The 138546-nt window shown below is 57.9% G+C and overlaps 6 protein-coding genes and 1 non-coding gene across 10 annotated transcripts in view; 2 read left to right on the forward strand and 5 right to left on the reverse strand.

The window, feature by feature from the left end:
* Positions 1–14407: 14407 nt before the first annotated feature.
* ANKRD9 (ankyrin repeat domain 9) lies at positions 14408–17230 on the forward strand. Of its 2 annotated transcripts, none has more exons than XM_054715723.1 (3): positions 14408–14627; positions 15539–15610; positions 16146–17230. In XM_054715723.1, exon 3 carries the CDS (start codon positions 16196–16198, stop codon positions 17126–17128), a length of 933 nt encoding a protein of 310 aa, XP_054571698.1. In that variant the 5' UTR covers positions 14408–14627; positions 15539–15610; positions 16146–16195; the 3' UTR covers positions 17129–17230. The 2 variants fall into 2 exon arrangements, with proteins under 2 accessions (XP_054571698.1, XP_054571699.1); XM_054715724.1 differs by lacking the exon at positions 14408–14627 and adding an exon at positions 14921–15135.
* Positions 17231–20376: 3146 nt separating this feature from the next.
* TECPR2 (tectonin beta-propeller repeat containing 2) lies at positions 20377–92139 on the reverse strand. The gene is made up of 20 exons (XM_054715725.1): positions 91995–92139; positions 90153–90440; positions 71427–71555; positions 70988–71119; positions 66803–66960; positions 64084–64396; positions 63107–63239; positions 60954–61301; positions 58784–59775; positions 56091–56274; positions 54182–54355; positions 50546–50726; positions 49308–49449; positions 45945–46185; positions 45221–45310; positions 43337–43570; positions 37111–37259; positions 24067–24208; positions 23461–23610; positions 20377–23165 (listed from the first exon to the last, which is right to left on the reverse strand). The coding sequence occupies exons 2-20, from the start codon at positions 90369–90371 to the stop codon at positions 23014–23016; spliced, it is 4263 nt and encodes a 1420-aa protein (XP_054571700.1). The 5' UTR covers positions 90372–90440; positions 91995–92139; the 3' UTR covers positions 20377–23013.
* Positions 92140–92147: 8 nt separating this feature from the next.
* CINP (cyclin dependent kinase 2 interacting protein) lies at positions 92148–98415 on the forward strand. 2 transcript variants are annotated; one of them, XM_028135636.2, is made up of 5 exons: positions 92148–92230; positions 93027–93195; positions 95274–95403; positions 96932–97061; positions 97790–98415. In XM_028135636.2, exons 1-5 carry the CDS (start codon positions 92224–92226, stop codon positions 97990–97992), a joined length of 639 nt encoding a protein of 212 aa, XP_027991437.1. In that variant the 5' UTR covers positions 92148–92223; the 3' UTR covers positions 97993–98415. The 2 variants fall into 2 exon arrangements, with proteins under 2 accessions (XP_027991437.1, XP_054571701.1); XM_054715726.1 differs by lacking the exon at positions 92148–92230 and adding an exon at positions 92570–92703.
* A 4818-nt stretch (positions 98416–103233) lies between these two features.
* On the reverse strand, positions 103234–115455 carry ZNF839 (zinc finger protein 839). Its single transcript, XM_054715727.1, has 8 exons — positions 115216–115455; positions 110393–111247; positions 109870–110034; positions 107387–107479; positions 106724–106873; positions 105358–105477; positions 105100–105197; positions 103234–104173 (listed from the first exon to the last, which is right to left on the reverse strand). The coding sequence occupies exons 1-8, from the start codon at positions 115408–115410 to the stop codon at positions 104053–104055; spliced, it is 1797 nt and encodes a 598-aa protein (XP_054571702.1). The 5' UTR covers positions 115411–115455; the 3' UTR covers positions 103234–104052.
* Positions 115456–117824: 2369 nt separating this feature from the next.
* On the reverse strand, positions 117825–117898 carry TRNAI-AAU (transfer RNA isoleucine (anticodon AAU)). The gene has a single exon. It is a non-coding gene; the product is annotated as a tRNA-Ile (tRNA).
* Positions 117899–125787: 7889 nt separating this feature from the next.
* LOC129148951 (protein Daple-like) lies at positions 125788–134651 on the reverse strand. Of its 2 annotated transcripts, XM_054715433.1 has the most exons (5): positions 134608–134651; positions 133227–133351; positions 131169–131258; positions 129047–129222; positions 125788–125983 (listed from the first exon to the last, which is right to left on the reverse strand). In XM_054715433.1, exons 1-5 carry the CDS (start codon positions 134623–134625, stop codon positions 125868–125870), a joined length of 525 nt encoding a protein of 174 aa, XP_054571408.1. In that variant the 5' UTR covers positions 134626–134651; the 3' UTR covers positions 125788–125867. The 2 variants fall into 2 exon arrangements, with proteins under 2 accessions (XP_054571408.1, XP_054571409.1); XM_054715434.1 differs by lacking the exon at positions 129047–129222.
* Positions 134652–135233: 582 nt separating this feature from the next.
* The window catches only part of LOC129148937 (protein FAM50A-like), a 5244-nt gene continuing 1931 nt past the window's right edge, over positions 135234–138546 (reverse strand). Inside the window, exons 3-6 of the mRNA XM_054715394.1 lie at positions 137563–137708; positions 137308–137424; positions 136947–137078; positions 135234–135323 (exon numbers count right to left, since the gene is read on the reverse strand). Of these exons, the coding sequence (XP_054571369.1) occupies positions 135234–135323; positions 136947–137078; positions 137308–137424; positions 137563–137708 (485 nt within the window). The remainder of the gene's footprint in view (positions 135324–136946; positions 137079–137307; positions 137425–137562; positions 137709–138546) is intronic.

Genomic DNA, 138546 nt, shown 5'->3' on the forward strand with positions numbered 1-138546 from the left:
GCCGTCAGGAGCCTCAGATGTATGAAAGTAAATGGGCCCTGAGTGGGTTTCACACGGAGGGCCTCAGTTTGGTCACCGCTAGAATGGGTGTGATCTGTGAGCCAGGTGAGAAGGAGGAGCTGGTACCGAGGGCTGCTCGGAGCTCCTCCGTCCCCCAGCCAGCGGGGCCTCCGATCGCGGCTGTGGCACCGGGCACAGTTTACGATAAGCAGACAAAGCGCAGGCCCTGCCAGGCTCCACGGCCCTGGCTGGTGTGGCCAGTGGGTTGAGTGTCATCCTGTGCACGGAAGGGTCACGGGTTGGATTCCCGGTCAGGCATGTACCCAGATTGCAGGTTTGATCCCTGATTGAAGCTTCTCTCTCACATGGTTTCTCTCCCCCTCCCCCCTCCAATCGATGGAAAAACGTATCCTCCGGCGAAGATTGAAAACAAACCCACAAGGAAAGAAAAGAAAGGAAGAGGAGCAGGAGGAGCCCGTTACACGGAAACCAGGAACAAACCACCCGGACAAGGAACCCTTCGGGCGGATGCGGGGCCTGAACGACCCCTTTCCTCCTCCTGCAGCGGGAGAAACAGGGCCAGGCAGCGCCCCAGGCTTGACTGAACCCCGGGGAGGGGGCGGCAACTCAGCTGCTCCCAGGCGAGGAGCTGCTGCTCGCTAGGAGGCGGTCTGTGCGGGCGCGGCCCCTCCACCCCAGGGGATGCGTGGCTCGGCCCAGAAGATGCTCAAACGGAGAAATTTCAGACAAGCTGACGGAGGGCAGGGGGTGGGACAGGAAGTCTGCCCTGGACGTCCCAATCCGGAGCGTGAGTCAGAGAGGGTTCGTCACCCAGAGAAACAGCCCCAGCCCACACCACCCACATCACACACGCCCCTGTGCAGCCATCACTCCGCACACTCAACCCACACACACTGTACACGCACTGTACACACACACACACCCACACACGCCCCTGTGCAGCCATCACTCTGCACACTCAACCCACATGCACTGTACACACACACACACACACACACACACACACACGCCCCTGTGCAGCCATCACTCCGCACACTCAACCCACACACACTGTACACGCACTATACACACCCACCCACCTCACACACGCCCCTGTGCAGCCATCACTCCGCACACTCAACCCACACACACTGTACACGCACTGTACACACACACACACACACACACACACGCCCCTGTGCAGCCATCTCTCCGCACACTCAACCCACACACACTGTACACGCACTGTACACACACACACACACACGCCCCTGTGCAGCCATCTCTCCGCACACTCAACCCACACGCACTGTACACACACACACACACACACACACACACGCCCCTGTGCAGCCATCTCTCCGCACACTCAACCCACACGCACTGTACACACACACACACACACACACACACGCCCCTGTGCAGCCATCTCTCCGCACACTCAACCCACACACACTGTACACACACACACACACACACACACACACACGCCCCTGTGCAGCCATCACTCCGCACACTCAACCCACACGCACTGTACACGCACTATACACACCCACCCACCTCACACACGCCCCTGTGCAGCCATCACTCCGCACACTCAACCCACACACACTGTACACGCACTGTACACACACACACACACACACACACACGCCCCTGTGCAGCCATCACTCCGCACACTCAACCCACACGCACTGTACATGCACTGTACACACACACACACACACACACACGCCCCTGTGCAGCCATCTCTCCGCACACTCAACCCACACGCACTGTACACACACACACACACACACACACACGCCCCTGTGCAGCCATCACTCCGCACACTCAACCCACACGCACTGTACACACACACACACACACACACACACGCCCCTGTGCAGCCATCACTCCGCACACTCAACCCACACGCACTGTACACACACACACACACACACACACACACACGCCCCTGTGCAGCCATCACTCCGCACACTCAACCCACACGCACTGTACACACACACACACACACACACACACACATCACACACGCCCCTGTGCAGCCATCACTCCGCACACTCAACCCACACGCACTGTACACACACACACACACACACACACGCCCCTGTGCAGCCATCACTCCGCACACTCAACCCACACGCACTGTACACACACACACACACACACACACACACACACACCCCTGTGCAGCCATCACTCCGCACACTCAACCCACACGCACTGTACACACACACACACACACACACATCACACACGCCCCTGTGCAGCCATCACTCCGCACACTCAACCCACACGCACTGTACACACACACACACATACACACACACACCCCTGTGCAGCCATCTCTCCGCACACTCAACCCACATGCACTGTACACACACACACACACACACACACACACACACCCCTGTGCAGCCATCACTCCGCACACTCAACCCACACGCACTGTACACACACACACACACACACACACATCACACACGCCCCTGTGCAGCCATCACTCCGCACACTCAACCCACACGCACTGTACACACACACACACACACACACACACACACACCCCTGTGCAGCCATCACTCCGCACACTCAACCCACACGCACTGTACACACACACACACACACACACACACACACACACACGCACACACACGCCCCTGTGCAGGACCTCCTGGGACAGCCTTCCTCAGAGGCCTGGCCCTGGGTCCGGCCCCTCCTCCGTGCAACCAGGGTGTGTGCGCTGGGCAGATGTCTGGGGGGGGGGGGGGGGTTGCTGGGAGAATCTGGTAGGGATGGGGTTGCTGAGGAGGGGGTGATGGTCTCCCCAGGCCGGGCCTCCTGCTGGGACCCCTGCCAATTCCCCTCCCCCCTCCCCCTGACGCCAGGCCTGGCAGCCTCCCTTCACAGCTCACAGCTGAGAATAAGTGGGGGACCCCTAAGCACAGCCTCCACGGTGTGTCTGGAAAGTCTGCGAGCCCTTAGGGGCCTGGGGGGCCCTGAACCCCCCTGGCCTCAGTTTCTCCCAGGACGGGGGGCCTAGAACCGAGAGGAACCCGTGCAGATGGGGTTCCTCAGGCATGTGTGCTCCCCCAGGGGCGTTCTGCGCAGGAGCCAGCAGTCCCAGCCTGGAGGGGGGGGGAGGGGGGCGGGAGGGGGAGCTGGCTCCGAGGACAGAGAGCAGCTGGGCTGCCCGAAGGGCCTCCATGGCACGGGCAGCCCCCAGGCTGCTCCAGGCTCTCGCGATGGAGGGGAGGGGCTCTGCAGGCTGCTCCCAGCTCTCTGAGGGGCTGTGGAGCCAGAGACAAGGACCCAGCACCTCAAAACCCAGTTCCTGGGGTCCCCAGACTCCAGATGCCCAGAACAGGGAACCCTGGACCAAGAAGGTCCCTGGAGGGGCTGCTGGGGCCTGTGACCTTGTTCCCTGTCCTGGGGCTCAGGCGCCTTCACTCTGCCCCAGGCCCTCACCGCCCCCCCCCCCAGAGGCTGGCGGGACGGGGCATCGTCCAGTCTTGGGGCTCCTCCTCTGGAACCTGGCAGCTTCCCACCCTGGTGAGGGGGTCCTGCCACCTGCCCTGGGGCTGCACCTTGTCCTGGAGGGTGAGGGGGCACAGGGCTCACCCACCCGCCCACCCCGCCATGTCCGGCAGGACTGCCTTCCCGGGCACCAAGCGTCTGTCGGGGCAGCAGGACCCTGGCGACCCATGACCCACCGTGGGGCCTGGGACCCCCTGCCGCCCAGCTTGCTCGCGGCCCCAGCGCCCCCACTCAGTGGCTGATGGACAGACATTGCCACCCGCCCCCCCTGCTGTGAGGAGCTGGGCCTGGGGCCCCACACCCCGGGCGGCCTCCGGACCTGCAGGGCCGAGGACAGGACACGAGGGCTGGCCCAGCGCCCGCCCCACCCCAGGCCAGGGCGGCCCAGCCCTCGGCCCCACACAGGCTGGCGGTCACGTTGCCAACCTGGGCCCAGGGGCCTGGGAGGCAGCCACAGCGACACCGTGCTGGCCCGTCCCAGGGCCCATCCTTCCGTCCAGGGTCACCAGGAGGCGTGTCACCACGTAGTGAGCCTGGTCCCCAAAAGGCAGAGGGAACACAGCTTTCCCACCGCCGCTCCCTCTTCACGGAGCCCAGTGACGACGGACCTGCTGCCAGCACGGAGCCCGCTGCACCGAAAGCCCTGTGGGTGCCCTGCTCTGAACATGGGGTGCTTGAGCCACACACATTGGGCTTCAGGCCTTCACCCCATTCCCCACCTCCCGCCCCAAACGCCAGAGCTGGCCTCTGGAAGCCGACCCGTGTCTACACTGCAGCTACTGCCCTGCCCCACGGGCACCCACTCTCACTCCTCGCCGAGAGGCAGGCTCAGTGGGACCCACCCTCCAGGCCCAGCTCCTGGACCAGGAGCCTCTGTGAGGCCACCGGGCGGGTCCCACTCCCGCCAGGGGGCATCTCCGGGGGCCACGGGGAGCACCATCTGGCCCGGTCAGTGTGGCTCAGTGGCTGAGCATCCACCATGGACCAGGAGGTCAGGGTTCGATTCCCTGTCAGGGCACACGCCTGGGTTGTGGGCTCCATCCCAGTGGGGGGCATGCAGGAGGCAGACGATCAATTATTCTTTCTCATCATTGATGTTTCCATCTCTCTCTCCCTCTCCCTTCATCTCTGAAATCAATAAAAATATATAAAAATACACATAACATACAATCTACCATCTTGCCGGGCCAGCGTGGCTCAGTGGTTGAGCGTCGACCTATGAACCTGGAGGTCAGGGTTCCATTCCCGGTCAGGGCACAGGCCCAGATTGCAGGCTCGATCCCCAGTGTGGGGCGTGCAGGAGGCAGCCGATCCATGACTCTCTCATCGTTGATGTTTCTCTCTCCCTCCCTCTCTGACATCAATAAAAACATATTTAAGAAAATGCAGAGGTGGTGGCGAATTCACTTCAATGTTGGGGCGAAGCCGTCACACAGCACCGCTCACAGACAGGAGCGCCTGAGGCAGCCGGGGCCACGGGGTGACGTAACCACAGCAGCAAGGTTGGCTGAGGGGTGTCCAACGGGGTGAAAGGCCCCACTGGCCGCGGTTCAGACGGAGGAGCTGGGTCCAGTGGAGGCGAGAGCCAGCACCCCCCACCCCAAGGCCCTCGGCCTCAGCCGATAGCACGCAGGGCCAGGGCGCGGCCCCACCGGCCCTGCGGGTCTGGTTTGGGCCCAAATCCCAGGGAGGCGTCTGCTGGCCTGCTGGCCCCGCCCCCCCATAAGCCGCTGGTCAGTTATGGACGGGCTCTCCTCGGTCAGCTGTCCACTCAGTGGTGGGGAAGGCTCCGCGGGGCCTGGGCACCTGCAGGTTTAATAATGCACCCCCCCCCGCCCCCCGCCCCCCGCCTGCCCTGGCCGGTTTGGCTCAGGGGATAGAGCGTCGGCCTGCGGACCGAAGGGTCCCGAGTTCAATTCTGGTCAAGAGCATGTGCCTTGGTTGCAGGCTCCTCCCCGACCAGGCCCTGGTCGGGGTGCGTGCAGGAGGCAATGAAAAAAATAAATAAAAATAAAGGCCCCCGCTTGGTCTGAGGGGTCTGCTGCAGGGAGGGGCCTGAGGGGAAGGTCAAGGCCTGGGAACCCCAAGCTTGAGGGTACTGAGGGGTGGGGGGGTTTGGGGGAATGGTCCTGCCCCACCCCTGGGCTGAGACCTGCAGCACCCCTTCTCCTAACGAGGCTCCTGGGCCTTGGAGCTTGGGGAGTCGGTTGGAGTGGGGTGTGTGGGGGGACCCAGGGGCTTCCCCTCATCAGTCAGGGAGCGTTCCTGGCCTGGCCTCCGAGGCGGCTGGGACCCTCCGCAGGGAGCCTGTGGGCTCAGGCTCTGGGGGCCTCTGGCCTCTGGTTCCAGGCTCCAGTCAGCGCAGCCCTGTCCCCATGGGCCCGGGAGGGGGTGCGGGGGCAGGGGCATGTGTGTGCCCGCTCCCTGCCAGGCGCGCACTCTGCTGCTCCCGGGGAACCTCCCTCCCGGGGTCTCGGGCGGCCCCGCCCGGGGAGCAGGCCCCTAATCGCCTTCTGCTAATTGCCCTCTTCCCGGTGCAGCTGGGGGGCCTCCCCTGGGCCCCGGCTTGTTATCAGAAGGAACCCGATTCCCCCAGTTTGGGAGCGGTCTGACTTGGGAGTTGAACTTGGAGTTTGGAGCTTTGTCATTCAAAACATGCCTCCGGGCCCCACGTGGGAGTCTGTACTTGTTCAATAAATTTCCACCTTTGCTGAACAAACAAAAACAAAATAACAAAAACATGCCTCCCCCCTCACAGCTTCTGTAAACGACCCACAAGGCACCTCCCATCATCCGCCTGGGGCCCCTGGCCTGAGGGGCCCCCCAACACTACCCCGGCCCCAAGGGCTGGGGCTGAGAGCTGGGAGGCTCACGGGGTCTGGTTTGCACACCACGGAGGTCCCGGTGGAGGGCACAGTGCCACGCCTTTAGCAGCTTTCCCGGGCGCGGACGCCCAGCCCTCCCACCCCAGCGGCTCCCGCGCCGTGACTGTGCTCGGTACGCGTCCTGCAAACGGGGCAGGCACGCTGGAGTCATTGCGTGTGGTTTCCTTCTTTTTAAAAACAGTTTCCCTGTGATGAGGACACAGCCGCGTCGCCTCCCACACGGGTCGCGGGTGCAGTGCCCCCGGGCGGCGGCGGCCTGTGGCTTCCTTCCCGCAGCACCGCGCCTGGCCTGGCTCCGGAGCCCAGCCCTGGAGCCGGCAGTCCCCGCGTGGCTGTGCCCCCGGCTGGGACCCGTTCCCGGGAATGGGCCGTCTCCGTTTCCTCGCTGCTGGGAATGAAGCAGCTGCGAGTGCTCGCGCACAGGCCTCCTGGAGAGTTTGCCTTTCTCCTGGGTAGGAACCAGGAGTGGAACGCGGGGTCACGTGGGATGTTTAAGACAGTACCGCCGGCCGGCCTGGCTCCGTGGCTGAGCGTCGACCTCTGAACCAGGAGGTCAGGGTTCAATTCCCAGTCAGGGCACATGCCGGGGTTGCAGGCTCGGTCCCCAGTGAGGGGCGTGCAGGAGGCAGCTGATCCATGGTTCTCTCTCATCATTGATGTTTCTCTCTCTCTCTTCCTCTCTGAAATCAATTTAAAAAACTAAAAACAAACAAACAAACAAAAAACTGCTTTCCAAAGTGGCCCAGCCTGTGACATCCCCGTTTTCCTGTCCACAGAGCACTGACCTCCAATCAGACGTCCTCCCAGCTGATGCCCTTGCTCGTGGCTGGTTACCCTGCAGCCTCGGTGGGACAAGGGTCAGGAGGGGACGGGGTTCCCAGCCCATCTTTGGCCACGTCCTTCCTCCTTCAGGAAACGTCCTTGGTTGCTATGCCCCGGGCTCACTCCTTTCCCACTGTGGGAGCTGGAACTTGGGGGTCCCCAGCCAACCATGCGCCCTGGTAGTCATGTGCTTCCGCACTGACTCTGGGCTCGGCCATGTGACTTGTTCTGGCCAATAAAACATCAGCAAGTGGCCCAGCCGGGTGGCTCGGTGGTTGAGTGTCAACCTGTGAACCGGGAGGTCACGGTGTGATTCCCGGTCAGGGCACAAGCCCGGGTTGCGGGCTCGATTCACAGTGGAGGGCAGTGATGGCGAACCTATGACACGCGTGTCAGCACTGACACGCGTAGCCATTTCTGATGACACACGGCCGCATGCCGAGGATGAAACATTGGCTGCTCCTGAGGATGAAACATTTGCGACTAGAGTCTTGCAGTTAGTTTTTTCCTCAAAGTGACACACTACCCGAGTTGTGCTCAGTTTTTTGGCGAAGTTTGACACACCAAGCTCCAAAGGTTGCCCATCACTGGTGTAGGGCATGCAGGAGGCAGCCGATCCACGATCCTCTCTCATTGTTGATGTTTCTATCTCTCCCTCTCTGAAATCAATAAAACTATTTTTAAAATTAGCAAATGTAACAGAAGCGGAGGTTTGATTCCTTCGTGCGTATTGGGCCTTGCTCTCCATGGAGCCGCTGCCGTGCTCCATCCTGGGAGGGAGGCCAGGTCAGCATGCGGAGGGGCCGCGCAGCTGGGCTGACAGCAGCTGAGCTCCCTCCACAGCTGGCATCGATGGCCGCCAGGAGGTGAAGGCCCCTGGCCGCTGCCCCCAGCTGGCCCCCAGTCACGGGGTGTACAAAGGGCCTCAGCAGGGGCAGTGCCTGGCCACTGCTCTGGCCCCTCGAAGCAGGTCTGTCCCGTCAGCCCAGAGAACAGCAGGAAACGACATCACTGCCTTCCAAGCCTCCTCCTTACACAGCAGCAGCCACAGCCACACTGTGGGTCTCACTCCTCTCGGGGTTCACTGGCCTCCCTGCAGCCCCCAGCCGCCTCCCCTCCCCCCCGCCCCAGGCCTGCCTGTCTCCTCCCGGGTCCAGTGCTCCCTCCAGTGGGCCTCGGAGGAGCTCAGGCCTCTAGAGACGCGGGCAGGGCCTCAGCGCCCCACTGGACAAGGGGTGGTGGGTGCGGTAAGGCTCCCCAGGGCGCCCTGACCCCATGCGGACAGCACTGCATCCTCAGCGGCTCCACAGGGCATGTGCTTGGGGGGAGGTGGGGGGCGGTCCCTGAAGTGGGAGCAGCGGACAGACTTGGGGCGCAGGGACACGGGTGGTCAGCAGCGGGTCACTGTGGAAGGCTAGGTTCCCACGGGTGCCTGTGGCCAGCTCCTTAGCCCGCGGAGGACTCAGTGTCTGCATCTGTAAAACAGGCCGATATGCACCCCCCCCCCCCGCCCCCCCCCGGTCCCCCCCGGCCTGGCCAGCACTTGGGAGCCTCACAAAGCGCACCTGGAGAGGCGGGGCAGGGTGGGGAGCCCCTGGGTGGGGCCGGGCGGGTGGCATTCCAGGCAGAGGAACAGCCAGTGCGAAGGCCTGTTCCCGGGGAAGGTGGGGCTGTGCAGAGGGCGGGGGCGGGGGCACCAGCGGGGGCGGGGGGGTAAGGACGCGGGGGGCGCGGGGGGGGGGGGCGGGCCTTCTGGCTGTCTCCCGGACACTGAAGCTCCCCTCGGCCTCTTCCGCTCCGGAGAGCTGCCCTCCCCAGCCTGTGCCCGGCGGGGGCCAGAGGACTTCCCGGAGGGGTCACGGGGGGGGGTCGGGGTCGGGGTCACAGGGGGGGTGGGGAGGTGTGGGAGCAGGAAACCCGCGGGCTTCCCGCCCCGCCCCCTCCCCGCGCCCGGGACTTCTGATTGGCTGATGGAAAGGCAGGGTCTGCCACCCAAGCGGGGTGAGGGGTGCGCGCAGGTCTGGGGGGCAGGGTGGTGGCTATTTCCCGGGGGAGACGGCGTGGCGAGGGGGCCCCCCGGGGAGTGGCGAGCAGGGTGGGGTGTCCGGCGCAGACCAAGCCCGTGGACCCCGGCACCGGGCCGGGTGCTCAGAGGTCCCCAGCCCCCAGGCCCTGGGCGTCGCGGCCCGCACCCTCGCGGGGCCCGTGACTGGCCGCGGGTGCGAGGACGCGCGCGGCCGCCAGGGGGCGGTGTCGGCCCGCGCTGGGCGGCGGGAGCGGGTGGGGGCGGGACTGGACTCCTGCGCCGGGGGAAACTGAGGCCGACCCCACCCTGGCTCCCCACCTCCAAGCCCGAGACCTCCCATCCCCACACCTGCTCTGGCCCTTGCCGAGGAACTCCGCCCCCGGAACCAGTTTCCCCTCCTGCCACCCGAGAGGGGGTCCTAGGACGCAGGGATCCAGGCCGAGGGCTCGGGGCCTTGGGAAGGCGGGGTCCCTGCCGCTGCCAACTCCCCTCCTGCCTCCAAGGCCCCGGGCGGCGGGCTGGCTTCCACCCCCGGAGGATGGTCTGTGTCCAGCAGGCCCTGGGCTGGGGAGGATGGTGGGGGAACAGGCCCTGGGCTGGGGAGGGGATGGGGGGCAGGCCCTGGGCTGGGAAGGGGGCTTGGGGGCAGGCCCTGGGCTGGGGAGGGGGATGGGGGGGCAGGCCCTGGGCTGGGAAGGGGGGTGGGGGGCAGGCCCTGGGCTGGGAAGGGGGATGGGGGGGCAGGTTCCTGGGCTGGGAAGGGGGATGGGGGGGGAAACCCTGGGCTGGGAAGGGGATGGGGGGGGCAGGTTCCTGGGCTGGGAAGGGGGATGGGGGGGCAAACCCTGGGCTGGGGAGGGGATGGGGGGGGCAGGTTCCTGGGCTGGGTCACCGCTGAGCACCCCCTCCCAGTGTCCCCACTCCCGGCAGTGGGCCTCTGACACAGCCGGGATGAATCATGGGTTCCCTGCCCTGTCCAGGCACCCCTGGCTCCAGCACCACCCACACCCCGAGGCTGACCAGGCCTGCCAGGCGCCTGCTCCCGCCTCCTCAGCCTGATAACTCCCCCACTTAGCCTCAGCTTTTATGGGCACCTGTTCTCCTGTAGGGACAGGGGGGCCCCCCTCTGGGGCTGACCCAGGGGGAACCCTCAGGAGCACGGACACTGCCAGGTCCCCAGTGACTGTGGAGGGTCTGGCCTTGAGGCCGGGTGGGTGGGTGCAGTGAGGGGGGCGGGCAGCAGGATGACAGAGGAAGGGGGCCCGGCTGATGGGTTTTGCCAGGACCCCTCATGCTGGGGGCGGGGCAGGGGGAGTCGAGGGCAGCCCGGCCTGGGAGGGGGACGGAGCAGTGACCGGTGGGTCAGGGCGTTTGGACACAGCCTTCCGACTCCATTTGAGGGGTGCAGGTGCCTCCTCTCCTGCCCGCTCACCCCGGTCCTCAGAGCGGCTCAGGGGCCAGTTGGTTGGCTGAATGAGTGAGTGAGGCTGCTGGGAGTGCTGGCTGACCCTGACTCCCCCGTCAGGGATGGAGGGACCCACCCCACCCGCAGCTGACCCCCACCCTGTGAGTGGCGGTGACGCCGGGGGAGGAACCGCGGACCTCACCAGCTTGCCCAAAGTGGTCTGAAACTCCAGGGGCTCAGGAACTCCCGACACCAAAGCCTTCCCTCAGACGGGCGAGGCTTATAGGTTCCACCTCTTCTCCGAGCCTCAGTTTCCCTGTCTGTAAGGTGAGCTGACAATCTGACCTGCCTCACCGGGCACGCCAGCAAAGCAATGACCGTGAGGCAGCATTTTGCCAATGGGACCTGCCTCTTTAAAAACCCACCTTTATTACACAAATAATATGTGAATGTGTCCCTCCTGAACGACGCAAATGACCAGAAGGTACAGAATAAAAACTCCCAGGGACCCTCCCTCCTCTTGCCGACCCTCCCCCCAGCAGGCTAGTGGGTGACTTCCAGCATTTATAAGACAACTAGAGGCTCGGTGCATGGAATTCATGCACTTGGGGGGGGGTGTCTCTCAGCCTGGCCTGCGCCCTCTCGCAGTCCAGGAGCCCTGGGGGGATGTCCAACTGATGGTTTAGGCCCGCTCTCTTAGCGCTGCCGTGGAAGTGGGAGAGGCTCCTGCCATCTCTGCTGTGCTTGCCAGCCGTGAGCCTGGCTTGTGGCTGAGCGGCATTCCCCCTGTGGGAGCACACTGACTACCAGGGGGCAGCTCCTGCTTGATCGTCTGCCCCCTGGTGGTCAGTGCGCATCATAGCGACCAGTCATTCTGCGGTTTGGTCGATTTGCATATTAGCCTTTTATTATATAGGATATGGACGCTTTTTCTTTTAACATTTTCATGTTGAAATATTTAAAAATGAATCCCAGCAGCTCAGGCATGGAGTCCAGCCCTGTGCAGCACAGCGGGTCCCTAGAGAATTCCTCAGGTGGGCGGCTCTCTGGGGCAGGCGCCGGTCTCACCTGACCTGACAGACCGGAAGCGCCGGCTCTCTGACCTTTGATGGTGGCTGCATAAACCTGTATGTGCATGTCCGGCGGCAGCCATGCCATTTCCCTCGTAAACCTGGACCTGCTGAGCAGAAGGGGACGTTATAATCCTGCTGGGAGGACAGGGGCTGCCCCAGGCAGATACTCTAACGAGTTAGGACATTTTTAAAAAGAGACTTTTGCCCAGCCGGCATAGCTCAGTGGTTGAACGTCGACCTATGAACCAAGAGGTCATGGTTTAATTCCTGGTTGGGGCACATGCCCGGGTTGTGGGCTCGATCCCCAGTGTGGGACGTGCAGGGGGCAGCCGATCGATGATTCTCTCTCATCAGTGATGTTTCCATCTCTGTCTCCCTCTCCCTTCCTCTCTGAAATCAATAAAATATATATTAAAAAAATAAAAAAAATACCAGCTCCTTTAATGAGACAGTCCGAGTCCTCAGCCCAGCGGGGTTCAGGGACCCTACAAGAACCCAGAGGTGCCATGGAGACTGTCTCTCTGGGGGGCAGGAGGGCAGCCTCGGCTGGTGAGGGAGATGGTGCCAAGGCTGCAGGCTCACACGCAGTCCCCTCCAAAAAGCCCTGCTGCTGAGGGGCCCGAACCCCACCTGGGAGGGTGCAGTCCCTTTAGAGGGCCTCCCAGCGGGCTCCCCCTTTCATTAGGAAAAGCACGAGCTGAGCCGTGGCCAGTGTCGCTCAGCTGGTTGGGCGGCGTCTCCGGCACCAGGAGTGGCCGGTGTGATTCCAGTCAAGGGCACATGCCCAGCTGCGGGCTGATCCCCGGTAGGGGGCATACAGGAGGCAGCTGATGGGTGTTACTAAGTCCTCAAATCCATGTTTCTCTCCCGTTCCTTTCATCTCTCTCTAAAAATCAATAAGCTATTATCAAAACAAAAACAACACACAGCATGACCCTACCTCCGTGGTAGCCACCTGTGTTCTCTTCAAAGGTTTAACTACGAAATAGTAATAAAACATAAAATCAAGGCCGCCCTGGCCCTGGTCAGTGTGATCGGCTGCTTCCTGCACTCCCGACCGGGAATCCGCCAGTGGCCTCCTGGTTCCTAGGTTGACGCTCAAGCACGGAGCCACTCCGCTCGGCTCACCGTTTTTTGTGTCTGAAATAATTCAGATTCCAAAGGCTTTCTGCTGGGAGTGTCAGGAGCTCCTTGCCCCGATTCGCCCCATCGGACCTTTGCAGCCTCCCTCCGCCTCTCCCAGACCTTTGCTCCCTCCAGCTGGGTTCCCCCCTCTACCGCCCAGAATGCCTTTCCCCTCCCCACCCGGTCTTTCTGGCTAAGTCCCCGTCCCTGGCAAGGTCCTAAGCCGTAGAGAAATGGGGTCAGATCTGACTTTTGGAAAGGAGCTTTTGGGAACCCCAGCAAGGAGGGCAAATGGAAGGGGGCGGAGGCGGCATGGAGGGGCGGAGAGAGAACTGCCCTGAAGTCAGTTGCACGCCTGGCACCCACAGCTGATGCCCTTTCACCCTCATTCCCTGCTGCCATGGAGACGCCCGAGGTCTCCACTCCAGCCCTTGTCTTCTTGGGGCCCGGGCAGCTGGGCGGCTGCAGCCCTGAGCCACCAGCTCCGAGGCTGTGTCCCAGGACCTGGGGCTCCCAGAGGCCAACTATCAGCCCCAGGACCGCCATTCACTCGGACCCCATCCTACTCAGAGACACCCAGGACAAGGAAGGAAGGGGAGCAGGGTAGGGAACGGGAGCTGGAGAGGGGAGGCGGTTAAGGCTGAGGCCAGGCAGAAGGGGAGCCCAGCTCCAGGCAAGTGCGAGCTCCGGTAGTGCCTGGCACCCATGACCCAGCTCCTGCCCATCCGGTCGCCATGGGCCCCGGGGGGTATGGGCGGGCCGCAAGGCCACACAGCACTGCGGTGAGGCAGAGCTTGGGTGAGGGCCCCTGGCTGGGTCTCAGCGTGACCTGTGCGGTGCCCCAAACCTGGGACGCCTTGTGGGAAGGCTGGGCCCCATCCACCACACTTGTCCGAAGAAAGGCAGGGAAGCCCCTGGCTGGCTCCCTGGCTGCTGCTCATTTGGAGGCCACCCCTCTGTGAGCCCCCATTTCCTGGCAGGCGAATTGGGGTCATCATCCCCAGCACTACCGAATGTGAAGACGGCACACAGTAGGTGCTCATAAATTGCTGTCTGCACCCGTCCGGCCGTGCCCTGGGGGAGTCCGCCTAGAGCTGGGGCTGCCAGGCCCCTACCTCGGCCGGCAGAAGGCCCTTAGGGGTCACAGCTCCTGCCTTCTGACCCCTGGCGGACAGATGGTCTTCCCCAAGGTCACAGGGTCACTGCAAAGGGGACCTCGAATACGACTCGTGGGGTGACCAGGAAAGTCCACGCGTGCGCCGCCCCGCAGGCGGGACCCGCCGCCCGCCCGAGCCTGGTGCCCGCGGCCCGGGGCCCCCCTCCCCGCGGCTCGGTTTCCCGAAGCCCCGCCCGCCCCGCGCGCCCTCAAGTTTCTCCCAACTTTTCAGCAGGTCCCGCCGGCGCCCCGCCCTCCACGGTGACGTAACAATGGTGCAGCGCGACGGCCAATGGGCGGCGGCGGGGGCCGGCAGGGCGGGCCAATGGCGGCGGCGGACGGCCCGCGGTCCTGCCCGGCCCGGGCCGCACTGCGCCGCCCGCCGCCCGCCGCCCGCCCGCCGCCGGCGCCCGCACCGCCGCCCAGCGTTCGGACGGACCGCGGGGCCCGGAGAGCGGCTGCGGCGGGCGCGGGCGGCGGCGGCGTCCCCGTCTGTCCGTCCGTCCCGGGACCTTCGCCCCCGCACCTCCCCGCGCCGGGACCGCGCGCTCCTGCCGCCGGGGGGCGGGAGCCAGGCCCGCGGCCACCGCCCCCCACGGTGAGTCCCCCGCCCTCTCCCGGCTCGCAGCCCCCGCGCCGGGCGCTCTCCCCGCCGCCGCCCCCCTCGCGCCCCTGGGCACACGCACACGCAGGTGCAGCCTTCGCCGCGCCAGCCGCCGCCCGCGGCACCCCGGCCTCGCCCCCGGCGGGGTCGCCGCGTCGCCCGGAGGAGCTGGCGGGCGGCCCGGGACGCGCCTCTCCGCTCTCTTAGCCCAACCCCCGCTCACCCGGCCCGGCCGTGACTCAATGCCCGGTGACGTGGGGCGGCCCAACTTTACGTAACCCGCCGGGCGCCCCACGCTGTGCACACGGGTCCACCGGGGCGCCGAGGCCCAGGCGTGGGGGCTGTCCAGTCGTGGTGCCCCCCAAAAGGGCGCTGGGCCGGCAGGCCACCCCCACCGTGCCCATCTCTGTAACTTAGTTCCCCGGGCCCTTTTTGACTTTCGATGGAGGACTTAGCCCTGGGAGAAAGCAGTGGGGACCTTGGGCCGGGGTCAGAGGGCAAGGTCAGGGCTCAGGCTGGGCTCCCTCATGGGTGGGGACACCCCCATGTATGGAAAGAGCCCCAAATGGGAGGCAGATCTGGGTCGGAGGCCGGGCTCCGCCATGGCTTGCTGGCTGGCCCTTGCCTAGCCCGCCCCTTGCCGAGAATGGCGGCAGCACCCGCCTCACCTAGTGGCTGGCAGAGCGGCAGAGGTCGCCGCTCGCTCCAGTTTGCAGGCTGTGAAGTGCGGTGCACCCCAGTCTCCAGTTGACTTCACCCTCCGGCCTCCTCCCAGGAGCCAGGGGTGTGGACATCCTGCAAACATCATGTTTGGGTGGAAGGCTAGAGCCCCGCCCCCGCCCCCGCCCCCGCCCCCCAAACTCACCCTGCTGGGGTTCACGGCCGGCATTCCCCTCTCCTTACAGATGAAGGAGCTGAGGTTCGGAGAGGCCAAGGGACAGACCCACGTCTGCTAGGGGATCCCGAGCAGGAACCAGGTAGGTCTGAGTCTAGAGCTCTGCCCCTGCCCTGCCTGGGGGTAGACTTGAGGGGTCAGGGGTCAGAGGACAGGGTCAAGGTTAGGACAGGGATTTGTCCTACAGAAAGGACTGGGCTACAGAACGGATTTGGCTCCACTTGAGATGTGGGCCAGCTTCCCTACCCCCCACCTGGGGTTGGATGCGCCTGGCCAGGTGGGGCCCCGGGGCTGGGGCTGGGGGAGTAAGGTTCCCTGGGGTCATGGGGCGGGTGGAGCTGGGGGCCGAGGCAGGGAAGCGCAGGTCTCCTAGATTTGCCAGAGGACGAGGGGACTTCAGGAGGGCGGGCGGTCAGGCGCAGCTGGAGCCAGGATGTGGGAGGTGGTTCGGGTCTGGAAGGGAAGGGACTGTGGGGAGCTGGAGGGGCCGGTCCGAGGCTGGAGGTGGGCACAGAGTCGGCCCTGTGAGGGGTGATCAGATCCCCGCTTAGGCCCTCCGGTTCCCCCGGCGGTGGGGCCGGGCCCAGGCGCCTCACCGCGGTCCCCTCTGCCTGTAGGTGGTCGGCCGCGGAGCCCATGCCGTGAGGCCGGCGCCGCCCCTGCCAGCATGCCGTGGGACGCACAGCGGCCCGGGGGAGCGGAGGGCGCCAGCGCAGCGCGCCTGCGGGCGCAGAAGCAGTGCCGCAAGTCCTCCTTCGCCTTCTACCAGGCGGTGCGCGACCTGCTGCCCGTGTGGCTGCTGGAGGACATGCGCGCCAGCGAGGCCTTCCACTGGGACGAGCGCGGGCTCGCCGCCGCCTACTCGCCGTCCGAGGCGCTGCTCTACGCGCTGGTGCACGACCACCGGGCCTACGCGCACTACCTGCTGGCCACCTTCCCCCGGCGCGCGCTCGCGCTGCCCAGCGCCGGCTTCCGCTGCTGCGCCGCCCCCGGGCCGCACGTGGCGCTGGCCGTGCGCTACAACCGCGTGGGCATCCTGCGCCGCATCCTGCGCACCGTGCGGGACTTCCCGGCCGAGGAGCGCGCGCGCCTGCTGGACCGCCGGGGCTGCGGCCGCGTGGAGGGCGGTGGCACGTCGCTGCACGTGGCCTGCGAACTGGCGCGGCCCGAGTGCCTCTTCCTGCTGCTCGGCCACGGAGCCTCGCCCGGCCTGCGGGATGGCGGGGGCCTCACGCCACTCGAGCTGCTGCTGCGCCAGCTGGGCCACGACTCCGGGGCCGCCCCTGCCAGCGGGGCGCCCGCGGCGCCCGGGGAGGCGCGCCAGCGCCGCCTGCTGCTGCTGGACCTGCTGGTGCTGTACGCGCCCGCCGACGCCGCCCGCCTGGCCCGCTGCGAGCTGCTGGGCGACCGGCCGCGCTGGCAGCGGCTGCTGGGCGAAGACAAGTTCCAGTGGCTGGCGGGCCTGGCGCCGCCCTCGCTCTTCGTGCGCGCCATGCAGGTGCTGGTCGCCGCCATCTCGCCCGGCCGCTTCCCCGAGGCCCTGGATGAGCTGCCGCTGCCGCCCTTCCTGCAGCCGCTGGACCTCACGGGCAAGGGCTAGCCCGCGGCGCCCCGGACTGGGCTGGGCTGGGGAGAAGACTGTTTTCGGAGGTTGTGCTGGCACTTTACATGTGTTGGTTGCTGTACGTGAGACTCTGCCTCATCTGTCCCACCAGGGGGGCCGGGAGGGGGGCAGCTGGGCTCCCAAGCAGCAGGTTTTCAGAGTCTGGTTGGGCTCCGTGCGTGGCCTCGCTGCGCAAAGCGGGGTTGAGGGGTCACGTGGCTCCCAAGAGCAGGCCTTGACCTCAGCTCACTGCCCAGCCTGAGGAAGGTGAGGGTCAGCCTTCCACCTGCATCTAGATTCTAGAACCTCCTGGAAGGCTATCCCTCTGGGAGTGACCGCTAAGCTGAGCAGGGCTGTGGACTGAGCAGGGGGCTGGGTCTGGAGGGCAAGGAGGGCAGGAAGGCTGCGGTGCGCCAGGGGGAGGTGCGCCCCAACTGACCCTCCCCCTCCCACCCTGGGTGTCACCGGGACTGCCCCACCAAACCTGGTCTCCCCAGGCTTGGCCTCGTGCTGTCACCCCCTTTTTGCTCCCTGAGGGTGAGCAGGCACCCAGCCTGGGCTCCTGGCCCCAGCTCCACCCCCTCAGGTGGGTTAGCTGTGCCTCGACCCGCCCTCAGTCCCCCCAAGGTGGGCCTCCCAGTGTCCCTGGCCCAGCCCCAGGGGGTGTGAGGTGGGGCCCACGGGTGGTGGTGGCTGCCTCGCCCAGTGGGAAGCCTGCTGGTCCAGCCAGTAGAGCCGGCAGGTTCTCAAGGTGCAGACGTGCCAGCAGATACGTCACAGCCCCAGGAATTCTGCTGGGCCGCGAAATTCAACCCCGGACTGCCGGGGTGGCAGGCCACGGTGTCCTGCCAGGAGCCGAGGGCTAAAGGTGTGTGTGATGCGGTGACCAGCCTGGCGGGACACCCACCCGCCCCCGGCGTCCCTGAGGGGCAAGCCCGGGGGCCAGAGGCTTTGGCTGGAGGGCCATCGGACGGCACAGAACGGGCCTGGGCAGCAGGAAAGGCTCCGTGGGGGGCCTGGTTCTGGGACAAACCCCCTGCACCCTGGGCTTCTGTGTCCCCATGTTTTCAAAGGGTTTTGGACCCTCTCCGAGCTCTACGTATGACCCCAGTTCCTGGGACGTGTGGGGTGGGGGTGCACAGCCCTGGTGGGAAGGAGAGGGTAAGGGTGCGAAGCCAGTGGCTGATCTTGGGCTCCGGGTGGGGGTGAGGGCCCCTCCCCCCACTGTGCGTCCTGAGCCAGTTAGGTAGCTCTCTCCCAGCTCAAAACTGGGGGCATCGGGAGCCCCCGGGTCCTCTACAAGGCCCCAGTCCTCACACGGGGGTGCCGCTGTGGGGGAGGGGCCATTTCCTGAACCTGGAGCCAAGTGCCCAGAACAGGCCACGGTGCTCTGGGGGTTAGTGAGGGGGGAACGGGCTTGGAGCCCTGACGCTGGGCACCCGGGCCTGCAGACGTCCCGTTTCCCCAGGGCCAGCTCTGGCCGCTGCGGGGCTGGTCCAAGGCCCCGGGCCCAGGTCCCCTTTCACTCCCCCTCTTTGGGGACCACCTCTGAGCCCCTGGGCTGGGCCTGGGGGAGGCAGGGGCAGGGGGAGCCGTCCCACCTCAGGGCTCCCTCATCGCCAAGCAAGTGGAGGTGGCACCTGGGCTGGCCCTGGCGTTTGGGGCAGACCCAGCAGGAGGATTGTGGGTGGCACAGAGTGGGGAAGGCCAGGGCCCAAGTGGAGTGGTTAGGTTTGGGGTGAGCAGGGGATTGCACCCTCATTTCTTGGGTGACATTGGGGCCCCATCTCAGCACCCCTTGGAGGAGTGGGCAGGAGGGGGGCAGCCCGGGCATCAGCCGGATGTCCTTGCTGAAGGGAGAGGGAGCCCAGGCCGGCTCACAGCCCTGTGACAGCCCAGCGGGCGGGATCTTGGCTCGGCCTCCCCAAGCCTCACTGGGACTGATGCCTGTGGGTGAGAGGGGAGGTGCAGGGCAGATAAGGGTATCTGGTGGCCGCTGCTGGCTGGGGGGGGTGCCGGGGGGAAGGGAGGGCAGGCCCAGCGTTGGGCTTATCAGCCGGCTGAGCCCTCCAGCCCCCGGGAGGGCAGCAAGCACGGCGCCCCGCCCTGTCACCTTACCACCCTGGATGAGCTCAGTCCAGCCAGGGTCCCCGGGGGACAGCAGCTCCACTCGGCCCGGCAGCCGTCTCGTTGGCTTCTCTGCCCACCGCAGGCCCCTCTTCTCTGCGGCCAAGTGCGCTGGGTCGTTTGCCGAGTTCGTTCACTCCTCCAACCTTTCAAAGGAAAACCTAACGTGGCCAACCTGGTCCCCCCACGCCCATCCAGGGGCCTAGCGAACCCCGGCCAGGCGGCCAGAATCTGTGCCCTGGACACCTGTCGGTATCATGACCTCCTGCCCAGAGCTGGAAGGGACAGCACAGGACACTGCGTGCTGTAGGGTGGCCTGGGGGGATGCCAGGAGGGCAGGCCAGCCCGGCCCTGGTGACGTGACCCTGTGCTGACCTCGCTGCCTCTGCAGCCCAGCCTCACCCGAGGTTACCTTTCCCGATTTCCATCCCCCGCCCCCTTTCTTCAACTTTCCAACACCGGACTGAGAGCCGTTTCCCGTCACCCCACATCCTGCTCAGAACAAGGTGTGTCCTGGAGGTCGGGACGGAGGCTGTGCAGCCTCTGGACCCGATTCAGAAGCCAGTGGCCCGGACAGAGCCCGCCCCGCAGTGATTGGTTTTGGCTACATTTTAAAATGGAGGCGCAATCGGCGTGTAATAAATGCACAGACTTGCAGTGTCTGGTCTGAGGGATTAGGACACACGTCTACACACGTGTATCCACCACCCCAATCAAGACGAGGGAAGACAGATTTCTACCCTGGCTGATTTTAAGGAATTTAGCTTATGGAATTTACGCTCACGGCGGAACCCCTGGCCTCTGCAGAGAAGCCGGCAGGGTGGGCGGGGCCCGGCCCCCAGTAGAGGCCAACCCACACCCCGGCCCCACACACCGCTAGCGTTTGGTGTGTTTCCTTCCTGCCTTTTCTCTGTGCGTACATACAAGTATTGTTCCTATGCATGTTTCTACATACATGACAGCAGTCACTTACACAGCTTAGTGTTCTTAAATGTACGTAGCGTAAGCATCTTTACTGTACACCTGGGAATACGAGCTTTAGGGTCTCTGGTGGTTATTTTCTGAGAGCGGACTCAGCTGGTGCTGCCACCACGAAGAGGAAATGCTGGAGGACTGCGCTGGTCAAATGCCGATTTTATTTATTTTGGAATAAATTACACGGCTCAGAATTCAAAAGCCACCAACAGGTTTGTTTGCAGCGGCCTGTGCGGTGGGCTCAAAGGTTTCTTGGTTTTCCGAGAAACCCCCACCCTCGGCCCGCCCCGCCTTTGTCCATCGCGTCTGACGCGTCCCTCCCGGTGGAGCCAGTGCCGAGGGGGGCAGCACCACGGCCACGGTTGCCATGTCCCGTCGGTGTTGTGGCTTTTAACCGGCAGCACTTCCACACCGTGAAGAAATCAAGTCCATTTCCTCTGCGCTTTCCCCACCACCGAGTTTAGAAAGCCCTCGCCACCCAGAAACCAGACACTTTAATCCACTTCATGTTTATTTTGTGCAAATAGCCGAGCAGCGGCACACGGGCTGTGAAGCGTCGCTCTGTCCCCTCAGCCCGATGCCACCTGCATGGTGCCACCCCCCAGGGGCCTGGCTGGGCTGGGGGTGTCCCGGCCCCACCCCCCACTTCCACCCCCAGGACAGGGAGGGTGCGGAACAGGCAGCCCGGAGCGGCAGCGCTGGGCGCGGTCACCGGGTGCGTTCCCTGACCGCGTCTCCCTGGGACGAGCGGCACCACCTGCGGGACCTGGGGAGGGCGAGGCGGCAGGGGCGTCCGTGAGGTGAAGGGCGCTATGTGGGAACTCCTCCTGCCCCTCCAACACAGACATCCGCCGGGGGGCCGACAGGCTGACGAGGCCGCAGCACTCCTGCTCCCAGTGCTCAGTCCTCCACGTCCGCTGCCAGGAGGTGACACTCGGTCCGCACCCGGGCCCAGATGCCCTGCCGTCCGGCACGTGCTTTCTCCGTGTGCTGGTCCCACAGGGCACGTGTCACCCTCGCTTGTTTCCTGGACGGAGGTTTCGCCCCGGCCTCTGCCTCCGTGAGCAGGCGGCCTGCACGCCGCCTCCGGGGACCAGGGGACAGCACCTGTGGGGCGACCCCTCCCGCAGGACCGCCCCCTCGGCAGGCCGGTGTGTACGTAGCGTGGGTCGGGTCAGGCGATCACGTCCGCTGCACTCTGCCGGCAGTGGGGCGGTGGGCAGGGCCCCCGCAGCCCGGGCGGGAACGTGGCCTCCACGAGTGCCCAGAAGGCACCTGGTCACGGCGCAGACACAGGCTGGACCCGCTTGGAAAACGTCTAATTCGTTGCACTGTCTCAAAGCACAACCGAAAGCTAGAACCAGGGAGAAACCGTGCCCAGCACTGGAGCCCGTGGGCAGCGCATCGAGGAGATGGGTGATGCGTGGAACCCGAGGGCCTGGGAGAGCCTGCCGTCCGAGGAGCGGTGAGGCCCGACCTCGCTGCAGCCCCCGGGCGGCCTCTGCTGTCACCAAACCTACGGAAGGACCTACGACAACGAGGTGTGCAGCACCGGGCCAGCATCCTGTCCCCACGGGACCTGCAGGGCCCTCTCCATCGCTGGCTGGTGCTCGCCACCCGGGTCCTGGGGGCTTGACACCTTGCTTAGTAGGAAACAGGCCTCGAGGGCCTGGGCCCCGGGCGAAAGGCAGCTAAAACCAGCAGCAGCCGGAATGGGCAGCTGTGTCCCGGAGAGGAGGGCTCAGGGCGGACGCAGGCTGGGCCCCGAGTCCTACAGCTCAGGTGCCAGCGAGGTGACTGGGCGCTGCAGGCTGACCCACGGACTGACATCTGACGTGGCCACGGCAACCACTAACCTTTTAGGGGATCAGCCCAAATGCCGCGACAGTGCCGGCTGCACGGGGCTGGGGCAGGCCCCAGGGCTCCACACAGCAAGGACGCACGGGGGACGCGCACCGTCGGACGCTGCAGCTGAGGCTGCAGGCTCGGGACACACCACGGAAGGAGAGAGGCCTTCCGCTGGCTTCAGGGAATAGACTTCTCTAAGTCTGGTATTTCCCTCCTAACGAGGTATCTTATGCAGGTTTGCAATACAACAAACAAAAAGGCGACAACTGTAGATTGCTCCTGAGGATGCCCCAGTCTCGTGCCCCGCACACGAGCTGGACAGAGACTCCTGCTAGCGGGCGCCGCGCTCCCCGCCGGCCTTCCTGCGCCGGCCGCCTGGGCGCGTGCACGGCCGGCCACCGCCCGCTGGCCTGTAGTGTCGTGGTGGAGTGTGTCCAGGCGGTGAGCGCATTCCGGCCCGGGCGGCTGCGGCGTGGCCTCCATCCTGGCACAGCCAGCGCCTACCCCTCCAACGCGGCCTTGGGCTCCCATCCGGGCGCCTGGCATGGAATGTGTGCGGGAACCTGTCCCTGGGAGGAGGCGCCCACCGAGGGAGCACGTTCAGTGGTGGGAGCACTGACCTCCGGCCCCGACGTGCTGCTGTGGCAGCCCCGAGGGTGTGGGTCAGCGACGAGACCCTGACCGCAGCACACGGGAAACCGGTGCGTGCACCTGGCCGCAGCCACCGCCCCACACGGAGACGACCGCGCAGGCTCCGGTCACTCGGCCGAGGCTGTGGTTCTGGAACGAGACGGAGACAAACACGGTGAAAGCAAGTGTGGGGCGTCCGCCGGGCCCACACGTCCGCATGCGTGGATGCGGCGGGTCCGAGAGCGCGGCTCAGAACCGAAGGTGCACCGCACGTCCGCCGCCCTGAGCGCGCCCGAGCTCCTTCAGATGACCTCCCACTCGTCCTCCAGGTCCTCGGGGTGCGGGGCGGCGGCCGGGCTGCTCTGGGCACCGTGCGCGTGGCTGAAGGTCCTCGTGAGCCGCTGGAGGAGGTAGCCGGGCGGGCCCACTGCCCACAGCTCATCTGACGAGGTCACTGCAGGGCCAAGAGCAGCCACACCGTTAGCCACCCGGAGCTCCACGTCCCCACGTGGCCCTTGCGGGCTGTGGGGCCGAACGCCCCCCCACCCCCCCGACCTGTGCCTCCATTTCCTCAGGTTGCCCTGTCCCCTTCCTGGGGGCCCTGGCAGGGCCGGGTGCAGCTCCCCGCCCTCAGGTGTCACCCAGGGCTGGCTCTGGGGAGAGGGAGTCCGAGGGAGCCGCCTGGACAGCCGCTGACACGGTCCGGAGCCCGGATTCGGGGAGCCCGCGCAGCCCCCCCCCGGACCTGCCTGTGAGGCACGTGGCGTGCCCGGGGACTTTCTTCCAGTAGTCCCCCGCAGGGTGTTTGTCGGTGACGCCGTAGCGCCGGGCGAGGTCCCCGTTGGGGCAGCGGGCCCACACGGTCCTGGTGCTGAGTGCCAGCTGGCAGGCCTGCAGCCCTGCGGGCAAAAAGGGCGTCCGTCTGTCCTCAGACCCCGGCTGCGGGCGGATGCACCCCCCTCCCAAGAGCCTGCTCTCCCCCGACACCGCCTGTCCCATGGTGACAGCGCCCTGGGCGGCGCTGGGCGGGGAGCTGAGGGAGAGGGTGCCCATCGGCAGAGCCAGCAAAGCCGCCGAGGGCCGAGACGGAAGGACAGAGGGTCGGGCAGTGCAGAGCGGCACCAGGCACTGCCGCTGAGGCCCCGCTGGCCCGGTGCACGTGCTGGGGGTCAGGCGGCAGTGGCCTCGGGGGTGGTGAGGGGGGAGAAGGAACCACGCCACCGAGAGGCAGGGTGCGGGACTCGGGCAGTAGAGCAGCAGGAACGAGACAGCCTGGGCGTGAAGCTTTGGGCGCCTGGCTAGGCGGACGGCCCGGGGCCTGCCTGGTGGGACAGCGCCACGCCGCCCACGCCCACCTGGCACGTGATCCCAGTCGGTCCCCACGGGCATCTCCTCGGTGATCCCGACGCGGACGTGCACGTTGCACCGGCTGTCGAGCGCCCACAGCATCTGGTCGTTGGGGCTGCAGTGGACGCTGACCAAGGTGACCCCGGCAGGCTGCGTGCGGGAGGGAAGGGGTGGTGGGTCGTTACTTTTGGACAGAGCAAGCCCGAGGTGTGAACTGAGGCCTGTGACGCGGCAACAGGAGGGTCCAGAAACTTTTGCTGGTTCCTGCTTGCTAGGCTGCCAGCCACTCAGCCACACGTCACCACCCACACATCCACTCAGGCCTCCACCACCCACCCAACAGGTGACTACTCGAGCATCTACCACATGCCAGGCCCTGTGCCAGCAGCTGGCAACCAATTTTCTTGGCTCCTGGATTTTGTGAACATTTTTTATAGATTTCAGAGAGGGAGGGAGAGGGAGAGAGTGATAGGGACATCAATGATGAGAGACAATCACTGATCGGCTGCCTCCTGCACACCGCTACCGGGGATCGACCCCGCAACCCGGGCATGTGCCACCGAGCCACCGCGGCTGGTGTCTCCTGATGGGAAGTCCTGGGAGAGACAGCATTCCCCAATGGTCACACGGAGAAGCAGGAGGCCGCCCCAGGCCAAAGCTGCCCAGGTGAACGAGGCGCCCAGACCACATACTGGTCCGACCCGGACGTCAGGGAAGCCGCCCTGGTCCGACTGCTGTACCGAGACGGCAGGAGGAACAGCAATGACCCAGAAAGGAGGGCAGGGAGAGTGTGCCAGGCGGGGAAGTGCCTGCAAAGCAGGGAGCATGGTGGCACAGGGGCTGAGTCCTGTGGGCCACTGGAGGAGGGACCCGGGGCCACGGCCCACAGCTCGGGTGGCTGGAGGGCGGGGCCGGGCAGCACTGTGCGAAGGGCCTCTCCTCCCTAAGCAGCAGAGGCCTGCTGGGTACCGGGGTCCAGGGCGCTGGGGCTGATGGGTGGTTCAGAGAGAGCTCTGGAGACATGAGGGCAGATGCAGGAAACAAGACGTAACGTGCAAAACTGAGGACGCGGGGAGGTCAGAGGGCGCACCACCTGGCTTCGGGGGGGTCAGAGGGCGCACCACCTGGCTTTGGGGAGGTCAGAGGGCGCATCACCTGGGGGGAGGTCAGAGGGCGCACCACCTGGCTTCGGGGGGGTCAGAGGGCGCACCACCTGGCTTTGGGGAGGTCAGAGGGCGCATCACCTGGCACTTGGGAGAATGGGGTTAAGTGGAGGCAACAGGGAAAGACCGCGGGTGATACGGCAGCAAAGGATTCACAGATGTCACCCCTCTGCCACCCACCTGTGCGCTCCTGACGCGGCCCAGACACGCTGCTTCACAAGGTCACCTGGGAAAGGCCCAGGGACCTCACTCCAGGGGCCAAGCAGGGCCACACGGGTGAACAGCTCGCAGTCTGTGCAGGCTGCTCTGTACACACTCCGGCCATGTTCAAACCAGGAAACAGCTCTTGTTGAAGGGGGCTTTTAAACGGCACATTCAGGCCCTTGCCGGCCTGGCTCAGTGGTTAGTGTCAGCCTGCAGTCTGAAGGGTCCCGGGTTTGATTCTGGTTAAAGGCACATATCTTGGTTGCAGGCTCGATCCCCAGCCCCAGGTCGGAGCATGCAGGAGGCAACCAATCAATGTCTCTCTCTCACGTCGATGTTCCTCTCTCTCTCTCTCCCCCCCTCCCTTCCACTCTCTCTAAAAATCAATGAAAAAACACCCTCTGGTGAAGATAACAAACAAGAGGCACACTGGGGGCTGGGCCAACCCTGAGCATCAGACCCGGTGCTTCCGGTTCAGGGGGTCACTAGGCTCTACACTGTCAAGTGCAGGCAGGCGAGACCACGTGCGCGCACACACACACGTGCACACACACACGTGCACACACACGTGCACACACACACCACAGCCCAGCTGGTATTGAGGCAGAAATGGAAAAGCTCATCCTAGAATTCCTGTGGGGCTGCAAGGGGTCCCGGATGCCAGAACAATCTTGAACAAGAACAAATTCGGAAGACTCGCACTTCCTGCTTTCAAGACTACCCTGAAGCGACGGTGGTCACGCAGCGAGGCCTGGACTCTGGTTAGACAGCCAGTCAACGAAGCGGAACTGAGAGCCGAAGTCACCACGCAGTCGAGTGGTTCTGCCACGGGCACCAAGACTGCTCAGTGAGAAAACCGCTCCATTCCCAACAAATGGAGCCGGGACCGCCCTTGCCTCCCGGCCTCTACAGAGGAACGCAAAACGGGTCCAAAGTGAAGGTGGGAGCTAACCCCGACAATGGTTCTTACATATGACACCAAAGGCAGAAACAGCAAAAAGGTAAATTGGGCCCTAGCCGGTGTGGCTCAGTGAATAGAGCGTCGGCCTGTGAACTGAAAGGTCTCAGGTTCGATTCCGGTCAAGGGCACATGCCTGGGTTGTGAGCTCGATTCCCAGTCGGGACTTGCAGGAGGCAGCTGATCCATGATTCTCTCTCATCATGGATGTTTCTCTCTCTCTCCCCCTCTTCCTTCCTCTAAAATTTCAATAAAAATATATTTAAAAAAAGGTAAATTGGACGTCATCAAAATTAGTAACTTTCGTACCTCAAAGGACACCATAAAGAAAGTGGGGACAGCCTGCACAATGGAGAACAGGGCCTAGTCCCCGAATAGAGGACTCCTAAAACCCAGCATCAACAAGAAGCAGCCACATCTGTTAAGGACCGAGGACTTGAACCCCTTCTCCAGCCCTGGCCGGTGTGGCTCGGTGGCTGAGCATCATCCCAGGCACCAGGCGAGGCTCGATCCCCGGTAGGGGGAGTGCAGGAGGCAGCCGATCCATGTTTCTCTATCCGCGCCCCCCCCCCCCCCCGTTCATCTCTCTCTAAAAACCAACTGAAAATAAAAGTATCTTAAAAAGACATCTCTGCGAAGATCTGCAGAGCCCGACAAGCACACGCCGAGGTGCGGACATCACCACGAGCCCCAGGGAACGCAGTCAGAGCGCCAGGCAGCACCTCCTGGCCCACAGGACAGGGACCCTCCATCTCCCACGGGGTGTGAAGTGGGGGTGTGGAATGGAGAGCAGTCTGCCGGCCCCAGGGGGTCGAACAGGCCCCGATCCAGCAATCCCACTCCGGGACATTGACCCAGAGAACTGGCGCGGACCTTAGACTGAAGGCAGGAACGGTCACAGCAGCGATTCCTCACAACAGCCCGCTCCGGAGGCAGGAGGAGGCGCCTCAGCGCGCGGCACACCTCAGAGGCCGCCGCCCAGGCCCTGCCCCGAGCGACATGGCAACCAAGGGAGTCCCATGGATCCTTCGGTCCCCAGGGGATACAAGAGTGACGTCTATATTCACTGCGGTCTGCTAAGTGTGCAATAGCATTACTTAAAAAGTAAACGAACAACCGTTTTCACTATAGGTTACCATTACACGTTTAGCCAAAAACACGCTATTGCTGACGATGCTAAGCATCGCCTGAGCCTTCGGGAGCGGAGCGTGACTTGTGCCGGGGGAGGTCTCGCCTCGCTGGACGACACGCAGCACCTGCGAAGCGCAGTAGGCCGAGCTCTGCCCGCCGTGGGTCTCGCTCCGGACTGACCCTGGCACATGAGCCTCACAAACCGGACAGTGCGTGAGCAAAGCCCACCTCGAAGGCCGCGTCTGAGGCGTTTCCAGGAGGAAAACCCAGAGGAAGCAGGTCGGTGGTTGCCAGGGGCAGAGGGCGGTGGAGACTGACCGCTGGGCACACGGCTTCCTTCTGGGGTGATGAGAATGTTCCGGAGCCCTGGCCAGTGTGCCAAGTGGTTAGTGTCAGCCTGTGCACCAGAGGGTCGCAGGTTCGATTCCCCGCCGAGGGCATGTACCAGGGTTGCAGGTTTGATGATCTCCGCCCCTGCTCAGGGTACATGTGGACAGCAACCAATCGATGTGTCTCTCTCACCTGGATGTTTCTCTCTCCCTCTCTCCCTGTCCACTCTCTCTAAAAACCAAAGGGAAAATGATTCTCACGCCTTGGGTGAGGATCACAAAAAAAAAAAAAAAGAGAATACGGGACAGAAAAACATCCCTGCAGATGGCCAGAGAGACATGCTTACAAAACAGACAGAAATGATCACATTAAAAAAAACAAAGAATGTTCTGGAACTAGGTGGTGATAAAGGCTGAACAGCGCTGTGAACAGACGAAACGCCATTCCTGGTCACCGATGTGTGCCTGACCAGTTTTCTAACAGACAACGCTGGCAGCCGTGCTCGGGACAGCAGCCTGCTCCTCGGGAGATGTCATGGGGGGGGGGGGGGGGGGGGGACGCGGGGGCGGGGAGAGGGGGTGGGACTGGGGACGGGCGTGCGGGCTATTCTTTCTTACAATGAACCAGCAATGATCTCAATAGAAATTTCAAGTAAAAAAGTCGGCAGCCTAAAATTTTGGCTGATTCACACTCAAAACTTCATAAAAAGAAAAAACAAAGGGTACAACTCACGAAGTAAACAAGGACTTTAAGCTTTAAAGACCATTGGGAACGGTTCACGTGAACTTGGACGACTCTCGGCGGACGTTTCCGGGACACGCGGTGGCAGCGAGGCCTGTGAGCAGCGGCAGGTCCCCGGGGAGACCCCTGGGAACAAGGTGACCGGATGCAGCGCACGGCGTCCAAGGCCGCCCACCTCCAGAGGCCACCCCCCCCCCCGTGTCATTAACCTGGAATCCACCTCGCGCACGTGCAGGTGGACTTCACCTTTCCTGGCGGGTTCGGGCCTGCGCCGCGCCCCGAGGCTGGGTGGCCCTGTGGTGGCTGTACTTCTGACTGGTCGGTCTTCCTGCCGCTGTGCCTTCTGCTGCTCAGGTCCGCTCCCTTTCAGGGACGCTGGGAGCTAGGTTCCCACGGCACAGGCCTGTATTAGTGCCAGGAGACCCTCAGGGCGAGGGGGCCGAGGGTAGGGAGCTGGGACACTTCTCTGGTCAGCCTGTGACCTGGGCTGACCCCGCCCCCGGCCGTGTCCCCTTCCAGGCTGGGGCGCGGGTCCTGGCTGCCTGGCCTGCTGGGCCGAGCCTCATGGCGTGTGGACCACCGGGGTGAGCCCGCCCTGCGTGCGCTGGGTCCCTGCGGAAGCCCCGTTCCCGGAGCCGTTCCGCGGTCACGGGGGCACCCGCCTGGCTCAGTGCACACTTTCCTGGGAGAAGGACCCAGCCGCGAGCCCTGCGGTGGGCTCTGCCAGGGACAAGCTCTCGGCTTCTTTCCTCTCCTGGTCGGCGGCTGCAGAGCCACGGTCCCCTCCGCCAGCAACTCCCCCTGCGCCTGGCCTGAGGGGTGACTTCAGAGACTCCGCATCCGCCAGTCTTTCCAGGGTGGCCACCACGTTCTGCTCCTCCCGAGTGGAGGCCGTGACGAGGCCCGTGACCCTGCGCACTGGCCCGCTGCTCCGATGGCTGGGCACGCGGAGCTGCTCAGATGGCCCCGGCGCCCAGGCCCTGCGGGCCGCTGCTGCACACGCAGGCCCGGGGCAGCCCCCGTGCGGGGAGGGCCCAGCCCTGCTCCTCCAGGACTGATGCAGACCCTTCCTGGTGCCGGCAGTTGTGGGGAGCACTGGGTCACCCGACGGCAGCCCATCTGCGCCCTGGTGGTCTTTGCTGGGAAACAGGATCACACCGGCCCTTTCCTCCCTCCGGAAACACGCTACATCGCGAGGGAGAGAGTTAAAAAAAAAGGATGAGCCCAACCAGCATGGCTCAGCCGTTGAGCGCTGACCTCTGAGCCAGGAGATCAGGGCACATGCCTGGGGTGCGGGCTCGATCACCAGTAGGGGGCGCATAGGAGGCAGCCAACTGATGATTCTCCCTCATCCTTGACGTTTCTCTCTCTCCCCCTCTCCCTTCCTGTCTCTGAAATCAATAAAAATACACATTTTAAAAAAAGGCTCAAATCTCACAAAGGCAGAATCCGAGGAGAAAATAGCCAAACTGTGGGAGCTGGGGGCCGCGGGGAGGCCAGGCCGAGCACGGTCAGGGGACAGTGGCACTGACCACGGCTCTCACCCCCCAGCAGCCGCTGCAGCAAGAGGGGCGCCAGGGGGCCGCGAGCTCCCTGGGCTCCGGATTCCAGGCTACTGTGCCGACACCACAGACACCCATGGCCGCCAGCAGCTCAGGAAGCCTCCGCCAGGGAGAGCACAAAGGCGAGAGCGCAGCAGCTCGGACCGGAGACACACGCAGAGGTGCGCTGAGCCGGGGCACGCTGAGCCACGTGCTAGGGACAGAGGTCTGATGACTAGGAGCAGTAACGGGAGCTCCGGAAATTAAACGAGCTCATGAGACAACCCCAAAAGTGGGGAACACCTAGAAAGTAGGGTAAGAGCAGAGAGAGAAAAGCGGAGAGAAGAGACAAGCAGAGGCCAGGTCAGGAAGCCATGGGACGGAAGCCCGACCCCAGGAAGAGCCAGCAGAGAAGCAGGGGCAGAGGCGGAAGGCGGCCGTGACCAGCACCAGGACGTGGCCGTGGCCCAGAACGAAGGCGTGGTCCCTGGCACAAAGGCTGGCCTCCGGGCACAGCGCCCTTTGTCCTCAGAGCACGGGAACAAAGAGCTTACAAACGTCCAGAGGAGAAGCAGGCCGATCTCAGGGGTCAGCTACCCGAGTGGCTCAGACGCTCAACGGCCGTGCTGGGCGCAGGAGGAGGGCCCGCTTCTCAGGAAACGACCCCCCGCCGGATGGCGAGTCCAGCATGGTCAGGGTGAGGTGGGTGAGAGACTTCAGACACGCAACGTCTCCAAGAGGTACCGACCACGCACCTCCTCAGGAACGACGGGAGGATCAACTCCACCAAAACAAAGGAAGAGGAAGACGCGGGATCTAGGAGCGAGGGAGGCGAGGGTGACCCCAGGTGGACAGGGTGACCAGGCCGGACCCGAGTGGCGAAAGCGTCCCAGAGGGATCCCTCCAAGAAGATGACCTGAAGTGTCCGAGGGACGAGGGACAGAGAGGAAACGGAGCCAGCCGCCCGCCCCGGGAGCCGGACCGGAGCCTTGCTTCTGCAGCTGCACTCTCCTCGCCCACGGAGGAGCGCTGGCTCCCGTGTCCCCCAAGTCTGAACCCTTGTGTGTGGTGGGCAGGGAGGGAAGAGGGGCCTGGAGCAGGGCTGCTGACCCACAAAGTTTGGGTCCTTTGTCAAATATGTTTTTCTCTCTGATTATAAAAAAATGTCCCGCCCTTCTAGGTAAATATAGAAAACAGAAATGAAAGTTCATAATCCCTTAACCAAAAATAGTGACTCTGCTACGGATTCTTCTAGGAACTTTCTCGTTTTGGTTTCTGTTTTTCGCAACACTGGAGCCACACCCCACTCCTGAGCGCGCTGTGGGCACGGTGAGAACAGACGCCACTACCGCGGCGCGCACGGCCCGCACCCCGGCGGCAGCGCCGGCACAGGAAGTGGGCCCGTTTCTGGTAAGTGGCAAAGGCCAGCTCCAAACCACGGAAGCCCTCCTCCACTCGGAACAGTCCTCCGATCCATCCTCGCCAGCACACGATTTTAAAGTGCATCCTCCGTTATTTACAACAACTGGTGTCATGACCGGCTAAGTGGGCTCCTCACACCAGGGCGGGCCAGCGGGCTCACCAGGCACCATCTCTCTGGGCCAAGGGTCGTGTTCACAGTGACCACCAACAGCTTTGGGGACGTTTCTGACCGTTTGCTAGGAGGGCGCGTGTTAGCAGGTTACTCAGAGCTATGGACTGTTGTTCCATAACGGACATGTGAACCGCAAGATACCCAGGAAAGAGAGGACACCGAAGGAAGGAACAGGTGGCCACAACAGCACCCTCAGACCGAGCCCCTTTAGTATTCCCGGCGCCTTTACACACGGTTCCCATGTATGTATGCTTCCTTACATACAAAGGCAGGCTCATCAAACAGGTTTTGTCACTGATGTTTTTACTCGGCTGCTTCGGAACACTGCTCCCGGGACACAAGCTGTCCGTGAGGCCCCGCCACAGCGGAGCGGTTTCACTGTGCGGGCGTCGTCCCTCAGCCAGGCCTCGGTACATCCCCTAAGGAGAGGGGCCTCCCAGGCCTGCCCGTGCAGCCAGCAGCATTTCTTCTCTCTTACTAAAAGCCAGGGCGTCTTGCCCGGCTGGTGGGGCTCTGTGGTTGGGCGTCGACCTACTAGTATGAAACTGGAGGTCACAGTTCGATTCCCGGTCACAGCACATGCCTGGGTTAAGGGTTCGATCCCCAGTGTGGGGTGTGCAGGAGACAGCCAATCAATGATTCTCTCTCACCACTGATGTTTCTATCTCTCACTCCCTCTCCCCTCCTCTCTGAAATCAATAAAAACATAAAAAAAGGAATACATATTTCAAAAAAACCCACAAAACCAGGGCCTCTTGGTGCCCTGGGGTGAGTGACCTCTGCCAGCGCAGAGGGTGGAGAAGTGAGAGTGACATCGAGGGCTGGGTGGCACTGCCTCAGATCGGGAGCAAAGAGCAGAATTCCCTTCACCCTGTTCTGCTCTGATGCCCGAAATGACGGTTCACTCCAATGGAAGGCCCAGCGGGGGGATGGGAAGCGGGGGCGGGAGGGAGGGCACACTCTCTGACACCAACGCTTCCCCAGCACGTCCTCCTGAGGTCAGGCCTGAGCTTTTCTAAAGACCTGGATGTTGAAGTGACAGCAAGTTCCCTCCCGTCCCCACCAGCAGCACGTGGGCGTGGCCTTCTCAGGTACCAGCTGTATCCAGTTTGCAGTCATGTTCGTCTTGGTTTTCCAGGTTTCTGTCTTTCCGGGAAAGCTGCAATCCAGGCAGAACAAAGGGCCCAGAGAAACTGACAAGAGGAAGCCTCTCACTGCACGCCCAGGGGGCAGCGGGGACGGGGCAGAGGTGAGCATAAGGGGCTAAGCAGATCCCGGTGAAAGAAGAGGGGGGCCCACGGGGGTGCGAGAGCTGGACCAGCTTCCTTTACCCCCACCCAGCGCCAGCAGCACGGGAAATCCCATCAGCTGTGCTCTCGGCTTCAGAGCTCATTTTCAGGTGGACAGAAAATTCTCCAACTGACGCAGCAAACTCCAAAGAGATGCTAAACACAATATAAATATTTCCTCCCAATCTTTCTACACGTTAGCAAGTCTGAAAACTGAGTCATGTCTGAGTGCTTTGTAAAACTTCACCCCCAACTGCTACAGGAGGGAGGTGGTGGGGAGACGAGAACAGGAAAGAGAAATGGAGAGACTGCGGTAATCTGATCTCTGTGGCTCACACGTCGTGCCCTTCAGCATCCATCACCTCTTCCATCTGCCCCAAAAGCAAACGTCCTTCATGCAGACCAGGAGGCGCAGGCAGAGAGTAAGTAAGATGCAGTGGAAAGAGGTGGGCCACGGCTGGACATGAAACCTATCTGCATTCGAACACCTGGATTCAACCAAGCCCTGCTATTCTAAGTCCTCTCCACGGAGCCCCTTCGGCCGGACTCATCTTCCCAGGACTAACCCCGCGTGAGGCCCAGCCCGGTGCACTCCGAGGGCACAGTCGTGCTATGGCCCAGGCTTGTTCTCAGCACCTGCTGGGGCGACACACCCGTGGGGTCCGCCCTCCACCTACTAGCCACGAGGCCTCGGCAACGTCTCGTCCTCTCCGCGCGGGATTTCCCGGGCAGGGGCAGGGCTAGCCACGCACTGGCATGAGGTGAGCCCTGGAGGGGAAGATGTGCTTCAAGCGCTGGCCTGGCACATGGGAGTGCCCAGCAACGGTGCCCGCGGCCACTTCAGATCTCAGCAACAAAGCGGTCAGCCCCGCTGCCCAGGAGCAGCGGCCCCGCAGCCTGTGCTAGGAGGGCGGCCGGGGTCCGTCTCGGCTCAGCTACTCACTAGGGTTGTGGTGCCGCACGGAGCTGTCCTCTGCCAGGTGGGGAGCCACTCGGGCCCTCCGCCCGGGGGGAAGAGGGAGGGACAGAGAGCTGGGGCGGCGCGTGGAAAGGCGGGCACAAGGGCAAAGCCTGATTCCCCACAGGAACCCATTTCCAAGCATCCTGCACGAACCCATCCCACGGCAAAGGGCATTCTCCCGCGGCGCTAAGTAGGAGGGAGACGGGGCTCGCTCCGCAGGCCCTGGCACGGCCACTGCTTCTCACGCAGTCGCGCTGGCTCAGAGCACCGCCTGCAGGCCTCCAGGGAGCCTGTGCCACTGTGGCCCCTTCACTGGGCAAGGCTGCTGATCACTGCAGGCAGCAGCACACTCCAAGGTCAGCCTTCTCCCCCCCGTTTCAGCTCTGCTTCCGAGAGGTTATTCTAGAATCTAAGAGGAGGAAGGAAGAGGAGTTGTGGTTTCACCGTCTCCCACAGCCATGGGTGAGCTGCGGCCGGCGAGGAGCAGCAGAGGCAGGCTGGGCCCCGCGGCCTCGGCTCACCGCCCGGTACTCCCACCCCACTCCGGCAGCATCCTCACCGCCCCTGCGCTCATCCACCCAGCAGCCCTTCCTGCCGCTGGCAGGACTCCGTGCGGGACCCACACGCTTCCCAGTCCAAGGTTACTCTAGGTCGTCGCCGGGGCCTGGTAACGGCGGCAAGTGCTGCTGGGAGTGTCTGAGGGTCACGAGCAAGCACAGCGCTGCGCACAGGCACGTGCGGGAGGAAAAGGTGGAGACGGACGCAGATGAACGAGAAAATAGAAAAAAGAGAGAAAAGTCAACAAAACCAAAGGAGGGTTTTTGAAAAGATCAACAAAATTATCGAAACTTTAGCTGGATTAAGTAAGAAAAAAAGGAGAAACAAGTTACTAAAATCAGAAAGGACAGAAGGGACATAACCACCAGCCTTACAGAAATGAAAAGGGTAATAAGGAAAAATAGGAGCAAGTGGATGCCAATAAATTAGACAGCACAGGTGAAAGGAACACATTCCTGGAAAGACATTAACTGTTCACATTGAACGAAGAAAAAACGGAAAGTTGTGAACAGACCTATAACAAGTAAAGAGACTGAATCAGTAATTTAAAACGTCCCACTAAGAAAGGCCCGGCCCACACTGATAAATCCTAGCAAATGCTTAAAGAATGATTAATACCCACCCTTCAGAAACTCCTCCAAAAAATGTAAGAGAAAAAACACTTCTCGTTTCATCTAAAAGGCCAGCAGTGCCCGATCCCCAAACAGACGCATGACGGGAAAAGAAAGCCAGAGACCAATGGCCCGTAGGAATACGGACACAAAACGGTCACAAAACACAGCCCAGCAAATCCAGCCAGGGCCACGGCCACGGCCACGGCCAGGGGGTTATCCCGGAAGGAAAGGAGGGCCAACACACACAGTCAGTGGAATCCGTGCATCACATTAATAAAGGGAAACCCACAGTTATCTCAGTAGATGCGGAAAAAGTACCTGACAAAATCCAACTTTCTCTCGTGAAAAAACGTTCAACAAAACCAGGAACAGAGGGGTCTGCCTCAGGTTGCCAAACGGCCTCCAGAAGAGCTCCCAGCGGCAGCGCGCTGAACGCGAAGGCAGGAGGCCTTCCCCCGAGGCAGCCACAGACGGGGTCCACTCTCGCCAGAGCCGTCCAGCACTGCACAGGAGGCTCCAGCCAGGACAACCAGGCGAGACAACAGCATAAAGGACACCCGGATGGGAAAGACAAAAGTAAAATTACCTCTATTTGTAGACAACACGATCTTATATACAGGAAACCTTAAAGAACCTACAAATAAGTTATTAGAACTAATAAACAAGTTTACCAAGATTTCCAGATACAAGACCAATATACAAAAACTTATACTAGCATGCATATAAGCCTAACCAATGAACACAGACAACAGGGGGGAGAGGGCATGAATGGGGGTGGGGGGTAATAGGGGAATAAGGACACATATGTAATACCTTAATCAATAAAGAAATTAAAAAAAAACTTACACTAGCAATGAACGATCTGAAAATGGAATTAAATTCCATGTACAATAGCATCCAAAAGAATTAAAAACGTAATTAGAACAATGTGGTACTGGCATAATGACAGACATATCTACCAATCACTGGAATAGAGCTGAGTCCAGTAATGAATCCTTACATTTATGATCAACTGATTTTGACAAGGCTGTCAAGACAACTTAATGGGGAAGGAACAGTCTCCGTAAACGGTGCTGGTATAATTGGACATCCACATGCAAAATAATGAATTTTAGCCCCTTCCGCACACCATGTATCAAAATGAATCAAATTTCTAAATATAAGAGTTAAAACCACCCAATTTCTAGAAGAAAATGTAAGTATATTTTGTGGAAGAGCCATACTCAAGGGGCCAAAGAGCCACATGTGGCTCGCGAGCCACAGTTTGCCGACCACTGCCCTAGCCAGTTTTGCTAGCGGTTAGAGCATCTGCCCATGGACTGAAGAGTCCTGGGTTCAATTCCCATCAGGGGCACATACCTCACTCAGTTGCAGGCTCGATCCCTGGTCCTGGTCGGGGTGCGTGCAGGAGGCAACCGATTGATGTGTCTCTCTCACATCAATGTTTCTCTCTCTCTCTCTCTCTCTCCCCCGGCCCCCACCCCGCACTCTCTCGAAATATCAATGGAAAAAATATCCACAGGTGAGGATTAACAAAAAACAAAACAGAAAACCCCACAATAACAACAAAGACTCATACATGAATGTTCACAGCAGTATTATTCATTGCAGCCAAAAAGTAGGAACATCCATAATGTCCACCAGCTGATGATGGATAAACAAAATGTGATGTATGCATACAATGAGATATTATCCTATCCTATATAATAAAAGCCTAGATGGCGTCATGCCCTCACATGATGTCACAAGATGGCTGCACACACAGGCACGTCTGGACACGGGCTTTAAAACATGCTCATTCTGTAAAAGCCCGAGTTTGGGAGGCCAAGGGATGGGGCCACCTTGTTCCCCACACGCCCCTGTCCCGTTGCAGGAGGTCCACCTGTGCAGCGAGGCGCCTTTCCAACAGCCGCCCCGGCAACGCCTGTCTCACGGGGGGCACGCTGGCGGCAGTTGCCTCGAGCTTACCTGGACGGGCGGCTCAATCGTTATCCAGGCCGGAAGCATGAGACTGGGGTTCAGAGGCTGGGTGCCCACGCGGAAGTACACACCGCCCCTGGAATCACAGGCCCACACGTGCTGGTTCCCGCACGCCAAGCTCGTCAGTTTTACAGCTCCTGGGGACAAGGCAACACACAAACACGGTTACTTCTGTACAATGACTCCTCTTTCACCGACTCTATCAACTTCAACTTTATTTTGCAAAGGAAGAGATGAGGAGCGTGACCAAGACCACCCGCCAGGCGCCACCCAGCAGCCTTCTGTACCAGGGCGAGGCCGTCCGGATGCCGTCAGCCGGAGCCCCGAGCCACCGAGCGCGGGGACTAGTAACTCCACGCGGGCCTATCGTTAGCGCCTTCAGATTGGCTGTTACGAGCAACAGCGAGAAGGACGAGCGGAGAGGATGCTCGTCTTCACTGCTAACCCCGCTGGCGAAGGGGAGCTCACACAGCCTCCGAACCTTCACTTTCTGCTCCTATTTCTCCTTGTTGGTTAAGCTGATGCGAAGAGGTAGGGATGTAGGAGGAGCCTCTAAAGAGAAACCACATTTGATTGACAGTCTATCTGGCAATCACCAACAGCTGCTGGGGGCGGGCTTGCAGCCAGGCCTTCACGTCGAACCTCGCCACAGCACCCAGTATCCCCGTCCACGGGAGGCCATCGGGACCAGACATGGAGACATGTGCCCAGGTCCCACGGCGGGGACGTGGCTGAGCCAGGGGGCTGAGGTGAACTGAGGGTGAAGCCAGGCTGGCCTGACCCCACTCCAGCTACCTTGGCCCCTGGGAAACCACATCCAGAGAGTGCAGACCTCACGTTCAGTTCAATCAGCTTTGACAAATGGACCGACCTGGAACCCACGTCCTGTCACGTTAGGGACCATTTATCACCCCAGAAGGTTCCCTCAGGCCCCTTCCCGTCACTGCCAGCAACGACTCTGTGGATTTCTACCACAGCGAGCCCGGCCTCGTCTAGGCCTCCACGGGAACAGTCCCCGGGGGCACGCTGGTGTGGCTTCTCCCACTCGGGGCCCCTCCTTTCATGGCCGAGGACGGTTCCCCTGCACCAAACACCACCCGTCACCTGCCATGCACACTGGGCCACCTCTGCGCCTGCTGCGGGGAGGAAGCTGCTCCCCTCGCTCTTGCCGAAGCCCCGGGAAGAGGCTGTTTCTCCCGAGTGATGCCCGGGGGGAGCGGCTGGCCCAGGGCAGACGGCACGGGCCAGCGTCCCAGGCGACGTGACACGCCCACCAGCATCGCGGTGGCACTCTCGTCGCCCCTCTGGTAGGTGTGAGGGGGGTCTTGCCGCATTTCACGTGCAGGGGCCGGAGAGCCCCGGTGTGAGACGGGGCGTGCTCCCGGGCACCGAGCACCTTCTCTGGGGAAGGGCCCAGTCAGGTCTTTTGCCCATTTTCAAGCCGGGTGGTTTGTCTTCGATGACGAGGCCAGAGGGCGGGTCACCTGGACTTCAAAACTGGGAGGAGGTGGTGCCGCTGCCCTTGCTGGCGGCGCTGCTCTTGGCACCCCACACGGTCGTCCCGGCATCGGATGGCTGCCCATGTGTCTGCACCAGTGGGCACGGCTCTTGCTGTGGCAATCCCGTCACGTGCCTTTAGTACGAGACAAACTTCAAAGTGTAACTCGCACAACACCAAGTTCTCAGCACCCTTTGTGCATTTCCTAAAGACGATGACTTCTCTTCTGCTGAAATTAACTGCACTTTCCTCTCTGAATCTTTTATGGAATGGCCTGCCAGGGAGTTCAAGAGACTCCCTAGGGCTCTAAAGTACATATTAAAACATCTGTACCAATCAAAGTAGAGTAGCTTCAGCAGTAAGTTCCAGAAATAGCTGAGAAACAAATGCTGATCGGAAGGCAAGGCTATGCTGGGGTCTGCAGCCGCCCTGGGAGGCACTGCAGGCAGCAGCTGCCTGGGCGTCACCTGGGGAGGAGTCACCTGGGGAGGAGTCACCTGGGGAGGAGTCACCTGGGGAGGAGTCACCGGGGAGGAGTCACCGGGGAGGAGTCACCCGGGGAGGAGTCACCGGGGAGGAGTCACCGGGGAGGAGTCACCGGGGAGGAGTCACCGGGGAGGAGTCACCTGGGGAGGAGTCACCGGGGAGGAGTCACCGGGGAGGAGTCACCGGGGAGAGAGGCACATTGGCGGCCCTTCACTGCGTGGGGACAGCACCACGCAGAACACGCAGTCCCATTACCAGGGGCACGTTCTTTTAGAACAAATACAGAAGCTGCTGGAACCTAAACGGCATAAACCAGCGGATTCTGGACTGAAGAGCAGGGCAAAGCAGAGAACGGCCCACGGGGCTCCTGCCGTCCTGCCTCACTCCGCTCTCCCGCTCCTGTCGTGTCCGTCCACAGAGGGGGAGGGGCCGGTGCAGACACCCTGCCCTCCCGCACACTCCATGCTCCCAGTCCCAAGAGTTAAGCGGGCCCATCTGGCCAGCGGGCTGTGAGCACATGTGATTGTTCCTCCTGGACCGAACCCAGGGCCCTCCAGCTGCAGTGCCCGAGGGGCCGGGCCGCAGAGCACCAGGGGACCAGTGCTCCCCCCGGGGCACAACGGCCCTGACAGAGCGAGGCTGACAGCCACGCGGGCGGGAGAGCAGCGGGCTCACTGTGAAGCCGCTGACACTGGGCTTGTCACTCCACAGCCCAACCGACACACGCACTTTTCCTGCCACGTTCGGGTCTTCCTCTCCCATTAACCAAGTTTTAATCACGTCATTCAACAGGTCAGACTTCTTCCCGGAACATAACGTGGCACCTGCTTGGCGTTCTACTGCATCGGGCGGCACGCTTTTCTGCACACATTTCCGAAGGCATGACTGACACCGGGCCCTGCCCCAACCCACGCCGAGACCCATGAGCTGTCATCGCAAACCGCATCACTGCTGACCCCATGCCTGACTGTGCACATCTTAAACGTCCTGACCGTGCACACATCTTAAACGTCCTGGCCGCGCGCACATCTTAAACGTCCTGGCCGCGCGCACATCTTAAACGTCCTGGCCGCGCGCACATCTTAAACGTCCTGACTGTGCACACATCTTAAACGTCCTGACTGTGCGCACATCTTAAACGTCCTGACTGTGCGCACATCTTAAACGTCCTGACTGTGCACACATCTTAAACGTCCTGACTGTGCACATCTTAAACGTCCTGACCGTGCGCACATCTTAAACGTCCTGACTGTGCACATCTTAAACGTCCTGACTGTGCACATCTTAAACGTCCTGACTGTGCACATCTTAAACGTCCTGACTGTGCACATCTTAAACGTCCTGACTGTGCACACATCTTAAACGTCCTGACTGTGCACACATCTTAAACGTCCTGACTGTGCACACATCTTAAACGTCCTGACCGTGCACACATCTTAAACATCCTGACTGTGCACACATCTTAAACATCCTGACTGTGCACATCTTAAACGTCCTGACTGTGCACACATCTTAAACGTCCTGACCGTGCACACATCTTAAACGTCCTGACTGTGCACACATCTTAAACGTCCTGACCGTGCACACATCTTAAACGTCCTGACTGTGCACACATCTTAAACGTCCTGACTGTGCACATCTTAAACATCCTGACTGTGCACACATCTTAAACATCCTGACTGTGCACACATCTTAAACGTTCTGACCGTGCACACATCTTAAACGTCCTGACCGTGCACACATCTTAAACATCCTGACTGTGCACACATCTTAAACGTCCTGACTGTGCACACATCTTAAACATCCTGACTGTGCACATCTTAAACGTCCTGACTGTGCACACATCTTAAACGTCCTGACTGTGCACACATCTTAAACGTCCTGACTGTGCACACATCTTAAACGTCCTGACTGTGCACACATCTTAAACTGTGCCAGGGCATCTTAAACATCCACCAAAGGATGCCAATTTGCTTCCAAAAACTAAGGTGGTAATAAACTGCCAAGTCCATGCTGTTGTTACAACTGGGCTCAATAGCTAAACATTTAACTTAAGAATTCCCTTCATGGCAGCAATTGACTTGGTAGTTAGCACAGGGGCAAAGGAGGGATGCTACGTCTTCAAGAAGAAATTAAAGGCAGGAACCGTGTTCCTTAAAACTGCAGCTTCTGTGTGCACGCGGGGAAGACCAGTGGCATTCCAGACTGCAATGACCTGCACAGCCCAAGGTCAACACCGGCATGCGGTAGCCCAGCTCATGTGGTCAGCACCGGGAAGACAGGCTTCCATTTTAATGTTCTCAAGGTCGGGACACTAGGACAGAGAGGCCAGGACTGAGAGCAGGGGCCAACCCATCTCTGAGGCCGCTCCCATGTCCACGGGATGCTCCATCTCTCCGCGGTGGGCGCTGCTGTTCCCCTTAGGAAGGTGAGGAGCTGGGTTTAAAGGGAAGCCAGCAGCTTGCCAGGCCCAGCTCTGGGCGCGGCCAGCACTGCCTCTGCTGTGAGTCCCGCTCCTCAGCCTGGCCTCCTGCCACCTGCTGTGTGACTGACGCCAGGCTCGGCTGCATCCTGGCACGGGTTTGTCAACGATGAGTTTGCAGGCAGGAGGTCGGCGGCTCCGTCCTCTGCGCCTGCACCGTACCGGCAGCAAGTGCCCACTGCCTGCACGTCCAGACGGCCAAGCACATCCCGACTCGGATGCAGCTCCCCCCTCAAATGGAGACTCCATCCCCGAAGCTCTTTCTCCCCAGAAAGAATGGCCACCACCCCAGTGAAGCCCAAAGGCACCTCCAAGACCTGCCCTGCTCCAGCCCGCCAGCTGCGCCGGGAGGACCGGCTGACGTGAAGGGAGGCAGGGCTGTGGGCTGGAGCCGAGAGCCTGGAGGCCCCGGCAGAGCCGGTGCGGTGGGTGGAGCAGGCACAGTGCCCACTCCCTCTGCACCAAGCTCTCAGGGTGGCAGGACACAAACCGCGCCTGGCCTTAGCGCCTCCACGAGGAACCTCGGCATCTCCCACAGTCTGGCTGGGCTGTGGAGACGGCTGGGGCAGGCAGGCGGGCCACGGCCATCAGGAACAGCGGCTGGCAAATGCTCTCAAAAGCGGAACGGTGGCCCTGTGCTGGGATTAGGTTCAAAAGACAGCGTGAGGACACGCACCTGGGTTGCAGGTTCAATCCTGGCCCTGGTCAGGCTCCTACGGGAGGCAACCAATCGATGTGTCTCTCACATCTGTGTCTCTCTCTCTAAACGTCAAGGAAAAAAATATCCCTCGGGTGAGGATTAACAAACACACACACAAAAATGACCCTGGGCAATGGTAGCTCTGGACAGAGCGGGCTGGTCGGGGGAGGCCCGCCTGCTGCCGCAGCTGAGCTGGACGTGGGGCCTTGCTGGACACCAGATGAGGATCTCCGCACGGCACCGTGGAGCCACCTGGGCCGAGCCCTGCCTGAGGGGTGGTGAGCGGCCCGTCACCAGGAGATGCGGCCCTGCCTGCTCTCCCTCCTTTGTGTGGGGGACGTGTGGCCGAACCCGCCAACGTCAATGCTGCACACACAACGCTGGCTGCCAGCTGACCAGGAAACCGCACGGCAGAGCATTTCCAGGCCCATCTGGACCCTCTGGAGCCCCTGGCACACCCTCCGCCTCAGAGCAGCCACACCTAAGCTGCCGTTCAATCAAGAATTTGCCCGAATAACCTAATGTTTGGGCTCATCCTATCACCTTGTTTCTTAGAACAGAATGAATGATTTATCAACGGCACCTGCCGTGTGGCCCGCCCTGCACCCCGAGGAGCCTGGGAGAGCAGCGGGAGCAGCAGAGTCTCCGTCTGCCTGAGCACCGAGCCTCGCTGGCTGAGCAGCTAGTCTCTGCTGGGAGGAGACAGTCAGCGGGTCGCTGATCCTGGCGGAGGACACGCCATTTTCCAGACTGTAAAGCACGAAGCAGCGTGCCATATGCAGACAGACTGGCAGAGGCAATGGCGCCAACGGGATTACTTGAAGCAGCTCTTTGTGGGCAACTTCCTCTGAGCCCGCTCCTCCCAAGTTCTGAGAACCCCCAAACCCAGGTGGGAAGTGACGCTCCTACAAAACCAAGAAGCCCATTAATCTGCAGGAGTAGCTCATCAGCCTCCTGAAACCCAGCAACTTACAAAGTGTCACAAGAATTCCCACAAGTGGAAGCCAGAGGCCCTCACAGCGCAGGCACAGCGCACGAGACGGCATACCTAGCTGGGCGAGGTCCAGCCGGGTCCAGTGCAGGCCGGTGGGGCAGCTGGCGGACAGCGTCCTGATGAACACCTGGCCCAGGCTGTCCAGTGCCCACAGAGCGTCCTGGCAGGCGGCGTAGGCCCTCATCTCGGTGTCGGGAGGCAGCTGCACGGTGGACGGGCGGGACTGCGCGTGCTGGGCGCCCACGCTGCACAGGTCCTTGCTGCCCTGGCACAGCCACAAGGCGCTGCCTGCGGAGAGTTCAGGGGGAGTCACTGACGAAAGGGCCGCTCCCTCGCTCCCTTGCCACCGTGTGACAGAAGCTCCATGCGCTTTAAGGCAGCGTCGGAGGGCACACCATGACTGAGCAAGAGACACGCCCGAGATACTTTGAAGAAGTGGAAGAAAGCAGGGCTTAGGGATGGTAGGAAGGCTACGGAGTTGGCCTAGTGGCTCTGACCCGGGACATGCTATGATGAACCCTTGGTGTGTTCCCTCCGCGCTCTGGAGGCCGTGGGGTCAGAGGGCCTCAGAAGCACAGAACCCAGGGGCTGGCCTGCTCTGCAGGGGGCCGGGGCTGGGCCTGTGCGGAAGCTGGAAAGCCTTCCCTTCCCGTCCCTCCACCGTGTTCAGATCCTTAGGTGCAGAAGATTCAGCTTAAAAGGCACAGAACCCTCAGGGGAGTTAAAACCTTGGGCACAATGTGTTATGTAAAATGCCATCTAAAAGCTGTGGCCAGTATGTTTTGGAATTCAAGATTTCTTTGGTTTTGAAGACCTCCTAGGGCCGTGGTCGGCAAACTGCGGCTCGCGAGCCACATGGGGCTCTTTGGCCCCTTGAGTGTGGCTCTTCCACAAAATACCACGGCCTGGGCGAGTCTGTTTTGAAGAAGTGGCGTTAGGAGAAGTTTAAGTTTAAAAAATTTGGCTCTCAAAAGAAATTTCAATCGTTGTCCTGTTGGTATTTGGCTCTGTGGACTAATGAGTTTGCCGACCACTATCCTAGGGCAATACCTTGGCCTATGTTAGGTCCCAGCCCAGCAGCACCCCCGGTGAGCAGTAACACGGCTGCAGCGCATATGTCAGTAGCGTGCACAGCCATGGCCAGCGTGACGGAGCCATGGCCAGTGTGACGGAGCCATGGCCAGCGTGACGGGGCCTGGCCGCAGGTCTCGGCGGACCAGGGCAGGTTTTGCTGCCAACTCGGAGCTAGCCGAGGTCTCAGAGCTTACCGCTTTCAGCACTGTGGTCAGAGCGACTGGGGAGAAGGCATGTTACTGCTCTGACCACGTTACCCACTTCCTAGTGGTGCTGAAGCTTCAATGAACCGACTGCTTCCCCTGAACCACAGACTGCACGACCCCCGTGCCGTCCTGGGAGGCGGCTTCCCAGAGGGGTCACCGGAGTGCCCAGGCCCCTACGCTGCCGCTCCTGGCTGCCAGCCCGATGCCGGAAGGGGCTGACTTGTGACCAGAGAGCAGGCCTGCCCTGCAGGGTCCCGACTGTAAACCAGGCAGGAAGTGGCTGCTGGGGGTTTCGGAATTCACAAGAGGAAACGGGAAGGTGCCCAAGAAGCCGGGTGCCCCCTGGCTCCTGCCATGGCCCGGGGAGATGGCTGGAAGTCACCGCTGCCAGCCCCGGCGGCTACACTGTATGTTCCCCTCCGGACGTGCTGTCATCAGACTCACTCAGCTTCACTGCTCTGGATCCCTCTCCCCTGGTCAGGTGGGCCCAGCCCCAGGGGCCCTCGGCTCAGCCCTCAAGGACCACTGGCCTGTGACATGACCCCACCTTGTCTCTGAGGTCCACTCAGCCACGCCCCCACCCCAACAAAGCCACATGCAGACGATGGCTTTAACTGTGCCACGGCCACGCCTGCCCTGTGCTCTCCTCTCCACCAACCTTCCTTTGTGGGCGCAGGGGAGGCCAGCACGAAGGCCCATTTGGTTGCAGACGCTGTCCCGCGGGGAACAACGTTGTTCCAGTAAGTGCCTAGGAAGAAGGAACAGGAGCAGGTGTTAAAGAACGAAGAAATGCACACACCCCAGAACGTGGTTCTAGACCACAGCAGGCCCTGGCCGCTCACGGCTGGTTCCAGCCTGTCCTTACTCGGAGGGCTGAGCAGCACTCGAGAGCCGGCCCCTGTCCCTCTGTGGACACCGGCAAGCCGAGCCACCGTCTTGCCCGCAAAGCAGGGGTGCATTTACAGAAAGGATGGGTGCGTGTGGGCTGACACCGCATTACAGTCTGGCTAGAGCCCGGCGTTTTCAACAGCGTGATAGTCTTCCTCCAGGAAACGGACTATTCTCTCTTCCTAGGCTCTGCAGGTCTGGGTGAGCTTTTTCATTTAAATGTGAAATTATTAACGTAAAACGGAGCTCCATTTGCTTTCTATCATAATAGGTTCCCGGGGGAGACTGATCGCCACCAGACACTGGGGTCCAAGTGGCAGCAACGACAGATGAAGAAGGGAAACGGACAAGCACGAAGAACGCCGCCGTCCCAACCCTCCTCCTCTGGCCCACGTCCCCCCCTCAGGTCGCGCTCAGCTTTCCTTTAAACGCTGCCCCTTCCTTGGACCGAAGCTGCCTATCAAGCCGCGTGCAAGTCGAAGCAATTCACCCACCGATGAGGCTGCCCTTGGCGACGTGGAGCTCATTCTTGCCCGAGGAGATCCAGACGCCGCTGTTGTTCACCCCCAGCAGGCTGGGCTGGCACTGAAGCTGCTGAGACCAAAACGCCATGCGCAGCTTATCGGCCACCTTCTCCACGGGCACTTGGGCCGCTGTAGCCACCGAGTGCGTGGCGTGCACGATGGTCTGGAATAAGCTGCACTGGTCGAACACCACGTAGTCTGTGATGCTCACCTGCAGGGACGGCAGACGCTGTCAGGGCGATCTCCCTGCCGAGAGGGAGGCTCTGGCCCACGTGCGCATGCGTGTTAGTGAGGACTGAGGAAAGCCTAGCCGGACACCACCCAACTGCTGTCATGACCCCGGGGGGTTGGATTAGAGGGGTGGACATGTCACCTTTTATACACTCTTCTATCACGTGGGTCTGTTACAAGCCTGTGACTGAACATCACCCCGTACACCTCCAAGACTTTTGTTCTAGTTAGTGAGAATCATTTGTTTTTAAATCCAGGTATTTCTCATGGACAGCATGTACAATACTTAGACTATCCTATATAATAAAGGGCCAATATGCAAACTGACCAAATGGTGGAACTACTGGTCACTATGATGCTCACTGACCATCAGGAGGCAGATGCTCAAAGCAAGAGCTGCCCCCTGGTGGTCAGTGTGCTCCCACAGGGGAGCGCCACTCGGCCAGAAGCTGGGAAGCTGGGCTCACAGCTGGTGAGCGCAGCAGCAGTGGCGGAAGTCTCTTTCACCTCCGCAGCAGTGCTAAGGACCTCTGGGTGGGGGGTGTGTGTGTGTGTGTCTGTCTGTCAGCTTAGGCCCGCTCTCGTACAATAATAAGCCGTAAAGAGGCATTATAAGTAATAATTTATTATCTAAACCAGGACGGTTAGTCCTTATGCCAGGCCAACAGCCTAAAGCCCCACCCCCCATCTTGGGCTGTAGGCAGCACCTGGCTCAGATGCTGGGCCCTTGCTTCTCTCACGTGACCTGAAAGGTGCTTTTCCGGCGCCTCCTGAGGAGACCCCTCCTGCCATTCCTAAAACACTTTCCCGCACGTATCTGCCCTGCTGGGCTTTCCACGGGGCGTCACTGCCCGTTCCTAGGATAGCCTCGTGCCGGGGACATGCCCACGTCTCGCACAATGAAGTGTTGAGTGAAAGGGACCTCAATGTACAAACACAGAAACGAAACGGAAATCCCTGTGAAAATCAGCACTGGGTGCAAACACTGCCCCTGGTCAGTGTGAGCTGCTGCCCCCACTGAAGGAGAAGCGGAGGCTTCACCACGTCGGGCCCCGGGCCCGTTCTCCCCCGGAGCCCTCAGAACGCGGGGCCCGTTCTCCCCCGGAGCCCTCAGAACGCGGGGCCCGTTCTCCCCCGGAGCCCTCAGAACATGGGGCCTCGTTCTCCCCCGGAGCCCTCAGAACGCGGGGCCCGTTCTCCCCCGGAGCCCTCAGAATGCGGGGCCCGTTCTCCCCCGGAGCCCTCAGAACACGGGGCCCCGTTCTCCCCCGGAGCCCTCAGAATGCGGGGCCCGTTCTCCCCCGGAGCCCTCAGAACACGGGGCCCCGTTCTCCCCCGGAGCCCTCAGAACGCGGGGCCCCGTTCTCCCCCGGAGCCCTCAGAACGCGGGGCCCGTTCTCCCCCGGAGCCCTCAGAACGCGGGGCCCCGTTCTCCCCCGGAGCCCTCAGAACGCGGGGCCCGTTCTCCCCCGGAGCCCTCAGAACGCGGGGCCCGTTCTCCCCCGGAGCCCTCAGAACGTGGGCCTCGTTCTACCCCGGAGCCCTCAGAATGTGGGCCTCGTTCTACCCCGGAGCCCTCAGAACGCGGGGCCCGTTCTCCCCCGGAGCCCTCAGAATGTGGGCCTCGTTCTCCCCCGGAGCCCTCAGAATGTGGGCCTCGTTCTACCCCGGAGCCCTCAGAACGCGGGGCCCGTTCTCCCCCGGAGCCCTCAGAATGTGGGCCTCGTTCTACCCCGGAGCCCTCAGAACGCGGGGCCCGTTCTCCCCCGGAGCCCTCAGAACACGGGGCCCCCTTCTCCCCCGGAGCCCTCAGAACGCGGGGCCCGTTCTCCCCCGGAGCCCTCAGAACGCGGGGCCCGTTCTCCCCCGGAGCCCTCAGAACGCGGGGCCCCGTTCTCCCCCGGAGCCCTCAGAACGCGGGGCCCCGTTCTCCCCCGGAGCCCTCAGAACGCGGGGCCCGCACACGCTGGGACCACGCAGGGAGCCCGCGCTTCCCGGTGTGTGCGCCTCGCCAAGGCCGCACCAGGCCTGGAACAGACGCAGCCCCAGCACCAGGACCTGCTGGTGAGCAGGACGCGATGTACATGAAGTGCAGCAGCCAAACAGGCTGCTCTCACGCTGCACAGAACCGCTCTTCAGATGCCGCCTTATCCTAGCCACTAGGCCACCAGGGACTCTGGGCTGCTGCCTAAATCTCTCTAAAGTCTGCTCCGAGCATCACGACACAACGTATCCGCTCTTCTCTTGGCTCCTTAAAGACAGACGTTAGCACGCACATGCAGGGGAGCGTGTGTGTGTGTGTGTGAGAGAGAGTGTGTGTGTGTGTGTGTGTGACGAGTATGACGGTGATGAGTACCGAGAAGGTGTTTTAAAGTCCTCTGTGTAACTCTCGAGTGGCACCTGGCATGTAAATTAGAGACGTATGTCACATACACACGTTCATCCAAGAGCAAGCACACCTGCCTTTCCCAGTCTCACCTCAGGGACCCGGGAGCAACAAGGCGAGTCTGAGGCGACGGTGACAGCTGTGGCGGCGGAGACCACGCTGAACACGCCGTGTGTTTCACAGCCGCCGAGGGCAGCGTGGCCTTCCCCGCCCCGGGAGACCCCGCACCCGGGGGCAGACACTCCAGCCACCCTGGCGGGCACCAAGTCACAAGAGGTGGCTGCTGACACCCCCCTTTCCCAAAGCCCTCCCTTTCGGCGCCAGCGGGGACTCCCCTGCTCAGAGGACTTCCAAACAAGCAGAGAGAGACTGGAATCGTGGGCTGGGTTTTCCAAACCCACTGTCTATCTCTTGTCTGGGCGCGTCTGTCAGGATTAAACATCGTCACCCACCTCCGATGGACGCCACGGGTTTGTTAACGTGACGCAGACCCTAAGCACACCTGCACAAACAGCCTGCGCTCGGAGCACGAGGCACCTCCTGGGCGGGAGGGCTTGGTGCTTCCACTGTGCTGGGATCCAGCAGTCTGACTCAGTAGAACTGAGTACGGTTATTTAATCCCCGCCCCCCCCCCCCGTCTCTTTAGGGAAGAGAGAGGGGCTGTAAGGGGGGGCAGCCCCACCCCAGGGAGACCCCGGGCCGACCGGAACACCCACTTGCCACCAGTGGTCGTCCTCCCCTTGGGGCTTCTTGGGAACAATGCCGGTTCTGAACCACAGGGTCCCGCGGATGTCCAGCGCCCACAGCGTCTGCTGGTCTCCGAGCGTCACACACACAGGTTCCAAGGCCTGCCGTTCACTGAAACGGAGGGGGACAGGGGAGTCAGCGTCCAGGCCAAGCCGCAGGGGGTCTAGGCGTGCCAGCAGAGGGCGTCCTGGGGGTCGGCCTGGGAGAAGACACCCCACCCACAAGATCCCAGGAAGGAAGCTGCGCTGAGTTAAGTTACTGTGCAACATCAATGGTTCAAATGCACCGGAGCTTCTGAAAGGCATACGAAGACCCAGAATGGCAGGAAAGCTCTTGGAAGAAAGTAACCTAAGAAAACAGTGAGCAGAGGCCCAGCAGGAATTCAGGCCCCCAAGGCGCCTCAACCTCCCTGTCCCCCTCCACTGTGTGCCGGGCTGTGCCGGGCAGCTGCAGCTGGGCAGACGCCGCTCTCTCTGGGCAGCTGGTGCCACCCTCACCAGCCTCCAGGCTCAGCTGGGCTCCACTCTGCACGGTGCCCTCGGCCTCCACAGGTGGACCCGGGCGCCCAGTGCTTGCTCCGCTCCCTGGGTCAGTTTACTCTCCCCCGGGGAGCTCCCTGGGGCAGGGCAGGCTCAGGTCTTCGCACACCCTGCCCAGCAGCTCTGGCTACAATGGGTACTTGCTCAAGTTTCGTGGGTTGCTAACTGCAAACCAATATCCTAATCTCATTTTCTAAGGGCTATTAATAATTTTACATTAGCAAAATGATTTGATAGTAATTCTGTAATTAAAATTTTGAATGGCATAATGTAACCAAATAAACTATAATTCAGAGGTCAATTTCAATTGACTAGGAGGATAATAAAGAAAACTATTTGGCTCTACAGCATCCGAGATTCTTTAAGAGAAACCCGACACCGGGCAGTTCTGAAGAGAGACGGTCCTGAGAGACGGGTGGCGGGTGAGGCTCGGGGCTGCACAGGAGGCAGCAGCACTGAAAACGCTGAGCTCTGACCCAACATGCAGCGCCCTCAGAGGTGGACAGTGTCTCCAAGGTCAGGCTGCTCAAACCGGTTCTGACAACCGCAGAGAACACCATTACCATGGAAACCCTCAGGGAACCAGCTCTTCCCCGGGAAGGCTCCCCAGGACTCCTGAGGGGCGCCCTGCTGACAAGGACCAGAGGCGGGACAAGCAGGAGCGGTACCTGACGATGTCACACTTCCACTGCTCGCCTTCAGGACAGAAGCTGCTCACGCCCTCCCGGTACAGGAGGGCTCTCTGCTCCGTCAGCGCCCACACCACGCTGTTCCGGGCCGTCACCTGGGACAGTGGGTATGGGCAGTCGACCTTGATGGCTCTGGCACAGGGGCGATCCACGCTGAGGCCTGCCAGGGAGATGGACAGGAAGCCCCAAACACACAATCAGGTGTCACACCTCACTGTTATTCTGTGTACTTGTTTTCCCTTTTTGATAGTTTGCTATATTCCTTTGTGATAAGAGCTTTCTAAAAAGATCCAGTCAGCCCCTGGTTGGGTGGCTCAGTTGGTTGGAGCATCATCCCATACACGGGAAGGTTGCAGGTTCAATCCCTGGTGGGGGGTATGTACGGGAGGCAACCGATCGGTTTCTCTCTCACACTGATGTTTCTCTCTCTCAAATCAACAAAAAAATCTCAGGTGGGGATTACAAATAAATGAAATACAATACAATACAATACAATAAAAGGTCTAGTCAGTTACCAGAGGGAAGGGAGATGGGGGGAGGTAGAAGAGGGTAAATGGGGGATAAATGGTGATGGAAGGAGACTTTTGATTCTGGATGGTGAACACACAATATAATATACAGATGATGTAATATAGAATAGTACCCGAAACCTATACAATTTTATTAACCAATGTCACCCCAGTAAGTTCAATACAAAAGGGAAAATAGGTCTTATCTACATACAATGGATAAATTGTGCTTAAATAGAACATTTTCAGACGCCCTTGGAAAACCCAGGAGTAACAACTCAGAGCTGGTACCCAGGGTGTCCCGAAAGAAGAAAGAAGCGGAAGCCGGACCAGAGCGGGATGCTAGCCTCTGGCGCCATCTTGTCAGCCTGCTTCGTTCCCACGGCCTCTAGGCCAATCATCAGAGGAATTCTCCTTACCAGAGAGTGCCTCTCCCGAGGAGGAAAGTGAAGTCTGTACAAAATTAATGATTACTTATCAAAGACTTGCAGGAGCCTCATGACCAGGCTCACCTCACCTAGCACCATCTTCCTCGGACCCCTGCTGGCGCCCAGATGTCCTCAGTCCCCAACCACCTCTGCCCCCCCCCGACTCCCCCTCCCCTGACGTAAAAGCAGCCTGAGCTCCATTTTCTTAAGAGGGATCTGCGGCACCACAAAGCCTGCCCTCTTCTAGGTTAGGACTTCTCCATAAAGAAACCTTTCCTCTCCCAGATTCCGACACTCTGAGTTTTGGCCTTTCGAAGCATCAGGCACACGGACTTTGGACGGGTAACACCCAGAGCCAAGAGAGCAGCCAGACTCCAAACAATGGGGCCCAGGCAAGAGCAGCCAGCTCAGAGATGCCCTTCCCTGTGGACAGCTGTGCCCCTCAGTGAGCAGAGGGTCGGCAGCATGAGGCCTCCAGCCACCCTCTCAGAGCAGCTCCAACGAAGGGGCTCAATGTTAACATGAAAACCCTGGGTGTCCTGGGGGAACAGCACGGCCCATCGCTGGGACAGCACCAGCCCCAGGCCCCCTGACTCCCCACAGGGCTCTCGTCCTGCCTCCTGGCACCCTCTGCCCAGCGAGCCAGCAGGCCCTTCAGGGGAGCTGGCAGAACTGAAATCCCATATTCTGTGGTCTTCAATGTGCTCCCAACAGGCCATACAAACACATCTTGCTCAATCGCAGGCCTTGGGGTGTACTTCCTTGCACAAACTAGGTGGGGATCACCTGCAGGACTTCTCACCCTACTGTTAGATCGCTGAAGGAGGAACACACGAGGCCAGAGTGGTGAGGGATTACGAATTTATTCGATCATCTGCACACCGGGTGGCTGAGCCACTTCTCTACCTATTCTGAAACCCTGTCTCAGGACCTACACAAAACATGGGGATGCCCAGCAAGGGGCAAAACTGGGAAAACAAGAACCTCATGTCCAGGGTAACCTTTCTCCCCTTTCATATCACTAGTGAGGCACCTGAGACCCCTCCTCTTTCCCCCCTAAAAATAACATCTAGGGTCTGAGTTGTATTTCAGCTCCAGGCCCAGAAAAGCAGCAAAGTCCAACCCCCTGTGATCGCCAAGTCCAGACTCAGCAGGAAGCAATTACAGAAGACATGACCTTCGTCCCTATTCCATAAAACAAAAAGGCTGGAATGTTAGGTTTGATGGAGCAGTTGATACCCTTCCCCGCAGAACTGGCTTTTCTAGTCGGTTCACTATGGACAGTCCCTTTGCTAAAGACCATTTTCACTTGCGGTGACCACATTCCATTCTCTCCCCTCCGGGTATGCATAAAGAAGTCTCCGCCCAGAAAAATCCCCCAAAAGTCCTTTAAAAGCCGCTGACACCCACCAGGCTCAGCCACCTGGTGTGCGGATGATCGAATAAGTTCTAATCCCTCACCACTCTGGCCTCGTGTGTTCCTCCTGCGGCGACCTAACGACCAATCCTCGGCCAACCTGAGACTAACCCAGACGGTCATGGTGGACAGGGCTCGTGTGAAGCCCTGCCCTGGAGACTCCTAAGGCACCGCCGTTATGAGGCCACCCGCTCCTCCCCCGGCAGGAGCACCAAGAACGAAACTCAAATGCCCCAGAGCTACTTCCTCTGGAAGGGAGACACAGAAGTAGGCCGAGACCAGGGTTGGCCCATGACCCAGGAGCTGCCGAGCTGCCCCCCGGGCTCCAGCAGGCTTCTGGGGTGCGCCGGCCCTCCCACAGCTGGGCTCTGAATCTCCAGGAATCAGCCCTGATAGTTCGTAAGAGAGATCACAACGTTTGGCATCAGCAACACTGCTGGTCAGAAGATCGATCTTTACGGAAATCCAATATGGTCTCTTGACAACCAGAAGAGAGCTCCTGGCTCTGGCTGGTTGCTCAGTGGTTAGAGCATCCGCCTGCAGACTGAAGGGTCCTGGGTTCAATTTCCAGTCAAGGGCACATACCTGGGTTGCAGATTCCTGGGCCCAGGGTCGGGGCCCATGCAGAAAGCAACTAATCGATGTGTCTCTCTCACATGGATGTCTCTCTCTCTTTCCCTCCCTCCCACTCTCTCTAAAAATCAATGGAAAAATAGCCTTGGGTGAGAATCAACAACAAGAACAAGAAGAGTTCCCGCCCAATCCGCCCGTCCTGTGAATCACTGCTCTGGGAACCCCACCCCCCCCCGCCGCTCTGCTGACAGCACACGGACGTGGACTCTCATGTCTCCTTTTAGTCACCAAGTCCCCGGTGTCGCCTCCAGCACAGAGTTCTCGTTCTTCCCTGACCTCCATGTACGCGTGTGCAGAGAAGCGGGCTGTGGCCTGAGAAACCCAGGCACAGCCACGGGAAGGGGCCAGTGGCACTTCTCTCAGCCCCGACCCTGCGGGGTAAGTGACATGCACGGTCACCAGGAAGGAGACTAAGGATGTTTCTGTTCCTCACTAAACAATCGTTCGTTGGTTCTTGCCCTCAATGTGTCCTGGTTGGGTTGGAATCAGTAGCAGGAAACAGCTAACACATGCTCATGGAAGCACCCTCTTCTAGAAGTGTTAATTTCAACGGCTTTTCAGCCTCTTAGTGCTCTGATGGTTCCCACTAGGCAGGGCGCAGAAAGCAGCCGCCACCCCGGGCCGTTACCTGTCTGCAGGTACAGGTCTCCGTTGGTCCTGATGACCCAGGCGGCGTCCTCGCTCAGTGCCACAAACACGGCCTGCGGCAGTGCCTCGTACCAGTGCCGCTTGCCCTTGATGGTCACTTTGCCACAAGCAAAAGCCCGGTTAGACTTCTGCTCAATCTTCCAGAGGAGGGCTCCTGCGGAGGAAGCTGCCGTCAGAATCAGGTGGAAACACTGCGCCTGGCCCTGGGGGGGGGGGGGCGGGGGGTTCTAAACGCCGCCCTGGCTTCAGCCCTCACTGGGGAAGAGCCCCCAGTGCCCAGGTTTGAATCTGTGGCCACCACCTGCCAGCTTCGGGTGTCCTGTCACGTAGTGTCACCAATCTGACCTCATCTGTGAAACGGCGAGACCACATCACCAACACAGCACGGGGCTGGCACCTCACAGGCACTCATCACACTAACGGGGCGGCGCCTTCATCCTTAGTGGCCGAGGGGAGACCAGGTGAACACGTGGGTCACCGTGCGCCCTGAGGCAGGCGGGCGTCCTGCAGGGCGTCAGAGGGCATCGCTTCTGGACCAGCTCCCGGGCAAGATGCAGAGAAGGAAGCACCTGGCCTGGGCTGTGCTTTCCTCACTCAAAGGGATTCTGAAGAACAGCGACGAAGGGGCGGGACGGAGGAAGGGAAGACGGGAGGGCACTCTGCAGATAGGGGGTGTGGCACAGGCCGGGCACCGAAGTGGGAGAAGCCACCGGCCCAGGAGTGACGGAAAGCACAGCAGCTGGGCCAGAGGGTGGGCCTGAGGAGAGGAAGCAGGACAGGTGCCCCGGCAAAGCTCGCCCCAAATGCCACGGCTCAGGGCTCAGGCGCTGACTCCACACGTGGCCCCGAGCCATCACAGCCAAGAACACCCACCTTCTGGGCAGAGTTCTCACGAGAGCAACGCGGGACAGGAGGGTTGGAAACGCAAGGCAAGTACTGTCATCAGGGAAGAACCAAAGCTTCTGAATGGCTGAGGCGGTGACCCCAAAGGTAGACAGAAAGAGAATGGAAACACATCACAATGCCCACTGACGGAGGAGGTCTCTCAGTCGGTCTCCAAAGGAAAAAGATGCTTCAAGCAAGCAGAGATCACACAAAGCCACCCTGACAAGCTAGCATGTTAAACAGTGACAAAGCCCAGGGGAGTCAGGGAAATCCATTGCAAAGTCACAGAGGACAGTCCAAGGTCAGAGACGCACTTTAGCAGGACTTCCTACCAGCTTCCTAGCGACAAACCAGGCACCACCGGCAGATACACAGAAACACTTCTGTCCTGCCCGCCTGCCCCGCAAACAGGTGAGGTGGGAAACACACGACCAAAGAGACGAGCAGGCATTGCAGCCCAGCGGCTCCTCCTTCAGGGACCGCCGCTCCGTCAGGTAAAAGTGGCCGGACCGTGGCATCGGACAGTGGATGCTCTTTCTTTCTACAGTCAGGGAGCAGATTATTCACCCAGAGAATGTATGTATACAGCTCACTTAAAAATGACTTCTAAAAAGGAAACCAAATAGTCTGAACGTATCCAACATGTGCATCGACTCATCTTCCTTAGTTCAGTTGCTTTAAAGCAGCACTAAGAAAGAGAAATGCATTTTATTTCTGTAAGGAGCATGTTAACACCTCCTCCATATCCTCAAAATTCAAGCTATTTGTATAGCCTACAAGAAATGTTCATGTGTTACCACTGCAATTAATAAAAAAATAAAAACTCAGACTGAACATCCATTTACACTATCGAACTGATATCAAACGAAGCAATCTGTTTGGAGAAAAGCCCTCCTCTTGTGGGGAGGGGCGGGGGAGGGCGGGGAGAAGCTGTCTGTGGAATGGGCTGCAGGGACCTCCAGCGCGGGCGGTGACCCTGGGACGGCAAGCAGAAAAGGGCGAACCTGAGGGCGAGACTGCCACCTGCTGGACGGCATCTTCAAACTTCTGCCAGCGCAGCCCGGCACCCCGCAACGCACTGCAGAACAGGCCGCCTCTGTAGTCCAGGCACCAGACGTGCTTCTCCGAGACCCCCAGGCTGAGTATGCCGTGGCCGGGGCCAGAGTAGCCCATCCAGCTTTCTGCAAACTGAGGAGAGCCGGTGAGTTTAAGGGGAGCCGGTGAGTTTAAGGGGAGCCGGTGAGTTTAAGGGGAGCCGGTGAGTTTAAGGAGAGCCGGTGAGTTTAAGGGGAGCCGGTGAGTTTAAGGAGAGCCGGTGAGTTTAAGGAGAACCGGTGAGTTTAAGGAGAGCCGGTGAGTTTAAGGGGAGCCGGTGAGTTTAAGGGGAGCCGGTGAGTTTAAGGAGAGCCGGTGAGTTTAAGGAGAACCGGTGAGTTTAAGGAGAGCCGGTGAGTTTAAGGGGAGCCGGTGAGTTTAAGGAGAGCCGGTGAGTTTAAGGGGAGCCGGTGAGTTTAAGGGGAGCCGGTGAGTTTAAGGAGAGCCGGTGAGTTTAAGGAGAACCGGTGAGTTTAAGGAGAGCCGGTGAGTTTAAGGGGAGCTGGTGAGTTTAAGGAGAACCGGTGAGTTTAAGGGGAGCCGGTGAGTTTAAGGAGAGCCGGTGAGTTTAAGGGGAGCCGGTGAGTTTAAGGAGAGCCGGTGAGTTTAAGGGGAGCCGGTGAGTTTAAGGGGAGCCGGTGAGTTTAAGGAGAGCCGGTGAGTTCTTGCAGAGGACACGCTGAGTCTGCTGTACTGTGTCATCCCTGACAGCACTGCTGTGCTATGCGTCCTTCCTAACGTCATGCTTACATGGAAAGACCTGGCTCTGTCCCATAGGAACAGCTCACCTTACAGACACGTGTCTGTGCATCACCTCACCACCGACATTAGCAGAAGCAGCTCTGCCACTATCTTTGCTGTGTGTTTTAATCAATTTTTAAAATATTTATTGTTGAAAGTATTACAGATATCCCCCATTTTTCCCCATTGACCCCTTCTAGCCCACCCCCGTCCCCACCCCAGGCCTTCACCACAGCACTGTCCGTGTCCATGGGTTTTGCATATAGCAGGTTCTTTAATCTCTCCACCCACCTCGGCTGTTGTGTGTGTTTTAACCACATTTTCTTTCTTTATTTTTTTAAAAAAATATATTTTATTGATTTTTTTACAGAGAGGCAGAGAGAGGAATAGAGAGTTAGAAACATTGATGAGAGAGAAACATCGATCAGCTGCCTCCTGCACACCTCCTACTGGGGATGTGCCCGCAACCAAGGTACATGCCCTTGACCTGGAACCGAACCTGGGACCCTTTAGTCCGCAGGCCAACGCTCTACCCACTGAGCCAAACCGGTCAGGGCTTAACCACATTTTCAATCACTGTCCCAATCCTCACGCACAAGGCACAGGGTGTGGCTCATAGGAATCTGGCCAGGATGCTCTGCGGGGTGAATTTTGAGGACTAAGGTTTTCCTCAGGGGCACGAAGGCAGGAGAAAGGTCCTCAGAGTGCCAGCGCCCTTTCCTCTGGGGAAGGACTTCGCTAAGCTCTGGCCTAGAGTCCCCCGAGCCTGCCCCTCACCTCGTCCACCTGGCGCCGCCACTTGCTGTCACGTGCACTGTGGCGTCCCCGGCTCCAAACAGCCCGGCGGCCGAGGCCCTCAGCACAGACAGACACAGGCCAAGCCCTTGGCACTTCGTCCCAGGACAAGTAAGCTGTGCGTTCCACTTTCGGGACAGCACAGCAGAGGTTGTGTGTGTGTGTGTGGTGTGTGTGTGTGTGTGTGTGTGTGTGTGGCGGGGGTAGGGGGGGGGGTGGTGCAGGGTCTGGGGCCAGCCTGGCCCTTCACTTGCTGTGTGTCCCAGGCTCAGCTTCCTTCTCTGTAAAGTGGGACAGCCGTGCCTACCCCCTGGCTGGTTTTGTTTCTGGAGAAGTAACGCGTTAGCTTGTGAGTGCCTGGCCTGGTGCCTGCCCAGATGGCACCGGCACCAGCGCCGAGAGCCTGGCGGGATGTGCGGGGAAAGCACAGGTGGCTGCAGCTCGCACTCACACCCACTCAGGAGGAAAAGTTACAGCACACGGATCATTCCGAAACCAAACACCTCTAATAGTAACTTCCTGCTATGGGACGTAAACACTAATTAAAAAGCACTTTTTATATAAGTGACCAAGGACGGTTCATAACCGTCTCCTGGCTGCGTGGGCCGGGAGCCCGCAGGCACTGGACCCAGCCCGCGGGAGCCTTGGCGCCAGTACTGCCGGCAGAGGAGCCGGCGAGGGAAAGGGCCGGGGTCCTGCCGCTGGTGGCGTGGGCGCGCCCGAGGGGGCGGCGAGGACAGCCCCTGCCTCCCACCTGCTCAGAGCCCTCCCCACCGCCAGAGCTGGTCCTCTGCCCACCGGTGTCTGAATGGCCAGGCCGAGCCAGGCCGCCCCGAGGCGCCCAAAACCAGTGCCTGTGCTGCAGGACGCTGCTCCTGGGAGACGCGGGTTCCTGAGCAGGGACACGGGGCAGCACGGTCCAGGCCACCGCGGGCCGTGCACCGGAAATGCCCCCGCCCAGACCTCAAACACTGGTCCCGCAGGTTTGGCAGTAGAAACAGAATCTCTTTCCATAGAAAGGAACACAGGTCGCCGCCGACGTCCCCAAAGACAGAAGCCCACATACCTGATCGGACTTCAGCAGCCCAGCATTTTCGTCGGCCGCCTGGCTCAGGTCCTGCAGGGAGCGGCTGCCTCCGAGCTCCGCCACACTCGTCTCCGAGGACGAAGAGGGCAGCCCTTGGGCATAGATGTCCTCCTCGTCGCTGGACGTCAGCACCTGATCCCGTGAGGAATGCTCGGGGCGAGAGTCCTGGGCGCCGGCCGCCAAGGCACAGACAGGAGGGGTCAGCCGTCCGCCCACACTCCCCAGGTCACATTCGGAAGCGACCACTGCTCTCTGGCCCGCGTCATCATCAGTGACAGCGTGCCAGGGATCGGAACCGAGGTGGCCAGGAGCCGCCATGTGCGTCAGCAGGCCCTGCTCTCCGCCGCTCTCCTTGGCGCCGCCTTGGTTCGCTCTGGCCTCCAGCAGCCTGCCCTCGGCACTGGGGACCCCGCTAGGGCTGGAAGGCACGGGGGGCAAGTCCAGGAGAGAGGCTTCAGACAACGTGCACTGGGGGTCCTCGGGCTCCCAGCCCCCCACCCCCTGAGCCTCAGCAGGGCTGTCCTGGTCTTGGCAAGGTGACTGTCTGCTACTGGACCCATCGTCTGCAGGACGAGGCTCTCCCTCGAGCTCTGTGACCTCGCCACCTTCCACGTCTCCCCTCGGGGGCAGGGGTAAGCACAACCCCCCGCCGTGCAGCTCCATCTCGCCTGACGGGCTCCATCGCGGGACCTCCATCCTGTCATCTTCGCTGAGTAAGTCAGGGGCGGGCTCAGGCGCATCCAGGACACTGAATGCCTCAGGGTCATGGTTTTCCCGCAGGACACCATTCACCTCACCGCTGAGGCTGCTGTCCCAGTCGGGAGACTCTGTGCTCAGCCGATCCACCATGCTGCCCAAACTTGAGGTGGTGGACAGCAGGTCTGTGTTCAAGGACTGCGGACTGTCACCAGGAAATTCACAGCAGGGAGTCGATTCAAGGGAACTGTGCCAGGCGTTCCTGCTTCCGCCTTCTAATTTAAAATAAGAATGTTTAAAGTGAGGTATGGTTCTCCATAAAGACATGAATCAAAAACCAACATTTTAAGACCCTGGCCAGGTAGCTCAGTTGGTTAGAGCATCGTCCCCAGTACGCCCAGGCTGTGGGTTTGACCCTGGTCAGGGCGCACATAAGAAGCCATCAATGAATGCATACATGAGTGGGACACACTCCTCTCTCTTCCTCTGAAAGAGCTTTGGCTTAAGAAAAAATACATCTTAGGTAAAGAAAAAAATGTTTTAAATAAATGAAAAATACATTTTAAACTGGCAAAGAACAAACCTCTCAAGTACAAATTACGCCAACACAGGGATATTTTAAATGGATGCAAACATCCTACATGCAATGGGCTCTGAGGCTTCCCTCAAGACATGTAACTCAGAAAGATGAAAGAACAAACGAACCACACACCAACTTCCAGAAGTTATTAAAGCGCTTAGGAATCTGGTAAGATTTCCTTCAATACTGCAGGGTCTTTAGCTAAGAGGCGTATGTTTTTTTTTTTTTTTTTTATAATATATTTTATTGATTTTTTACAGAGAGGAAGGGAGAGGAATAGAGAGCTAGAAACATCGATGAGAGAGAATCATCGACCAGCTGCCTCCTGCACACCCCACACCAGGGATGTGCCCGCAGCCAATGTACATGCCCTTGACCGGAATCGAACCTGGGACCCTTCAGTCCGCAGACCGACGCTCTATCCATTGACCCAAACCGGTTTCGGCTAAGAGGCGTATGAGGCTGAAGTGTGCCATGTTAAATCCCGCATCTGGGAGCACCCTCCCCACCTCTCCCCGCCCCGCGACGGCACATAAGTGATCCATCTAGACACGGCGCCACGTTTGTCTCCTGACCTTCCCGCGAGGTTCCCAATGTCTCTGTCTAGCAAACGGCAGACCTGAGCAAACCAGACTTCATTTAACTCCTGAGGAGCACAGAACCCCGCCGGGAGGCAGGGCGCTCCTATTTAACCCTCACGGTGACGCTTCCCGGGTCAAGGGCAGAGCATTCGCAGAACGCCTCCCTTGGGGAGGGAACACTGTCAGTGCGGACCCTCCCTGCTGGTCCGTGAAGGGCGAGTGCCCCCTCAGCACGCAGCACTCGCAAGGCCCCCGGGAGCGAGGCGCCAGCGTGTGCCCCACGCAGACGTACCTGCCTTCTTCTTCCTCTTCTTCTTCTTCACTTTGAGAGGCTTCACAACGAGCTCCCGGTCGAAGTCTTCCGAGCTGATGACACTGAACCTCTGCGAGGCGGGCTGGCCGCCCCTGCCCAGCTCCAGGGCTGCCTGGGGCCCGGAGCCGCTGTCGGTGGAGTTGAGCGAGCTGCTCCTGCTCCTCGGCTCGCTGGCCACGGAGCTGGCCACGGAAGCGCCTCTGAGCCTCGGCTCAGGGACCGTGGCCCCTGGCGGCCTCGGCTCAGGGACGGTGGCCCCCGGCGGCCTCTCTGTGTGCTGCGCGGCGACTTGCTCTGGGCATCCTGGCGTCTCCAGACTGTCTCGGGCTGAGAGAGAAGAGTTCCATTTGACTACTGCTTATCCGAGAGTCGACGTGTCTAATGTTAACTTACCCTACACACCAGCCTCTGAATGCAGAGCACTCACAAAACTCAAAGAATCGCACAAAATATTCCAATGGCAGCTCACATATCAAAACCGTCTCCCAGCTGCCTCGTCAGTAACTCCACAGGAAGGGACACCACTCAGTCCGGAGCCTCTCACTGACTCACCGATAACGGACAGGGAGAGGCAGTCTGAGAGGGCCTGTGCTGTCTCGGGCTCATCCCGTGCCCTGAATGTACTTTCCTGGCCCCCAAAGGGCTTTGAAAATAGAGGCATGCCTGTCATTACGCTTCTCAACATCCAGGGAGGAGGGGAGGTGGCCACGAGAGCCAATTCAAGACCACGTTCATTAACCCGGCAGCGCCGCTCCAGGCAGAGGCAGGGAGAGGAGCGGCGGGCAAAGCGCCCCGGGCTCTGCCCCAGGACAGAGAACAGGAAGTCCCCCTCCATGGGCCCGCCCTTCTCTCACTCGACACCAGCCGGTCACCAGGGCCTGAGCGGCTCAGTCACAGTCCCTCAGCACAGGACTGGGGCCGCTGGGGTCCACTGCGTGCCAGACACCATTCCAGGTGCTCAGACGGCCTTCACCGGCCGGCGGCACTCCTGTTCCGGGGCTGTCGGGGCAGACAGTGGCTCCTGGAGCTCACAGGCTCTGCTGCGTGAAGCCCAGGGCAGGGTGGTGGCCTGTGCGGGTCACACAGCGAATGAAAGGCAGCTCTCAGTCTGGCGCTGCGCTGTCCGGCCCGGAAGCACTCGCCACGGAGCTGTTTACCTTCAGACGAATTAAAGTGAAACACTGCAAATGCAGCTCCTCAGTTGCCCTTGCCGTTCAAGCCCTCAGCAGCCAAGTGTGGACAGGGCCACCTGCCGGACAGTGCGGATACAGAGCGAGGGAGGGACACGGTCACTCCAACCCCGCGGTGGGGGGGCAGGACGAGGAAGGCGGTGGGCGGAGGGACAGGGGTCTGCACTTCCCACGGGCTTGTTGTAAGAGACCAACAGAACCCCCGTGACACTGCGCTGTGACCTCAGAGGCCCCACAAACGCAGGGGCTCTGGGACCGGACGTCCCCGTGTGCGGCTCACGCAGCGCAGAGGGGGTGTCTTCGGGCCCCTCAGGCCCTTGCTGAGACTCCGCACCTCCACGTGGCTGTTCTGAGGGTTTTGTAAGATCGGGACTGTTGAGCACTTAGCCGCTGTGGTTCCCACCAGGAGCCAGTTCACTAAGCACCCGAGCGTTAGTACTGCGACGTGTGCCCGAGAACCCACAGTAAGGTCCTTTGCTCGTGAGAATCTGGGCTCGTGTGAATTACCAAACCAAAGTCAAAGGCACAGAGGATAACACCCAGTTCTGCAGGAAGAGCTGTGTTAGGTGAAGTATGTCCCAGACGACGGGTTAAATGCTGTAAAATCTTATGCAAATCTAGGTCTTTTGCAGCATTAGTCCCACACGCTGCCCACAGTGTCAGAGGTCGCTCGAGGGGGCACCGAGTTCTCGCTCCCCCTCACCTGACCTCCCACCTTCCAGACCCACGGGAGCAGCTCTAGCAAGGGGAGACCTGTCTGATGCAGGCCGTAAAATAGGTGACCTTCAAGAACAGCGGTGTAAACAGTATTTTAAGAACCATAAGAAACCTGCCAGATGCCTTCCTAGTTTAGATAAAGCCACAATCATCTAGCAAAATGGTCAGTGTTATAAATAAAAACTGCCACTGCACACACACAGTACCTGCATTTCCAATACAAACCTATGGATGCTAGTCCCTCCGGCCTGCTCGAAATTCTTATAATGTTCCTATCTCCCTTTAAGAGAAATATTTCATTTTCCGTGCAGGAAACAGACACGATATCTCCCGATCCTTCCAAACCAGCAATCGTGGCCTGTCCAGAAACAAAAACAAAGTCACCCCCAGGCAAGACTGCTCTTCTAGGCCCGAGCGCACCGCCACGCACAGGGACGCAAGGAGGTGCACTGCGTTTTGCTACGAAACTTCACGGAAGTTGGTGGGTGTCCTGAGCTGGTAGGGGGTCAGGTGATACTGAGCGGGTCTGACCTGGAGCCGTACTCCTCACAGTAAATTCCCGTGTCTGGGGAGCAGTCCCCACCTCCTGGCCGCCCTCTGGACCTTGTCCTCACCTGCTCCCCACTCCCTATGACACGGAGCTCCTCCTCCCGGCGGGACCTGCTTGGTGACCTCACACAGCTCTGCTCGTAAGACCAGGAGAAACTAGAACCTCTTCTTACAAGTTTCTATATCTGACTCTATGTAACACTCTGTTATCACCATGGCTTTCAAACAGAAATGGCAGTGATGTGTCTCCATCTGGGCAGAGGGACCAGGGTAAGAGGGCAGGGTGGAAGGCAGCTGGAGAGAGCCCTGTGCTCAGGCCGCCCGGGGGAGGCCGCGGGAGTTCCTGCCAAGCTGCCCTTCGTTTGCGCCTCAGCCACTGGCAGTCTGGGAAACACGACCCGGACAGACCACGGAGAACAAGTTTAATTTTGTGCTTTAGTGCAAAAACCCCCACAATTTCTTGGCTGGGGGCAGGACTATGATAGCAAACCAAGGATTTTTTCAAATCTACACAAATAATCAAACCTTCACCCGATTTCCTTGCCTGGCCCGGGGGGAAGTAAAGCATGAGAACCCATTCCGTTGCCTCCAGCACCCTGGAGGCAGCCCCGGTAAGCCTGGAGACACCGGGATGGGGTGCAGGCGCCACCTACCTGGTTGACAGTGTCTAGAAGGTAAACGCTGTATTCATTCCAACTCAGCACCCAGCCTTCCCGGAAGAAACAGGAGACCAGCCCCAGCTGCCTCTCGGGGAAGCTGCCACTTCCCGGGTCGAAGGAGTCCAGGCGCGGGTACAACTCGAAGGGCTTGACTCCTCCAGCGAAGACGTCTTTTAAGAGGAACGTGGCTTGCACAGTCCCCTGGACGTCAGCCCTCCACAGCCGGAGCCCTGGCCGGGATGCGTACAAGGTCAGATCGCTTTGCTTACAAAGTCCTGGTATAAAACAAGCACCAAACTTCCCGGCGCTGGAATGAAAGAAAGAAACAAGGCACGGGCTGATTTAAGCGATCGCTGGTGCTGACCGTAACAGGCACGTCTGGTAAGCCTAAACAAGACAGTTCTGAGAACCCTCTTCTGTTTCTCAACCAGCCATCCCTGCGCCCAGCCGACAGGTCTCTCCTCACGACCCCCAGGAGGGCCCAGCCCTGAGCGCACCTCCTGGTTCCCAGGTCACCGCTTCCTGTGTCCCCTGCGGCGCTGCACCCACTGCTTTAGCTGCACGCTCTCGTTTCATCCCCACGACCCTGCGAGGCAAATACTGCGACCCCCGTTCGAGAGAAAACCGAGGCAGGAGCTGGCAACTCGAGTCTGCCCGCCGCCCGGCCTGAGCCCCCTCCCCACTAACGCGCTCACGTCTGGGGTCCAGGCAGTCCTTTGGGAGTTTTTCTAAACTGTCAGAGGGACCAAATCTCCCTTCTGAAACCATGAAATATCGAACACTAACAAAAGAATATGCGTCATGGACGTGGTAAATGAATTACGGAGCCTGGTAATGAAGCATATACGCGGAGCCCCTCCCTCACGCTCCCGGGCCCCGAGCAGTCCCTGCCCGCTCCACGCCCAGGGTGACCGCTGGGCTGTCTGCTTCCCGTCCCCGCGCTTTCACGGATGGGTTAGCCGCAACCCCGTAATTCCCGAGTTACACTGCGTCTCCCATTGTGTAAAACAGGACGCTGCTCTGCGCTCTGCTGAAACCTGCTTTTAACATCACCCAGGAGCGGTTCTGAGATTCGTCCTGTTGATAAAGCTGTGGCTCATTCACTGTCACTCCACACAGTATCCCACACGACTCACGTACCCTTGTGGATGGGACTGGGGTGGTTTCTACTTTCCGTTCTGAACAACAGTGCCAGGAGCATTTCTGCGCCTGACCTCCAGGACGCAGGTGCCAGTCTGCGGAGGTCGCGGAGTGGGACTGTGGGGTTGCTGAGTGAGGGAAACTGAAGTCTGGAGCCCGCTTCAAACTTCCTCAGTGACCATCCTGACACTCGCCCCAGCAGTCTCTGCGTCCTCACTGCTCCACGCTGGCAAGCCTTAGACTTCCCCGAGCTCATGTGCTAAGAGGTTCAAATCAACCCTAAGTCCTGCTGGTGCTCTCTCCATACAAGAGTGCTGGCTTTACAGACACCTCCTAGCTACGTGGCGTGTGACCTTTTAGACCTCGGTTTTCCAGTCTGTAAACCAAGGATAACAACGCCCATCTCCAAGGCTGAAGGGAGGATCAAGTCCCCACAGTCGCTCACAGCCGGGAGCTGCCCCTCACTCTCCCCACGCCCCTCGGAGTGTGGGTCCTGTGTGCTGTCTCCCCACCGGCACAGCACCGCAGCACGCCCGTCCCCGGAGAGGGGCCCCAGGGGTCACAGAGAAAGTATGTGGCGCTTCTCTGCCCTTCGTGTCTCGCTAGGTCCCTACGGCACCTCAGTAACGACATCCCTCTGGACAGGGTCCAAGGAGGACAGCACGGTCAGAGTCACTTTCAAACGCAGACCGTCTGACTGACGGAGGGTGTCCACAGGCCCCTCTCCAACCAGCAGCGCCTCTCACCCCGGAGTTCCGGCAGGGCGGCCACCACCCTCCCTGCCCTCCTGTCCAATCACTTCTGTTTGGTGATCCCAGTGCCAACCTGCCTTTGCCGGGCCGGCAGGGCACTGCCGTGAAGAGGCAAGCTGCTGCTGAAGGGCTGCTCCGAGGGGAGAAGGCGAGGGGCTGCACACAGAACAGAGGATGAGCTTCCCCTGTGTGTGGGGCACAGGGGTCAGTGCTGGCTGCACCCGCTGACCTCAGCCGCCCTCCCCAGATGGCACGGGCACTGCCAGCCTCCCCGGCCCTCACCAGCGCCTCTCGGCTCCACCCCGTTTCCAAGCCAGCCCACTGCCCACTCACCCCCCTCCTCCTTCCCCAGCCCGTGTCCTCTCCTGGGTACTCCTCCAGCTTCCGCCCACCCTCTCCCATTGTCCCTCCCTCCACCCCTCCTCAGTTCCCCCTCCCCCACCCTGCACAGAGTCCTAGGAGGGGCCTGGGCACCCACGGCTGCTGCTGCCTTTTCCCACACGGCAGGCAGGCAGGCGGACTTGGCCTAATCCTTCTTGTCACTTTTTCCTTCCGGCATCAGGTCAAAGGAGGGGCAGTCCCAGCCTAGAACCCTTCACCTCTTTCCCGGCTGCGCCCTGTCCTCCCTGTCCCCCAGCCCTGGCACTCCTGGCAGAGTGGCTGAGGGACAAACGCCCTCAGAGGCCGGGACAAGGTGTCCAGAGCAGGCTGGCAACCCCCGGCACCCCAGGCTTAGCGCCACTGTGGGCTGGCACGTGGCACACCGGAACCTGGGAAAACGTCCAGCCCCGTGACCAGCAGGCCGCACGCCGGAAACTCACCCCTTCCTCGGCTGGGCGCCGACCTGGCGGACCGACTGCTCCTCGGTGTGGAAGAGCAGGCTGCGCTGCACGGTGGACACGAGCAGCACCTTCTGGCTGTAGTCCAGCTGCACGATGGAGGACGGCTCCTCCAGCACCAGGTGGGACTTGCAGACGCCCTGGAGAGGCAGGCCGGTTACCCCACACAGGGGAGCCAGCACCCCACCTCCCCCGTGACTAGCAGGCCGGTTACCCCACGCAGGGGAGCCAGCTCCCCACCTCCCCCGTGAATAGCAGGCCGGTTACCCCACGCAGGGGCCCCAGCTCCCCACCTCCCCCGTGAATAGCAGGCTGGTTACCCCACGCAGGGGCCCAGCTCCCTACCTCCCCCGTGAATAGCAGGCCGGTTACCCCACGCAGGGGAGCCAGCTCCCCACCTCCCCCGTGAATAGCAGGCCGCTTACCCCACACAGGGGAGCCAGCACCCCACCTCCCCCGTGAATAGCAGGCCGGTTACCCCACGCAGGGGCCCCAGCTCCCCACCTCCCCCGTGAATAGCAGGCCGGTTACCCCACGCAGGGGCCCCAGCTCCCCACCTCCCCCGTGAATAGCAGGCCGGTTACCCCACGCTGGGGGCCCAGCTCCCCACCTCCCCGTGAATAGCAGGCCGGTTACCCCACGCAGGGGAGCCAGCTCCCCACCTCCCCCGTGAATAGCAGGCCGGTTACCCCACACAGGGGAGCCAGCACCCCACCTCCCCGTGACTAGCAGGCCGGTTACCCCACGCTGGGGGCCCAGCTCCCCACCTCCCCGTGACTAGCAAGCCGGTTACCCCACACAGGGGCCCCAGCTCCCCACCTCCCCCGTGAATAGCAGATCGGTTACCCCACGCAGGGGAGCCAGCTCCCCACCTCCCCCGTGAATAGCAGATCGGTTACCCCACGCAGGGGCCCAGCTCCCTACCTCCCCCGTGAATAGCAGGCCGGTTACCCCACGCAAGGAGGGCCCCAGCACCCCACCTCCCCCGTGAATAGCAGATCGGTTACCCCACGCAGGGGCCCCAGCTCCCCATCTCCCCCGTGAATAGCAGGCCGGTTACCCCACACAGGGGCCCCAGCTCCCCACCTCCCCCGTGAATAGCAGGCCGGTTACCCCACGCAGGGGCCCCAGCACCCCACCTCCCCCGTGAATAGCAGGCCGGTTACCCCACGCAGGGGCCCCAGCACCCCACCTCCCCTGTGAATAGCAGGCCGGTTACCCCACGCAGGGGGCCCAGCACCCCACCTCCCCAGTGAATAGCAGGCCGGTTACCCCACGCAGGGGGCCCAGCACCCCACCTCCCCCGTGAATAGCAGGCCGGTTACCCCATGCAGGGGCCCCAGCACCCCACCTCCCCCGTGACTAGCAGGCCAGTTACCCCACGCAGGGGCCCCAGCTCCCCACCTCCCCCGTGAATAGCAGGCCGCTTACCCCACGCAGGGGCCCAGCTCCCCACCTCCCCGTGACTAGCAGGCCGGTTACCCCACGCAGGGGCCCCAGCACCCCACCTCCCCCGTGAATAGCAGGCCGGTTACCCCACGCAGGGGAGCCAGCTCCCCACCTCCCCCGTGCATTGTCAAGGGGACAATTCACCCTTAGACACACAGCTCCGTGCACTGTGCCAAGCACCCGAGCCGGGTAACCGTCACCCCGATGAAGATACAGAAGCCCCGTCCCCTCCAACGCCCAGGATATTCAGGCAGATTTCCACCGCACTGGCAGCTGTGCCCACGCAGCTTGTTAGTTTCTGACTTGCCTGGCAACGCGATGACATTTACCGCACTGCGTTTTACAACCTACATCCTCCCCTGGCTTTATTTTTGCAAATCTCACAGCGTCTTTTTAAAAAACGATCAGGACCTCCATAAAGCCGGGGAGGAAAGGATCGGCCTGCTCAGGACACTGCTTCCCGCTGAGTAGTGTCCTGTGCGCTGCCTGCAGGCCGGGCCGGCAAGTGGCGGCGGGAAAGGACACACGGGACCCTCAGCAGTGTCACAGGACAGCTTCCGGCACAGCGCGGTTCTCCAAGGGCAGCCTGCAGTCGTAGGCCACGCTGGGGCAGCCAGCCCTGCTCAGTGGCCCTGCACTGAAGGAACACAGCCACATGGGGGAGCCGCCAGAGCCTCAAGGTGGCCCAACTGAGCAGGAAACCCAGCTCCCCGTGTCACTGGGCCCCCACAGGCGCTCAGCACTTAAGATCCTTTCTGATGTAGAGGAAGGGCGACTTCACTCAATCTTGGCCCCCGGACACACGTGTTTCTGCGCTGTGTCCGCCGCGCACGGGAGCAGCGTCCTCTCAGGCGACAAGACCTGTGCGATGGTTCGCGCCGTCAGCGCCGTCAGCCGGGCAGCCGCCTTTCACACACGCCTTGTTGCCTTGGAAGGCGGTCATTCTTCCGGGTGGGTATTCGACAGGCTGCCTGTTCTTCCAGGGCAGCAAGTGGCAGCATTTGTGGCTGATGATAACATTCAAGTTTTCAAATGAAGATAAGAATCTGAAGCCGTGTAGCCGCCGGGGGAACCCGAGATTCCCAATAGCTGAAGGCTTTTCTGATCAGAATGACGACACTAACCAAGCTGCTCTCTTCCGTGTTACGTGATTAAATGCGCCAACACTTGGAAGAGCTGCCTCACTTGGGCTCAGTATGTTCTAAGTGACCTGTGCATGTTACAAAATCGCACGTGGATCACAGAGCCATTCTGACTGCAAGACGGGCCAGTGGATTTCATGGTAACAGAGCACAGAAAATTCACCCATGGCTTCAATTCCATACTGTAACTAACCCTCAAGCACACTACCGTTAGTCAATCTGGGGACAGAACTAGAGAATATCCACCATTCTCGGGAGAGGCTATTAAAACACTCCTCCGTTTCTCACCACAGGCTGGAGTTTCTTTACATCTTCCGAGCAAAACAACGTATTTGCAACAGACTGCGGGCCATCTTCCCCACGCCAGGTATGAAAGAGATTCGCAAGCAAGTAAAGCAATGCCACTCTTTCTACTTGTTTTGAAAACAATTACTTTCATAAAAATGTTATTTATGTTAACATATAACAGGTTTATTATTTAAAAATAAATTTAGCCAAAACCGGTTTGGCTCAGTGGATAGAGCGTCAGCCTGCGGACTGAAAGGTCCCAGGTTCGATTCCGGTCAAGGGCACGTACCTTGGTTGTGGGCACATCCCCAGTAGGAGGCAGCTGATCGATGTTTCTCTCTCATCGATGTTTCTAACTCTCTATCCCCCTCCCTTCCTCTCTGTAAAAAATCAATAAAATATTTTTTTAAAAATAAAATAAATTTAATTAATATGTCTTACTTTCTCAGGTTTGATTTCTAACACAGTGCACTGAGCACACAGAACTCATACAGACGACAGCACTTTGGGTCTTCTTAGGGGTGTGAAGGGGTCCTGAGACCAGGCAGTTTGAGCTGCTGCTGGAGAGCACCGATAAGAAGTCAGTCTTGGGTCTGAGGGACAAGAGCCACTCAGCTAGTAGTTGCTGAATTCCTGCCCCGCGCTCGGCGTGAAGGCTACAAATAAGAAAACGGAAGGGCCGTGCCACCTCGGAGGTCAGCGGCCGGGCGGTCAGGCACGGGGCCAAGACCGGGGGAAGGCAGGCTTGCGGCGGAAGCTCAGTGTGCAGCTGAGCTCTGCAGGAGTTAGCGTGTGGTCCCGCCCTGCCGCCTGTGTCTCTTGGTGTGGTGTCCTCCACGGACTGGGGTGAGAACACAGCTCAGGGGACTCTGGGAGGATTAATAAAGTAGGAAACGTGAGGGTGGGGCTGGACCTGGCCACCTCACAGCGGCAGTGCTTGGCGAGGGGGGAGCCGTGCGCCACCGAAAGCGCTGACCTCTGTCCAGCTGATGGGGGAGGGCGTCACCTCGTTCCTACAAACCCTCAGGAGTTAGGACGACAGTGGCTTCTTTTCTTAGTAGAAGAGGCAACAAGAGAATGAAAACGTGGCCGCCCCAGTGCAAACAAAGGCCAGCTCTTTCATCACCAAGTAGAGGCTCATGAAACATTAGAAAAGTCCTTGAAAGAAAGTATCACTCACAACTGAGATAACAGGACGGTGGAGAACACACGCCGACGAACTGAAAATGCCATGATGAACACATTTCTCCAAACACCAGGCCCGCGGTGCTTCTGAAGCTCATCTTACCTGGTCCAGGTCCAGAGAGGAATAGACAATCCTCCCTCTGTCGTCTCCAGAGAACAGTTTCATCCCGTTGGGGCTCCACGCCAGGGCTGTGATGCTGTTTTTGTGAATCCCAGTGACGTCAAATCTCCGGAGCTAGGAGGAAACGGTCAGTCACACCAGAGAAAGGAAGGATCGGCACAGGGTGGAGCTTTGGGGACAAGGTGGACGGAACCGTCCCACTTTTGGGGGAGCCGGGTCCCATTTGCCTATGTACCTTCCAGCGGAATTCAAGTCGCCACATGTGCTTTTTGCGTGTCCTACTGGAACCAACATGCTACCTGGTCACCAAGCACGCGGTGGGAGCTTTCCTGGCCATCGCTGTCCAGGAAGGTGAGGGTTCTCATTCAAAACCCTGGGGACTGGCCACGACGGTCAGAGACGCCGAACCGCGTCGGCTCACCTGCTTGTTCCTCCCGGGCAGCGACGACACCAGCTGGAAGACGGCGACCCGCCCGGAGGCTGTGCCTGCGGCCACCAGGTCATCGAAGCAGCTCAGCAGCTTCACCGCCGTGATGGCCTCCATCTTCCCCTGAAAGAGGAGACAGCCAGCACCTGTCAGCCGTGCTGTCCGCAGAACACCCGGGAGAGGACCGCACAGGCGCAGCTTCTCCCCGGGAGGGCGCACGCAGTGCAGGGCGATGACGGACTCTGTTAAACCTCCTTCCCTTTTCAGGTTTGTAATCGCTGAAACGACAACATCAAACACTGCATTTCTGATGAAGGAAGTGCTGATCACCCACGTGTGAACACACTGAGCTCTGAGCAAGAGCGACGAGGGAGCTTGGACCCGAGGTCTCCGCCCAGCAGGGGTCAGGCCCGCTCTGCTTTCTCCTCTGCGGGGCCCAGTCTCTCTCGCTGCGGGGCCCAGTCTCTCTCTCTGCGGGGCCCAGTCTCTCACTTCGGGGCCCAGTCTCTCTCGCTGCGGGGCCCAGTCTCTCTCGCTGCGGGGCCCAGTCTCTCACTTCGGGGCCCAGTCTCTCGCTGCGGGGCCCAGTCTCTCTCGCTGCAGGGCCCAGTCTCTCTCGCTGCGGGGCCCAGTCTCTCTCTGCGGGGCCCAGTCTCTCTCTGCGGGGCCCAGTCTCTCTCACTGCGGGGCCCAGTCTCTCTCTGCGGGGCCCAGTCTCTCTCTGCGGGGCCCAGTCTCTCTCACTGCGGGGCCCAGTCTCTCTCACTGCGGGGCCCAGTCTCTCACTTCGGGGCCCAGTCTCTCTCGCTGCGGGGCCCAGTCTCTCGCTGCGGGGCCCAGTCTCTCTCTGCGGGGCCCAGTCTCTCTCTGCGGGGCCCAGTCTCTCGCTGCGGGGCCCAGTCTCTCTCGCTGCGGGGCCCAGTCTCTCTCGCTGCGGGGCCCAGTCTCTCTCGCTGCGGGGCCCAGTCTCTCTCGCTGCGGGGCCCAGTCTCTCTCGCTGCGGGGCCCAGTCTCTCACTGCGGGGCCCAGTCTCTCTCTCTGCGGGGCCCAGTCGTGAGACAGCACCTCCACAAGAGCTTTAGAGATGACTCCTGATGTGTTCCGGTTCAGAGACCAGTAATCAGCAAGTAACATTAAGTCAGGCTTACCACAAAGGTTACTCAGGAGCACGAGTCCGGCACTGCGCCGACGCAGGCTTCCAGCCCATGTAAGTGATCATCTTCTTTTTTTAATTTTCAATTAAAAAAATATTTTATTGATTTTTACAGAGAGGAAGGGAGAGGGATAGAGAGCTAGAAACATCAATGAGAGAGAAACATCGATCAGCTGCCTCCTGCACACCTCCTACTGGGGATGTGCCCGCAACCAAGGTACATGCCCTTGACCAGAATCGAACCTGGGACCCTTCAGTCCATAGGCCGACGCTCTATTCATTGAGCCACACGGGTTAGGACCTAAGTGATCACTTTATCCTGAGACCATTCATTCAGAAAGTGACACCCGTTTTGACCTTGCTGACAGGGCGAGATCCCCAGTACGCCACTGTGACCCCGCCGTGGTGGTTTAGGTGGTGGTCAGCCTGTCAAACGGTACTGAGCCGGGTGCTATGGTAACATACGCTAAAGCAGGTCGCGGTCACCCTAAAGCTTTGCTGTGGCAACACGCAGTGCTGCCCGCAGGCGGTGGGGGAGCTAACGACTAAGCTGAGCTCACGTTCATCTGGCCCTTCAGCGCTCCCAGGGGTCCTGGGGTGCCAGATCGGGACACGGTGAGGGCGTGGCCTGAAGCTGAAGGAAGGAACGGAGGAGCCCTCGAAGAGTCCCAATTTTGCCAATGCGCCAGTCAGAGGTGATTCAGAGTGGGGTGCGCGGGGGAGGGCCAGCAAGGAAGACCCGCGGAGAGCCTTTGGGACCCTCAGGCTGGAGGTAGTACGTGCCACCCGAGAAGGGCAAACTGAACGGGCGGAGGCAGTGCCCCTGGTGAGGACAGGAGCCCCTCTCCACACCCACTGAGTGACAGCAGCAGTGAGAGCCGCACAGCCCTCTCACGGGCTGAGCGTGTCCCGGCCGGGCAGCCGGTGCAGCATGTACAGTGTTGCCGCCTGCAGTCCTCACACTACCACGCGGGTAGGTGCCATCCGCACTGCCCGGAGGGTCAGGGCTTGTCTAAGGCCCCAGAGCCCTGGGGTGCCTCCTGGAGGCCCTGCTCGCCTCGCTGCCTGGGCTTTCTCTGCGAGCGAGCCCGCAGGCCCGGCAGCCGAAGGCCGGGGCTCATGGAAGGAAGCGAGGGAAGGACCTGACCACCTGGGATGCGGGTGACAGGACTGATGCTGCATTAGCAGAATCCGCTGGTGCTGCTTTGGGGGAGAAAGTGATAGGACGAGCACTAATGTTTCAGACATTATGGCTATTTTTTTTCATCTTTCTAGTAATTCATTGTAATTTACAAAACTATCCATCAATAATGGTTTGGAAATTAAAAACAGAAAATTGGTTTGAGAAGCACTAAGAGAATATAATTCATGTACTAAAAATATGAAGTAGATCCATATTTATAAATGTTACATGAAAAAAGGGGGCAAATAACAGAACAGTATGAAGATTTGATTCAATGTGTTTTTAAAAAAAACACCAATCACAAATGTAATGAATTTTTTAAATTCTCTATTTTGCTTGTTAGTTCAGTTTGCTCATTAAATTCCACAAATGAGCGAAATCATAAGGTACTCGTCTTTCTCTGACTGGCTAATTTCACTTAGCATAATGCTCTGCGGGGCCATCCAGGCTGTGCAAAGGGTAAGGTGTCTTCCTTTTCACAGCTGAGTAGTATTCCACTGTGGAAATGTCCCACAGCTGTCCATCCACTCACCTACTGAGGGCCCTGGGCTGTTCCATAGACATGATGGTCTTCATGTGGGAGCAGGATGTTGAAAAGGGACTATTTTCCCTGGGAGTTTGTGATTATAAAAAGCGCCACCAGAGCCTTACCTTCAACTGGGAAGAACTCGGATAACTCCCGGGACCCTACAACCACAACACCCAGGGACCAGCTGCGAACCCATGAACACCGGGTCTCAAGCAGCGCAAATACGCGGACGCGGACAAGCCCTGCACCTTCTCACGGAAAGGCCAAATATCGCCCAGAGAAAAGTGAGGTCTGCGATCCAGGCTGGAGGGAGAAACGCACGCAGTGAGAACAAGAGGTTCAGAGGAAGTCTGCGCCCCACAAAATCCGCGGACGTTGGGGCCAGTGTAGTCCGTGAATGTGGAAGGGGTCCACAGGGCTGCTGGCTGAAGGGAACTCTAGAAATCAACCCACAGCTGGGCCGGGCACAGAAAGGCAGCCTGAAGTTCTACAAGGATACCAGCTGCGCAGTGCAAAAAGACGTGTGCAGTACAAAAAGACGTGCGCAGAGACGCACGCGGTGCTGGGGGACAAAGTCGCGAGTCCGCGTGCTTACTCTGGCTTTTTTCCTCCTCTTTAAATCCTTGCTTTTGATTACTAAGCCCAGTACATAGGATCTCCCAATTAAAAACACTCTCAGAGACGGCAGGGGAAAGTTGTTTTTGTGGAACCTGGAGACCAGAACAGGGAGAAACGATCAGAAAACCAGGTCTGGGGCAGTCCATTCCCCCAACCCAGTATTAAGTGCGGCAGGGAAAACAAATTCTAAATACTGGGTAGAGAGGATTTATAGCCCCAGATGTCAATACAGAAACACTGCCACTCAGGGGTTGAATCACAAATGGGCTCTTGTATAAATACAACTAAAGGCAGGCTGAGAAACAAATACAGCCGGCTTGAAAACAGGATTGAGGCTTACGACACAGAGGAGCAGTGGAACACAGGGAACTTCAATACTGTCCTGACTACCTGACAGGAAACAGGTGAGCCAACCAGAACAGTGGACGAAATGACCTTCTCTACTGCACATTTTTATTTTTTATCTTTTACTTAAGAAACTACCGCATTTTCCGGTGTATAAGACGACTTTTTAACCAGGAAAATCTTCTCAAAAGTCGGGGGTCGTCTTATACGCCGGGTGTCATCTTATAGGGCAGGTATATCCCAAACTCTATATTTTAACTGGAAAAGTTGGGGGTCGTCTTATACGCCCAGTCGTCTAATACGCCGGAAAATACAGTAAATTTTTTTCCTTTTTCTTACTTGATGTTACCTTTTTAATTATATTTTTACTTTTAATTAGTATTACTACTGCTATTATTTTACCTTTTTTTAAAGTTTCATTTTATTTTTTATTTTATTTTATTTTGAGATTAGTGTCCTACATTCTATTTTCATTTTTCCTTTAGCATCATTTTACCCTATCTCAACTTCACCTTTATGCCAACACTCTCTTCCTCACTTTTCCCCTTCTGTTGTTCTGTTTCTTACCCTATTCCTGCTTTAGATTTTCCCTACTCTTTCTTTTTACCCTGTTAAAAATTCATCCTACTTATATATCTAATTTCTGCTCCCCTGCTCCAAGTCCATACACACTTCTCTCTTCTCTTTCTTCATTATCCAATTTCTTTTCTCTCTTCCCTTTTATTTCTTTTATGTTTTTTGTTTTGTTTTGCCCTTTTCTCTCTGTCCTATTGTTATTTGTTCGATTGATTAGTTTGGTATTTTTGTTTGTTTCTTTGTGTGATTGTTTCTCTACTTTTTGCTTCTGTTTTTCCTCTCCTCGCTTGTTATTAGTTATTGTTTGTAGTTTGCATTCATCTCTGGGTGTTTGTTGTTTGCAGTTTTTTGGATTAGTTGTTGTTCTACTGGGGTTTTCTACCCATATAGTTTTTTCCCCCTTCTTTTTTTATTCACTTTCTTTTCTCCCTTACTTTTATTCCTTCTCTCAATATCATTTTTGCACTCTTTTTTTTTTAATCCCCTAATTCTCTTTTCTCTGGTGGTCACCTTTATCTGGGGTTATTAGTATCGTGAATACATTTGTGTTCAGTGCCTTGTGTGTTGTGCCTTGTTGTGTTGTATTTTGTGCCTTTAAGTCAACGCAGGAGAGAGGGTGCTACATAACCAGACACTAGGAGAGGAGCGATCATGGGGAGACAAAGAAACAGCCTGCATACAAAAGAAAAGGAGGCATCACCAGAAAAGAAAGTAAACGAAATGCAGGCAAGCAATATGACAGAGAAATAATTCAGAGAAATGGTCATATGGTTGCTGAAAAGGTTGGAAGACAAATTCAACAATATGTGTAAGAACCAAGAGGAAATGAAGAAGAACCAAGAAGAAATGAAATATGACATGGCTGCTGTAAAGAACTCAACAGAGCCCTCGCCAGCTTGGCTCAGTGGATGGAGCATCGGCCTGCGGACTGAAGGGTCCTGGGTTTGATTCCGGCCAAGGGCACATGCCTGGGTTGCGGGATTGATCCCCAGTGGGGGGTATGCAGGAGGCAGCCGAATGGTGGTTCTCTCTCATCATTGATGTTTGTTTCTCTCTCTCTCTCTCTCTCTCCTTCTCCCTTCCTCTCTGAAATCAATAAAGACATTTTTTTTAAAAGAACCCAATAGAAAGCATCAACAGTAGACTAGAAGAAGCAGAGGACTGCATCAGTGAGCTAGAAGACAAGGTAGGAAAAAATACCCAAGCAGAGCAGCATCTAGAAAAAAAAAAAAAAAAACAGGAGGAGAGCCTAAGGGAACTTTGGGACAACACAAAACAAAACAACATCCATATAATAGGGGTGCCAGAAGGAGAGGAAACTGAGCAAGGAATAGAAAACCTGTTTGAAGAAATAATGACAGAAAACTTCCCTGATATAGGGAAGAAAAAACCCACACAAATCCAAGAAGCTCACAGAGTCCCAAATAAAACAAACTCCAAAAGACCAATGCCAAGGCACATTATAATTAAGTTGGCAAACACCAACGACAAAGTAAGAATCTTAAAAGTGGCCAGAGAGAGACAGAAAGTTACCTACAAAGGATCCCCCATCAGACTAGCGACTGATTTCTCAACAGAAACACATCAGGCCAGAAGGGACTGGAATGAAATATACAAAGTTATACAAAGCAAGGGTCTGAATCCAAGAATACTGTACCCAGCAAGGCTAACAATCAAAATTGAGGGTGAAATCAGGAACTTTACAGACAAAAAAGGACTAAGGGAGTTTACTACCACCAAACCCGCAATGCAAGAAATGCTAAAGGGTCTGCTGTAAAAAGAATAGGAAGCGAATTAGAAACACAGGTGTAAAGAATAAAAATGGTGACAAGTACCTATCAATAATAACTTTAAATGTAAATGGATTAAATGCCCCAATCAAAAGACATAGGGTAACTGATTGGATAAGAAAACATGACCCATATATCTGCTGTCTACAGGAAACCCACCTCAGAACAAAGGACTCACACAGACTGATGGTGAAGGGATGGAAAAAGTTTTTTCAGGTGAATGGAAATGGAAAAAAACAACTGGGGTAGCAATACTTATATCTGACAAACCAGACCTCAAACTGAAGGCCATAACAAGAGATAAGGAAGGCCACTTCATAATACTAAAGGGAGCAATCTAACAAAAAGATATAACTCTGGTAAACATATATGCACCCAATACAGGGGCACCCAAATACATAAAGAAACTTCTGGAGGATATCAAGGGAGAGATTTTGACAGCAATATAGTCATAGTAGGGGACTTCAATACCCCACTAATACCACTGGACAAATCCTCTAAACAAAAAATTGGCAAAGAAACATCAATCCTAAATGACTCACTATATCAGATGGAATTAATCGACATCTTCAGAACTTTTCACCCCAAAGCCACAGAATATACATTCTTCTCAAGTGCACATGGGTTATTTTCAAAGATAGACCACATATTGGGGCACAGGCAAAAGTCTCTTCAAATTCAAGAAGATAGAAATCATATCAAGCATCTTCTCAGATTACAATGGCATAAAACTAGAAATCAACTACAATAAAAACAATAAAAAAAATAAAACATCTGGAGGCTAAATAGCATGCTATTAAACAATGACTGGGTTACCAGAGGGATCAAAGAAGAAATAAAAAGCATCATGACAACAAATGACAATGAAAACACAACAATCCAAAATCTATGGGACACAGTGAAAGCAGTCTTGAGAGGAAAGTTCATAGTGCTACAAGCCTACTGCAAAAAACAAGAAACAATGGTAATAAATTAGCTAACCCTACAACTCAAAGAGCTAGAAAGAGAGCAACAAGAAAAGCCCAGCATAAGCAGAAGGAAGGAAATAATAAAGATCAGAGTGGAGATAAAAACATAGAGACCAAAAAAAACAATACAAAAGATAAACAAAACCAAGAGCTGGTTCTTTGAAAGGCTAAACAAGATTGATGAACCCTTAGCCAGGCTCACCAAAAAGCAAAGAGAAAGGACCCAAATAAGCAAAATCAGAAATGAAAGAGGTGAAGTAACAACTGATCCCACAGAAATACAAACAATTATGAAAAAATACTATGAACAATTCTATTTCAACAAAATGGACAACCTAGATGAAATGGACATATTCTTAGAAAAATACAAGCTCACAAAACTCAACCAAGAAGAATAAAAAAAAAATGAATAGGCCGATAACTACCAAAGAAATTGAAGCAGTGATAAAAAAATCTTCCAGCAAACAAAAGCCCTGGTCCGGATGGCTTTACAGGGGAGTTCTACCAAGCATTCCAAGAAAAACTAGAACCTATCCTCCTCAGACTATTCCAAAAAATTCAAGAGGAAGGCACACTTCTAAGCTCTTTCTATGAAGCCAGCATTATCCTAATCCCAAAACCAGATAAAGACACCACAAAAAAAGAGAACTACAGGCCTATATCCTTGATGAACATAGATGCTAAAATCCTCAACAAAATTCTAGCAAATCGGATTCAGCAATACATTAGAAAGGTCATACACCATGACCAAGTGGGATTTATTCCGTGATGCAAGGATGGCACAATATCCACAAATCAATAAACATGATGCATCACATAAACAAACTGAGAGACAAAAATCACATAATCATATCAATTGATGCAGAAAAACCATTGGACAAAATCCAACACCCTTTCTTGATAAAAACTTTCAGCAAGTGGGAGTAGAGGGATCATACCTCAACATAATAAAAGCCTTATATGACAAACCTACAGCCAACATCATACTCAATGGACAAAAACTAAACCCATTTCCCCTAAGAACAGGAACAAGACAAGGATGCCCACTTTCACTACTCCTGTTCGACATAGTACTAGAAGTACTAGCCATAGCGATCAGACAAGAAGAAGAAATAAAAGGCATCCAAATCAGAAAAGAAGTAAAACTGTCCTTATTTGCAGATGACATGATACTATACATAGAAAACCTCAAAGAATCCATCAAAAAACTACTGGACCTAATAAGTGAATTTGGCAATGTAGCAGGATACAAAATTAACACCCAGAAATCTATGGCCTTTTTATACACCAAGAATGAACTCACAGAAAGAGAAATGAAAAAACAATCCCATTTACCACTGCACCAAAAAAATTAAGACACCTAGGAATAAACTTAACCAAGGACGTAAAAGACCTGTACTCGGAAAACTACAGGACGTTGAAAAAAGAGACAGAGGAAAACATAAACAAATGGAAGAACATACCATGTTAATGGATTGGTAGAATCAACATCATTAAAATGTCCATACTTCCTAAAGCAATCTATAGATTCAATGCAATACTTATTAAAATACCAATGGCATATTTCAAAGATCTAGAACAAACTCTCCAAAAATTCATCTGGAATAAAATAAGACCCCGAATAGCCACAGCTGTCCTGAGAAAGAAGAACAAAGTTGGAGGGATCACAATACGAGACATCAAACTATATTACCAAGCCATGGTTCTCAAAACTGCCTAGTACTGGCACAAGAAAAGACATATAGACAAATGGAACAGAACAGAGAACCCAGAAATTGACCCAAGTCATTATACCCAATTAATATTTGACAAAGGAGGCAAGAGCATACAATGGAGTCAAAACAGTCTCTTTAATAAATGGTGCTGGGAAATTTGGTCAGATACATGCAAAAAAATGAAACTAGATCACCAACTTACACCATACACAAAAACACTCAAAATGGCTAAAGGACTTGAATGTAAGACGGGAAACCATAAAAATCCTACAAGACTCCATAGGCAGCAAAATTGCAGACATATGTCATAGCAATATCTTTATAGACACAGCTCCTAGGGCAAGAGAGACTAAGGAGAAAATAAACAAATGGGACTACATCAAAATAAAAAGCTTCTGCACAGCAAAAGAAACAATCAACAAAACAATAAGAAAGCCCACTGCATGAGAGAACATATTTGCCAATGTTATCTCCGATAAGGTTTTAATCTCCAACATTTACAGGGAACTCATACAACTAAACAAAAGGAAGATAATCCAATCAAAATGGGCAAAGGACCTATATAGACCCTTTTCGAAAGAGGACATTCAGAAAGCCAAGACACACGTGAAAACATGCTCAAAGTCACTAATAATCCGAGAGATGCAAATCAAAACAACAATGAGGTACCACCTCACACCTGTCAGGATGGCTATCATTAACAAATCAACAAATGACAAGTGCTGGAGAGGATGCGGAGAAAAAGGAACCCTCGTGCACTGCTGGTGGGAATGCAGACTGGTGCAGCCACTGTGGAAAACACTATGGTATTTCCTCAAAAATTTAAAAATGGACCTGCCATTTGACCCAGTAATACCACTTCTAGGAATATATCCCAAGAAAACAGAAAGGATATATACACCCCTATCTATGTTCATAGCAGCACAATTTACAATAGCTAAGATTTGGAAACAGCCTAAATGCCCATCAGCAGATGAGTGGATTAGAAAACTATGGTTCATCTACACAATGAAATACTACGCTGCTATAAAAAAGAAGGAATTCTTACCATATGCAGCAGCATGGATGGACCTGGAGAGCATTATGCTAAGGGAAATAAGCCAGTCAGTGAAAGAAAAATACCACATGATCTCACTCATTTATGGATAATAAAGAGCATTATAACCTGATGAACAAAAAGATAGATACAGAGGCAGAGAAGCATCGAACAGACTGTCAAATTACAGCGGGAAGGCTGGGGAGTGTTGGGGGGGGGGGGCAGTAAGAGATCAACCAAAGGACTTGTATGCATGCATATAAGCACAGCAATGGACACAAGACACTGGAGGGAAGGGCGGGGGGGAGGGCATGTGCCGGGGGGTAGGGGAGGCCGAGGAAGGTCAATGGGGAAAAAAAGGAGACATATGTACTACTATGTGTAATACTTTAAAGTTTAAACAATAAAAAAAAAAAAAAGTGGTCCAGTTGGTTGGAGTATCGTCCTGTATACCAAAAGGTTGCAGGTTTAATTCCAGGTCGAGGCGGGTATGAGAGGCAACTGACAGATGTTTCTTTCTCTCTCTCTCTTCCTCTCCCTCTCTCTCAAATAAAAATAAGAAAAATAAGAAATAAAACCACCACGTCAGGAATCAAAATCATTTACTGGAAATCTTTCCATGTCTTAGCATAAATTACAACAGTGTGTACTTTTCCCGGATGGTTTCAAAATAAAACTCGTCACGCCTTTGGAAGCTTGTGTATCTGTGTGCGGTGCTCAGACACCTGCTCTGGTAAAGCAATGTGCCCAGTCTACGTTAATGTTATTTAATACAACCACTAATAAGTGTTAGTTCTTCACTTAAGAACCAAAACATCCCAAGAATCAGATTATCCACATTTAACTACACTTCACCTAGAACAAAAGGCTTCAACTTCTGATCATATCATCTAGCTATTCCAAAAGACATCTCTCTAAATACCCAAAAATGCTGAGTAAGATACATAAAAACATCCTTCTAAATGCATAGAATTTGACCTCTAACAAGTAAAAACATTTACAGGAGCCAAAATCAGAGAGAATATTGCCAAACCAGGACAGAAGCCAGCCCCGAAGCTGCAGGCTTCCCTGCACTACTTGGCTTCAGGTCAGACGAGGTGGACTGGAACCCATAACCCCTGCCAAAGCCGGAACCCCTGTGAACCCAGCCTCAGAGAAAGGGTGGACGAGGGGAAACGGACTGGCTGGCAAAGGAGGCTGACAATGCACTCGGCCTTAGCTCAGCACTGCTGGCAGGAGTAAAGCATCTTTCCGAAGAACCTGCAGTCACAAGCCTGCCCCCTCAGCATCCGTTTGACTTTCTTCCTTTCCGCTGAAAAGAAGTTCTGTGCCAGGCAATTTAACTGACGCGCTCCCAGGTGAGGAGCACACCGAGGTGCCTGGCAGAGCGACCGTAAACCCCCTCTGCGTCTCGACCCAGGTCCCTCCATCGCCACGTTAGATCAGCCACCTCATTAGAAACGGCCACAGGGAAAAGGGCCGAGGAAGAATCCACTCCGGAACTTCCACACCAAGGCCACGGTCAGAGGGTGCTTTGTTCACAGGCTGAGGTCTGCCCGCCTGGCCCGGCAGCACTCAGTCCCTGGCGGGGCGCAGCCACAGGAGGGGGGCCTCGGCACGCGCATGTGGCGGACTGAGCGCCCACCAAGGATGACCCCACAGAGGAGAGGATCTGAGGCCAGCTCATTGCCATGCGACACACAAAGTAAAAAGGCACGACGAACCCTCTATTTTATCTAAAGAGAGCGAATATTGAGGGTTCCTTTTCATGACTGAAGCAGGGTGCACAAAACCTTTTTGGGTATCCAGACACTAGGACCAAAATCCACTATTAGTATCTCTTGCGGCAGTATTTCTATTTCCAGAAAAGCAACCTTTCCTGTTAACACATTACTTAAAAATGGGGACTTCACTGCACTAACTTCATTAAACCCCCAGCGAGTCTGGTCTCTCACCCCGGCTACAATGAGAGATGGGCCTCACCCTCATCACAGAGCTGCCGGTTTCTGGGGATGGACAGCGAAGGGGTCAGCAGGAAGCGCTTCCTGCTGGCTTTGCGGTGCCTGTGCAGCGACACCACCAGCCGGGCTGCTCGCAGGGGCCTGAGGGCCTGGGAAAGGGGGCAAGGCCCGCCGCCACGCCCTGCATGTCGGCACGGACACCGGGCAGGTGGTCTGGGAGGCTGTGGCCCGCTCCCCGGGGCAGAGGAGGGGAGGCAGGCACCGTGCCGCCTGTAGGATGTCTCGTGGCATGGGACTGCCCTTGTTTTCCTTTTAAAATGAGGAAATACAATCACGTGAAAAGACAATTTACAACATAACCGTACACACAGCTTAAAGGGTTATCATAGAACAAGCACCCGCAAGTCCCATCTAGCTTGGGAAAGGGGGCATCCAGAACGACTCCGAAGCCCTCTGCGCCCCTCTCCCCGACTCACAGCTCCACTGCCCCGAGGTGGGCAACCACGGCCTCGCGCGTCCTTACACACGGGGTGCGCCCCCACCTTCCCGCCCCAGGGCTCAGTCTCCTGTGTCCTGTTGTCGCTCAGCCCAGGGAGGCTGCCTCTCCGTCACCGACCGCACAAGCAGTGGAAGGTTAAGCCAAAAAGCCAAGTTACGTTTTACAGGGAATGACCTGGCGGACAAACCAGAATGCTCGTGGAGGTATGAGCCATACGTTCCTCCCCTACGGCCAACGTACATGGGCAGCAAGTTTTAGTCCAAAAGCTGCCTGACAAGCACGGAGCAATTTCTTCCTGTTGTTAATCCTCACCCGAGGATATTTTTTCCACTGATTTTTAGAGAGAGTGGAAGGGAGGAGTAGAGACAGAGAAACATCGATGTGAGAGAGACACAATTGGTTGCCTCCTGCGATTGAGCCTGCAACCAAGGTACATGCCCTTAACCGAAATCAAACCCAGGACCCTTCAGTCTTAGGGCCGACACTCTAACCACTGAGCCAGGCCGGCTAGGGCGAGCATGGAGCAATTTCTGATGAAACCACTGAAGCATTAGAGCCAGCACGTCAAGGGGATCACGGTTCCCAAAGGGATCCCCGCACCCAGCTGCGCAGGGAGTCCAGCCTGTTCTGCAGCAGACCACCCACTTCCTTCCCTCACATCCTCTTTGCTTTTGATAAGGGGACAGCTCAGTATTATCCGGGCCTGGGCGCCACTCTTCTGGCTCTGTCAGGAGACTGCCCGTCTCAGACCTCATCTACTGTTTCCCTCATGTGCAGCTTCCTCGGGGCACTTGTTGCTTCATTGTGGCAACTTAACTTCCTCAAACAGACATCCAATAATCAAAACATTTAAAAAGGAGTTTGACAGGAGCTGGGAATGGTTTCCCGGACAAACACGTCACCATTAGGACAGCCTGCAGTCCCCTTTCTTAGGCTCCACGCAGAAGACAAAAATGCAGGGGGACAGACATGCAGGGGGGACACGAGTGCAGGGGGACAGGAGTGCAGGGGGACAGCAATGAAGGGGGGACAAGAGTGCAGGGGGACAGGAATGAAGGGGGGACAAGAGTGCAGGGGGGACAGGAGTGCAGGGGGGACAGGAGTGCAGGGGGACAGAAGTGCAGGGGGACAGAAGTGCAGGGGGGACAGGAGTGCAGGGGGACAGGAGTGCAGGGGGACAGGAATGAAGGGGGGACAAGAGTGCAGGGGGACAGGAGTGCAGGGGACAGGAGTGCAGGGGGGACAGGAGTGCAGGGGGACAGGAGTGCAGGGGGACAGGAGTGCAGGGGGGACAGGAGTGCAGGGGGACAGAAGTGCAGGGGGACAGGAGTGCAGGGGGACAGGAGTGCAGGGGACAGGAGTGCAGGGGGACAGGAGTGCAGGGGGACAGGAGTGCAGGGGGGACAGGAGTGCAGGAGTGCAGGGGGACAGGAATGAAGGGGGGACAAGAGTGCAGGGGGACAGAAGTGCAGGGGGACAGGAGTGTAGGGGGATAGAAGTGCAGGGGGGACAGGAGTGCAGGGGGACAGGAGTGCAGGGGGGACAGAGCAGGTGGAGGAAAGGGCTCTGTGTGCAGGAGGAAAGGACTGCTGGCACGTCCAACAGCCAACAGACCTAATATTCTGAAATATTTAAGAGGACCCAAATAAGATATGAATTCATTAAATTTATAAGAATTGTTTCGCTAGTTTCCTTCTTTTACTAACAAAGAACCACAGTTTAAAGTGTGAATACTTAGCCCAGCTCAGTGGTTGAGCATCCACCTATGAACCAGGGTTCGATTCCCGGTCAGGGCACATGCCTGGGTTGCAGCCTTGATCCTCAGTGTGGAGCGTACAGGAGGCAGCAGATCTATGATTCTCTCTCATTATTGATGTTTCTATCCCTCTCTCCCTCTCCCTTCCTTTCTGAAATAAAAATGCCCCCACACACATCCTACCTAATAATAGAGTAATATGCAAATTGACCGCACCTTCGCTATGCCTAAGACACGCCCACCAGCCAATCAGGAGCAAATATGCAAATAACCCAACCAAGATGGCTACAGCCACTGAGAGCGGGAGGGTTTCCGCTTTTGGTGCCTCCTGTTGCCGGCCTAAGCCTCCACTCAAGGCTACAAAGTTTCAATTACAGAAGGTGAATTAACTCCAACAGAAAATGCTGCTGGCCGCGGAGCGAGCAGCAGGCTTGGCTTTGCTCCAGGCTACAAAGTTTCAATTGTAGAAGGTAAATAAATTCCAGATACCAGGGCCTCCTCTTGGGTCGCCAGGGGGCGTGGCCGGCCTGCAAACCAACACAGGCCCCTCGCTCAGGCCGCCCCACGCCCCAAGGGAACCCCCACCCTTCAGGGCAAACCAGTCAGCCCCCACCCATGCACCAGGCCTCTTATCCTATCTAATAAAAGAGTAATATGCAGATTGACCATCACTGCAACACACAATATAGCTGCCCCCATGTGGTCAAAGATCCTGCCCCCATGTGCACACAAGATGGTCACCACAAGATGGCCAGCAGGGGAGGGCAGTTGGGAGGCACCAGGCCTGCAAGGGAGGGCAGTTGGAGGCGATCAACCCTACAGGGGAGGGCAGGTAGGGGTGACCAGGCCAGCAGAGGAGGGAAGTTGGGGGTAAACAGGCTGGCTGGGGAACAGTTAGGCATCAATCAGGCTGGCAGCGGAGTGGTTAGGGGATGATCAGGCTGGCAGGCAGAAGCGGTTAGGGGCAATCAGGAAGGCAGGCAGGTGATCAGTTGGGAGCCAGAAGTCCTGAATTGTGAGAGGGATGTCTGACTGCCCGTTTAGACCTGATCCGGGATCGGGCCTAAACGGGCAGTTGGACATCCCTCAAGGGGTCCCAGATTGGAGAGGGTGCAGGCTGGGCTGAGGGACACGCCCCCCCCTCCGTGCATGAATTTCGTGCACTGGGCCTCTAGTCTAACCTAATAATAGACAAACATGCAAATTGACCGCACCTCCGCTATGCCCACAGCCAATCAGAGCGAACAAGATGGCGGTTAATTTGCATATGTGGGCGCTGAGCGGCCTGGGTCCCGTAAACATCCTCTGGACCCAGGCCGCTCAGAGCCTGTAGGCCCGCTCTTAGGTCCTGAGTGGCAGGGTCCCAGAATGCCCCCTGGCCACTGGGAGCCTTGGCAGGGCGGGAACATTCCCACCCCCAAACACTTGCAGAGGTCTGGGGTCTGGGAAACATCCTCCAGACCCAAGCTGCTCAGAGCCTGTAGGCCCGCTCTTAGGTCCCGAGTGGCAGGGTCCCAGAATGCCCCCTGGCCACTGGGAGCCTTGGTGGGGCGGGAATGTTCCCACCCCCAAACACTTGCAGAGGTCTGGGGTCTGGGACCGGGAAAATATCCTCTGGACCTAAGCCGCTCAGAGCCTGTAGGCCCTCGCTTAGGTCCTGAGCGGCAGGGGCCCCAGAACGCAGCCTGGGTCCCATAAACATCCTCCGGACCCAGGCCGCTCAGAGCCTGCAGGCCCGTGCTTAGGTCCTGAGCAGCAGGGTCGCAGAATGCCCCCTGGCCACTGGGAGCCTAAGGGTGCAGGCGCCAGGGGGCTGGGTCCCGAAAACATCCTCAGGACCCAGGCCAGTCCGAGCCTGTAGGCCCCTTGCTTAGGTCCTGAGTGGCAGGGGTCCCAGAACGCCCCCTGGCCACTTTCAGCCTATAGGTGCAGACGCCAAGGGGTTGGGGGCGGGGCGGGAACATCCCGTGTCACCATAGTGCCCCCAGCCACTTGGGAATGCTCCAGCACCAAGAGGCAGTTTGGGTCCACGCCCCCAGCCTGGCGCACACGATGGGGGGCTGGCTGCTGGCCTCTGGGGTGTGTGGAGACCCCCGGCGGCCACCGCTGCGTGCGGCCCAGGGGTCCCTGCATGCCCCCAAGCCTGGCGCCCATGGTCAGGGCTCATACAGGAGGCAACCAATCAAAGTGTCCCTCTCACATTGATGTTTCTCTCTGTCTCTCCCTCTCTCTTCCACACTCTCTAAAAATCAATGGGAACATACCCTCAGGTGAGGATTAAAAAAAAATGCATATCCTATGAAAGACACATCTTGAAAATGCCTAAAGAAAGTTGTCATTTTTTCTTGGTGAAGGGACTGGAGTCCGTGTTGATGAAAATACCTTGGTGGCTGTGGTGACTGGCAGTGGCTGCAGCAGCGGGGTGATGGGGCTGGTGCCTTCCCCTGATCAGCCCGGTTGCCCCCCACAAAGGAGCGTGGGGAGCGGGCCTAAGCCATCAGTAGGACATCCCCTGAGGGCACCGAGTATGTGAGAGGGGGCAGGTTGGGCGGAGGGACCCCCCAACCCCAGTGCACGAATTTCGTGCACCGGGCCCCTAGTATATATACAAAAGCCTAAGCAACCGGCTGACCAGTAGCTATGACGCGCACTGACCACCAGGGGGCAGATGCTCAACGCAGGAGCAGAAACCACAGGCATGGAAACATGGAACAGATTGATGAATCTCAAGAGGGAAGGGGGTAGGGGGGAGGGACGAGGGCCGGAAGAGATTTAGCCAAAGATCTTATATGCATACTAGAGGCCCAGTGCACGGCCTGGCCTGCTGGGATCGGACCGAAATCGGTTCTCTGACATCCCGAGGGGTCCCAGATTATGACAGGATGCAGGCCAGGCCAAGGGACCCCACTGATACACAGTATTAAAAATAAATAAATAAAACAAAAAACAAATTGTGAGTACTAAAGCAGCGGTCACCAACTGGTTGTCCGTGAGGTCCTAAAGGTTGGCGACCGTTGACCTAAAGGAAAACAAAGGACCTGCTTTTCTGAACTAAAGTCCTTCACTTCACTTGTAGCTCAGTTCTGATCCCTGTTAGACTCCCAGCTGGGTTCTGACTCTCTCATGAGCCTCCCAGCTCTGTGTGGCAGGTACCTCTCCTGCATCTCCAGGACCTCGGATGAGCCTGGCACACAGTAAGCACTGGACACATGCTTATGATGTGTGCACGGGACAGCAGGTGTGGCCAAGGGGCAGAAAGGGGCTGTGGACGGGCAAAGAGTTCTGAAGGCAAAGCCATGAAATCTCAACTACCTGCTGAGTGCTAACAAGGGAGATCATACATTTAATTCCAAAACAGAAAATCAGAAACTCAGGTCACGTTACCTTTCTGATCTATTCCTCTGAATGTCACACCGTACGTTTAACAAGTCTATAACACTTCTGTACTTATTATTAGCTCCTCAAACATTTCTCTGTGCTTCTGGCACTCACTAGCAAGAATTTCTTGTGTCGCCATCTGCTCTCTCCAACTAACTTGTGTAGAGCAAGAAAAGGTTTCCAAAGAGGATTATTCTTGAAAACACATGCCAGGCTCTACTTATCATGTAAGAGGTCTGCTTTCTTCTTTAGGAACACACTTCATTTGAAAAAATGCTCTTTCAGCCCAGCCAGTGGATGAGCATCGTCCCATGAATCAAGAGGTCCCCAGTTCGATTGCCGGTCAGGGCACATGCTCGGGTTGCAGGCTTCATCCCCAGTAGGGGGTGTGCAGGAGGCAGCTGATTGATGTTTCTCTCACATCAATGTATCTATCTCTCTCTCCCTTCCTCTCTCTGAAATAAAAATATATTTTAAAATATATTAATATAAACTCTAGAGCCAGTCTGTCCAAGTTCAGACAATATTGCCACCATTCACTAACTCCTGACCTTGGTCAAGTCCCTTAACCTCTGTGTCTCAGTGTCTCCCTGTTAAAATGGGGATCAAAATAACACCCACCTCATAGAATTTTTCTGAGCATGTGATGAGTTAATACATATATGTAAAGGTTAAATAATGCCTGGCATATAGTAAGTGCTACATGCATGCTAACCATTTTTGTTAGTTTAAATTGAGTATAGCCCTAGCTGGTTTGGCTCAGTGGATAGAGTGTCGGCCTGTGGACCGAAGGGTCCCGGGTTCAATTCCAGTCAAGGGCACAGGCCTGGGTTGCAGACTCGATCCCTATTAGGGGTTGTGCAGGAAGCAGCCGATCAATGATTCTCTCTCATTATTGATGTTTCTATCTCTCTTGCCCTCTCCCTTTCTCTCTGAAATCAATAAAAATATTTTTTCCAAAAAATACATCCTTCTGAAGTTTCCTGCTAAGTATTAAACACTAAAATATTCTCTTTTAAAATGATGCTAGATTTTTTGGAGGCAATGTTTTAATCTATATCCTACCTCAATCAAAGATGATTTCAAAGTACTGTCTGGGTGAGAATCTAAGGCCATATTCTAGTAAATCGGCAGTCAACTGTCCCACGCTGGAACTCAAACAGGTGAACATCAGCCAGGGCTCGGGCACGCGTGGAGGACAGCAGGACTCACCTCAAAGTTGTACTTCTTCATCCGGCTGAGGCGCCGGCAGTACAGGTAGAGCATGCCGGTGCTGCTGCCCACGGCAATGTAGTCCCCGCTGGTGTCGAGGGCTGTCAGGTAGACGGCCACAGAGCGGAAACCCTTCTGGATCTTGGTGGGAATGGCGCTGAGGAGGTAATACAAAGGGCAGAACTCCCTGAACGTAACAGGCTCCGATGGGGATGCCATGGCCACGGTTCCCACGGCTGATCGTCAGGAAGGGAAAGGTGCTGGCTTGGCATCTGGGGCACCTGGGGGCTAGAGAACAAAGAGGTCATGTTCCGTAGCGGGAACAGGAACTTTCAGGCGGGTAGAAATCATAGCTGGAGCCGAACTAAACCGAGAAAGCAAGCCAGCTGTCATTCAGACCACTTTTTTGGGGGAGGAGCATTTAAATTGATTTCAGAGAGGAAGGGAGAGGGAGAGAGAGAGAGAAACATCAATGATGAGAGAGAATCATCGATCAGCTGCCTCCTGCAGGCCTCACAGGAGGGATCCAGCCCGCAGCTCAGGCATGTGCCATTGACCAGGAATCCAACTGTGACCCCCCTGGTTCAAAGGTCAACGCTCAACCATGGGCTGAACGCAACTTTAGATGAAGGTACAGAAGGCCAGAGGCTCATAAGACCTGCCCAAGACCAAGGGCTGAGAACCAAACCCAGGGCTGCCCTCCAAGTCCTGGGCCTTCCCCAGGTCACAGGCACAGCTCTGACAGACACGGCGGCTACAGGTGGGCGCTCCGCACCTGACCGGCTGCAGGGGCACCTGACCAGCTGCAGGGGCATTTAGCCCTGTGAGCCCATGGAGACCTCAAGCCCTCGCGGAAGCGTCCGGTGCTGGATCGCAGCCTGTTTCAGCGGCTGTTTCCTATGTCTACGCAGCTGACGACTGACCTCCAACCTTCTCCAGTGACACTCGCCAGCGGCCCTGGCCTGGGCCCGCCTTCCACCGGGGATGCGCGTTCCCCGGCCACTCAACACCTAGTCTCTGCGGGAGTGTCCGCTCCTCCCCGGCCTCCCTGGCCCCTCAGGCGGCTCCTTGGGACAGAGGAGTCCACCCAAGTGCAGCTCGTCCCTCAGCAGCCCAGGCGGAGTGCGCCGGAGGCACCCCGCCGCCAGCAGAGACAGGCGACAGAACAAAGCCCGCCATCCCGGGGGAAAGCGAGGGCGGGAGAGGGGCAGAGCCGTCCTTGGGGCACGGGCACGGGCACACCGGCCCCGCCGGGCACTGGGCTAGCGCCTCGCCTGCCCAGCCCCGTCAATGCTCCACGGACGCAGCAGGAAGGAGGCCTCCGGTTCAAGGGGGATGAACGTCTCCGCCGGCGCGGGGACCTGCCCGCCTAACCTGCACGGCCCATCCAGCCCCCGCCGGAGCCCGGGACAGAGGCGTCGCTGTGCGCACCCCTGGGACGTGCCAGGTCTGTGGGCCCCCGAGGCTCGGCGGCTGCGGGGGTCCATCCGAGCCCGGGCCGGCGGCGGGGGCGGGGGCGCGGCGGCGGAGTGGGCGGAACCGGGGAGCCCGGGAGCCGGGGCGGGGGTCGGGGTCGGAGGACGGGGCGCGGCGGCGGAGTGCGCGGAGCAGGGGAACCGGGGAGCCCGGGAGCCGGGGCGGGGGTCGGGGTCGGAGGACGGGGCGCGGCGGCGGAGTGCGCGGAGCCGGGAGCCGGGGCGGGGGCCCGCGGGGGGGGGGCGGGCGACAGCTGCTGCCAGGCGGGCGCGCCGGGAGCGGGAGGGCGAGGCGGGCGGGGGACCCTGAGGCGCTGAGGCGGGGAGGCGGGGAGGGGCGCGGGGCCGGCCGCGTCGCCGGACTCACCTCCCGCCGCAGCCCCTCGGACTCTCGGCCCGGCCGGCGGAGGAGGCGGGTGAGGCCGGGCCGCGGGGGCTGCCGGGAGCCCGTTCCCTGGGCCGCCGGGCCCGCCCCACCGGGGACAGCGGCTCCTCAGGGGCCAGAGCGGCGGCGGCGGCGGGCGGGGCGGAAGTGACGTGGCTTCCGGCGGCGTGGGCGGGGCCCCGGTCTCCTTCCGGGGATATCAGCGGGCCGCATGGAAGGTGCGTGAAGCGGGCCGCTGTCCGGGCGGGTGGGAGGCGGGAGCCGCGGGTGGATCGGGGTCCGTGCGTTGCCCCTGCCCCGTCCCGCGTGGGCTCTGCCGTCGGCCTGGGGCCGGCAGCTTGGCCGAGCCTGTTTCCCGGCGCGGGACGGGTCCTGTCTGCCGGGTGCAGCAGACCCCGCACTCCAGTTGCGGTTGTCCCTCTACGTTAGCGTCCGCGGAGGCCGCTCCCGGAGCGCCCCGGGCAGAGCCGGCTCAGGCCTCGCGCTCATTCCGAGCTCGTGTTGTAACCACGGTGTCCCCGGGTGCGCACACGCCCCGAGGGGTGTGGAGGCAGTGTTTGTTAAGACATTTCGCTCTCACAGTTGAGCTGTCAGCTGATCTGGTCAGCAAAGTGCTTTCCTGAGCTCTGAGAGCCCCTAGCAATTTAATCCAACCCACGGGAGGGGTCTGCGGAACCCCCGCCTATGGCAGGTAGGCCGGAAGCACCGGTGACGGACAGCCCGGGCCTGCTCCTGGCACATGCAGTGGAAGGTTGGGGGGAAGGGACAGTCTGGTAGGACTGAGCCCTTAACCTGTGGGGTCTGAGGCTCTCTTCGGGTCATAGTGTCAGGATGGAGGGTATTGCTTGGTGGTGATGGGAGAACACATTGGAGAGGTCCTTGTGGTAACACTAGGCCGGATACTTGCCATGTGCCAGGCCCTCACAGCTTAACAGTTGAGAGTTATGAGGACATTTGCCCTCCAACTGTGATCAAGAATTTCACAATAATTGTGTTTCTTTTACTGCCTATCAGCAAAGACCCTTGGAAGTGCAACGTCCCGAAAACCTGTCTTATCGGTTAGTGCGAGAAAAATTAAGGACAATGCAGCCGATTGGCATAATTTAATCCTGAAGTGGGAAGCCCTCAATGATGCAGGCTTTGCTACTGCAAATAACATTGCCAACACGAAAATCAGTTTACTGTAAGTACTGCCCGTGCCCTCCGAGGTCTGCACCCTTCCTGATTGGGCACACGTTTTCAGGGTGGGGTCTCTATGAACATGGCTACATTAAATTATATTAAGCAGAAAAGTGGTAAGACAACATGTGCAAGTGTGAATTATATGTACACTTATGTACAAAATGACACGTGCTGTCCGTGGTTACATCTGTGCGTGCAAGTGTAAGAATAGATTGGGAGGACACAGGCTCAGCTCATGACACTGGTCTCTGTAGGAAGAAGGAGTATGGGGTGGTAGGTAAAAGTGACTTTATCTTCCTAAGGTTGCATTTTATCTTGTGCTGTTGTGATTTATAAGAAACACCTATTTGGTCTTCCTCCCTGTCCTGATACACAGCTCCGGAAATCCTTATAATTTCCTAGTTGATCAGAGCAATGGGAGAATGTTTTGTTATAATGTTTGGTCTTATGTCCTCAAATAGTCCCGTTCCTGAAATAGCTTCAGAAGGAAAGGAGTGTCCGCTCATTCGTAACAAGCCCCTTCCCACCACGCCTGAGTTTATGTTAACAGGTGATACTTGGAAAGCCGCCAAGGAGGGGTGTGGTTGCCAAGGGAACCAACCAGGCCATTAGCATCACCCCTTCAGGAGGCGAGGGGCTGGAAGTTGAATTCGTCACCAGTGGCCAGGGGTCCGATCCATCCTGCCTGCATAATGACGCCTCCACAAAGTCCCAAGAGCATAAGAACTTCCGAGTTGTAAACAGGGACACCTTGATGTGTGGGGAGGGTGTCCCCAAACCCTACAGGACAGGAGCTCCTGTTTGGGGCCCCTCTGGACCTCGCCCTGTGCGCCTCTTCATCTGGCTGTTCTTTAAAGCCCTTTGTCATAAGCCTGGAATCTACTGAGTAACCTGTTTTCCTGACTCCCATGAGTCACTCTAGCAAATTACTTGAACTGGAGGACGGGGTCGTGGGATCCCTTGATTTATAGCCTGTCAGTCAGAAGTACAGGTAACAACTTGGACCCCTGAAAGGGTCACTCTTGGAGACTGAGCCCTTCACCTGTGGGATCTGCTGCTGTCTCCAGGTTAGATTATATATATAGATGGTGTCACCAAAAAATGTATACAAACAGTTTAAAGAATTATAAAGGCAGTGTTTACTAAAATATATTTCATTTTCAAAATTAAGCTATCAGCTGTTAACTGTGTATCCACTTTTGGGGACACCCTGTATTCATGTTTTCTTAAACTTCTCAAAGTTCTAATTACACCAAGTGGCCAGATTATTATGATCTCTGAACCTATAATAATCTGGCCACTCAGTGTGTGTGTGTATGAGGCCCGGTGCATGAATTCGTGCATGGGTGGGGTCTGGCCAGCCTGGCCAGGGGGAGGGGACATGGATGGTTGGCTGGCCTGCCTGCTGGTAGAACTCCTGGTCGAGGGGACAATTTGCATATTAGCCTTTTATTATATAGGATATACACTGAGTGGCCAGATTATTATGCGTTCAGAGATCATCATCATCTGTCCACTCAGTGTATATACGTATACCCTCAGCTCACCTGTGTCTACAGGCCGAGTCTAGGCTTTCCTTGCTGGCCAGGCTGCCGGCACCCCTTTCTTCAACCACGTTGTGCGCCTCAAGCCTCCGCTGCTCTTTCCTGGAACCGGCTCAGCCGGTCCCGAGCGGTGCTCTGCATTCTCCATTCTCTTTAATGTGGAATTTTCTCCTTCAGTGTCGCTTGTGACTCCGCTGGATCTGTGTCATGCCCCATGGGTCACAGCCTCAGTCTACACAAGGCACCCCCAGCTTGTGAACTCTGGGGAGTGGCCCCCATCTTCGCCATCTTACCCACACCCCACCCTCCACCGAGGAGGCCACAGGCTGAGTGTAATTGGCTTTTTCTCGTGCAAATTGAGTCACTGATGGATGTGTTCATTGCATACGTCAATGAATGAACACGTTTAAGGACCCGCAACACCTTTGCAGAACATCTGACACCATCACGTGGATGTCGAATGTGCACGAGTTTACCTAACGTCTGAGGCGAGCTTATGGACTGTGTTTTGTTGCCACTCTTCCATTTGGTCCAGGAGTCAAGACAAGATCGAGTCAGAGAGCCGCAGCCTGGCCTGCGATGAGAATGCCGAGCAGAGGCCACGGGAATACAGCGCGGAACTCGAGGCGCTGTGCGAGGAGCTGCGGGCCACCTTAGACGGCTTGGTAAGACCCGAGGCCTAGCCACCGCGCTCGCTGCCCGACGCCCCAGGCGTGTCTGGGGTTGCCTGGCTCTCAGGACGCCGGAGCGGGCTTCCCTGCTCACATGTTGGATTTTCCCTCCTCCGCCTCCTCTGTTGGTCTCTCCTCCTCTGCCTGTCCCTAAGTCTGACGTCCCAAGATGCTGTCCTAGACCTTTGTTCTCTTGGTCCTGTGTGCTGGCCAGTGCCAGGTCACCCGCACAGGGCTCCACGGTAAACATGCCGAAGCTTTGTGGGCCCCCAGCGTCTCTTGTCACCACTCAGCTGTCTAGAGGCGAATGGCTGTAGCTGTGCTGCAGCAAAACCTTATGTATGGACTTGGAAATTTGAATTTTATATAATTTTCATGTCTCACACATATTCTTCTCTTGATTTATTTTCAACCATTTAAAAGGCCCATTCTTAGCTGGCAGCTTGTACAGAAGTAGGCTCCATGGGCAGCTGGCGGGGGCCCTGGTCTGGCACATGAACAACTCGCAGGGGTTGTTTAATGGACTGATGACCGAAGGTCAGTGTCCCCCATACTGGCCACCAAACGTGGACAAGACACGTCACCTCTTTGCAGGGCACAGGGATAGGGGTTTGCACATGTTTAAACTTGGATAACTATCACTCGCCCATGAACATCAAGTCTTTATATTTTTTAACTTCTCCTGATGGAAATGTTTCTTGGTGTGATGGGGACATCTCAGTAGTTTTAGCCTTTTCTTTTTTTTAAATATATTTTTATTTATATCAGAGAGGAAGAGAGGGAGATAGAAACTTCAATGATGAGAGAGAATCATGGATCAGCTGCCTCCTGCACGCCCCCTACTGGGGAATGAGCCTGCAACCCAAGCATGTGCCCTTGACCAGAATCAAACCCAGGACCCTTCAGTCCGCAGGCCGACACTCTATCCACTGGGCCACACTGGCCAGGGCCGGCCTTTTCTTTAGATTGAAATGCAGTACCGACTTCAGGCTATTTTGACGCGTGGGCTACTTGTCTCCTCTCAAGGATTAGGTTTTTGTAATTGTCCTGTCCTCGTGCCTCAGCCTTCCCTCTCGCCTGGGGTGGTGCTGTGTTCTGAGACGGAGTGGGTATCCCTCCTTTACCCTCTTCTTCCTCAAAGCGGTTCCGTAAATGCAGGCAGTTGATGAAAGCATCAGAAATGAGCTCATTTAATGGCTCCCCATCGCCTTCGACCAAAGCAGGAGCCTGCCTGGGGGTTGATTCCGGCCGGTCTTTGGTGCTAAGAATGAGCGCCGCTGGGAAAGCTGGGTGAAATGGGGCTGCGAATGGGTTGTTACTGAAGTGACCAGATGAGTGACGTCATAGCAGCCATCTGCCTCTGTTGCCTGGACTTGCTGTGCACTGAGCCAACGGGTGGAATTACTGGACTTTTGGTCTCAACAGACTTACATGTCTTAGCTTTGAAATCTTGAGTTGTTGAATCTGAGACTGGAGTAGGTTTCAAATCTTAGTCTCATATTCCAAATTAATATCTTTGCAGACCAAAATACAGGTGAAAATGGAAAAGCTGTCTTCAACCACCAAGGGAGTCTGGGAGCTGGAGAAGTACCATCACGGGCAGGACAGCAGCCAGCCGCCCCTGTTCCACACGTGGCCCACCGCCCAGTTCTGTGAGTTCCCTCCGCCGCGGTGGCCGGTGCGTTCGGAGAGCCTTTGGTGCCATTTAGACTGGCATCCGACACGCTGGGAGGCTCTGACATTTAATTCCAGATGATCCATTCGGAGGGAAGGAGCCTGGGGGGATCTTAAATAAATAGAGCATTTATTTTTGGCTTAATCACCTAATCAGCAATGAATAACAGAAACATAGAGACCCGTGAAGCAGGTTGCCATTACTGGCCCTTTAATCCAGGGGGTAGAAGGAAGAAATCTTTTTTTTTAAAGATGGTTCTTTTGCCTTTCGTTTTGTTTGAATAAAGAGAAAACTTCAGTGAACCTCATGGGAGAAGGCAGCTTGGGAATGGAATCCTTTGCTTTCATGAGCCCAGGCAGTAGGTTATTTTTAGCTTTATTAGTTCAAAAGAAGGGCTGAGCTACTGGATTGAGATCTCACTTTTTTAGGTGAGAAGAGGGTGACACCAGCTAATGGGTGTGTACTGCAGTGTTGTCAGGGGAGGCTAACCCACCATTGAGAGCCTCGCAGGTTCCCAGTGTTGAGAGGTTAGAGTTACTCTTCATTTCGTGTGCTGACCGCGTTCTGCAGAGGCCGCAGCCAGGTGTGACACCTGCCGGTCCTTGACCTCTGCGCCGTAGCTGAACCTGGCGTTTAGCCAGCAGCTTCCCGCCCAGGTGCTTCCTTGTGTGGCTGCCATTAAAGGGAGACTCGCATTTGTTACAGACGAGACTTCCCGCCGCCTCTCGGACATGTACGGGGCGGAGCTCCTCCTGAAGCGCACCATCGTGGAGGAGCTGGCACACACCTCGGACCGCGACCTCTCCCTCACCTACCTGTCGCTGTGGCTGCACCAGCCCTACGTGCAGAGCGACAGCAGGCTGCTTCTGGAGAGCATGCTGCTCGAGACGGGGCACCGGCCGCTGTGACTCCAGGCCCGCCTGCTCCACTGGCCTCTGCAGCGCCCGCGGTGGACAGTCTTGCATGTGGGACCCAGGGCCGTGCCCCTGCGTCATGCCCCGGCCACCTCCTTAGGGTCGTCCAGACTGGACCGGTTCACCAGCTCCCCACGGCCTCTGCAGACGCACTGTGATGCTGCGAACTGTGCCACACAGCGTCACGGTACCCACGGTGAACCTGACACCCCTGAGGACCTCGGCACGAAATAAATGAGTTCAACGGCAGGATGGCGTGACCCTGTTTCTGTAAAGCAGGTATATCTTACACAGGTGCATTTGTGTAGAAAATCCCTGGTTTTAGAGTTTTTACTTTATACTTATCTGTATTGTTTGAATTTTTGAGACTAGTTTTGTAATTACAGCTAATGTTTAAAATAACATAGAGTTTGCCAAGCTGGTGTGGCTCAATGGTTGAGCGTCAACCCATGAACCAGGAGGTCAAAGTTCGATTCCTGGTCAGGGCAACATGCCCAGGTTGCCAGCTCAATCCCGAGGGGGCGGGGGCGGGAGAGCACAGGAGGCAGCTAATCAGTTATTCTCTCTCATCATTGATGTTTCTCTCTCTCCTTCTCCCTTCCTCTATGAAATCTGTAAAAATATATTGCCCTGGCTGGCTTGGCTCAATGGATAGAGTGTTGGCCCACAGACTGCAGGGTCATGAGTTCGATTCCAGTCAAGGGCATGCATCTAGGTTGCAGGCTCAATCCCTGGCCCTGGTCGGGGCATGTGCAGGCATCAACCAATCGCTCTCTCTCTCTCACATCTATGTTACTCTGTCTCTCCCCGTCCCTTCCACTCTCTCTCTAAAAACCAACAGAAAAGTATCCTCGGGTGAGGATTAACAAAAAACTAAAAATATTCTTAAAAATACCATAGAGATAACTGCGCAAAGATGGGATCATGAAATGAAAATTTCCTACAAAAAATGTGCCTGTTTGCATCCTGAGGTGCCACCGGCTGAGTGAGGTTTCTGCCATGTCACTCTTCTGGCGGAAATCCTATAGCTGGGTCATATTTGCAACTGAACATTGGAGGGGTCACTCCGGCCATGCTCCCAGACACAAGTCTGTGGGCTTCATGCGATGGGATCGGGGCTGTAACCTCGTGAAAATAAAGTTCGAGGCCCCAGGAACAAGTGCTTCCCAGGGAAGGAAAGGAAAGGCTGATGACGTGACGGGCCGTCCTGGGAGTCGCCCGCGCTGTGCCTTGGCCTAGCAGAGCATGAAAGGCAACCATGCAGAGAGGGTCCCTGCCTCTACGTGTGCAGAATTCGCCAAAGTCTAACCACACGAAAGCAGGAAGCCGCAGCCAGGCGTCTGGCAGGAATGACGTCCTGCTGCCTCGGGCAGGCTGCGGTCCCTGGCCCAGGGCCACCTGCAGGGCCCAGAAACGGGGGGTGGGGGGCACTTAGGGAATAAATGCTCTTCAGAGGAGACAGGACGACGTCTAGGCCTTTCTAGGACATTCATGTCTCGATGCCTCATCCCTGGACACCCAACATGCCCAGAATTAATGGGAAGGATTGATACTGCGGAGGACAAAGGAGCGAAGTGAGGAACCAATCACCCGGAGATGTGTCACAAAACAGAGGGATCACATAGAAGAGGCCTCCGGCAGCGGTTTGCCGACTCCAAAGTCCCCGCACATTGGAGAGGAACCTGCAGGACACTCCTATCGGGAAGGGGCAGGGATGTCGGGAGAACAGTGCTCCCCTCTGCCTCCAGGAATCTGCCCCGTGGACAGCGAAGGAATAGGAAAGGACCAGCAGAGAGTGGGCTTGGGGATGAAGTCATGACAAGTACTCTAATTAAAACTGACTCCTGGAAACACAAAAACTTACACAAAAGCATGAAAGTAACAACGTACCACACAGAGCTCAGCTGTGGACTGTGTCATAATGAAGGAGGGCTGCTTTTAAAAAAATAAGCCTTAGCCCGCCTGGTGTGGCCCCATGGTGGAGCGTCGCCCTATGAACCAGGAGGTCCTAGTTCAGCTCCCTGTTAGGGTACATACCCGGGTTGTGGGTTCCATCCCTAGTAGGAGGCAGCCGATCTAGGATTCTCTTTCATCACTGATGTTTCTATTTCTCCTTTCCTCTCTGAAATCAATGAAAACATTTAAAAAAATCAAACTAAGTCCTAGAAAATTGACACTTTATATGCATGTATGATTTTGTTAAAAAACAAATAGCAAAAAAGAAAGAAAATTAAGCAAATGGAAAAAACACACAAGGCAATAATCTCTAGGAAAAACAAAACTCTTACAAGAAAACGTCGTCACAGTAGTGCCCGGCTCACGTGAACGGTCTTTACATTTGAGGGCACGAAGCAGATGCTAACACGGCGTGAGGGGCAGCAGTGTGCGGGGTGGGGGGGATGGGGGACCCACTCCAGGTCCCCATGTCTCAGTGGTTCGTCTGTGGCTAACCTCCAACATGAACAAATCAAGGAAGCAGCAAGGCAGCCTGGTTCAGACACGAGAAGGGGAGGCGGGTGCCTCGGCCGAGGGAAACCGAGCGCTGAGGTCAGGGCCAGCACTGTTCATCCGGGCCCTCAGGCAGTGCGTGACATTTTATAAACTACTAGAGGCCCAGTGCATGAATTCATGCACCAGTGGGGTCCCTCGGCCTGGCCTGTGAGATCGGGCCGAAACCAGCTTTCCAACATCTCCCAAGGGGTACCAGATTGCAAGAGAGTGCAAGCCAGTGCACGTCATAGCGACTGGTCAACTGTCCGCCCCCTGGTGGTCAGTGCACGTCATAGCGACTGGTCGACTGTCTGCCCCCTGGTGGTCAGTGCACGTCATAGCGACTGGTTGACTGTCTGCCCCCTGGTGGTCAGTGCACATCATAGCGACTGGTTGACTGTCTGCCCCCTGGTGGTCAGGGCTGGGAGAGACATGGGAGGTTGGCCAGCCAGGGAGGGACTGCGGAAGCGCTCCAGGGTGTGTCCAGCCCGTCTCGCTCAGTCCCGATTGGCTGGACCCCAGCAGCAAGCTAACCTACCAGTTGGAGCATCTGTCCCCTAGTAAGTGCGCGTCATAGCGACTGGTCAACTGTCCGCCCCCTGGTGGTCAGTGCACGTCATAGCGACTGGTCGACTGTCTGCCCCCTGGTGGTCAGTGCACGTCATAGCGACTGGTTGACTGTCTGCCCCCTGGTGGTCAGTGCACATCATAGCGACTGGTTGACTGTCTGCCCCCTGGTGGTCAGTGCACATCATAATGAGCAATTGAGTGGCCTTAACATATCATTAGCATATTACACTTTGATTAATTGAACAGACAACTGGATGACTGGACACTTAGCATATCGGGCTTTTATTATATAGGATGGCTGTGCTATTCCCAGATGAAAACAAGAATTTATCTTAAAAATATGGAGCCTGGCCAGTGTTGCTCCGTGGTTGAGCATCTACTAGTGTCTGCCCTATGGACCAGGAGGTCACGGTTCAATTCCTGGTCAGGGTACATGACTGGGTTGCAGGAGTGATCCCCAGTGTGGAGCGTGCAGGGGGCAGCCCATCAATTATTCTCCTCATTGATGTTTCTATCCCTCTCCTCTCCCTTCCTCTCTAAAATCAATAAAAATATGTTATTAAAAATATATATGGAGTCCAGGCCGGTGTGGCTCAGTGGATACAGTGTCGATTCCCAGTTGATGCACCTACCTGGGTTGCAGGTTCAAAGCCCAGCCCACCGAGCACATGCAGGAAGCAACTGATCGGTGTGTCTCACGTCGATGTCCCTCTCTCCCCTTCCTTCCGTCACTTCCACACTCTAAAGAATCAATGGAGCCCTGGCTGGTTTTCTCAGTGGTTAGTGTCAGCCTATGGACTAAAGGGTCAAGGGTTCGATTTACAGTCAAGGGCATGTACCTTGGTTGCAGGCTAATCCCTGGCCCTGGTCGGGGCATGTACACGAAGCATCCAATTGATGTGTCTCCCTCACATCAATGTTTCTCTCTCTCCCCATCCCTTCCACTCTCTCTCTAAAAAAAAAAAGGAAAAAAATATCCTCGAGAGAGGATTATAAATAAATAAATACATAAATACAAATATGGACCTCATCCTTGCCCGGGTGGCTCAGTTGGTGGGAGCATTGTCCCCTACAACAAAAGGTCACCAGTTCGATGCCCGGTAAAGGCACATGCCCAGGTTGCAGGTTCAGTCCCTGGTTGGGGCATGTGTGGGAGGCAAGATGGATGTTTCTCTGTACATTGATGTTTCCTGCTGTCTCCCCTTCCTCCCTAAGATCAATAAAATAAAAATTTTTTTAAAAAAGGACCTCAGGGGGCAGTGAAGACCAACTCTCCCATGGCCCTCTTCCCGTTCAGCTGTCCCCAACCCCAAGGGGTGGAGGTGGAGGTGGAGGTGGAGGTGGGTGGCCTGTGCCTCGGGGCCTGCAGGGGTGCAGCGCTGACCACGGACGGGCGCCACGAGAGGCTGGAAACAGTTCCCCGAGGCCCACGGGCCCTCCGCAGCACTCGGCATGTGTCGTCTGTGCTGAGGCCTCCACTCCCACTCCTAATGCCAGCCTCAAATTGTGAGCACGAGGTGGACAGGAAGTTCCTGAGGAAGGGACTTGCGCTCCCCTGTCTGCCGTGTGATGCTGTGGGATGCAGCAGTGCTAAAATGGGGCTCGGGTTCAGGCCCGCCAGCACTGCCTGCAGGAGCGACACGGGCTCCCGAGCAGAGGCCTGTGGCTGCTGCCAGGGCCTCCTGTGCTTTCAGCTACACGGCGCGGCCAGGGCATTTTATTCCATCGTGAACCCACTGCCCGCTTACAGCGGCTCATGCCGGGGGGAAGTTCAGACGCAATGGGACCTTCAGCAGAGCAACGTCCTGTCCGTGGAGAGGAAGTCTGTGTCTGGCCCGGCTGCCGTGTCAGTTGCCCGACGGGCATCACAGGACTGGGCTCTACCTTTTACGCTCACTCTCCTCCTCCGTAAACCAAGCAGAGACCCCTGCCTTCCTGCTTCCCAGCACAGAGCCGCCGGCGGGAGGGCTTGTTTACTGCTCCGGAGGCCGGAGGAGCTGCGGGGGGGCCACGCTGGGGAAAGCAGCACAGAGCCCCGGGGGAAGGGCCGTTGTTGGGGAGCAGGGAGGCCACCGACGGACGGTGAGTGGTGCTGAGAGGCAGATGCATTCGTTACCGATACCCCGCGCCATCACTGCGATGAGAAGGTAGAGAAACGGTAGGCGTGGGTGGAAAGACAACATTCTTTATAAATAGAAGGCTCCTCTGTCGGCATTCACATTAGAAAAATACACAGGCCTGGAAACAGACCCTCTGCGTAAAAGAAGTCGGGCTGCGTTCCGACTCCCTCTCGCGGGGAGGCTCTGCGCCTCGGACTCCGGAGGATGCCCTCCCGGCGGGCCCGGCTGCAGGGCAGGCCGCTCCGCTCAGGCCGGTGGACAGTGCCCGCCTCCCAGACACTATGGCGCCCGGAGGGGACAGGACAAGCCCGTGGGAAGTGGGAGAAATCCTGCTCCTGCCCGAGACAACAGCTCCTGCACCCGCCGGTGATCTCCAAGCCACGGCCTCACCCGCCGCGGCCACGCTCTCCAGTGCCCTCTGGTCAGTGTGTGGCCGGGTCCCGAAGGGCGACTGGTCCAAGCCCCACGCGTGGCCCCCGAGACCCACCCGAGCAGACAGCGGAGGCCCCGGCTGGGACACGGGGCTGCAAGCACGGCCTGCAGGGACTCGACTTCCTCCGGCGGAGGGACCGCGGCCGCCGGGGGCAGGGCCTCACCGGCACTGGACTGCCGGCTGCTCACGTGGGAGCCGGGCACCTGGCGGGCGTCCCTGCCTCTGAGTGCCCAGCCCCTCCAGGCAGCAGCCATGCGACTCCTGCCGGGGACATGGAGCCGCGGCGGGGTCCCCGGCGTCCAGGTCTGGAGTGTCCCTGCGCACCCTCCGTGGGGCTCGCTGCGGCGGCTCCTGGTCAGCGGCCCCGGCTGGCCGGGCTGAGCGCGAAGGCCCGGCCACCGACATCCCCACGCACGGGGGCTCGCACACCGGCTCCTGCTGCTACCTCGGCAAGTGCTTTCGGCAGCTGGCCCGGCCCGTGCTGGTGTCGCCCACAGACCTCGGTGTGGTGGGGCCTTCCTCAGGGCGGGGACAGGCGGTCCATTTACTCGAGGGACGAACCCTAAGCGGGGAGGGAAACGGGAAGTCACCGCGGGCTGCGTACCGGCTGTGCGCTGCGCTCATTACCCCAAACGCTGTCCACGCGCACGTCCAGAAAAGGAAGACCTAAGCTCCTGCTGCCCGACTGCACGTCCCGGCGCGGACGGAGCTACGAGAGGATGGCAGCCCCGCGGGCAGGGCAGCTGGGCCCGCGGGTCAGTTTTCCCTCTTCTCACAAATACACCTGCTCTCCACTCCGCGCCAGCAGGATTAAGCAATGAGTTAAGGCAGTGGTCGGCAAATTGAGGCTCTTTGGCCCCTTGAGTGTGGCTCTTCCACAAAATACCACGGCCTGGGCGAGTCTATTTTGAAGAAGTGGCGTTGGAAGAAGTTTAAGTTTAAAAAATTTGGCTCTCAAAAGAAATGTCAATTGTTGTACTGTTGGTATTTGGCTCCGTGGACGGATGAGTTTGCCGACCACGGGGCTAGGGAGAGGGAGAGGACTCTTTAAGTCAGACCTGTGCTAGCGGGTGCAGCGGGCGGGCGGCCTGCGAAGCCGGCTCTTAAGAGTTTCCCATGGTTCTCAACATGCCCAGGTTCGAGGTGCCCACTCGGGCAGGACTAAAAGCCAGAATACGTCACGTCTGCAAATGCTCCAGCTCAGCTGGACTCGGAGCCCAGTCTCCTGAAAGCCTAGCCAGACTCGGGGGTCCTGGGGCGCCCCCTGGCACACCACCCACCACCACGTGGCGGCTCTTCATTTCAACGCAGGACCCAAGAAAACCTCCAGGACCTCGAGGTTCCCGAGAAGCATATGAGCGACAAAAGGTGGGGAAGCCGAGATAAAGCTCTTGAGAAGCCAGAGGGCTCTCTTAAATGGGGCCACCGGGGCACCGACCCTGAAAAGCAGGCCTCTGAGCCCCAGGCGTAACCACCACGGCCTTTTACCCTTGCTGGCCGCCCGGACACTCCGAAGCCTCGGGGGGCTCCTGGGGCAGAGCTGCCCTTCTGGTCCTTTTCGCTGACGCCAGCGCCTCCTCTGCGGTCTAGGGAGAGCGGACAGTCAGCGGAGACGGAAGGAGCAGGCGGCCCCACCTCCCCTCCTGGAGCGGCGCTGAGAGTGAAGTCAGCCACCCGCACACAGGCAGGCGCCCCCCCCCCCCCCCCCCCCCCCCCCCCGCCCCGCGCCATGCCCCGCTGGCCCACCGCGTTCTCCCTCTTCGGCGGGCTGGCCGTCTCTCGGCCGCTGCACGTGTGTCGGATGCCATCTGTGTGCGTGTCTTCCTTGCGCAGGAATTCCTCCGTGATTCCCAGGGACTCAGCCACCTGAGGAGCACAGGGTGTCGGAATGAACGCCTGCCTTCGAGTCTGCGAGTCCCTCTGTACGGCGAGGCCGTCCGAACAGGAAAGGGAAGGTCAGTGTGAGGTGGAAGAGCCGGTGGCGAAATGTCGCTCCCAGAGCCAGAGCCGCTGCGTTAGCAGTCAGGAGGCACCAGCAAGGTTTGAAATAAAACCTAAAACTCTCTTTAGTGTCACCACAAGCTCAGTAACGTCAGTCTGCTACGCCGCTGTCTTGGCCCCTGTGCCTCCTTTTTGAATTCTCACTGGTACTTGAGAAAAAGAATCCTGCCTATTCCTGAACCACGTCTCCTTCCCCAGTCGGTGGACAGGACGTGGGTTTGGGAGGTTGGGAGCCGGAGCCGGACCCCAGCTTCTCTGTCACAGCCTGGCTGGCCCTGGCAGCTACCCAGGGGCCACGGCCGCTTGAGGGGTGTGTGGGGATTACGCCAGGCTCCACGTGTGAAGCAGCAGGTGTGAAGGTCTCCGTGGACAGCTGTCAGCATTTACGCACGGACCATGGAGAGAACACCAAGAGCACGAGGGGGTGGCAGGGAAGCAGGGGCAGATCAAGGTCAGCGGAGAGGCCAGGGGTCGGCAAGGTTAGCATCTAGCGACCTGACAGTGCCCCCTGCAGACGGTGCGGGGACTTAGCGGGTCCGTGACCTGCTCAGGGGCATGGCAGTGGGAAGAGGGGGTTCTCCCTGACGGACGCAGGAAGAGGCCCTGACCACGTGGTACATGCTCCTCGCAGCAAAGCTTTGTATCCGAAATAAATCAAACCAGGTCTTTTTCAAAACATTGCTATCAGAAACAAACAAACAAACAAGCAAAAAACACACAAAAAGGAAGGAAAAAACAAAACAAAACGCATTTCTGTCAAGGACCCAATATAGCTAAAGGCAATTTGATGACAATGACATTGAAATGAGAAAGTTGTCAAAACAACAAAGACCTTCGGGCTGTGTGTAACCCAAAATCTACATAACGAAGGACCCTATGGACCCCATTAACCGTGGCCCTGACTCAACAGCGAGAGGGTCACGGTGGCTGGACTTCCGGGAGCTTATTGCATTTCCGCGTTTCCTGAGGACGGTTCATCGCCTTCACAGGGAGAGAACGGCCTGCATTTGTGGGGAAAGTGACAAAGCCTGGCCGACGCCACTACGGACACACACGCTCTCCTTCGAACGCCCTTCCTCCCGGGCAGAGCGCTTCCCGGCGGGACCCTTACCTCGGGGTCCTTTATTTCCAGGGGCTCCTGAGAGCGTGGGCTGGGGTCCCGGAGGTAATCCTGACACATTTGCTTAACCACCTGATGCAGCTCTTCAAACTCCTTGTACACGGCTGGGAACAAGGGCTGTGCTGGGTGGCCCTTCTCAACCTTAGTGAGGAGAGAAAGGACCAACGCGGTCACCCCGGAGGCAATGAGGGAAAACACAGAGAGGGGGGTGGGGAGACCGTTGGGCTCACCAGAGGGGCCTGGGAGCGAAGGGGACGTAGAAGGGCCAGAGGATGGCGCTGCTCCGGGCCTGTGGGCGGGCCTCCTCTCCCTGGCAACTGCTGGGAGGTGTGCGGTGTGCGGGGTGCGGGGTGGGTGCAGGGGCCTGGGCGCAGCATCAGAGTGGGCTCACCAGGGCCCAGAGCCCGGCTTGGAGGAGCCCACGTGGGGGAGTCCGGAGTGGAGGAAGCCAGGGAGGGTGGGTGGGTGCTGGGCCGTGTGCCGCCGGGTTTGCTGCTACCCCCTCGGTGCCCCCCCAGAAGCTAAAGCTGCCCGGGGAGACCGGGCCTCTGTCCGGAGGGAAGGGACTGCAGAAGGCCGGCTCCTAACCTAACGTGAAGGACGCCTTTCTAAAGGACCCGGTCACCCCCGGACCGGTCGGTCAGGAACACTCGCCTTCTTCAGGAGGAATTCAAACACGGTCACGGCCTGGGCCAGCCGGGGCAGCGCCAACTCCACGAGGTCCTCGCGCGCACACTGCTGGAGAACCTACCGGAAGAGAGCGTTTGGCATCGTTGGAAGCCCACAGGAACCCCCATTAGCCAACAAGCTGGTGCAACAAAGAACATACAAGATTTTGAGAAAGTTCCCCCAAAGCTCAGTGCTGAAGCCACTCTACACCACGAACGCTCTGCTTTATGAGCCCTCCCTGTGCCCCATGACCAAAATCCTGAGACCCGCCTGGACTCCGCCGGACTCCCCGACAGCCCTGAGCGGAGTGGATAGGGTTCTGGATAAGGACATGGCGACGGGGAGACGCGCTCCCTTCTCTCCAGGGCTCCAGGCTCACCAGCCCGAGACAAAAAGGCACAGAAGTCCCAAGGCAGCCAGCCAGGACCCCACCAAAGCACCGGTGGGAGAGGAGGACCAGGTGACAGGCAGGCAGGGCGGGGGGCATCTGGGAGGCAGCAGGGAGGGTGCAGTCCCCAGGGCTGAGTGACCGCTGGAATGGGGAGGGTGTGTGAGGGAAAGGAGAGCCATGGGTGCTCCGGGTGCCCGGCTGAGCTCTGGGCAGACCCTGGCAACGTGGATGTGGGATGTTTGAAATGAGGCCGAAGCGCCAGAGGTCTGAACAGGCGGTGCGAATACGGACATGGGAGCAGGGGAGTGCGGGTTGAGACGGGAGGATGGACGAGATCAGCCGGGGCAGCAATAAGGTGGCGGGAGGCAGAGAGCCCTGGAGGCAGGAAGGCCCCCGAGGCTCAGGGAGGACATGGGGCTCAGGGAGGTTGAGGAGCAATCAGTGGGAGCCCAGGGCTGGACAGGGGTCAGCCCAGCGGTGGCTCAGGAAAGTCACAAAAGCAAAAGGAAGGCCTCTGGCTTGCAGGACAAGGTGTTTGACTTGCAAAAGCCCTAGAGAACAATGACCAGCTGGCTTCCAAGACTCCAGGCGGTGTGGGCGGTGGGCTGTGGTGAGGCCCTGCCACACCGGGCCTACAGCAGCCAGGCCCCGCCTCCCTCTCTGGCAGCTGTCCCTGGCGGGTGTGCTGTCATCTTTCCCCCAGAGTGGGGTGTCTCTCGTGCACACTGTCCCCTCCACACCCAGGACAGGCCTGGTCCGTGCAGACAGCAGTGTGTACTCCAGCGCCCGGTTCTGAGGGCCTCGCTGTGGGTCAGGGTGCGGTCAGCAGGCCTCCGCTTCCCGTGCCACCTCGCTAACTGCGAAGGACCACCGTGTTCGAGTCCCCGTCACACTGAGCAGACGGGCCGCGCGCGGACACCAAACACCCTAGATCCAGGTTCCAGACCTGCCACCTCAGGGGGCCTGTGGGAGGTGTAGCCTCTGGAGTTTCAGCTCCTCGCGGTTAAGCCGAGGTAACTACCATCACGGACCGGCGAGAGGGGCGCACAGGGACTCAGTACAAGGCCGGGCCAGCGGCTGGCTGTGCAGAGGGCCTACAGGTGGGCGGAGGCTAATGTGACTCTAGTGAGCGAGTCAAGCCAAGGACTACCTCCCTCCTACTCCTGAACACTCGTCCCCGGACCAATGAACAAGCCCCGCCCCCAAAGCCACTCACCAGGCTCCCATTTCCCACGAGAACCTGACCTCGTGGAGCTTTCCAGGAAACCCCCTTCCTGTGAAACCACTTCCTCCCCTGCGTGTGGAGCCCGTGTCGCTGACTGGCCTGGCGCTCTCTTGCTGGCTCTCACTCCCTAAGACATCCATCCACCACCGTGACCAGGCAGATACATGCATCCTGGCCAGAGGCAACTTGGGTAAGTCCCACTTTTCCCCGTTAGTCCAGCTAAATTCAGCGCACCGCCCTCGCTGGTGTGGCTCAGTGGACAGAGCATCGGCCTGTGGACTGAAGGGTCCTGGGTTTGATTCCGGTCAAGGGCACATGCCCAGGTTGGGAGCTCCATCCCCGGTGTGGGGCGTGCAGGAGGCAGCTGATTCATGATTCTCTCTCATTATTGATGTTTCTATATCTCCCTCTCCTTTACTCTCTGCAATCAATAAAAATATTTTTAAAAAAGAAAATAAATAAATAAACGCAGTGCACCTACTTTCCGGGGCTGGGTTGGAGATTCCCAGACTCAAAACCTGAAACATGCTTTTTATATCTTACAACTTATTACAACAACAACAAAAACTATTTCTGTTGTTTTCTAAATGGCTTCCTTGAAAACACGGGTTATAATTTTCCAAAACGTATATGGCACACAGCTCTCGCTATAGGTAAGCCCCTCTGGTCAGTTCAAACGGCAACGTGAATGGTTTCAGGTCAATGCCCTGGAATTAACTGCATGCTTCAGGCAAGTACACTCCAGGGGAACTGCACACCCAGCTGGGTATTTTACTTTCAAATTCAGACGCCTAATAGCGAATCGCCACATCCCACGCCAACCAGGTTTCACAGCTCGGAAGAGCGACGTACCTCCTGGAGCCCGGCTCTGCTCCTGGCAGCTCGGCTCTGGCCCGCGGGGGCCGGGGGGTAGCCCCTTTCCGGTCCTGGGGGTCTGTCTGATTCCCAAAGGGCTGAGTACTGTCCATCTGCTGGTTCCGACACCGACGCCTCTTCCGCTTCTATAGACCGACCGTTCTAGATGGCGTTGGGAGGGGCAACAAGGGGAGAGAGCGTGCCCAGGAGTCACTACCGCCGCTCAGGAGGCACCCGTGGGCCGCTGCCCCCCATCCCGACCTTTCCCCAGACGCGCTGCCAGCTGGAGTGCGCTGCGCGCAGCCTTATCACCACTTCGGAGGCACTGCTGCCCACACCACGCTGCGCCCGACACAGACACCTCCCTTCCCCGCAGCGGGCCCACAAAGGGGGGCCTCAGACTCCCCAACGAGAGGACTTGGTTCTGCTTGAGTCTTTGCCTGAACCCCTCAAACCTCATAAAGGCTGCTTTAAGGAGGACGACAGCAACAAGGACGCGGCCACCAGATAGCATCCTTACCTGCAGGCCACCCCGAGCCGGGGCCCCTTCGGCTCTCAGAGGAGCTGGTGTGGACGGCCCCAGGGACGTGGAGCCTCGGGGCCTGCCCTCCACATAGCCCCGGGCCGTGCTCCCCTTGGCTTTCTCAGACAGCAACGGCTCCGGCTGGGGCTGGCCGTGGCCCGGCTGGAGTTTAAAGTGCCGGGCCAGTCCCCCCTTCCCTATGTATGACTTTCCACACGTCTGACACCTGAAGGCCCTGGGCCTCAGGGAGCCGCTCGGCAAGTCAAAGAGCGCCTGCTTGTCCCTCGGCTCCTCCTCCTCTTCCACGCTCAGTTCGGAATAATCGTCCGAGTCGGATGGGTGGCTGTCGGCCAAATCCTCCATCCTTATGAATTTATAATCTTTGGCTTTATACTTGGGAGGTCGAGATATCCGCCCAGAACGTGTTTTCACTTTTAAAGACTTTTTTAGTTTCTCAGTGCGTTTTGTATGCAAGTTGGAAATAAATAAATTTGCTGAACTGGATGAAACAGATGTTACTGCTGGCGGGTCGGCGGCTGCCCGAGGGGCCGACGGGGCGCCGGGTCCATCTGGCGCCTGGGGGGCCACAAGTCTCACCACAGGGACGGGCTGGAGGGCGGGCAGTGGCCTCTGCAGCAGCACCTGGACAGGAGGCTGCGGCCGGGCGCTCAGGAGGGGCTGTGCCCTGAGCAGCCGAGGGCTGGCGACGCTGAGCCCCAACACGTGGCAGTGCCTTCCGGGCGGCTGGCTCAGCCGGGCTGTCCTGGGATGGCCGGTGGCCGGCTGGGGCTTCGGCCTTTCCTGACCTTTCGTTTCTCCAGAGGTTACCGTGACACAGATGGTTTCCAGTTGCTTAAAGAGAAAAGAAGCATTTAGCTTATCAATGTTTCTGCAATTTTGCTCTCATCTTAAATCCACCATTGACATTTTTTCTACGTTATAACATGCACCCCGGCCGTCGGGGCTGCAGGTTCAGTTCCCGGGCAGGGTGCATGCCAGGGTTCTGGGCTCGATCCTTGGTCGGGAGTGTGAAAGAGGCAACCAATCAATGTTTTAGTCTTACATTGATGTTTCTCTCTCTTTCTCTCTCCCTCCCTGTCTCTCTAATTATCAATAAAAAATCTTTAAAAATATAAAATTATGCCCTACCGTCATGGCTCAGTGGTTCAGCGGTGACCTATAAATCAGGAGGTCATGGTTCAATTCCGTCAGGGCACATGCCCAGGTTGCAGGTTCCATTCCCAGTGTGGGGCAGGAGGCAGCCAGTCAATGATTCTGTCTCATCACTGACATTTCTATCTCTCTCCCTCTTCCTTTCTCTCTGAAATCATAAAAATGTATGAAAAAATAAATAAAATTATAAAATACATCTCAGGTATATAAGTCTATGTAATATAGGGTGTCCCAAAAAACGTATACACACACTTTGAATAATTATAAAAGCAGTGCTTATTCAAATACATTTCATTTTTGAAATTGAGCTGTCAGCTGTTTAAGTGTGTAGTTTTTGGGACAGCCTGCACACCTGTACTGTTTATAGTGATGTTTCTGAACCTTTCTGACCACACCAAGTGATACATTTTGTCACATCCATAGGTTAGTGTGGAAACATTTGCACACATCCTATCTAATGAAGAGGGAATATGCTAATTGACTGCCACACCCTCAAAGTTGGCGGCACCCACAGCCAATAAGGCGGGAATATGCTAATTGACTGCCACACCCTCAAAGATGGTGACGCCCACAGCCAATAAGGAGGGAATATGCTAATTGACTGCCACACCCTCAAAGATGGCAGCGCCCAGTTCCATCAGCCCCGCCAGGGCGGCAGGTGCGTGGCAAGGCACCTGCCTCCGGAGTCCCCCAGTCCCCTCAGCCCCCAGCTGCCCAGGGCCGGCCTGAGGCGCAGGCAAGCCTCAGATGGTGGCTGCCCAGCTGCCCAGCGCCGTCCGAGGCTCAGGTAACCAGGGCCGGCCAAGGCTTGCGCTGCCAGCAGTGGCAGCAGCAGAGGTGTGATGGGGCATCGCCTTCCCCTGATCACCGGGTCACCTCCCACCCTTAAGGGCTCCCAGACTGTGAGAGGGGGCAGGCCGGGCTGAGGGACCTCCCCCCCCCCCCCCGGCCCAGTGCATGAATTTTCATGCACCGGGCCTCTAGTAAATAATAGAAGTGCATGCGTGCGCCAAACCCTATAGTTTCAGAACTACCACAGTACAAAAATGGCCTAAATTTTTAATCTGCTGTGGACACTGGTTTACCATGTGGGTATCACACTAGATACTTCGTTACATGTTCGTTTCATTTGGCAGACTTTCTAAGTCTCTCTGGGTGCCAGTGTAAACATAAGCAAAGCCCTGCCTACCTGGGGGAGGCGGGCAGTTCCCCTGCCCTGCCTCAGTCACCTGCAGACTAGCTGAATCGGGACCTCCTGCCCCAAAATCTATACTTTCAACAGCTCCACTGCTGATTCTGAAGGCAGAGAGGTTCCCTAAGGAATGCAGACAGGAAAGCAGGCCACCTGCCACCGTGGCGCACAGGTGCAGGGGGAGAGGCGGGGCAGTGCCGCCCTGGAGGGGTGGCCTCCCAGAAGAGATGACCTCTGGGGGTGGGGGTGGGGTGGAGGCTGAGGAGAATTTTTCCAGGTGGAAGGTATTTAGGTGCAAGAAAAACAGGGCACGGCTAACAGATAAAGCTGGCAGTGTTTCTGCGGGGGCAGGAACGGGAGGGACGGGGACAGCCTGACCCGTGGGGGTGTGTCCACTGGGTCTGTGCCTTCCGATCCACACCACCCCACAGAGAACCACCTTCTCTAAATGCACCCCACCCCACCCCAGCATGCTGCTCCTCTTTCGCATTTTCAACGGCACCCCCTTCCCCATCTAGTGCAGACACCGCCTCTTCCACAAACCGCTTCTGACCCCTCAGCCAGAAACCTTTCTCTGATGCATTTAGTCCTGACCTGTGCCTCTAGCTTTCTTTTCTTTAAATGTTTTTATTGCTTTTAGAGAGAGAGGGGAAGGGAGAAGGATAGAGAGAGAAACATGTGCCCTGACCAGGAACCCATCCAGTGACCTCTTGGTTCATAGGTTGACGCTCAACCACTAAGCAACACCGGCAGTGTGCCTCCAGCTTTCTGACTGTGATCAGAAGCTGTGAGTCCTGATCTACCGCCCTGGTTAGAGTATTACCCCCTTAGGGGCAAGGGGCACATCTGGTTTGCCTCCGTGGCACAGCTGGTGCTCCAAGAGTATTAGCTGAACAGGCCGCACAATTACATTATTGTGATTTCAGGTAGAATTTGTATCCTCTCTTGAAATATTAATGTTTATTACATATAGCATTATTATATTTAAAATAGTTTTTCTTGAAATATTTAAAAATATTTAAAACTATTTTTAAAAAACCACACACACACACACAAAGAATTTATCTCCTCCCAATTAGATGAGCTACAGAACACAATCGTGCCTCCTCACTCTAGTTCAGTTTGCTTTCATTTGGTGGAAAATGTCATTTTTGGACTCTTTCCTAAGGTGCCATATCAAACCCAAAAAGCGGTGGCCGCATTCAACAGGCCCTGGAGTGCAGCCACACCCGGGGGACCCTGGGCAGTCACCTCACCTCTCTGAGCGCGTTCCTAGTCGGTAAAACGCTGACACAAACCCGCGTGTGTGGCTGCTGAGCCACACTGTGCGCAGCCCGGGGCCAGGCACGGAGCAGCGTCTGCAAAGGACAGCCGCCCTCACCCTCTGACTGCGCGGACCTGCTGTGCCCAGCGCATGCGCGAGGAAGCAGTCTGGGCAGAATGGTCCTGGTCTTCCCACACTTGAGCTGGACAACTCTCCAGTGTCGATGAGGACCTGGGCACAGCTCTAAGAAGCCCACATCACCCGGTGGGGGCAGGGGACCCGGACAATGGGACTGCGGCTTCTGTTCTCTGCCCAGTTCCAGGAAGAAGGCCTCCTGTCATTCACAGCCCGGTGCTGCCAGGGGACTGGGCTTCGGGACAAGACCCTGTTTCATCCCCAACTTCCCTCCGAACCAAGAGCCGTGGTACCCTGGAAATAATGCCACTGAGGAAGGAGGTTTTGTGGTATATTTTCTGCATATTTCATTCATGAAGTGTATGGCAGGCGCTGTGCTGAGCACCGAGTTACAAACCCAGGCCCTCCTATTCCAGGGCGCTAAGTCCTGCACCGCCATCAGAATGGGCTCAATTCTGCGCGGCCGGCCGGGGGCTCCGGGGTTGAGCATCCGCCTGTGAACCAGGCGGTCACGGTTCCAGCCCCTCGAGGCAGCCGATCAATGGTTCTCTCTCGTCATTGATGTTTCTCTCTCTCCCTCCCTCTCTGAAATCAATTAAAAAAATACATGTTTTGAAAAAAGAATGTACTTAATTCTGTCCCGAGTCGCAGCAGCTGCCACCTGAACAGGTCTCGGCGTTGGCTCCTTTGAACCGTCCGTGTCTCCGGTCGGGCCAGGCCTGAGCGCGGCTCTCGCTACCGCGGCCCCGGCGGCTCCCAGCACCTGCCTGGTGTCCTCGGGACGCTGTGCACGCGGCAAGCGCCCGGTAAGTGCGCGGGGAACGGCGAGGCCTGCGGCGGGGCTGGCGGCAGGGGCGGCCGGAGGGCCCGGCGGGGGCGAGGCTCCGGGCCAGGCGCGTGGGCGCTGCCGACCCCGGCGGAGACGGCGAGCCGTCCCAGGGAGTCCAGTGCGGGGACCCCGAGTCTGACCGCGGGCGGACGTGGCCGCCCCGGCCGGCAGCTCCAGGCCGATGCGGTGCCCCGGCCCCGTCCCCCACGTCCCTCCCGGCGCCTCACCTGGGGCGGCGGCGGGAGCGGCGGGCGCGCGAGCTGGGCGCGGGGACCCGGCTGCGGGGCGGCCCGCGGGACGGAGGGCGGCGGCTGCGCCTGGGCCACCTGCTCCAGGACCCGCCGCAGCTGATCGGGGCCCAGCGGGGCCAGGCGCGAGGCGCCGCCGCTCCGGCCCGGGGGCCCCGGCTCGGAGCCCGCCATGGCGGCCGACGCGGGGACTCGAACCGGGGCCGCCGCTCAGACGGGCCTCACGGGAAAGGGGCGGCTACGAGTGCCGGGCGGGCCCAGAAGCCTCGGAAGGCGACCGAGAAGGGAGACGCCGGTGGGCGGGGTCTAGCGTGGCCCCGCCCCCTCGCTGCCCCAGCGCCAGAAACAGCCAATCAGCACCTTGACTTCACCCTCAGGGCTCACCTCCGGCATCTTTTCCAACCTGCCGGGAAGGAAAGCTTTTCCTCTTCCCGTTTAGGTTCGGTTTTTGAGGGCCCGCAAGTCAAACTGACAAAAGACAGGTTAACTAGAGAAAAGACAAAATGTAATCGTGTTTTTATTCCTGTACCTACCAGGTTCAGAGAGAAAGCAATGACCCCAAGAGGCAGTTAGAGTGTGGGGTGCGTGCACTATCTGAATGGGGGAGAGGGGCCCTGGGGGAACAGGTGGCTGCTAGGCAGGTGAGTAGGCCCGTACCCACAGGAGGTGGGGCTACGATAGTTTGGGGCGATGCCCGTTTAGGTGTCATGGGTTAGCCTTTCCTGATCGCTCCCGGGGAAGGCCGTTTATGACAGTTTAATTCTTCTGAGTTCTTTTTGGAAGGCTCTGCTTTTTTAGGCAGAAAAGACTGTTCAGGAATTCAAATGCCTTTTGCTCAAAATATTTTTTATGTCGCAGAGGCATATTCTGGACCCCTTCAAGCCTCGTTCAAGAAAGTGTGCACTCCGAGGGCAGCGGTCTCAGCTGCCTCCTCGGCTGTTGGGTCCCTGCATCTAACAAGGAGCCTGACACAGACATCCAAGGTGTGACGTGCAGCTCGTGTGCAGGAGCCCAAGGCCAGGCCCCCTTCTGGTTACAGATGTTCTCACTGGAGATTTTTTAAAAAATGTATTTTTATTGATTTCAGAGAGGAAGGGAGAGGGGGAGAGAGAGAGAGATAGAAACGTCAATGATGAAAGAGAATCATTGATTGGCTGCCTCCTGGATGCCCCCTACTGGGGAGCGAGCTCACAGTCCCAGCATGTACCCTTGACCTGAATCAAACCCGGAACCCTTCAGTCCGCAGTCCCACCCTCTATCCACTGAGCCAAGCTAGCTAGGGCCTCACTGGAGATTTTTCAAAGATGTCTGGAACCCTTGCTCTGGACCTTGATATAAAAGGACATTGACCTTATTCTAACCATTTTGGCTCAGTGGCTAGAGCGTCGGCCTGCGGACTGAAGGGTCCCAGGTTCGATTCCGGTCAAGGGCATGCACCTTGGTTGCGGTCACATCCCCAGTAGGAGGTGTGCAGGAGGCAGCTGATCAATGTTTCTAACTCTCTATCCCTCACCCTTCCTCTCTATAAAAAAGCAATAAAATATATTAAAAAATAAATTGCATCTTCCCCTAGGGTTTTAAAAAAACAAATAAAAAAATAAAAGGACATTGACCTTAAAAGCTGGCGGGCTGGTGTTGGGTTGTGGGCTTGATCCCCAGTAGGGGGGATTCTCTCTCATCGTTGATGTTTCTCTCTCTCTCTGCCTCTCAACTTCCTCTCTGAAATCAATAAAAATCTGTCTTGGGGTGTGTGTGTGTTTTTTAAGCTGGCTTTTGCTAATCTAAACACTCCTGACGACACACTTGCAGACTTGAGCCCTGAGTGAGAAATGAATTCCGTTGATATCTGGCTGCAAACTGCAGAACCAAGAGGAAGAAAGGTGAAGCCGAAGATCTCGCTGAAAAAGCATAAAAAGTAGCAAGAGGCCCAGGACCTGGCGGCTCAGTTGGTTGGAGCGCCGTCCTGACCCTCAAGGTTGACTCCCAGGTCCGGGCGCACACAAGCTCTCTAAAACGCCCGAACAACAGGAAAGAAAGGGTTCCCCAGCCAGACCGCCTCCTAAAACCACGGCCCCTGGGCCAGGGCCCTCTCCGGGGGTGGGTGGGGGTGGGTGGGGGGTGGCTGGCGTTTGCGGCTTCCACTTTCTGTGCGGGACCCGCCCCGGGCTCTCTCCACGGACGTCTGTGGGATGCATTCATTACAAGCCCGGATTTCAACTCTAAGAGCTCGGGAACACCGGGGTCTCCCCCGGGGCCCTCGGAAGCTCTGCACTGGGAAGCCGCTGTCGGCAGCCCCGGAGAGCTTCCTAAGAAAGGCCCGAAGGGCGGCCGCGGGGTGCGGCGCTCGGGGACTTGGGGTAACCAGTCGCTGCCAGCACGCGGGCGGGATCCTGCTGCCTCTGCCCACCGGCCGGCCGCGACAAGTTCGAGGCGGAGTCCGGAATGATTGCGCGACTCTCTCCTGTTTGCACCCGGTTTACAGATCTCAGAAGGCATATTTGGAAATATGCTGTAAAAAAAAAATTAGTAACTGGATTTTTGCTAAAAAAAAAAAAAAAAAAAACAAAAAACAAAGAAAAAGCTCAACCTGGCCCGTACGGGGATCGAACCCGCGACCTTGGCGTTATTAGCACCACGCTCTAACCAACTGAGCTAACCGGCCAGCCGAGGTCTGGGCGCCGCCGCTATGCCTGTGAGGGTTCCGCGCCTGCGCTGCCAGGCCGACTCCGGGCGCCGGCTCCTTCCCGCGGCGCTGTCGTCACTCCCCGGAGCCCAGGAGCTGCCCGAGGCCCTGGGGCTCTCCAGGACGAGGCCGGCGGCTTCTTCCAGCGGACGGAGTCTTTCCCGGGGAAAATGCAAATTGCCTCGGCTCGGGAGAAAGGCTTCCAAACCCTGCAACTCCTGCTGGTTTCACCTCTGAGGATCCTTGCAGCTGGGAAACTTCGTCCACGCAGAGCTTCCGCTGTGGCTAAATAAAGCTTCGAAAAGAACAGAAAACCCGAGAAAGGACAAAAGAACCACCGACTTTCCCACCGCCGATCACCACCACCGCTGGGACCTTGGCATCCTTCCTTCCATTTCCCCCCACTGTACAGACATGCACAGGGTGTCCGCCCAAAATGTATGCAGACTTGAACAGCTCATAGCTCAACTGATGTTTCTTTCTTTTCAGATTTAACCCACAGGAATATATCATTATTCAAAGTGTGTATACATTTTTGGGACACCCTGTGTGTGTGTGTGTGTGTGTGTGTGTGTGTGTGTGTGTGTGTATTTCAGTATAACCTTGCTTAAGATATCATTTTAATCTTGCGTTTTTTACTTAGTATCCTAAGTCTATCCCTAAATAATTGCAAATGCCATTTTGAACGATTCTTCTGTGTCTCCTCCCCACTTTTATACTGTCTGGAAAATGTCTTCATTTGCCCTCTGATTAACGAGCACATGAATAAATCCTGGACTAGCTGCTGGGCGGGCAACCAACCATATTCACTCCAAAGGGCCAGGGCCTGCACGCAATGAAATAAAGCAGAGAGAACGTGTTGGGAAGACAACACTCAAACATGTCGGCTCCTCAAACCAGTATGTCCCAGGGGCCACACTCTCTGAGGGGCCGGCCACTGGCGCCCGGAGAGGTTCCTCCTCTGGTCTGAATGCTCACAAAACTGCTCCCAAGCCCGTGTTTCATCAGGTTCCCCGCTGCAAGCAGAAAACCCAAGTCTAGCTCATCCCAACGGAACGGATTTAGTAGAAAGGTAGGGCACCCGGAAGGTTAGAGGCCCAGGCTCAGACAAACGACCACTCCGTCAAAAAATAGTCATTCAGCCTGACAGTGCCCTAAACCCGGACAACCAGCCAGGAGTGAAATAGGTGATCCAGGCCACCGGGGGTTAGCAATGGCAGGGGACAGAGCGAGCGGAGCGCTCAGGCTGTGCTCAGGGCCGGTAAAGAAAGCGTGCTGGTCATGGAGGGCAGACTCCTGAGACGGCCACACGTGACAATGTTCTGAGGGACAACGGTGGGAAGTGTAGACCAAAGTGGGTAGAGCCCTCTGGGCAGAGGGAATTGCTGGTGATGGCAGGCATCCTCTCCATTTGCTTACATCAGAGCTTGGCACAGTTTGCAACAGTACATGTTAAATAACAGGGGGCAGATGGATGAATGAGCTAATTTAAAAAAATCTTACATTTTAAAACATAGTCATTTCTCTGTTCAAACACTCCACTTCTGGCCAGGCCCTGATCCGATGGCCAGATTTAGCAAAAAAATTTCATATAAGTATGTGTTATGCAATATTCGGGGCATACTTATACTAAACTGGTAGTTGTGTATCTGAAATTCAACTTGAACTTGAAGTTCTCTGCTTTACCTGGCAACCCTACACCAGAGTAGCAGCCTTTGGAAAGAACCCATCTAAGAGGGGGATGCCCCGCATGGTCTGGGTGCAGGGGACAGAGGTGATGAGAGGAGGAGCACAGAGGCTTTGGTGGGGAGGACGGTGAACGGTGTGCTGAGCAGTTTGGGTTGGAGGTGTCCTGGGGACATCCAAGCTGGGAACAGACCTGGAGGCTCCCAGGAGAGGCCTGGGCTAGAGGTGCTTGCAGCCTCTGGGAAGATGGCAGGGGAAGCTGTGGGTGTGCACCCGCTGGTCTGGGGCTGGAGGGGGGTGATAGCGGGTGGGGTGCACCCATAGGTGAGCCACATGGAGCACCTAGACCGCACAGGGAGGGGTGTGGCTAGTGTGGAGGCTGAGGGAGGGGAGGTTCACAAAGGAAGGTCACGGGGGGGGGGGGGGGGGTGCCCAGAGGCGCCATGGGGCTGAGAAGTTGCGGGAGGCAGGCAGACCAGTTGGCAAGCCCCTGCCAAGACCCAGGGACAGGGGTGTCGGGGGACCTGGGATGAGAACAGTCAGCTAAGAGGGGCGCGCAGATTCCAGACCCATTCCCAGTTCAGGGGAGCTACCACCTGTGGGAAGTGGGAGAGGAGGGGTCCCGCCTGCACCACGGGCTTTGGGCTTCTGTGATGGACAGCTGGTGCCTTGGGTAAGCAGGGAGCCCAGAGGAGCCAGGGAGAGTGGGGGAAGCCTGCAGCCCGGGCAGGGGGTCTGAGGCAGCCGACCTCAGGCCTCAAGCTCAGGAGTGGTCAGTGCTAGGGGAGCAGGTGCTCAGCCCTGCAGAGGGGGGGGTGGGGGGGGCTGCCTCCACGGTGGAACCCGGGAGCCAGCACCCAGGAAGCTTTCAATGAGTGTCTGTGGAGGGGATGGGGGTGACCCAGGGACTGGCCAGTGGGAGCCCTGGAGAGCTGTCCCAGACGGGAGAGAGTCAGGGGACAGAGGCTGAGAGCTCCCGGGGGGCCTGGCCAGGGTCAGACCCTGCAACAGCCCAAGGCGCAGGGGAGGCGGCCTGCAGGGCCTGCGCTCAGTTCGGCTCCCAGCATGGGGAGGGCGGCTCGCTGAGTGCGCGGCTCCCACAGGAGCAGGGCCTCGGGAAAGAATGGGAAAGGAGGGCGAAAGGCACCTGACAGCAGAGGCTGGTGAGGAAGGAAGGGACACGCAGGCGGCAGCTGGACAGGCCGCCATGAGAGTGGGTCAGGGGGGATCTTCACGTGCCGTCCTCCTCCCTCCTCTGCCCTTCCCAGTGGAGTCGCCTTGGAAAATCCAAAGGATCCTTTGAAGCTGAGCTCCTGCTGTGACATAAATCCCAAATCAAAATGGGATTCAACGACAGGAACTTACACACACCGAGGCCGGGGAAGCTGCTGCCTGGGGAACAGGAAGCCTCGCTGCCCCTTCTCTGACCTCCTGGCCCAGGCAGGTCTGCATTCCAGGGCCCAGGAGCCTGGGGGCCGACGCGGGGAGCCCGGAGCCCCGACATCGCTGCCAGTGACGAGCGGAGAGGAAAACGAGGACTCAATTCTACTCCAACACATTTTATTACAAAGCCATCCTTCAATGCCTACTTAGGACAATGTCAAAGCACTCGGGAGACAGACCCTGTGAGCATGCCCAGTTCTCAGCACATTAGCTCCAAAGGAAAACCTCCTGAGAGATCCCCAGGCACCAGGCCGAGCCCATCCCAGGAAGAGCACCTTAGCGAACAACAGGCCACGAATGTCAGCAACCCGGCCACATACACACAGCAGGTGCGACTCCCCACGAGAAAGATGGACGCCAACTGATGTCAACATAGGCTGTCCCCCAACACAGTATACAGAGGTCGGGCTGCTGATGGACAATGAGTCCCCATTGAATGTAAATATAGGCTGTCCCCCAAAACAGGAACAAAGAGGTCAGACACGTGATGGAAAAGGACACCCATAGAATGTAAATATATTGGGTGACTCATCTCCTGGGCCCGCAGCTCCTGAACAAGGCTGTCCCCCCAAAAGTCAGGTATAAAGAGGTCAGACATGTGATGGACAATGACTCCCCACTGAATGTAAATATAGGGTGCCCCCCCCAAAAGGTATACCGAGGTCAGACACATGATGGAAAATTGCTCTCCGTTGAATATAAATATCGGGTGCCCCCCCAAAAAAACAGGTTTATAGAGGTCAGACACATGATGGAAAATTGCACCCCACTGAGTGGAAATATAGTGTCCCCCCAAAATGTACACACTTTAACAGCTGCTAAGGCACTTAATTTTCACTCCTTTTCAGGTTTAACCGACTTGAAGAAATGGGTGCAGACAGACTAAGATTTGAATGGAGAACATTTCTCCACGAGGCTTTTTACGGGGACACATACAAGGTAAAGTTTAGGGTACCCAACGCCCAGCAGTCGAGGAATCGAGGGCAGCTGCCGAAAGAGATGCGCACAGATACCGAACCGAAGGAGCGATGCTTGATGTTTGCGGCTCCACGGTGGCGTTAGTCTGGTCCCGGCGCTGCTGATAATGAAGCAATGGAACCGCAAACACCGAGAATCGCTGTGTTCGGTGTTTCTGCGCATCCTCTGTCCACAGCGGCCCTGGATGCCCGGACTGTGGCCCGGTCGGGACCAGACCCTTCATCCTGTATGTGTCCCCATAAGAAAGTCCAGAGGATACACCTTCTTTGTTCAAGGCTCAGTCTGGCCTCACCCATTCCGTCAAATCCGTTAACCCTGAAAAGGAGTGAAAATGGAGTTATCAGCTGTTAAAGTGCGTGTACTTTGGGGGAACACCCTGTGGTACATACATTTGGGGGACACTTCAGAGCACATATATTTCACGAGTGCCTACACAAGTATGTAATACATTAAATTTGGTTTCTATCCCAGGAAGTCACTCAGAAATAAGGAACCAAAGTCTGACCCTCGATGGGGACACTGGGCGCTGCAGCCGCGATACCGATCAGGCTGCACCTGCCTCTCGCACAGGCCCCCTCTGCACACTGCGGCCGCTGCAGGGAGGGGCGGGTGGGCGGGCTTCTCTGACCCAGGCCTGGCAGAGCCAGTGTTTGTAGAAAAGTGAGCAGGGGGCGGGTGCCAGGAGGCCCAGGAGCCAGCTGGAGAGAGGCAAAGCCTGAGGCCACCTGCCTGGCAGGCCGCCTGGCCCTGGCTGAGGGGCGTGGGGCCAGGCCTGGCAGGCAATGCTCCGGGGAACAGTGAGCCTGATCCAGGGTCCATCCCGGGCCTCGAGGTCTTTGTAGTTTGGCCGGGCGGGGCTTCTCCTGGGATCACCAGGCTTCTGGAGACGGAGTCAAGTTTCCGGACCACGAGGGCCCAGCCCTGAGAGCATGCGTGCATGTGTATCTGCTCACCCGCACCCGCACACACACGCTTTCGTGGAGGTCCGGCTGCTGACACGTGTTCTAAGGGGCTCGCTCACAGTGTCGGCCTCGGGGAAGTGGGGTTGGCATTGCCCTGCGCGCAGCCCCAGGCCAGCGTGGATTCGGTCCAGAGACCAGTGGCTGGAGGGTCAGACGCGTGCTGCCATCGTGGGAGTGGGACCCTGGGGGCGGGCGCAGCGTTGTCACTAGCAGCACAGACGGAAGCAGCGGGGGACCCCTTCCTCGTTCCCGAGGCGCTCCCCGCCCCTCAGGTCGATGGGAGAGGAGGCCCAGGTGGTCAGAAGGCGCGTCGGGGTCTGGAAGGTTCGGGAGCTGCGGACCAGGAGACGAGTCACCCAGGGCCACGCTCCATCCTCGGACCACCGTCTGCCGGGCCCACGCTGCAGTGGGGACGCCCGCCTGCTCTCCGAGTTGTTCCCACGACTGAGGTTCTCAGGGGTCCGTTGGCGGGGGAGCCACGTGGGAGACCTGTGCGGGCTCTTGGCAGGGAGCCCCTCTCTGTGGTCCTGCCCTGGACCCGTCCTCTCTGAAAGGCTGAGATCCGCCGGGACAGGGGCCACGGGGGCCACTTGCCCTGCGTGTCGGGGGCTGAGTCCTCGTCCTGGCAGCCGGGGCTGCGCGGTGCTGGGCTGGAGCTGCCGCCGCCTCCTATGGCCATGGCGGCCCTTGGCGGATGGCTGCAGGGGAGCCAGCCTCGATTCCTTTGGGGGAGCCAGTGAGAAGGGCCTCCTGTCCAGTGGTCAGCATTGGGGGCCCAGGCTCTGAAGGAGCTGGGGGAGGGAGTGGCAGGGGGTGGCTGGCTGTTTCTCTGCCCCCCGAGGCCTCAGAACCTCCGGCTGCAGGGAGACTCCTGTTTGCAGGTCTCTGGCTCACGGGCCACAAGCAGCTGGGCCGAGGCCAGGCTGACGACCCCGTTCAGGGACGCGCACCAGCGGGCAGCTGTGTGGTGTCCGGCTCTGCCCAGAGACAGGCTCTGGGAGGCGGGGCTGCCTCAGGGTGCACTGGGTGGGCCTCGGCCTCAGCTGGTCTCAAGTTGGGCTTCACACACCGCCCGCCTCCAGCAGCTTCCCCGGAGGGGCTGACAGTCCTCCTGCGGGCACAGAGCTGGAGGCCTCCTCCCTCCTCTCCTGGCAGGTGGGCCAGCCTGGCCCCCGGTGGTCGGTGGTCGGTGGTCAGGAGAGCGTGGTGGTTCTGACCAGGTACCTTGATGGGTCATCAGGCAACTGGGAGTGTCCTACAGAGAAGAGAGGAGGACAGAGAGGCGGGAGTGAGGGCAGGAGGGTCCTCGGAGGGCCCTCCCCCCAGGGCGTCCCCTGCGCAGGCCACACGGCCAGGACCAAAGTTTCCGCTCCTGCTGGGCCTGTTCACAGCCTAGCGTCGCCCCAGCACACACAGCGCCCGTGGTCAGGACGCCAGGGCTGGGGGCTGGGTCAGCAGAGGCATCTGTGCAGTCCAGGCTGCCTCCCCGGGGTGGCAGGGGCTCCCATTAGTATTAGGTCCCCGGGGCCTGGGGCAGAGAAGGACAGTGAGAAACGGGGCTGCCACATCCCAGGCCAAGGGGGCGACCACACCGAGGCCTAGAGCAGAGGCAGCAGGGCACACGGAGCCCGGGGACAAAAGCGGGGCTGCGCCTCACGGCCGTGGTCTGAGCGGGAGGCCCTGGCCGCAGACCTGAGCCCAGGCCCGGGAGGCCGCCCTCGCTCCGACCATCGCTCACAGGACGGGCCCTGAGCAGCTGGGAGAACATGAGGGACCAACTCACGAGGAGCCACAAAACGTTGGCACCAGGCCAGCACATGAACTCCTGGGCACACCCGCTGTGTGACACCGTGTCCTCAGATCCCCGACTTAAAAGCACCCTGACCCGTGTCCGCTCAGGACCACTCGAGACTGTGGACCGGGCCCTCACGGTCCGGGATGGCACCCTTAGGATTGGAGAACCAAGTCGGTGGCCACCCCAACCACCGTTTGTTTAAGAATCCTCATCTCCGCACGGTGCCGCTGACTGCACACGGAGCTCACCTTGTATTTTGTGCTTTCCTGCAATCTCTGAGTTTTCTGCCATGAACAATACTCTTATCAAAGGTAAACAGAATCCCAATTTTAAAAAGCCATGAGGGAAAACCCCCTAAAAGACCTTCAGCTACCTCGCAGTGGGGCAGGGATGGGCTCTCCAAACACAAGTGGCAAATGCCCGCGGTTGGAGTTCCAGGAGCCTGAGGACAAGGCTGTTTTGCACAGCGTCCGGCTCCAGGCAGCCCGGGGGCTGTGGGCCCGGAGCCCCACCCACTGTCAGGATTGCAGGCCCTCTCCTCACTCTCCCAGGACCTGCCCCCCTCCCTCAGCCCCTCAATGTTACACCCACTGTGAGGTCTGAAGCACCCTCGTGTTACCACTTGAAATCAGGCATCCACTGCGTGAACTCACCATGAGGAGAGAGAGGCGGAGATGGACAGACAGCAGCCACGCCGAGACACTTCGCGTTTCCAAGTGCGCCCACGGGAGCCCGGCGGAGGGAGGACCAGGCCGTGGCAGCCCAGGAAGCAGGGCCAGCGCCAGAGTCCAAGTAGAGGACACAGCCAGTGACTAAGACAGTGCGATGGGGACTCCTTGGCTTTGATGTGGCCTTGTTGTCATGGCGATAGAGGTTTCCATTTGCTACAGGATCTTGTTTTTTTTTTTTTTCCATAAGTACTGATTTTCTTTGGGCTTTTGTGTTTGTTGTTGTTGTTGATTTTTTTTTTTTTAATTTTCAGAAATAAAGGGTATATGGTCAAGACAGGGATAAAGGGAAAGGATCATAAATCTTCGGGTGGGAAAGAGGGAGAGGCTAGTTAGGGAGGAGAGGGTGGGCTGTCTCAACAGGTGCAGAAACGCAGAAGGTTAGACAGAGTCGAGCTGGCCCCTGGACGCTTGTCTTTGACTTCGTCCTTCTTCTTCCTGCTCCAAAAGGCACTCTTTTGTTGTCTGGTTGCTAAATTGTTATCCCGGATAACCCAAGGGAGGAAGGAGGAAAAAACACAGAAAAGAGCAAATCAATGAACTGAATAACGACCAATGACGCTACCTTCGCTAAATGTACTTGGAAAATCCGAATCCTGTCCAGCCCAGGAGAGACGGCCACATTCCCCCGGCCCAACCCGAACCAGGACTCGGTGAGCCACTCCTGCTCTGACTGCACTGAGCTCAGGGCGTGGCGCCCGGGAGCCAGTGCTCTGCGTGGCTGAGAGGAGAATTCTGTGTTGTTCCAGGAGACCACGCGTTAGACTACTTTTCATTTCAACGGGGAAATGATTAAACAAGGGGGTTATTGATTTAGGGCGCGGCTTTTCTTACTCTTCCATTTTCTGGTCCAATGTGTTTTTATTGATTTTCAGAGAGGGAGGGGGAGAGGGAGATAGAAACATCAATGATGACAAAGATGGATGGGCTGTCTTTTGCACGCCCCGTACTGGGGATGGAGCCCGCATCCTGGGCATGTGCCCTGACCGGGAATCAGAAGGTGTTCTCCTGGTTCATGGGACGATGCGCAACCAACTGAGCCTCACCAGCTGGGCTTACTCCTCCATTTTAGTGACAGGCTCCCTGACAACGTGGCTCACACACAACTAACTCCTGCTCCTCTGCGAAGACCTTGGGACACTGAGTGGCATGTTTCTGGCCTGCTGCATGCAGGGAAGTAGTTCACCTGACCTACTCAGTCATAATACTTCTTTTAAAAAGTACTCACGGAGGGCATTGTGCTCATTGATCTTTACAGAGAGAGTGGAAGGGAGGGTGTAGGTGGATGGAGGGAGAGAGAGAGGGAAACATCGATGAGAGAGAGATACATCCACTGGTTGCCTCTCTCACGAACCCCAACCGCGGCCAGGGATCAATCCTGCAACCGAGGTAAGTGCGCCTGACTGGAAATCGAAGTTGTGCCCCTTCGGTCCTGCGATGCTATCACCACTGAGCCACACGGGCAGTGCTCACTCATGATTCTTGAACATCTAACAGCCTCTAAGGCAGGATGATTTGAACATAATGAAAATACCTCCCTCTATTTGATACCCAAACACCCTCCAACTCAAGGATTATCGCAGTTTAGATCCCGACGCATCCTCTCCTCTAGGTTTGCCCTTCACAACCTTCAAATCATAGTCTCATGAGAGCAGACGAGTGGTCTGACTTCCTCAACACGTCACATACATGAATAGAAGGGATTTCTCCGCGTTCTGATTGAGGATTCAAGTGCAGGGCTGCACCCCTGTTATTTCTTCCCCCACAGCACCACCTGCTGGCCACAGCTCACACCAAAGGAGAAGGGGCCCACTATTCAGTGCGGGTGCCCCCAGGTGTAGCATCTTCAGGGACCAAAGCAGCTTGAAGCACAGGCCGTGCTCACAGAGGGTAAGAGTTCGGGCCCCGTAACCTGTCAGTCCCGGTTCGGATCCCAGCTCCAACACTTGTCCTCGGGGCCAGTGCTTACCCTTGTCAAGCCTCACTTCCCACTCTGAACAGGGGACAGGGACCGTGCCTAGCTCACCCGGCAGTTAGACTCACGGAGACGGATAAAGCGGGTCAACGACCGAAAGGCCGCAGAGCCCAGCCAGCACCATCGCACGGCTGCTGTTGCTGACATCAACCACGGACCTGCTCACTCAGGGATCCAAGCGACAGTTGGATCCGTCAAGCAGTTTTTTCTCAGAAAGTTAACTCAATTAGGCTGATTATCGCTCACTAACCAACTCAGCCAATCACACAGTTGAGGTGATACTTGTCAAAAAGTTTGAAGGGCCAGTATGGAAACCTGAGGCTGCAGAACCCTCTGGATAAAACAATGTCAATAAGTCAATGAGCTTCAGGATCATTTCCCTGCACGTGAGCGTTTCACCTAATTCGCCTCCCGAGAGGCCGGGAATGCGAGCACCAGCGCCCAGACAGCGTGTCCGCGAGCGCACACTCCTCTCTGCACCTCGGGCGACACAGCAGGACTGGAAGTGGTCACGGCCCCGGAACGGCTGGTGGCCGTCACACTCACAGGGCGGCTTGTCTCCGGCCCTGGGTCCTGTCAGGTCCTGTACCGCCAGCCCCTGGGAGCGCACGGGTCTCAGGCATGGCCCCGTCCTCAGAAAGTCCTAGTGTCCTTCAGCAAATTTAACGTCCCAGGGCGCATGCTTGGCGGGTTTATAGGTAAGTAACCGATAAAATGGTATTTCCAAGTGAATTTGAGAACTAAACCGCGTTTAAGGCGATGGCTTTGTTCAATCGGTGGTGAGATGAGCGCCCCCCACCACACCTTCCTTCTCTGGAACCAGGATGCAGCTCGGGGCACCTCTCCCAGTCACTGTGGGCTGGTGGCAATGCCGACAAAACCGTCACTGCCGCCGCCCATTCATTTTCGTTCTATGAGCACGAAATGGGGCAGCTGCCAGCGGCCAGCCTCTTAGATCTCAGGAAACGCAAGCAGCACACGCAGCTAGAAATCCACTGGAACCTCTGGCTCACGCCCACCACAGCCCTAAATGCGCGCCCCCTGGAGGGAGGGCTCAGGGCCGGGTCAGGGGGAGAAGAGAGCCCCACCTGCTCTTAGAGGGACGGAAAGAGCAGAGCCCGAGTCTTGCTGAAGACCCGGCAGATGTCCATGACGTGTTACCTGCGGGGGATCCCCCTGCAGAAATGGCTAATCCGAGGCCTGGCAGAGACCAGGAAGCCCACAAACACACTCTCCTGAGCTTGTCTCTGCGGTAACTGCATGGAGATCCGCTCTGGATACTCGAGGACCCACCACAGGGTACGTGATGGGAGGCTTCTCCTGCTGAAGGAACTAAATGGTTCTGGGACGAAACTGCCACCACAGAGACGTGGGTTCACATGTTCTACTTGGCTGTTCACACACCTGAGGGGCCGACGTGGGTGTGCGGGGCACCCCCTTCAGGCTCCACGCACACGTGTGCGCACCCAGCTCGCATCTCCATGCTTCTGCCCTGCCCACGAGGGAGGCCTGCGATCCTCCCCTTCACTGCCCTCCTGCAGCCAGGCCAGCGCCTCCTACCCTTTGGCGGGGGCCCACGGCGGGCATCTCTGTCTTCCAGCCAGCACGAGCACGCGGGGGCGGCCTCCAGGGCCCCGGGAGGGCTCTCTGCGGGGGACTGGGCTTGTCCTCTGGAGCTGTTTCTCTGGCGATGGAAGAATCTGAGGAAGGCTCTGCCTCGACTCCAGCGCTTTCTCCTATTAGAAGGAGAGGTTCAGGACACTGCCAACCCTCACTGCTCCTCCAGCCGGGGAAGTGGCCATTAACTTGGGGTTCAGCACCAGGTTCCCCACGAATGTGTGTCACTAGCACCATGATCGTCGCATGTGGCCTCAGGGGATGGGACACCCTGTGCAGGTCATTCGCACAGACCAGGGAGGGAGAGGCAGTCCTGGGGGCAGAACCCCGCACGAGCCTCTCGGGAAACAGAGCTTCCCATGCAGCCCTCCACCTGGGTCACGGGAGGCCCCGGAAGAGGTCCGTGCTCATCTAGGTGTGTTGGCAACGGTCCATCCAAGGGCCACTTCCGGGAGAGGAGGCCTCCTCACTTCTGGCTGAGCTAACAGCGGGTGGAACAGGCGGGCAGACACTGCCCCTTCCCGGCACTGAGGAATCTGGGTGAGGGGCAAGAGGGCAGGGCCCAGTGGGCCACTTGGATGGAAAGGAGTGAACACTGGCCGGCGTGCCTCAGGGGTTGGAGCATTGGCCCAAGCTCCTAAGGGTCAAGGGTTTGATTCTGGGTCAAGGGCATGTACCTAGGTTGCAGATTTATCCCTGGGACCAGTGGGGACGTGTGTGGGATGGCAACCAATCAATGTGTCTCTCTCATATTGAGGTCTCTCTCTCTTTCCCCACCCCCAGGTGAGGTTTAAAAAAAATTAAAATAGCCATAGCCAGTTGGGCTCAGTGGAGAGAGTGTCGGTCTATGGACTGAAAGGTTCTGGGTTCCATTCTGGTCAAGGGTACCTGCCCGGGTTGCAGGCTTAATTCCCAGTGTGGGGCGTGCAGGAGGCAGCCAATTACTGATTCTCTCTCATCATTGATGTTTCTCTCTCTCTCTCCCTTCCTCTCTGAAATCAATAAAAATATGTTTTCAAATATATATACTGGAGGCCCAGGGCACGAATTGGTCCGAGGGTGGGGTGTGGCTGGTCCAAGCCGATATCGGGCCCCTCTGGCCCGGCCTGCCTGGGAGAGGGAACACAGGCAGTGGGCTGGCTGGCCCCGGTCCCGGGTCGAAGTCCCGGTTGAGGGCACAAGTTGCATATTAGCCTTTTATTATACAGGATAAATAAAATGAAATAAAGATAAATGAATGAAAGCAGTGAACGTAAAGGGGAACATTGCAGCGAACCGGGAAGGGCATCCTCATGTCCCAAGAAGAACCGCATCTGGTTCCATCCTGGCTGCGCCCGAGCAGCACGGTGCTTCCCCAGCTCCCTCCCTTTCCTCATCGATGCCTCAGTGTCCCGTCCCCACAGGGACAGGCGGAGGGGGGGACATTCTGTGCTTTTGGGGTGTCAACAGAGAGGCCTGGCAGGGTTCATGGTGATTTGGCCTCAAGGCTGGGCTGGGACAGGACGATCTGAAGGCCCAGCCCCTGGGGCTCAGGCCGGGCCCAGGGGAAGGCCTGCTGGATTGAGCCCGGCAGTCTCAGGGACCCAGCTGGCCCGCCACCAGGCTGCTGCTCTGGAGAAGGGAATGTGATGGTGAGCCACCCGGGGCCCAGAGACCCCAGAGGAATGCAGGGAAGCCCTAGAGGTGCCTGTGCCTGAAGACCATGGTGCTGGCCCCGGTGTCCGGCCCACGCTTCCTTCCCCAAACAGGAACACGGCGTTCCGGGTCCTGAAACCTGGAGACACACCTGAGAGTCCTGCTCCAGTGGCTCTAAACCAGACTCCCTGCCCCTTCCCCAGGCTCCAGGCCAGCTGGCCTTCGCCATCCCTCAGAGGATGGCCCTGAGGGCAGGACGGAAAGAAACTCAATGCTTTCAGAGCTGGGGGGGACGTGCGCACAGGGGACCTGCCACGGAGGGGAAGGTGCGGGCCCACCCAACTGGTCCCTGCTCCACATGGCTTTCCCCACTCGAGAAAGAGCAGCTCTCTGTTCTGTGTTTAAGGTACTGCCGCTGAGATCAACTCACGTCCTGGGAGCAGGAAACTGGGCCTCGTACAGATCTGTAAACACGTCCTCCTCCTCTGCCTTTCCTGTAAGCATGGTCTTCAATGAATCTCTGTAAACAGAGGAGAAAGAGAAAACGATCTGGCTTTAAATAAAACGTGTAAATGGACTCATTGACCCAGGCTGGGACCTGGCCCAGAAGGGCCGGCATTTTCCTGGGACTTAGACATCACGGTGCTCATGGCCGTCATGTCCGTCACGTGGGGAATATGGGGAAGGAAGCACGTGACGTGGGCCTGGGAACCTAACACGCGAGGAGACCTGCTGAAGCACCAAGGATCAGGCTGTACCTCATCTCAGGAGAGCAAGGCCCGAACCATGTGAAACTCAGGGTCACACACCCGTGGCCTTGACAGCTCAGACCTGGGTTCCTCGCTGGAAAGTGAGTCCCTGGATCGAGGCAGCAGCTCAGGCTCCTTGGCCAGGAGGCTGCCCAGGTCCCACCTAATCCGAGGGCTTTTCCGAGAAATCACCGTGAAGTGAGCAGCCGTGAACAGTGATGACTGCAAACCGCTGGGCATAGGACCATGGACCCCGCTCGGCTCCCACCGCCCTTGTCTCGGCATCTGTTCTTCTAGTCTGTTCCTCTCCTCCCACAGCCGTGCTCCTCGGCCTTATGCTAGAGCGCTTCCCGGTCTGGCTCTGACCGAACCCCAACACCAGGCGCACTAACTCACTGAGGGCAGGCGCCGCAACCCTCCCTGGGCTGGGAAGACTCCCCTCGGAGCAACTCAGGAAGCCGGCCAACTCCCTGGCCTCCTGCAGACACTGTCTAATGCAAACCATCAGCACATCATGCCCCTGGGTCCCAGGCCCCGAAGCTTCTGGTTCTCACCTGCCCAACCTCCGCTGGTCATTTGTACGCACTGCGTTACAGAGAGCCAACTCAGGCCACAGTCATTTCTGCCCCAAACTACAGTGTGCCTTCCCCTGTAAACCATCCTGAGTGGGTGGCGAGCCAGCGGGAGCTGAGCAGAAGAATCCGGGAGAACGGTGAAGCAGCACCGTGACCCGGGGGGCTGGGACAGGGACCCTGTGGTCACTGTGACCATGTCCCTCTGCCCCTCATGGCCAGCCATTCCCCATCACAAGGAAGGACAGTCTGTCAGCACACCACCCAAGGGTGAAGGCCACCCTGGGCCCACCAGATGCCTCTCGGGTTACTTGACTTCCAACCACAAGGTTTCCAGCACCAAGCCTCTCCCTCCCGCCTCATTCCGGGCAGCTGCCTCGGCCCTGTAGACCAGCCTCCCATAAACACTCACTCCCATGAATCCCACCCCTTAGCGAGGCCTGGGGGCCTTCCACATCTGTGTGCCCCGGCTCCAGCCTACCTTCCTGCCACTGCGTGTGCCTTCCCTGCACCCAGACCGCCCGTGCTCTACCCTCATATTCCCCCAACTCCCGCCCCACTGGCTAGCCCTGTCCCCATCCGGGTCAGCAGCAGAACCCCAACTCTCACCACTACGCGTCCTTCTACACCTCCATGGAGCTCCTCACCATCTGTCTGCTATGCACACAGCTCTGCTCACATCCCATCAGCCCTGCTGGTGCGTGGCCACCGGGTCACTGGTTCTGTGCACCCGGCAGGGCCTACGCACAGCCAGGTCCGTGTCATGTCAGCAGAGAGAGGACGATCACTGCGCACCCACAACCCTCTCTCCAGCCCATTGGGGGAAATCAGACACGGAAAGGGCTCAGCCGTGACCTGGATCACTTGCCCAGGTGCCTCTCTTTACCTCTGTCATATTTTTAAACTGAGCTTCACTCAGAAGCAGATGGAGAAGGGTCTGGCAGTGGGCATGTCTGGTAAACCAGCAAAATCCAACCACCCCTCCGTGCAGAAATCTAGACCCGTTCCTGGGAACGGAGAGACGGGTGCGCTGGGAAGATGGTCTGTCCTCTTGCCCTGGGGACGCCAGTGCGCCAGGGGGCTCTCTGCCCTGAATGTGGAGGCCTGGGCGTGGAGCTGGAAGCCCGGAGCCCTGTGGACAGGCGTCGGTCACCCCACGCCCCTTACATGTTGGGAGTCCAGGTCCCGGCACGCGCTTCCAGGAGGCTCTGGTTCAGCTCTTTCAAGGTGTCTATCTGGCTCCAGAGGTGCCGTCTCTCCTCCTCCAAGTCCTTCCTCAAGCGGGTGAGCGACTGGAACAGAGATCCACAATGTCTCCCACACCACGGCCCTGCGGCTCCCCTGCTGGGAAACGGCTCCCCAGAGAAGAAAAGGCCACGCGCACAAGATGGCCATTTCGGTAGGAGCTACACCGTCGGAAGGACCAACACAGCCAATGACACGGGGAGGCCAAGGGCACCGGCCAGTCGGGCAGCCACTGCCCACGTGTGGCCCCTGAGCCCTGACCACGCAGCCAGTGTGAGCTGGGAGGCGCCATAAGTGCACAGTGCACGGCAGGTTCTGAGGACGTCACAGCCGTTTGGAAAAGGAATGTAAACTGTCTCATTCAGAAGCTGCCCGGCGGGTGTGGCTCCGTGGATGGAGCGGCCTCCCATGCACCCGGAGTTCCCTGGTGAGAGGCCTGGTCAAGGAACACACCCAGGATGAGCGACCGATCCCCAGGAGGGAGCGTGCAGAGGCCGCCCATCAGATTCTCTCTCAGCACTGATGTGTCCATCCCCCTCTCCCTCTCCCTTCCTCGCTCTGACATCAACAAAATAAATGACGGGCTGGATAGGAATTTCGGGCTGAGGTGGTTCAACTCCTGATCCAGAATGTCCTCCGGTGGGAGGGGCAGGAAAGCCCAAGCTTTGGCTGCAAACAAACGGGAGTCCAGACCCACTGCCTCAGAGGTATGAGGACGGCCCCCAGCTCACAAAGGCATTGCGAGAATTCAATGCGAGGACACGGGGAGCACAGAGCACAGAGCTCAGCCGAGAGGACAGAGCAAACGGCACTCGGCTGTTTCCATGCACCGCCCCGACCCTGCAAAAGCAAAGTCAGGCCCGATCCGGTTTAGTGCAGCGGAGAGAGCATCGGACCGCGGACTAAAGGGCCCTGAGTTCCATTCCGGTCAAGGGCATATGCCCAGGTTGCCGGCTGGATCCCCCGCTGGGGTGCTGTAGGAAGCAGCTGAAGGATGATTCTCTGTCACAATTGATGTTTCCCTCTCTCTCTCCCTCTCCCGTGTTCTCTCTCAAATCAATAAAAATGTACTTAAAAAAAGAAAAGAGCAAAGGTCCGTGAAAGGTCTTTTCTAACACATCCCCCAGCCAAGGTGCTTGTCCCCGTTAAACGCCTCTGGCTTCCTCTCGGCCTCGGGGTGACGTTCACACACAGGCTTTGGGCCCAGACGCCCATGGGGACCCCTGCGGACCTGGCTGAGCCCCAGGCTGTCAGCCCAGGGCGCACGCCCGGTGTCCTGAGGCCCACCAGCCCCAGGCCTCACCTCGCACTGGACGCTCATCTTGGTCAGGGAGATTTCCTTGGACCGTTGCTCCGCCATCATCTCGTGGTACAAGTTCTGGCAGATCCGGAAATTCTGCTGCTCATTCCTCAGGGAGGCCTGCAGCTCCCGGTTTTGGGTGCGCAGCTCCTCCTGCTCCTCCTGCAGCTGCTCGGTCCAGGAGGTGAGTCTGGGGGTGGAGAGCCGCAGGGCCCAGGGCTGAGGAGCACTCCCAGCCTCTGTCCCAGGTGTGCGCCTCCATCAAACCCACCCCCCTCTCTGGGCCTCAGGTTGTCCCGTGTAAATGAGGGCTGAGCACCATCAGCGGTTCTCAAACTGTGTCCGCTGGGGTTCTCTGCTGCCACCCCAACTGCCCCACTAGGGGCTGGGGACACAGGACAGGAAGGCTCGGACCCACTTCAACAGAGCAGCCTGTGACAGCCCTTCCCATGGAAGGCTCTGCAGGTCCGCCTTTTTGGAAAAAGGGTTCTTGCACTGAAACACTTTTGGAAAACACGGAATCAGAACATCTTTGCTCTGAAACTCTGTCCTTGCCCGGCTCTTCTCCCCAGTCCAAGTCCCTTTCTGATTGCAACTCCTGAGACAATAAAATAGGAGGTTCTGGAGCGTTATGTAAAGACACTGACATCCGCATCATCATCCTCATCATCGTCATCGTCATTACTACCCGACTGGCATTCCCGGGGTAAGGGCTCTACCTGAATCTCCATGACCAGAGGCTCATGGACTCAATGGGAACACAGAGGGGCCCTGTTTGGCCCACACAGGCTTTGGTATTGAATTTCATTAATTAGTTCGTCCATATTTTAAAATGTCAAGTTTCACATCAACACTCAGCTATCGCCCCTCTCGGAGGGCGGGGAGAAAGCAGACAGCAAAGGCCCTGGCAGGTGTGGCTGCGCAGTGACAGCGTCAGCCTGTGACAGCGTCGGCCGCGGGTTGGGTCCCCAGTCAAGGCCATGTACCTGGGCTGTGGGATTGCTCCGCGGCATAGAGGGGGTGTGCTGTAGGCATCCAGTAGATGGGTCCCTCGCATCGCTGTTTCTCTGTCTCCCGCTCCCTCCCTCCCTCTCACTCTCCCTGAAGGTCAGTGGAAACATTATCCTGAGATGAGGATTAAATGTTTTAAGAAGCAGAAATAAAAGGATGACCCGGCAGCACGGGCCTGCCTCCCAGCTGACAGCCCTCAGAGGGGGTGTATCCTCCACGGGGGCCTGGCCTGCCGCTGACACTCCTTCCCCACCTGCTGGACCTGCCGGGCCCCCGCAGGCACCTGATCTGCCGCCCCCAATGTGTGTTAAACCAGGCTGTGCGAAGGCGGCTTCCCGTGCTCAGCCTCTGGGGGGACACAGAACCTGGATCTGAGTCCTGACTGGGCCCCCGCACTCAGCATTGACTGAACAGCTAATTTACTCGGGGCCTCTTTCCTCATCTTTTTGGAAAAAAAGATAATAGCGCCGTCCATTCTCACGATTCGCAGGATAATGTCCTATGAAGCCACTGCGAGCACCGATTCAGTGTAACTGCAACCGCCCCAACAGTTCCTGGGAGTCTCTGGCCACATTTTCGTCAACCAATCCAGACCTAAAGGCGCTTTGGTTCACATGCTCACACCAACAGCACCATAGCTCAGGCCTGAGGACCCTCAGGTGCCTCTCGGATATTTTCCCCGAGGCCCAGCGCAGCTTGCACTTGGGACACTAGACAGCACGGCAGCACTCCATTCGGGGGCCATTTCACACGGCGACATCGCCACCGAAAAGCACGAAAATAGAACTCCGTGGCCCTCAATGTCCGCGAAAGGGACGCTCGTTTGCAGTGTGAGAGCTGAACCAGGCAGGGGTCCGAGGCCTGTTCCACCGCAGCTGCCAATGTGCACATCAGGAGACTCCCATGTCCAGCCCTCTGGACAGTCCGCTGAAAGGCCACGGGGACCGATGTGGGGCGACCATGCATGTCAGCGAGGAGGTGAATTCACCCACAGGGAACGCGGGACTGACAGGGAGCGAGCACATGTCCTTCCCGGGACCGCAGGTGTGAGAGGATGAAGGTGCCCGTGCCCCACACAGTCATCACCATCCTCGTGGGGGAGGGGCGGCCCTCGAACCCTGGACCACGCTCCATCCCAGCTGTCACTAGTCCTTCCAGCCCAGCCACCAGCTGGAGGCCCCTCCCCTTGTGACCATCAGCTGTGACCGTGACGGGTCGGGGGGGTTGGAGAGAGGGCCTCACTGGAGCAGAGCCCAGCGGGTGCGGAGTGAGCGGGTGTGAATGAAGCCCGGCAGGTGCCGCTGCAGGGGCGGAGGCGGTTACCTGGCTACCTCCTGCCGCAGCCTCTCGTTCTCCTCGGTGACCCGGGCCTTGGCCTCCTGCTCCTGCAGCAGGGCCTCCTGGACTTCAGTCCGCTGCTTCTGCTGCTCCCGCAGCTCCTCCCGCTGCTCCTCCTCGGCCTCCTGCTGGATATCGGGGAAAAGGGGAGGATGCCTCACTGGGTGCAGGCCCCGGGGAGCCGCACACTCCGTATCCCTGCTCCCCACACGCAGTGAGGGGCCAAGAGCAGGGCAAGCTGAGCAAGGGAACTGGTCACCAGGAATCACTGCTCAAGGACCAGGACACGCTGTGATCCTGGACGCTCCCTCTAGCAGGCAGGGGCGCCAGGGGGCTGCGCTCTGGAGGGCCTACCTGCTGGGCCCTGTACAGCCTCAGGGTGTCTATGAGTTTCAACAGCTGTCCTTTGAGGGCCCTCAGGTGCTGGCTGGTGGGCTTCTCATTCCGTAGTTGGATCCCCAACTCTTCCACCTGCAGAGCCAAAGACCCAGCCCGGGCCACAGTCAAGTGACAACGTGAACGTGGCTTTAAGGCTAACAGCAAACCGGTCCCCCAAAGGCACACGCGGCCACCGGCTTGCCCATGTGTTCCGGACACCACCCCCATTACCTGCTCCCGGAGCTGCTGGGTCTCCTTCTGCAGCTCCGTGCATGTGCCGCTGCCCTCCCGCAGTGCCAGGGAGTCGCCCTGTGGCTCCCGGACTGCGCCCTGGACGGTCTCGTGGTCTCCCTCCAATGCCAGGATCCGGCCGGAGGCTGAAGAGCAGAGTGGAGTCAGAGCCCAGATTCCAGTGCCTGCGCTTCCCCGCTCTGTCTCCGCCCCGAGACGGTCATCCCTCCGAGAGGGCCATCCCCCTGAAGCCTCGGTGTGAAGACCGGGCACGGTCAGCTGGATGGCCTGTTGTGCATAGGGTGCTGTCGCTGTCGGTTGTGGCCCCTCTGCTGGCTCATCTGGGCTCCATTGGGAGCCACCCAGAGCTCAGGAAGAAAGCAGGTGACCGTGGACAGGCCAATACAAACGTTCAAGACGGTGGAACTGCTAGAACCACTATTTGCCAAGTTCTAACCTGACTGTCAAGTCAAGGACTTCAGACACTCACAGAGACCGCAAAGACATGGCATGGTTTCTCCCAACCCTCAGACTGGAGGGTGTTGGGGGCTCAGCTGGGAGTGTGGGGGTGCACGAAAATTGACCATATGTCTGCGGGGGGTAGAGCCTCTGGGGCGCGTGTGCCCAGTACTTGCCACCCCTGGGGAAGGCCCTTCGGGAGGAGGTGTCACTGAGCAGCCCCTGCCCCAGGAGACAGAGAGCAGAATGCACCCATCTGTCTGATGATGACATGAACGGAGGAAATCAGCCCAGGCCGCTGTTCTAATGCAGGTGAGTGACCGCTGGGGAAGGCTCCTGCCATCCAGAGCTTTCAATCCCCCACGGACAGATCTAAGACAGCCTCTGGGGGTCAGCGTGCTGTCCTCTGAAGGCTCCTGGGACTGTTCACATGGGAGCTGAGAAAACTGGCAGCCCTTACTTTGTAGTTCATGTCCTGACTTCCAGGCTGCCAGACCCTTCATGTTCTCCTTGGGGAGAATGGCA

The sequence above is a fragment of the Eptesicus fuscus genome, chromosome 5 (genome assembly GCF_027574615.1).
Source record: "Eptesicus fuscus isolate TK198812 chromosome 5, DD_ASM_mEF_20220401, whole genome shotgun sequence".
In the NCBI taxonomy this organism is placed as follows: domain Eukaryota; kingdom Metazoa; phylum Chordata; class Mammalia; order Chiroptera; family Vespertilionidae; genus Eptesicus; species Eptesicus fuscus.

Coding starts and splice junctions, on each gene's coding strand:
- ANKRD9 (XM_054715723.1), top strand. CDS start 16,196: ATGCCGTGGGACGCACAGCGGCCCGGGGGAGCGGAGGGCGCCAGCGCA.
- TECPR2 (XM_054715725.1), bottom strand. CDS start 90,371: ATGGCATCCCCATCGGAGCCTGTTACGTTCAGGGAGTTCTGCCCTTTG. Junction 54,356..56,090: donor GGTGGCAGTCTCGCCCTCAG/GTTCGCCCTTTT, acceptor CTTCCTCCGCAG/GAGCCCTCCTCTGGAAGATT. Junction 23,166..23,460: donor GCACGCCACGTGCCTCACAG/GCAGGTCCGGGG, acceptor TTGGCCCTGCAG/TGACCTCGTCAGATGAGCTG.
- CINP (XM_028135636.2), top strand. Junction 93,196..95,273: donor AACACGAAAATCAGTTTACT/GTAAGTACTGCC, acceptor CATTTGGTCCAG/GAGTCAAGACAAGATCGAGT. Junction 95,404..96,931: donor GGGCCACCTTAGACGGCTTG/GTAAGACCCGAG, acceptor ATATCTTTGCAG/ACCAAAATACAGGTGAAAAT.
- ZNF839 (XM_054715727.1), bottom strand. CDS start 115,410: ATGGCGGGCTCCGAGCCGGGGCCCCCGGGCCGGAGCGGCGGCGCCTCG. Junction 111,248..115,215: donor CGCTCCCGCCGCCGCCCCAG/GTGAGGCGCCGG, acceptor TTTCTCTTTAAG/CAACTGGAAACCATCTGTGT. Junction 106,874..107,386: donor TTGAATTCCTCCTGAAGAAG/GCGAGTGTTCCT, acceptor CTCCTCACTAAG/GTTGAGAAGGGCCACCCAGC.
- LOC129148951 (XM_054715433.1), bottom strand. Junction 131,259..133,226: donor GGGACCTGGACTCCCAACAT/GTAAGGGGCGTG, acceptor CTCTGTTTACAG/AGATTCATTGAAGACCATGC. Junction 129,223..131,168: donor CAGTTTCCTGCTCCCAGGAC/GTGAGTTGATCT, acceptor TCCTTCTAATAG/GAGAAAGCGCTGGAGTCGAG.